Source organism: Mustela nivalis (genome assembly GCF_964662115.1).
Source record: "Mustela nivalis genome assembly, chromosome: 15".
Classification (NCBI taxonomy): Eukaryota; Metazoa; Chordata; class Mammalia; order Carnivora; family Mustelidae; genus Mustela; species Mustela nivalis.
Genome location: NC_139034.1, coordinates 17656060 through 17760148, shown reverse-complemented (window position 1 = coordinate 17760148; position 104089 = coordinate 17656060). Strand labels below are relative to the sequence as shown.

The window sequence follows — 104089 nt, the reverse complement described above, 5'->3', positions numbered from 1 at the left end:
AAAAATTCTCTGGGTTCTTTGAAGAAATGTGTGCATGCGTGTGTTATCAAATATCGTTTGGGTAAGTATACACACTGGGCAGAGTTGCCTTGGTTTCCTGGGAGTCGAATAGCATAAGTCACCATTGTGATTGAGGTCTGAGCTGCTGACCGAGTATTTCTGAATGTTTAAGGCAGAACAGCCAAAGTAAAGACCATTTACTTTTAGCCACAGTCAGCACTCAGCCGTGTGTGCAATACATGGGTCTGAGCTTGATTAATGGTAGGAAATTGCATTTATTTACACTGTAAATCCATGCGGCCCAACTAAAATAGGATGTGAAACATGCATGTAATTTAAAATCTTCTAATTTTAGAAAGTGAAAAGAAACCAGTGATATTTATTTTAATAGCATTTTATGTAACATAATATATCCAACATATTGTCATTTCCATAATCAATATAAAAATATGAGATATTTTATATTCTTTTGTTCGCATTGTGAATTTTACATTTAAAACACATCTCAATTCCTACTAGTGATATTTCAAGTGCTCTGTAAGCACATGCAGCAAGTGACTTCTTATTGTTGACAGCACAGCCAATAAACCCTGGAATCAAAAATACCACTTTTAACGACTTATATTAAATAGCAAACATTGTTTCACTATATATTCTTTGCAACTACGAAGCTTGTTATGAATTATGTTAATATCAGTTGAAGGGCATGTATTTCAATATATATGGTATACAAACATATATATACATACATAGTATTATATACATTGTATGTATATGGTTATTTTATGTTCATGTTTTTAATGTAGAATAATGACTTAATCTAAATTTCATATTTATATCAAGTATATCATTGGCTTAGCTATGTAAGAAAGCAAATGAGAATTAATTTAAGAAATATTATGGGGGCGCCTGGGTGGCTCAGTTGGTTGGACGACTGCCTTCAGCTCAGGTCATGATCCCGGAGTCCCAGAATCGAGTCCCGCATCAGGCTCCCAGCTCTGTGGGGAGTCTGCTTCTCCCTCTGACCTTCTCCTCGTTCATGCTCTCTCTCACTGTCTCTCTCTCAAATAAATAAATAAAATCTTTTAAAAAAAGAAATATTATGATTAGCCACTAGAACTAACCATAATCAAAGCAAGCAGTTAAAGTTAATACCAGAAGCATACCTATAGTAATACATGAGTTTATTAAAACCATGTTTTTGTTTAGAATAAATTTCTTTACACATTGTTAGACATAATGAGTAATAGAATAATCTAGCCAGATGACTGAATGGAATAAAAATGGGAACTTTCTCCCAAACCTCTTATTTATATTTTGATTTTAATTAATTCTCTTGCATCCAAGGCAGCTTCTACTCGTGTCAATTAGGTAAGTCTGAAGCTATATAAGGGCCCACCCCTACTTCAATCTACTTCTTTTATTTAACCACTTTTATTTAATATTAATCTTTACTATTTTTATTAAAAGATTTTTTCTTTATTTATCTGACAGAGATCACAAGTAGGCAGAGAGGCAGGCAGAGAGAGAGGAGGAAGCAGGCTACCTGCAGAGCAGAAAGCCCGATGTGGGGCTCGATCCCAGGACCGTGGGATCATGACCTGAGCCAAAGGCAGAGGCTTAACCCACTGAGCCACCCAGGTGCCCCTTAATCTTTACTTCTTTGCCACTTGGTACAAACATGCTTCTTTCCCCATCACGTTTTTTGCCTGTAGGTTTACCCTTCCTCTTAATTCCTTTTTTCTCTCCATAGTCTACTGTCTTGCGGTTTAAAACTGTAGAATATTTTCACCTCACTTTTTTGAATAAGGGCAAAAATACTGCCTTCCCTGTTCTTATCCAGGATCTCAATCATCTCTCCCTAAGGTGTGGATACTACATTAATTCTACCTATGTATGTATATTTAACAAGTATCTTTATAAGCTCATGTCATTTCTACCCATTATAGAGGAGAGACTTTTCAAATAGGCTCAAACTAGGTGTGATTTCTTGTATAAAATGCACCTAATAAACCTTTAATTACTTGATGGTGCCTTTTTAAAATTTATTACCGGTGCACTTACAGATATAATTGCTTTAGACCTGGTTAGGGAAGGGCATCAGAAAGATGTTGTGAAAACATTTTGAAAATTTTAAGGTTCACAAAGCATAGAAATGATCACCTCTTTCAATTCATTTTACATAAAGAAGCTGAAATCCAAATAGCTAAATGGCTTGTCCAAGAATACATAAAAAGGGAGAAATTTTAAGTGAATCTCAACATCTTCCAATTAATTTAGAAAGTAATTTCAGTGGGATTCACTCCATCTCAAAAACATGTTTGAACCTCTTTTTAAAATGTAAGCCACAAGCAAATGCTATGAATTTATGGAAATACTGATTGACTTGTGAAAAGATAAGACAAATGGAATCTTAAGTGTAGTACATGTTTGCTTCAATATGTTCTTTTGAATTTATTATATACGTGTATATATTGTGTTATATAATATACAAAAATAATGTTTTATATATATATATATATATATATAGAACCTTTTTATGTGGTTTAAAAAAAACATAAAATTTACCTCTTAACCACTTTTAAGGGCACTGTGTGATAATGTTAAGTATTATTTACATTGTGTGAAACATATTTCTAGAACTTTTTCGTTTTTCAAAACTTAGACTCTATACCCATCAAATAACAACACCCTTCTTCCCCTTTGCCCCAGTTCCTCATAACCACCATTCTATTTTCTGTTTCTATAGATCTGACTACTTTAAATACCTCATATAAGTGGAATCATATAGCATCCATCTTTTCATGACTAGCTTATTTTACTTAACAGAATGATAAATCTTACTTTTTAAAAGTTCAAAGTTGGATAACTGAGAGATTTCTATACAAAACATCTTACCTCTCACTACCATCTAAAAAGAAATTTTTATTTAGGAAATCATTTATCATAAATCCAATTTCAGGAGATAATAAAGAGATATGGAACCAAGAGCAATTTCACTTGAAAAGTAATGAAAATGACACAAGAGAGTTTAGACTGCAGCTCTGATTATTTGGGCAAAGGCAGATGAATTCGTACAGTATATTTCATATAAATATATCTTCAATATCTAATCAGTGTTTTTATCTCGCACAATCATCAAAATCAGCATTCCAGTGTAAGATAGCTAAAAGACTAAACCAATTTTTCAATGTCATGTTTCTGTTATAGGCAAACAGGTCTGTGTTTGTGTCTGAGGTAAAAGCCCACTCTACAGCTACCGAAGTTTGTATCACTTTTCTTTGCAGGTAAATTAACTTGACTTCTGATACTTACTCTTCAAAGATATATGAGAAGCATCCTAATGTATTTCTTTAGGTTGTAGTAAATATAAATACGGTATTTGAAAATTAACTTTATTCAGTGACCAGCAGATGGAGCTGTTGAAAAATGTTGACGTTACTTTAAAGTTTTTGTTTTGTTTTGTTTTGTTGAGTTTGCTGAAATAAAACCAGTTTCAGTATATTCTCTTCTTTATATATGTAAATATGGTGCTTATTATAGAGAAAACTGGAAATGCAGGTAAGGTTAAAAGGGAAAGGGGCGTCTGGGCAACTCACTAGTTTGAGCACCCCACTCTTGGTTTAGGCTCAGGTCATCATCTCATGGGTCCTGGGATCTAGCCCCACATAGGTCTCCTATTTCAGCTGAGAGTCTGCTTCAAGATTTTTTCCCTCTGCCCTTCCTCCTGTGTGTGCATGTGCACATACACTCTCTCTCTTTCTCAGATAAACATAAATATGTTTTTTTAAAAAGGAAAAATACCTATCATAATCATGCCACCTATAGAAAGTTACTTTTAATGCTTTGTTGTATGTCAGTCCAGAATATACCTTATCCATACTTTACATTTTATAATAATGTAATGTTTTATGATATTAATAGACTATATATTAAATACATATTTATAATGTTTTATAATGTGCCTTATCTTCTTAAAAATATAAGATGTATTTGCTTGTATGGACCTCTCTAGGGAGAATATTTTAAAAATTTGCAACTGGGGGCGCCTGGGTGGCTCAGTGGGTTAAGCCGCTGCCTTCGGCTCAGGTCATGATCTCAGGGTCCTGAGATCGAGCCCCGCGTCGGGCTCTCTGCTCAGCGGGGAGCCTGCTTCCTCCTCTCTCTCTCTCTGCCTGCTTCTCTGCCTACTTGTGATCTCTGTCTGTCAAATAAATAAATAAAATCTTTAAAAAATAAAAATAAATAAAAATAAAAATTTGCAACTGTACAGAATAGACAGGGACAAATCAGAATGGGTATTGGATATAGCTTAAGCAGGATGCTGAATGTTGCCTGGGTGTGCCAGGCATTCGTCCTTTAGTTGATGGGTGGTGAGCACCGTCTGGGGGGTGAAAGAAAGAGATTGGAGTGCCCAAGGAGAAAGGAGAGTACTCAAGAGATGAGGGAAGCAACTATGTAACAGCCTTATGGAATTCCTTCATTATTTTAGCAACTAATACAGTCACACCAATGCACAGCAGTTGAACTATCAGCTCTAAACCATCTGAAAGTATATATAAGGATACACAAACTCAATGTACTCCTAGGAGGGGATCTGGGTAGCTTGGGAACCATTGCAGAAGAGAAAACTTTCACCCTTGGCACCATGATTATGTATTTAACATCAAAAATAATTCTTGAATATCCCAAATAACTTTCAGGTGAATAAATATGTGCTTATATGATTATTTTTAGCAACTATATGCTACCAATCTATCATGTCTATGTATCATAATTTATTTAACAAACCCTCATTGTTTAAGTTCAGTAATGAATTGTAAAATAAAATGTTTAAATCCTTAAGTTCATGAAATATCTTTTAAATAAAAGCATTTAGCCACTGTAGGAGATTGCTAATGAACCAACTCATTATTTTGAAATCTGGCAAATAAAGGGAAATAACACATCATTTATCCTACCTGTCTATACAAACTGTGCCAATGGATAATCATATAGTTTTCCTTGAACAGAAGAAATCCAGCTAATAAAGAAGGAAGGATAGAATTAGAATATCATCATTTTTTTAAAAAACTTGGATAAAAATAACAGATGGAGACACTGTGCATAAACACCTGCTGACATCACACAGAAGAACAAACGTTGGACTCTCTCTGATGGAAGAACCTAGCAGCACCCATGGCAGTAATAGTGCCCTAATGGTCTAGACTAAACCTGATCAGGCCTCTAGATGCAAGTACCAAGTTTCAAAAAATACAGAAAAACATATCCTGGTTTCTAAATTAAATTCCAAAGCTTGACACCAAAAGCAAAAGAAACAAAAGCAAAAATCAAACTAAAAAACTTCTGCACAGCAAAGGAACTGATCAACAAAATGAAAAGGCAACCTACTCAATGGGAAAGATATTTGCAAATCATATCTCTGATAAGGAGTTAATATCTGAAAAAAGCTTACAACCCAATAGCAAACAAATAAACAATCTGATTTTTTAAATGGGCAGAGGAGGGGTGCCTGTGTTCCTCAGTTGGTTAAGTGACAACCTGAAATAAATGATAAAGAAGCCTAATTAAAAATGAGTTAACTCCTCAAAATCAAACCTACCTAAAGTGTATAAGTACACACACAACACATCTGCACAGAGAGACATCATAAAGCTGTGTAAAGAGAGTAGATTTTGCTTTCCAATGAAACTAAGTTAGATCCCAACCCTACATTGTGAATTTTGGGCAATGATACTAAACTTTTCAAATACTCAATTAAATGATTTGGAAAATCTAAATAATAATACCAGCCACCTTTCAGAGATGTTGTGATAATTGAAAATATTGTATATGAAGCTGCAAATACAATTCTTGGGATATTGTATTTACTTAATAAGTAGAAATTATTATTAAATTCTACAGGTAAGTAATTTTATGTTTTATAAGAAAACTCTTAAATTAAAATGGGCATATTGCTATCATTTTTTTGCATATTTTATAAACATGATAAAGAACAAGACTTGGTAACCTTTCAAAGATGGTGTGGCAAATCTTCACCATTCAGTTCCTTGGCAGGGAAATTGAAGTTATTTTTTATGACTTGGGAGCATCACCAGGCTGCTGAAGTCACTGCTAGCATTTCAAAGGTATCTCCTTTAAAAACACAAAGCTTGCAGTAGAGGGGATTCTGGGGATGAGGAGGCCAGGTCTAAGTCAGCAGATAGCTTGTCAGTTGCTGGGAAGAAAAAAAAAAAAAGAGGGATGAATTGACTGTCAGTGGAAAGGAGAGATAACTGAATCAGAGGCTAGGCACCAGGGAGAAAGTCAAATACACAATCTACTTTACATAAGACCCCTACTTCTATGGCTTTACCTCATCAAGGCAATAGTCTCCTCTTCCTAATCCTGTCCTCTTCATAACCAAATCCTCACAGATTTCTACAAAGCAATTCTAATCTTGCCATTTCCCTGATTCCTTTCCTTATAATCATAGCCCAAAATCCTTTGTATGTTTTACACAGTTCTTTGCGACCCTTCCTCTGGCTTATTTTCCTAATACATTACACAGTATATGCTCTGGCTGTACACAATTATTTGAAAGGTTCTCCGTCTTGCCTCCTTGACTTTGAATGTTTTGTGCCTTTCCCCCCCCCCAGAAAAGTCCCTAGACACTCTTCCAGACTTGACTCAACTTCGCCCACCCTGAGAAGCCCATCATAATACCCAGGTAGATTTGGGCAGTCCTTTAACCATCTTATTCATGATCCCTGCCTAGTATAACTTTATTCTTGCTCTAATTACTTTGTAATTTTGTTGCTTATATATCTAAATCCCCACGAAACCATGAGCTCCTTGGAGATAACCATAATTTATATTTGTTTTCTCAACTGTTAAGCCACAGAGGCCTTCCTGTATGTTGCATGAACTAATGTTAATGGCTATAGAATATTAAAGAAGACCATGGTGATATTTGTGTGCTGGAGGAACAGTCAGAGGCAGAACAACAGAAGCTAGATAAAACTGAGTTAGCAATTGGACTCCAGATTTAGTAGCTATCTATATGATCTTGGGAGATATCCTTAACCTTTTTGAACCTTACATTTCCTCACTTGTAAAATGTTTTACAACCCTCCACTACAGACCTCTATCATTTCTCTCTACACTGAGCGCATTCTAAAATGGAAATCGGACTAAGTCACTTCCTGGATGTAATGGCATCCAATGCCCTCATGATGAAGACCCACTTAGAATCACTACAAGATCCTTAACCATCTAGCTTCTGCTAAGTGGCCCAGCCTCGTATTTCTCCCTAAGCCCGGATGGGGCTTCAAGTCCTTTGAAAGGCCAAGACACTTGACAGTCACTGTCAACTAGTTCCAATGGTTTCTTTGAGATGAAATCTTCTCACCAGCCTGGATTGAAATGTTGCCTTCTCTGATCCATCAAGACTGAGTTAGGTGCCCCTTGCACAGGTTTCCATAATTCATGGTCAGATTTACTTTTTAGAAAAATCTTGTCAAAAGAATCAAAATCTTGCCATTTGCAATGACATGGATGGAACTTGATGGTATTACACTGAGCAAAGTAAGTCGATCAGAGAAAGACAATTATCATATGATCTCTCTGATATGAGGAATTTGAGAGGCAGGGTGGAGGGTTGGGGGGTAGGGAAGGAAAAAATGAAATAAGATGGGATCAGGAGGGAGACAAACCATAAGATACTCTTGATCTCATGAAACAAACTGAGGATTGCTGAGGGGAGGGGGGTTGGGAGAAGGGGGGTGGGGTTATGGACATTGGGGAAGGTATGCGCTATGGTGAGTGCTGTGAAATGTGTAAGCCTGGTGATTCACAGACCTGTACCCCTGGGGCAAATAATACATTATATGTTAACTTTAAAAACTGGAAAAAAAAAAAAAAAGAAAAAAGAAAAAGAAGCCTGAAACAAAACAAATCCTGGGGGGGGGGGGGACTTGCAAGAAGAATGAGCCTTGTAGTGGGGAATAGGTAACAATGAATTCAAACATGGCACTTTTGGTTTGCCTGGAAGATCTCCAAATGGTGGTATTGAATTGATACATTTGGCTGGATTCAAGAGTGAGGTTAGAGATGAAGATAAGGGGAATTTTCAATAAGCAAGAACTATTTGAAGTATTAGGACTTGGATGAACTCATTTAAAGAGAATATGTAGACTAATAGTGAAATAAAACTGTGAGGTCAAAATCTTCAAGATCACTGGTATTGGATAAGCAAGAAGGAAGAGGAGCCTGCAAAAGCAGAACAGAGAGCTAGGAAAAGAACGTATCAAAAAGAAAATCACAGTCGACAATGCCACAAGGAGAGAAGGGCAAAGAAGAATCCATGAATCCGGAAATTAGGATCCCACAGGAGATATTAATGCTGACAGTTTTCATGGCACAGTGGGAGATGGAAGTCAGGTTGCAGCAGGGCTGAATTGTGTATGGGAAGTGAGAATGCTTTCTTTCTTTTTTTTTTTTTTTTTAAGATTTTATTTATTTATTTGAGAGAAAGAGAATGAGAGAGAGAGAGAGAGCCAGCATGAGAGGAGAGAGGTCAGCGGGAGAAGCAGACTTCCTGCTTAGCAGGGAGCCCAATGTGGGACTCGATCCCGGGACTCCAGGATCATGACCTGTGCTGAAGTCAGTTGCCCAACCAAATGAGCCACCCAGGCACCCAAGAATGCTTTCTTTTTATAGCATAGCTATGAGATTGTTGTGACAACTGTAATTTACTTTAAAATACTTCCCATAGACAATGTGAACAATGTGAGCACACATAAGTGTGTGTTCAAGCCACACTCAAGATGCAGCTAGCGTTCTGATTAGTCATTCATAAGGTAAGGGAAGTGAGTCAACTAGCCATGTCCCAGAGGGTGTTATCACCACCCTTCGGCTGGTCATATCTCCATCAACACCACTTTGCTTACTAAAGTCAGAAATGAATTTTCACAATTAATGGACTTATAAATATTGTGAAGGATATTAAAAATGGATTTTCACTAGTTGAGATTTAAAGTATTCAAACTAAAATATTCTGGGGATCCTGTCCACCTGTACAGAAACAAGTGATAAGCATAGACACCCATTGTCTCTGGTGTCTCTGGTGTATGGTTGAATACCTTTGAGGTGGTATTCAACCATAAGTCAGTAGGGTTTCTAGTTCACCAATGCCAACTACAAAGAGTAAAAGAATTTTTCTTTGGAATACTATTCCACCTGCCTCAAAAGAAGCTTTCATGCAAGGTGGTGGTCGGAGCACCAAAGGAACAAAGAACAAGCTACAGTAAAGGCTCTATGAACTCTTTTGTGTTCACGTTTAAACACAAATGTTTGCACGTAAATGTCTGTTAGGTGAAAAAGAAACTTGCTTTCAAGGTGATGGGGCAAGGGAGCAGGAAGTAATCCTAACTCAGTTCTAGCTATTGAAGGCAATTATTACCTATCAAAAAAGAAGCTAAGAGCTGGTTATTACTAAATGGGCTGAGCTCAGCTCAAAACAGAAATGAAAAAAGAAAGATAGGGACCCCCAAAAGAGGAATGGAGAGCATGGAGAATTTTATTTTCTCTGTCCATGGTACCAGCTGTTTTGCTTCATCAAAGCTGTAGTGGCTTTGGAGCATCTGGGTGGCTCCGTTGGTTGAGCATCAAATTCTTGGTTTGAGCTCAGGTCATGATCTCAGGGCCATGATCTCAAGACCGTGAGAGTGAGCCCCATGAACTCCAGGTTCAGTGAGGAGTCCGCTTCTCTCCTTCTCCCTTACCCTCTGCCTTCTGCACCATGGCCCACGCACCCCCACCCTGGCTCATGCACACCTGCCCTTTCTCTCTTATAAAAACAAAACAAAACAGTAGTGTCCTCACCATTCTCAAACACATAACCTTTATTACATGAGACAGATGATTGATTTTATCATTGCTTAGATGGCAGACTTAATTAAAATTCTGTCACTTAGTCCTCCAAGGAAGAGATCCCAAGAGTTAAAAAGTGAGAGTGATAGCTGTTTTTTTATACCTATGAATAGTTTAAATGATCAATAATATAATTTTATTTTGCCATAATGAAAATCATGATAGTGACAGGGAGACTGAGTAGTAGAAAGAATAGAGATTTTCAGGTTCCTGGATAGAAAAAAACTATTCTTTGTAAAAAATAAAATGCAAAAATGGGATTAAACTATTCTTACTTAAAAGTACCAGAAAAATATAGCTGCAGAGACAATAGACAACTTTTTTGGTGACATTTTGTCCTGTTCCTCCATTAACTTTTCCAAATAAGAGAATACAGCTGCCAGATCTAGAAAATCTTGGAATTTCACTGTTTTTGAGGCAATGGAACTGTACCATTTTGAGATCTCCCTTCTGATGTTTCACTGCACTTGATGTTCCCAGGATGTAATCCCTTCTAACTGATAGCAGCGAATAAGACGTAATGCTTTCAGAGGGGGGCTTTGCCTTGATGCATGAATTACACTGAAGAATAAAAATTTCACACTTTCCCTTAAATGTCAATAGAATGAAAAATTTTAAAAATCAGCTTTCTGTAAAAAATCAAAAGGAAGTATTTATCATTTGACCAAAAGGCAAGCTCCTGAAAGTTTCCTTCCACCCCACTATTGGATACCACAAGCAGGGTACTGGCTGCATGGACATGATACCTGGGCAGTGGAACAGGGGATAACACTCAGAAGGGCCAGAATTTGATTTAATGCTCTGCCATCACTATCCTGAATAATTAATAATTCTTTAACAAAAGATCCCTCAATGTACGAGCATCCTATAGTTAAATCTCTGACCACTTGGCTGTCCTTTGGCTATCCTAGGCTCCATTTGGGGCCTGCCAAGGACTGATAAATGTCAGCCAGTGTCAACTGACTCAATCTATCCCTCTGCATCAGAATGAGGGACTCCCCAGCTACCCCTATCTCCCAGGAAAATACAGAAATGCGTTTTGTTTTTCTGGATTTTCCTATTAACAATTGTAAGGAGAACACAATTACCAAAGGAATGATTCCAAAGTCTTCACAGTAACACGGTGTCACAGTGTTCAGTTACAGTATCCCTTCTACCATGGCTACAGGATCATCTCAGCCTTGTTAGAATTCCACTCACAGACCCAGGCTGTTAGATGGGCAGGACTCTTTTTTCTCCAAAGGTCCTTCTGCCCAACACAGTTATCAGAAGAGAGAATTTCCACAGAGTAATGGGGTATGATATCAAAGTGAAATGTTTCCCAGCAAAGGACTGGAAAAAAGCAAGTTGTAAGAACAGGTGGAGAGAACAAACTCAGAAAGAAGAGAAAGAAGCAAGGAGAAAACCCGATATATGCATGCATATATTTGTATAAACATGGAGAATGACGTGGAAGGAGACATGCCGTGATGTTAATACTGGTTACCTCAGAGGAGTTGGGTGGAGTGAGGGCTGGTGGGGAGATGAGTATCTTTTCCTTTACAGACATGTCTTTTCTACTTGTTATAATGAGTATGTATTATGTACATTTTTATAAGTTCAATGACATTTTATAACACTCTTTTATAGATCAAACTTAGAAGTTTTATAATAATTTTAATAGGAACACATTTAAATTCTCCTAAAGTTAAATTTATTTTCCACAAGACATAATTTCTACTTTAAGTTTAAAGTAGATAGAGTTATGGCTAAGAGTGTGGACCCAGGAGGTAGATTACAGAGTTTCAAATTCTGGTTCTGCCTCTTACCAGCTCTGTGACCTTAAGCAAGTTCCAGTTACAAAACCCTTCTGAGCCTGTTTCTTGGTTTGTAAAATACAGATCATAATAGTGTCTACTTCATAGGACTATTCAGAGATTCAATGATTCAAATATGTAATGCATTTAGAAAAATGTCTGGCACTATTTGTTACTTACTTTAAAGCTCTCTGGATTGAGAACCCATCATTTATGAATATAGATTATAGAAGCTGAAGCTTTTGAAATAAAGTAGTTTTTATTGCCACAGTACTAGTAATGTATTTGGGCAAATGCAAGTAAAACTGCTGTGTACTATGAATTTTAGGTAATATGCTATCTATGAAAATTACACTAAGATGTTCTATTTACTAGGATGTTTAAATTAGAATGAAAGAAGTTGCTCAGGTTAAACTACATGAGTAATAAACATTGAGTAATAGAGGAAGCAAGAACACTTTCACATGAAAATCCAATCTATTACAAGAAAACCTCAATGGGTGTTTAAGGATTGAAAAATGACCCAGTACTGTGGGCTGAGCTGTGGGAGGACCTTAGCGAGCGCTGAGCTATGGATGTACTTACTGAGGATGCAGTAGTAGGTAGGGTTGGTGCTACCTTGTAGAACACTTCACCAGAACAACAAAAACTGGAAACAAGCCTTGTACACAACCAGGCAAGAGACATTGCCTGTAGACTGAATTTCCTCCATAAGTAAATAAGTCTTCTCCATTTTAGATGATGTCCTAAAGAACATGATCTTTCTCTTCTTTACCCCTTGCCTCCTCCCCATGACCTTCTCTCCATCTGGCCCACGCCCGACTCTATAGGGCATTCATCTTTCCTAACAACAGTGTCAGATTCAGTTATCCACCTCCCTAATGCTCCCTTCTGGGGCACTTCAGTACTCTTTTCCCTCTATTCCTTACACAATGCAGTTGCTCTTTAGATCCTAAATCTCTGAACAGAGGCACTCAGAAGCTCAAACTTTTCTTTCAAAAAAATTGATTTATTTAATAGTAAAATAAATGCACATTCACATCATTTAAAATTCAAAGTTACAAAAGGGTATTCTGTGAAATGACCCTTCTCATCCCCCAACCCCTCTCCAAAAGCAACCGTGTTTCATGTGTTCCTTCCACAGACATTTTATACACACACGTGTGTGGCCATATTTTCATATTTTTATACATAGTATCATATAGTACATGCTCTTAAGCATTTTGCTTTCCTCAAATAACAATTTAACTCAAAGATCATTCTATATAAATACAGAGAGAACTTTCTCATCTTTTCTGCTACATAGCATTCCGTTGTAAGAAAGTACCATAATTGTTTAATTAATCCTCTATTGATGGACATTAAGCTGTTTCCAATATTTTCTTCTTTTTTCTTTTTAAAGATTTTATTTATTTATTTGACAGACAGAGATCACAAGCAGGCAGAGAGGCAGGCAGAGAGAGAGAGAGAGGAGGAAGCAGGCTCGCTGCTGAGCAGAGGGCCGGATGTGGTGCTCGATCCCAGGACCCTGGGACCATGACCTGAGCCGAAGGCAGAGGCTTTAACTCACTGAGCCACCCAGGCGCCCCATCCAATCTTTTCTTCTTAATGTCAAGATCCAGTTCTGAACTTCTTGTTTTCTAATTCTATATTTATTTCCCCTGAAGCATCGCATTCAGTTATGGCTTTACTGATTATTAAGCACTAGGCAGCTGACAACCACGTTTTTTCCTACTCTGGTTTGGGGGTGTTGTTATTGTTGTTGTTGTTGTTGTTCTAGTGAAATTAAGTCACACATTCCCAACTGCCTACTAGGAATCTTTAGAAGGATCTACTCCCTCAAACTAAGATATCTAAAATAGAGAATAATCTCCTCTTCCCACCCATTCTGCTGGGTTAATTTTATCTGAGATGCATGACATTTATTCCCAATTCCACTCACTTACCCCCACACATCCATGCTGCTGTCACTATGTTTGTGGTGTTCTATTACTCAGTGCACAACCAACTGCCATCACAGAGACGGAAAAACCAGAGTTGTATGGTTGCATAGCTAAATGGAGATATCCAAGAGACTGTCAGATTGAATGTGTGAGTACCTGATCTTGAAATGACATTGGAGCTATACCCCCATCTCGTCATTGAAAACCTTCAGAAAGTGTTGTTTCATTTCAGTAAGTTTGTCTTTCATCTCCTTTAGTTTTAGAGACCTTTTAGCCAATCTGAGGGGAATCAAAGTCAATTGGTAACAAAGGGTGGGGTTTCTGAAACTGAAACAGCTTGCTCATATAAGGTAGTGCCAGCTCATGAGAACAACAGGAAGAAGCCTCCTTGTCTTTAGGTCTAAGGCATGACACCTGTGATGTGTAGTGGCACAGCTCTCTACCTCCTCCCTCCACCCCTGTGAAATGAAGAGAATGCTTGTTCAGGGAAAAGATGGCAGTCACTCCAATGGCATATTATGAGAAAGTAAACCAGTGCAAGAGCCCTACAGTACAATGAAGCAGAGGCACTGGTAGCATCTTACCAAGGGGAAACATCAAAGCAGCATAGAAACACTTCCCAAAGTAAACAGGGAAGGTAACCATAGATGTAGGAGTCACATGAGAGCCTCAAGATGTGGGACAGGAGAGAGTACTGGGAGCCTAATGCTCTTTAAGTTTTATATCATAGACACACCTACATTTATAAGTGGGTATCTAATTTTCTATATCTTACCTTTTCATCATTTGTTTAAGATTTTAGTTTCTGAAGAGAATCCTGTGATGGAATGTCTATGGCTTAGTTGAATAATATACCAGGGCCTATCTGGTTTTAAATGTTTCCAGTTTAAAATAGAAGCTATGAAGAATGCCACAAATAAACCAGACAATTTAAGGAATTTTTTGGAAGATATAATGTTGATAACATTGACTAAATAGAGTTTAAAAAAAAAACCTATACAGTAAAATGCATATATTTGAAGTGCACAATTTTGGTGTTTTGACATATTCACCCATGAAAACAACACAATCAAATTAAAGAACATATCCACTACTCCTGAAAGTTTTTGTCCCCTTTTGAATTCCTTCCCTTCTACTTTTTTTTTTTTTTTAGATTTTATTTATTTATTTGACAGAGAGATCACAAGTAGGCAGAGAGACAGGCAGTGAGAGAGGAGGAAGCAGGCTCCCTGCTGAGCAGAGAGCCCGATGTGGGGCTCGATCCCAGGACCCTGGGATTATGACCTGAGGCTTTAACCCACTGAGCCACCCAGGCACCCCCCCCTTCTACCTTTTGACTCCTAACCATCTCACCCTCCCCTCATCCCTATGTTAATTTGCTTTTTGTCACTATATATTAGTTTACATTTTCTAGAACTTTAAATTAAGGGAATCATACTATAACTGCACTCTTTTTTGCCTGGCTTCTTTCATTCAACAATATGATTTTGAGAGTCAGCCATGTTTTGTATACCAACAGTCCTTTTTTTGCTGAGTAGTCTTCCATTGTATGGCATGCCAATTTACTTATCCATATTGACCTATAATGGTCATTGGATATGAATATTTTCCAATATTCATTGTTTCCAATCATGGACTATTAGAGTTGTTATAAACATTTTTTTCATGTGTGTACAAATATTCATTGGGATATATGTTTTAATTTCTCCTGGGTAAATGCCTAATATTGGGATGGCTGGATCATATGGTGGTGGATATTAAACTTTGAAGGAACTACAAAAATATTTTCTAAGTGGTGGTACCATTTTACACCACTAGCAATGTATGAGAATTCCATAGGTTACACATCCTTGTCAATATTGTTATGGTTGTTTTTAAATTTTGGACTTTTTTTTTTAAGATTTTATTTATTTGACAGATCACAAGTAGGCAGAGAGGCAGGCAGAGAGAGAGAGAGAGAGAGAGAGAGAGGGAAGCAGGCTTCCTGCGGAGCAGGGAGCCCGATGCGGGGCTTGATCCCAGGACCCTGAGATCATGACCCGAGCCGAAGGCAGCAGCCCAAACCACTGAGCCACCCAGGCGCCCCAAATTTTGGACATTTTTAATAGCTGTGTACATACACACACACACACACACACACACAAATATATATAATTGACTTAATTTTCACTTTTCTCTTGACTGTTGAGCATCTTTTCATGTACTTATTTGCCATCCATTTATCTTCTTTGGTGGCGTGTCTATTCAAATTTTTAAATATAAAAAATTTGGTTTTTATTATTTTTGGGTTTAGAGAATTACTTATATTCAGGATATACATCCCTTAGCAGATATGTGATTGCAAATATTTTGTGCCAGTCTATGGCTTGTCTTTTTATTCTGTTAATAGTGCCTTTCAAAGAACATGAGCTCTTAATTTTCTTGGCAATTATAATTTGTCAACCACTTCTATTGTTGTCTTTTATGGATCATGCTTTTGATGTTGAATCTAAGAGATCTACTTAAACAAAGTAAAAAATAATTTCTCCTAACTTTTCATTGAGAAGTTTTTAGAGATATTTTAAAGGCCTTTATAGATTTTGTGCTATTTTTGTATATGATACAAATCAGGGATCTTAGTTCTTTTTCTTTTTAAAAAATATGGATACCCAATTGCTTCAGCTGATATATTTGATATATCAAATATATCGAACTGATATATTTATTCAGTATTTATATAACTGAACTTTTTTTTGATATATAGTTTCACTGGGTATAGAACTCTAAATTGGCCACTTTTTCTTTCATTATTTTAAAGACATTGCTCCATGGGTGTCTGGCTAGCTCCGTCAGTAAAGCACAAGACTCTTTCTCTCGGGTTTGGGAGTTCAAGTCACACATCAAGAAAAGCTTACTTAAAAAAAAAAATTGTTGCTTCACTACATTTCACTTTCATTTCTTATTTTATGCTAATTTTCCCTTCTTTCTGACCAGATTAGAAGACCCTAGAATGAAATACCACATGACCTCATGATTTAAACAGAACAGACCTTTTAAAAATGTTTGCTGATTTGCCTTGCACACTATTTCACATAACCAGGTCTATCTTCTTTCAATCCTCTGGTCACCTGGTCTTTCTTAAGTCTTAGTGTTTCTTGTAACTTCCCCAGTCATTTTTTCCTCTTCCTCTCAACTTCCTTGTTAAGTGATAAAATAATGACCTATCTTTCATTCACTCAACAAACATTTATTGAACACCTATTATGTTCCAGGAAATATGCCAGTTGCTAGAGATGAAGCAACAAATAAGACCGACCAGCCATTTTCCTCATGGGGACAAAAATTCATAGGGGGAAAGAGACAATGACTAAGTAAACAAATAAATAATTACATATTGTAATTTGTACAATTTAAAAAACTAGAGGCCATGCTATGATAGAGAATAACAAAGAAATATAGTATAAATAAAAAGATCAGGAAAGTCGCTATGACAAGACAACAATTTCAGCATAGACTGGATGATGAATGCTGATGAATAAATTGCATATTTGGGGATGTGGGAGGAGTCAGAGAAATCTGGAAAGTCTGGTTCCAATTCAGGCTTAAGTATTAGGAATTTGGTCAGGACTGGCTAATAATTTCAGGTCTCTGTGTAAAATGAAAATGCCAATCCCTTGTTCAAAATGCAGAAAAAATGCAACATTAAAGGTACAAAGATAGATAACTTTTTCCTGTCTTGGTGATTTTTATTTGCCATTTAATGTCATGTGCTCTTGGATGTGGGGATACTCACAAAATAAGTGTAGACCCTCACAGGTGCCAGATACACTTCCCCTTGACTTGATATGTCTGTGCATTCATGCTGGGTTCCTTCTCCTGCCAGCCTCAGAAAAAAGCTTTGTATCCCAGCTCAGGATCAGGAAGTCAGTCTCCCTTTCCCAAGGGCTCATCTCCCCATCCTGCCACAGATAGGCAACCTTCAAAGGATTTTCATTTTCTGTGCTCATTTGTATACCTGGATTAAGGACAGGCAAGAGGCTCCTTCCTGTTGAGTTGCCGGCCAAACATCCTGTGGTGCTACCAACCCAGGATGGAGACAGCTGCCACCATGCCCCATCCAGAGATAACACTGGAGGGGCACGAAGGCCCGTCTCCCAACTTTCCTATAACCTCACCCAGGACTCCTCTGGAGTCAGAGGGTATCAGTGGAATGCAGACCTTCCCACTTCAATGTGACTGGGTCACCACCCCAGGTAGACAGTATTTGTGGTCATAGTGAGATGGGGGGTTGCTACAGGTGCAGGTCCTAAGATGGAAGTAAGCAGCCAAGAACTCATCCTACAGAGGTGGGGAGTTGACAGGATGCTCCAACTTTCTGAAGCATGTTCCATATCCCATTTGCCTTATAAAACACAAATACAAAGATTTAATTATTAAGAATTTTAAGATGGCAACCACAGAATACTAATCGTATGAGGAGTGCCATTCTGATCACAGGCCCGGTGCAACCACATTGATTGCACAGTCATGCACTGAACGTCTCTGTCCCCCTAGAATTCATATGTGGAAATCCTAACCCCTAATGTGATCGTATTAGGCGGTTGGGCCTCATGAATTAGGCTCCATGAGTATGGAGCCCTCAAGAATGAAATTAGTGCCTTTATAGGAAGGAATATCAGAGAGATTTCTCTCTCTGTCATGTGAGCACACAATGAAAGAACAGTGTCTGCAAGCCAGAGACCAGGTCCTCATCAGATGCTGGATTTTCCAGTGCCCTGACTTTGGACTTCGCAGCCTCTAGAACCATGAGATAAATGTTTAAACAATCCAATCTCTAGTACTTTGTTAGAACATCCTGAATGGACTAAGACACATTCCCATGAAGCTGTCCCTGAATATGGTTCATCAGTCAATAGATAATGAGATTGAAATATTTGGTCTACAATTCTTGTTTTATAGAATTATCTTACCCTCAGAAATAATCTCAACTTCCAACAGTAGGGAAATATTTAAGTACACTACAACATGTGTGTTTTGGATAATTATTTGACCATTAGCAATGGCTATAAGCATTTTAATCATGGAAAAAGTGCCTATGCTCTGTAGGTAATTAAAAGAAATAGGATATTTAAAAATTATATTCTGATTCTGTGAGCCAGATTATGTAAAGAGAAGAAAAATGCATTAAAAAAGCCTGAAGGGAGAGATACCAAAATGTTAAGTTTTCTCTGGATTGGAAGCAGCTTATGTGTAATACTTTTTAACATTTCTCTAGGGGATTTTTGTCTTTTTTTTTTTTTTTTTTTTTGGTTATGTAGTACCCAATCCCAGCCTTTCCAATGTATTCTCAGCCACCTGGCAGAGAATACCACATTGTATATAGTGTTGGTGACAGGCAGAGATGCAAGGAGAGTTGAACTGGCCAGGCTTACCATTTCCCCTCTTCTGGTATAGTCAGTATATAGGCACATGACCTAGGATTTGAATAGTTAAATGTTTCTCCTGGGATTTTGAATCTTAAACTAATGTTAAAACTGTATGGAGGGACACATGGGTTGCTCAGTTGGTTAAGCATCTGACTCTTGGATTTTGGTTCAGATCATGACACTGGGGTCCCGGGATTGAGCCTGATGTTGGGGTGGGGGGGGGCGAGTCCGTTCTCAGTGTGGAGTCTGCTTGAGATTCTCACCCTCTCTCTCTGCTCCGCCACCCACCCCCGGCTCAGGTGCGCATGCTCTCTCTCTCAAATACATAAATATTTTTTTTAAATTTATTTAAAGATTTATTTTTATTTATGTGACAGACAGAAATCACAAGTAGGCAGAGAGGCAGGCAGAGAGAAAGGGGGGAAGCAGGCTCCCCACCGAGCAGAGAACCTGACGCGGGGCTTGATCCCAGGACCCCAAGATCATGACCCGAGTCGAAGGCAGAGGCATCAACCCACTGAGCCACCCAGGAACCCCTCAAATACATAAATCTTAATTAAAAAAAAAAGAAAAAGGAGTATGGAGATGGCCAAAGGTTGATGACAAGCAACGTTCACTGTAGTGCTGACAAGACTTTTCTGCAGATATACTTACTGCTTACACAGTTCTTCTAGTGAGCCATTCCTGAAAACCCTTGCAGCTGTTCGTTCATTCATTTCCATGCTGGGTTGCCAGCTGATCCTGAGCTTTTTATCCTCTGAGATCTTTCCCCTAAATTCCCTTCTGCTTAATCTAGTCAGAGTTGGTATCTATGACTAGTACCACATAATAGAACTTCTTTATCCTTTCAGTATTTCCACATTTTCTATGACAACAATGCATCACTTTAATAGAATAGAGGGAAAATTTTTAAATAGGAAAAACATCACTAACCCATCCCCCAATCACTCTCCTCTCAGCAGTCTTAAACAATGATTGAGTTAAAAAATAAATTTGGGGATACCTGGGTGGCTCAGTGGATTAAAGCCTCTGTCTTTGGCTCAGGTCATGCTTCCAGGGTCCTGGGATTGAGCCCCACATCAGGCTCTCTGCTCAGTGGGGAGCCTGCTTCCCTTCCTCTCTCTCTCTGCCTGCCTCTCTGCCTACTTGTGATCTCTGTCAAATAAATAAATAAAATCTTAATAAATAAATAAATAAATAACATAAAAAATTCGGCTTTTGCATCTGTAGGTTCTAAAAATAATATCATCCTTATGTAACAAAATGTCAGTGTTTTTAAAAATAAATTTTACTGCAGGTAACTACAAATATTTATAATGGAAAAATCAATAAATCATACCACTGATGGTAAATAAGTGAAGTCCTGGAAGTCATATATGAGGTTTTATTGAAGCTACATATTTTTTTAAAAAGCAAGTATATTGACTAGTTGCTCTGAAAAATTGCCTATAAGGTATACTTTCCAATGACCTTAGCACTAAAGAGCCAGGAAAGATGTTATTTATGCAACTCCTGATTAGAAACATAAATGGTTTCATGTCCAGATCCATAAAAATTTGTGGGAATTAATTATATTCCATGAAATAAAACTATAAAATATTTTACTGCATACATTTTTTTACCCCCAACCCCCTGAAATATCCTGTAGAAGATATAGAAACTGTCAAATGTAGATTTTCTTTATGAATAGGATAAACATTCATGTAGTTTCGTTGAAAGATAGTTTTAAGAAGAGCTTCCTTAGAGATCATTTGAAAATGATTGCTTATTTCTTCTTCCATTTCTTTGTATCATCCTATTTGTGTGAAGTCTGGTATAGCATATCTTTTATAAAGTTTGGTTTTTCTGTAAGGACAGACCTGAAAGATGAGTGGGAGTAATAATGCCCATCACTAGAGAACATACTTGTTAGAAGACTAAATGGTGGGCATTGTAAGGTCCAGACCAACTGGAGAAGCTAGCTGGCCCCTGCTTTGGCCTCATTACACCAGTGTTGTTACCACCTTCCTTGCTATCACCACTGCCAGGAAAAAAAATGCTCTCTCTTGCTTCTCTGTTTAGGATTTACTGACCCTGTCACTTTCAGGAACAAGTGCACCAAGCACAATAAGTAAATAAATGTATTGTTTTATTATTTACAAAATACCTCCTAGTGTCATTTTGGGAGTAGGGCAATACATGTGAGGCAGGTAGAACAAATGAACTGGGACTTGGTTTGTGACCTGTTGTAGGCTGTCTATAGTTTAAGCATAAATAATGTGGCTACATGCAAAAGTTCAAAGATGGTGCACACCAAGGGTAGTCCTCACTCATAAAAATATTAATGGGAAAGTTGAGGCCCACGAGAACCAAAAAATATGGACAACAAAATATGGCTTATTAAAGTATGTTCAGAGAAAGAAGATCAAAGCAGACTGGGAAAGTAGAACTCTCAACTATTTTGTCTATTTTGTTTCTAATTTCTCCATCAGTGACTAGTCTTTGATACCTAAGCCTGATTATGATATGGCCAAAAAAAATCTCAAACCAAAATCACTTACAAATACCAATGCAAAAATCCTATAGTGAACAACCTCCAGTAATACATTAAGAAAATAATGTATTATGACCAAGTGGGACTTACATCAAGTATGAAAGTATGGTTTAATATTAGGAAATATTAATATAACTCACCATATTAATATGTCCAGTTGCTGAAAAACACTAACAAAATTCAACACTTACTCCTAATTTAAAATTCCTGAGAAAATAGGAACAGATGGATACTTTCTTCTTTTTTTTTTTCTTTAAGATTTTACTTATTTATTTGAGAGAGAGAGAGAGAGCACAAGCAGGGGGAGTGGCAGAGGGTGAGGAAGAAAAAGACTCCCCATTGACTGGGAAGCCTGATGTGGAGCTTGATTTCAGGACCCTGAGATCACAACCTGAGCCGAAGGCAGACACTTAATCCACCCAGGCACCCCTGGATGGATACTTTCTAATATGAAAAAAAATATATATATGTATATATATGCGTGTCTTATTTAATGGCGAAAAATTAAAGACATTTCCGCTAAAGTCAGGAATAAGACAAAGATGATTACTATCTTCATTACTATATTGTGTTAGAAGTATTAGTCAATGTAATTAGATAAGAGAAATTGATTAGATGCATAAAAATTGTAAAAGAAGAAGGAAAAAACTACCTCTGTTTACAGATAACATGATATCATACCTGTTAAATCCTAGGAATCAGTACTAAACTATCTCAAATAACAAAATAATTCAGTAAGGTAGCAGGATACGAAATTAACATGAAAAATAACAGCCTTAACTTCCACAAATAATAACCAGCCAGAAAAAAAAAATGTATCATTTATAATAACTAAATATCATTTAACTAAAAGAATGTATCATTTATAATAACTAAATATCATTTAACCAAAAAGATAAAACACTTGGGAATTAACTTAATAAATGTTCAAAACCTGTGTGAAGGAAACTATAAATTCCTGACACAAAAATTGAGTTGAAAAAATAGAGAGATAGCCATTCTCAGGATGTGTCAGTATTATCCATGTATTAGTTCTTCATTAAGCTAATTTATGAATAGGGTGCAATACCAACTTAAAAAATACCAACAGACTTTTTCTTAGAGCTAGTTAAGTTGATACTATTAGCTTACATGGAAAAATAAACACTTAAGAATAGCTAGGAAATTACTAGAAAGAGTTACTGGGGAGTGTGGTGGATACACCCAACTATATACAATTAAAAGCAGAGTACTGGTACATGAATAGGCTGAAAGGCTAACTGAATAAAGCAGAAAACTCATGCTTATTTGGACATTTAATATATGATAAAAGTGATATCTCAAACCACTGAAACAAAGATTAACTATTTAATAAATCATGTTAGGGAAAAATTAGAAATTCATTTCCTATACCATATATAACTATAAGCTCCAAATGGATTGAGATCTAGCAAAAAGCATAAGTAAATTCGTCTTAACCTGCATGTCTATAGGTTTTCTGGCTATGACTTAAAGTCCAGATGTAATAAAGGCATGATGAGTTCTTAAAAAAAAAAAAATTACATGGAGGAGGAAACCCAAGCACACATGAACACACACAGAAATGAGGAGAAATTATTGTGAGTAATATGCCAGATAAAGGACCAATATCGCTAATATGTAAAGACATTTTGAAATTGAGTGAAAAAAGACTAAAAAATACAATAAAACATGAACCAAAGCCTTGTCCATAGAAAAGACACAAAAATCTCCCCAACTTATAATAAGAAAAATGTAAATTAAAACTACACTGACATACCATTTCTCACTCATTATGTTATCAAAAGTTCAGGTAAACTGGCATATTCATAAATTCTTGATGGGCATGGAAAGTGATATAATCTCTATGTAAGAAAACTTAATAATATATAGTATATTTTGATTTACCTTTTGATCTAACAATCCCACTTTTGGGAGTTTACTCTAAAGATAGTTCTCTTAAAATATAAATACACAGGCTTACTTATTGTAGCATTATTTAGATTTGCAAAATGTTGGATACTACCTAAATATTCTAAGCATCAGATTTTAAGTAAATAACTATAGCACATCTACATAATGGAGTGTTACGTAGCTGTTTTAAAAAAAAAAAAGAATGAAGATTATCTCTATAAATTATGCAAAGCAATCTCCAGAAGATACTGTTAATTGAAAAAAGCAAAATGCAAAACAGCATATACGGTAACCCTTTGGAGTAAGAAACAAAAAAGAAGAAAACATACATTTATCCACCTTATTTTTACAAAAAGAAACACAGGAAGGATACATCAAAATCAATAAAATTGCATACATATAAAAGGTGGTAGCAAGAAGGGTTCAAGAGATACAGGAGAGTGTGATATTTCTCTGATTATACTTTTTTGTATGATCTAAATTTTTTAGAAGCACATTATCCTACATTTCCAATAGTAAAATGAAATTATCAATAATGGAATAAAAAATAAACTAAAACTAGAAATAGAAACAAGTGAATTCATGTGTATTTGAAATGACTAACAGAAACCCACTGAAATAGGATAGTGTAGGGTGAAAGAACTAATTCAAGTTATTTTTGCACATAGTATTTTGACTTTCAACCCCCAATCTAGGGGGAAAAAACTACAAACAAGGCTTGAACCCCTTCTAGTAGTTGCTTTTGTAATAATATGAATGTAACAATTCTGAAACTATTTTATGTGCAATGTAGGATTAGGCAAATAAGTAAACATTGCTGTTAGGAAACAAGGATCTCACTGTTAACGAGGTAAATACAAATATGAAATTGGGGAGACAACAGAATAGTGATTCTAAGTATCAATATTCATGATTTCTTAAGTGGAAATTATATATATGTACATAAATACATATATATAAATTATATATATATATAAATACATATATATTTTTATATATTTATTTTATATAAATAATATATATATAATAAAAAGGTGAGGGAAAAGGAATATATATATTTATTTTATATATATACACAATAAAATATATACAATAAAAAAAGGTGAGGGAAAAGGCCCTCACCTTTTTTTATTGTATATATTTTATTGTGTATATATATTGTATATGTATATACCTATATACCTATATACTACATATATAGTATATATATATTGAATATATATATTGGCATATATATACCAATATATATATATACAATATATATTATATATATACATACATATACAATAAATATATATAAAAATATACAATAAAATATATATAAAATATATATATATTCCTTTTCTCTCATCCTTTTTTATTGTGAGGGCCTAAAAGAAGTATCAATAAGTACATTTAGTTTTAAGGTCTTAGCTTCTAAATACCATTCTCCAGTAAAAAACAAAAGAAACCAAGGCTTGGGCGCCTGGGTGGCTCAGTGGGTTAAGCCGCTGCCTTCGGCTCAGGTCATGATCTCGGAGTCCTGGGATCGAGTCCCGCATCGGGCTCTCTGCTCAGTGGAGAGCCTGCTTCCCCCTCTCTCTCTCTCTGCCTGCCTCTCCATCTACTTGTGATTTCTCTCTGTCAAATAAATAAATAAAAATCTTAAAAAAAAAAAAAAAAAGAAAGCAAGGCTTTTGGAGAAACTGTTGACTCCAGGATAGGAGTAACAAATGTACAAGATAAGCCTGAAAAATTATTGTGCCACAAAGGTAAGAAAGTGTTCAACATGCAGGTCAAAGGGAACCAAACTAAAGCCAGCCAAATCTGATGATTTGAGCAACAAAATAAAAATGGGGAAGAGAGAACAATATCCCATGTGGAAGAATTCCAAATAAATTATATAAATACTCTAAGGGAGAGAGAGAGATTAACAACCAGAAATGTGCACTGTGCACAGTGACTTCCTTCCAAGGGGTACAGTATGGAAAGGGGGAAAAAGGAGTCACTTTACAATGGAGAAATCTGAAAAACTGCTTTATCCAGGTGATCAAGTTTAACATAAACAATCATAAATTGGGTTGATAGTATGTACTCCTGCTACTATGTGATGAAAGTTACACTTTATCTCTGTGGTCTTCCCCTCAAAAACATATAACCCCAGTCTAATCATGGGAAAATATCAGATAAATGAATTACAGTAAAAGGGCAGCCTACAAGATATCCACCAGTTCTCCCAAAATTGTTGAGGTCCTCAAAAACAGAGTCTGAAGAACTGTCACAGCCAAGAAGAGCCTAAAGAGAAATGCCAACTACATGTAATATGTTATCCTGGAAGGGATACTGGAACAGAAAGAAGACTGGGTAAAAATTAAAGAAATCTAAATAACTATGGACTGTAGTTTATGTGAATGCATCTATATTTAGTTCACTAATTGTAACAATGTATCATAATAAAGAGGTTAATAATAGGGAAATAGGGGTGGGTGTGGTAAATGGGAACCGTGTACTACATCTATTCAGTTTTTCCGTGAATCTAAAACTATTCTCAAAATAGTCTAATATAACTAAATAAATAAATAATAAAAGACAGTAAAGGATTTTTTGATGGACATCTTGAACAAAAAGGAAAACATAAATTCATGCTGATAGTAAATAAGGATAGCTCTTCTTTATAGTAGCATTACCACTAATAAATGTGGAGGGCTTGAAGGAAATGGGAGGGAAAAAGCTAGCTTGTAACTCTCATTGTAAAGCTCGGTTGCAGCAAGGATCATCCAATGGAGATTGAACTACAAAGTAGAGTTTGATTAGGAGCAAGGTATTTGCTTGGTTTCAAAGTAGCTCTTCATAGATTGTGATTGTGAGTTGCACGGGATAAAATAAACAGTGGAGAAACTGGAAAGCACCTTGATAAGGCGATAAAGATTAATATCACCTTATAGTGGACAGACATCCTGAACCTCCAAATATAGATACCCTGAGAAAGACACAACTTCACTCACACGGTTGTTTCCACCGAGGAAGCATAACTTGGATCTAAGTACGAGGAAACATCAGAAAAGGTTGATGTGGGAATTTGTATTTGAGGAAGAGTCTTTCTTTATAAGAGGATGCATAGCTTTGGTCATAAGCCTAAAACCCTCTTGGTCACAAAGCTGTTAAATAATCAAATGCAAATATTCCAGACAGTTATTTTAACTGTTAAATTTATAACAGTTAAATTTATAACCTCAACAGAAAGATTTATTCCAATACCAAGACGTTAGCCCTTTACTTGTAGTGGCAAGAAAGAATGCAGAGGAGGGAGCGGACTTAGTACGGGGAGGTGGTGGAGGGATGGGACTCTGAGGTGAGCACCGTCGAGTTGTTTTTTTTGTTTTGTTTTGTTTTTTTAATCAGTTGCTGCTCTAAGTGCTTGTCACAAATCGACTCTTTAAGTGGGAAAGTTCAGTAGCTGGTCCTTGTTTCTCAAAACAAAACAACATAAATACGATAAAAAATAACTTTCTCTTAGTACTTAAGGCTCTGCTGCAGTGATTGCTTCCATGGACAGAAGAGACTGGAATTACTCAGTGGTTTTTTTGTAGAAACGCCAGCAACCCTACGTGGCGATACCAAATGCCGAGACCCCGTTGAAAAGCACGATTCTTTGTATCCTAGAAAGTCTTAAAAGCATGCACCGACAGCGGCTTATGTCTTTAGGGTGCCAGGCACTCACGTTCTCTTTCCTTTACGGGTGAATCCCAGAGCAGGTCGCTGCCTTTTTTAGCCAAAGTTAACAGTTCTAAATAACTTCCCAGCTCCAAATCTAGGAACTAGTTAGGGTTTACGTTGGTTAACCCTGCTGCGTCTTTCACGAAATGGATTCTGGGAGACCCAGTCTCCGAGCGCGGAGATTACCAGGCCCAGCGTGAACGCGGGACTTCAGTTCCCACAATGCCGAGCGCAAATCTGTAATTCCTGCCGGGGTAACCGCGAGGTGGCAGCCATCTTGCGTACGGCGGTGCTGTTTCCCAGATGCCGAGGGTTTTGGTTTTTAGTTCCTCTGTGCTTTGGGGTGGTGTTTGTGCGTTGCTTTCACCTTTTCAGATGTTCGTGTCTTTCTAGACCACGATTTTATTGGGAGGTAGAAGCGAATGTAGTGTAAGGTGAGTACAGCTCCCATTTTAAGTTAAGGGTGGGGTAGTGGTGGTGACGTTTTTCGGCTTCTCGTCTGTTCTTGGCTGGACCCTTTTGATGAGCCGTAAACGTGGAAGGCTGGAGTGAACCTTTGAGTCTAGGATATCTCTTGAATTCCTAGACAGAACCTGAACGTGTCTCCGTTGGGAGAAAGGAGCTGGGTGACGCACTTTTGCCCGGGCCACCTTTGGAGGTCAGGAGGCCAGGGAACTAAGGCTGTGTATAGGCCACGCTCTGTTAATGCAGCCGTTTGCGGTTCCTTGAGACTTTTATCGTATTCCGAATGAGGAAATGAGGAACCGAGAGGTGGTCGGAGGCGGGGTGGGGCGTTTCCGATAGGGCGGTGTTCTTTACAGTTGTGTTCCCCTCCCTCCAGTTTCTGTGGGCCTACCTGTATCATTGTCGGCTTCGTCTTTTTTGCCCTTTCCTTGTTCTGTCCTGTTGGAGGAGTTCCAGAGAGCGGGCAAAATGTAGTATTGAGTAAAACCGCATTTGGGATTGCACTTTTGAGGGCCCCTAAGAAATTTCAAGGGAAGCAGAATTTGTCTTTGAGATTGGCCAAGCATGTGGAAAAGATGAACGCGTTGATTTGGGGAGGTTTCAGATTTCTAAACATAATAGGACATATTTGAGTCATTCTTCGTGCAACTGAAGTTATTTTTTTCCTCTTAAATGAACTCAGTACACCCATTTGGAAACCACTTTTACTCTATTCACAGGAGTAGGGTCTGTAAAGTTTGGCATTTCAGTATCTAACGTTTGATTGGTAAGGAGATGCTGAGATTGGGAGCTGGGTGCATTTACTCGAAGGATATAGTGGTTTTAAACAAGAGTTTATGGAGACATTTTTCACAACCAGTTTGGATAAGTGTCAGTTTGGCTGGCAGATTTACTCTCCATATTAGTATACAGTTGTGTATCTGTATCGTCAAAGTATATATTATTGATTCAATTTCCCAAGCTTACTTAAATATTTCAAGTTTCAGAAATGTGTCAGTCATTCAAGGATGTGTGGATGGCTCAGTTGGTTAAGCATCTGCCTTTGTTGGAGGTCTTGATCAGATCCTGGGGTGGAGTCCAGCATGGGCTCCTTGCTCAGAGGAACCCTGCTTCTCCCTTTGCCTGCCACTCCACTCCCCCTGCTTGTGGTCTCTCTGACAAAAAAAAAAAAAAAAAAAACAACTATTAAAAAATGCATCATTTGGAATAAATGTGAGATACATCTTTTTTTTTTTTTAAAGTGAGGTCCCACCCTTGAATCATTATAATAATACTTAAATAGTAAGTGGTTATAATAATTTTTGTATTTTGGGAAAATTTGCCATTTAAATGTCTTTTCTGTTTTCTTGTTTCTGAAAAACTTTTGTTTAGATTTTTAAAGTATTAGCTATTAATTACATGATTTATTTGGTCCTCAGATGCCTTATGGTGAAATTGAAGCGAAATCCTTGGATCATCGTGAAAAACTAACAGGTGAACCATGCTATAAAAAATTGAAGTCAGCTGAAGAGGCTTATGTTTTTTCTCATCATGGTACTGCTGATTTTCACAGAATCCAAGAGAAAGCTGGGAATGATTGGGTCCCTGTGACCATTGTTGATGTCAACGAACACAGTTATCTTCAGGAGGACAAAACCAAAATTATAAACTCGGTGAAACCTGTGCATGATGAGATGCCTGGCAATAATAGATCAGATGTTATTAAATCCATTGATATTTTACAGGATGCCAGTCCTACATTGGTATCCAAAGATGATGAGATATATAGCACAAGTAAAGCATTTATAGGACCCATTTACAATCCCCCTGAGAAGAAGAAATACAATGAAAGGAGAAATCACTCAGAAGCAGTCAGTAGTATAGATGGCAAAGGAGGACGAGAACAGAAACAGAACTTCAACTCTAAAAAATCAAAGCTTGACAACGAATTATTCCAGTTTTACAAGGAAATTGAAGAGCTTGAAAATGAAAAAGATGATCTGGAAGACAGTTGTGAAGAACCTGAGCTCTCTGAAGAAAAACTTACTGTGTATTATCAGGACCATAATAATGAGCTGTTAAAATCTGAAGAAGTAAAGGAAGGAGATATTAGTAATGTTTTTCAGTCGCATTGTAGTTACCGACAGCATGGGGAGAACGAGCCAGGCAAATATCCTTGTAATGGACAAGTAATACCTGCATTTTGTGATGATTCCTTAACTTCCTTCAGGCCTGAATGGCAATCAGTGCATTCTTTTATAGTACCCCAAGGTCCTCCTCCTCCCAGTTTTAACTATCATTTAAATCCGCAAAGATTCAGTGCTTCACCAAATCCACCATCAAATATTTTCCATGTTCCAGATGGGTCTCAGCATCAAAATGGGTATTATGTAAATAGTTGTCACATTAACTGGGATTGTTTGACTTTTGATCAGAACAATGACTATATTGACTATAGTGAGAATACCAGTAGAGATCATTCCTTTTTTAATGGCTACATTGTGCAAGATGGATATGTGAGTAATGGTTTCTGTGAAACCAGGGAAGGATGCTGGGAAGATCCTTCTATGGACAAGCATAATGGAATAGACAGGCTTAAGAACCAGCAGTTTCAAGAGGAAAAGTTAAATAAATTGCAGAAGTTACTTATTCTTTTAAGAGGTTTGCCTGGTTCTGGGAAAACAACGTTGTCTCGGTGAGTCTTTAAAGGATACCAAGTGAATGCTTGGTAGTTCATTACTTAAAAATCATAGATGATAGTAGTTATCAGTGACAAATGCTTTCATGTTTCTAGTAGAAAATCTTTAATTTGTTACACTTGAGAATGATATCCGACAGTAAATATTTAAAAAGATATTTTCTTAAGAGAGTAAGCTCAGGTTAAAGACTTGGGAGAAGTTAAAGGAGAATTGGCATATAAAGATTCTGCTAAGGGTTTTAAAAATAGATACATTAGGTATAATTATGACAGTGATGTTAGTAAATGCTATTTGAGGGCTGTGCTGGCCTTCCCTTTTTAAGTCAGCTGTCCAAGAAGAGCTGACTCAGGGTTGGAAGATGTGGGCTTTTGACCCAGTTATTTCAAACTTTATGGCCTTGGACAAGTTTTGCTGTCTGTTACTGTAAAGAGTAATACTTCTTTTTCTGGAATAATTAAGAGAAACAAGTGAGATATACCACGGAAAAGGGGTGTCAGTTTGTTTTCAGCACTGTGGCGTGTTCATACCTTTGATTGGCAGAGGAAGCTTTTTTTATTTCTTTAAGGAGTCTGAAGTGAGCAGTACCTGAGTTATTAAATGGAGTTTGAACTGGTTATGTTTTATTGCATGACAAAATGCTTAAAATTCCTGTTGTAGTTTGCACTTTTAAAAAAAGAATATTGATGCCCTTGAATTCATTTGTGCAGATGTGTAAAAGAGTACAAAGAAGATACAGATTCTTTGCAGTTTTTGTAAGATGGCTCAAGATTAATGCCAGATCAGGAGAAAAAGAAAATTGTTTGATGTCTTCCAGTGAGAATAAAAAAGTCCAGAGAACCGTTACAGTCTAAACAGGTTTCTCTAGAAAGCAGTAAGATTAAAGAAAGATTAAATTTATGATACATTTCAAGCTCGATTGTAAGCTGTGATCTCTGTAAATGAATTTAAATTTAGGTCTTTGCATTTTTATTCTTATTATTTTTTTAGAGATTTTTTTCTTTTTTATTTGGGACACCTGGGTGGCTCGGTTTGTTAAGCATCTGCCTTCTGCTCGGGTAATGATCCCAGAGTTGTGGGAGTACCACTTTGGGCTCCTTGCTCAACAGGGATCCTTCTATTCTCTCTGCCTGCTGCTCCCCGTGCCTGTGTGTGTGCTCGCGCTCTCTTTCTGACAAATAAAATCTTACAAAATATTTTTTGTTTGTTTAGTTAGAGAGTACACTACCGACCAAGCACAAGCATGGTTAGGGAGAAGCAGATTCCCTGCTGAGCAGAGGGCCTGACAAGGTGGGATGGGGGACAGGCTTATCGTGACCCGAGTTAAAAGGCAGCTGATTAACCAACCAAGCTGCCCAGGTGTCCCATTCTTATTTTAATGAAGATTTTGTAGAGAGGTGAAATTGCAACTCTTCAGAAGGGATGGAAATCAAGAGTGAAGTCGCACAAACATGGGCAGTCTCCTAGATTTAGAATATAATATCAGAGAAAAGAAATAGTTGAAATTTGGAAATTGTGTGAAGGAAATCTCCTAGCTAGGATCATCTGACTATGCGTGGATTTAGAAAAATGTAAGAAAGAAAGATTAGATTTGGAACAACATTGAGGTATGTTGAAATTGAAGATGAATAAAGTAGTGGCATTGCAATAGAATTTCAAGGAGGCCTAATTGTAGTGGGAGATGACAGAGGTGATTATATATAGTACATATGTTTGAGGAATCAGATATTTAAGAAGCTATAGTAATAACTATATTACTATATAGAAGCTATATACTGTATATAGCTATATACTGTATATAGCTATATACTGTATATACTATACAGAACCTATAGTAATAAATATATTACTATACAAATGGTAGTAATAACTACCATTATTACTACCATTTGTATCATGATTTCAGTTTACAGAGTACTTTCATATATAAAAATCCTATAAGATGGGTTGTGTTATTTTCATTTCATAGAAGGAGCAGTGGCATAAGAGAATAAGCTCAGGTTAAAGGACTTGGGAGAAGTTAGAAGAACTGGTAGGAGGTCAAACTGGAGATAGATCTGATAGCGTGTTTCTACCCTGCTCCTTCATTTTAATATCTATCACATGTATGGCCCTGTACCTGTCTCCGAACTTTCAGGAGCTTGTTTAAAGAAGCAGGAATATCTCTTTAAGTCACCACATTTTGAATGAAGTAAGATTGGTCGGTTGAGACTGGATAGAAAGCCAGACATTCTGTGGTGGGGAATGGTTTTATATAGGAGTTAGCTTTCAAAATGAGCTTTGAAGAAAGAAAGGAGTAAAGATTTGGTAGATCAAAGTTGGGCTGATTTGGGGCACTAAATTAAAAGTTAGCATTGTTTAGTATTGCTGGGTGTAATGAGCACAGGAGGTTATAAAGTTCGAATTCTTTGGGGGTAATATTGAAGTCCTCTTCTTCCTTAGTTTAGTCCTTACCCCCTCTTTGTCTTCGTGTTCTTCTGCAGTTGGACTAGCACCTATCCTCCCCTGCAGGAGACAGTACTTGTTCATTCATTGTTCTCAGGACTTTACTTATTCAGAGGTTCTCTCAAATGCCTCTGCTTTTTGAGGTTTTGGTTTATCATCTCAGTCCTCCGTAATCCTTCTCAACTCATAATCCTTCTCAACTCGTATAGTACTTGTCATTACTAAGTTTTTACTTAACTGTTTACCCACAAATTTGCTTACAGATTTTAATGAGATAAGTTTTAGGTTAAATTCTAATACAACTACAGACTTGAAATATTTATGAGTAAACCAAGGCAAACAGTTTCATACACCTTTGTAGGTATGTGAAAGTGCTAGCTCTTTGTCCTTTAAGACAAACGGACAGCACTTTGATGAAAAGGTTCATTTCAGGCAGAATTCAACAATGTCTAGCTGCGGAATTTTGTTCCATTTGTTATTGGTGTTAGATAAACGGAATCCTCTGAGTCTGTGATTGGTCACAGGACCAAACAGGGATCAAGCCTGGGGTGTCATTCCTGGGGGGTCTGGGCTATGGATTTTGCTAGATTCATACACCCTGTTCATATGAGAACGGGTGAACCTAAAATATTTTAGTTAATATGCATTTCTTCTACTGTATTGATTTCATCAATAAATGAATGTATTTTCAGAAACAGGCCATTAATTTCATTATATTAGCAAAATGTTGAGAGTTGATCAAGAAGCACTTTTGGAGAGGAGAGAAGATAGAACATGTTACACTGCTGGTTCTGAAAATGGAAGAAGGGCCCATGAGCCCAGATACACAGGTGGCTTTTAGAAGCTGGAAAATTTGGCAAGGAATCAGATTCTCCTTTGGAGCTTCCAGAAGGAATGCCAGCCTACCCATACCTTGATTTTAGTGCAGTGGAACTGATTTCAGACTTCTGACCTTCAGAACTATAATACAATAAATGCATGTTGTTTGTTTGTTTTTAAGATCTTATTTATTTATTTGACAGACGGAGATCACAAGTAGGCAGAGAGGCAGGCGGGGGGCGGGGGTGGGAAGCAGGCTCCCCCCTGAGCAGAGGCCTAATGTGGGGCTCCATGCCTGGACCCTGAGATCATGACCTGAGCTGAAGGTAGAGGCCTTAACCCGCTGGTCCACCCAAGCGCTCCTAAATGCATGTTGTTTTAAGCCACCAAATTTGTGGTAATTTGTTACAGCAACTGTAAGAAATTACAGTTTAAAGAGAGATGGAAAGAGATTATTTTTCCCCTCCTGCTTTTGGAGAATATCTCACTTTAAACTCCAGAGGAAAGATTGACCTTTCCTTATGGAAATCTCTGTTCTTAATTAAAGGAATGTTTAGAGAGTGAACTGTCCCAGTAAAGGTGGTTTTGGGTTGGGGTATGCAGGGCCACTCAGTAAATAAGGAGGTAAATAAAGGTTCATGAAGTGTTGGTTCCTGTCAGATTGTTTTGGGAAAATCACTTCTCTTTAATACGTGGATGTATTAAAAAAATGTACAGTTCCTAGAAATTGTAAAAGTATGAAAAAATAAAAATAAATCATGCAAATTAAGTCATAATAGGCCATTTGGGGAAATAGGGTTCTCAAAACAGGGTTAAGGAACAGGATTCACTTGTTTCTTCAGTGAAGAATTATAAGATCAGACTCCATTAGTTATCTGGCTGTGTAACAAATTACTTTATTAAAAACTGGGTTAAAGCAACAAACATTTATCATCTCACAGTTTCTGAAGGACAGATGTCTGTGTGCAATTATCTGGCTGCCTCTGGGTTAAGGTCTTTAACAATGATGTGATTAAGGTGTTGGCTAAGGCTATGCTCTCTGGTCTGAAGGTTTGTTTTGGGGTGGATCTCTTGAGGTTGTCAACAAAACTTAGTTCTTTGTGTAGTCACTACTCCTAACCACACTCAAGGGGAAGAGTTATTTAAGGGTGGCAGGGATCATTTAAGTCATTGGTTTTGGCTCTCCCACGCAGCTATATAACTCTGGTGGCCTGATTTCTGAAATCATTTTCTTTTTTCTGGATTTGTAAATATCAAATTAGCAGGGTTGCTATGAATATTAAATGGGGTCATATATATATATATATAGAAAGTGCTTGTCATATAGTAAGTTTCCAAAAAGGTAGACATTCTGAAAAAATACAAATCAGGTATCGAGTGGGCCCATATCTGATTTTTTTATTAGATATTTCATTTTTCAGAGTTAAAAGTTTTGATATTTGGAGAATTCAACCTAATACCTTAATTAATTTTTGAGAGTTTCAATAGAATCTGACTACATGATTTTGAAAATACTGATACTCCTAAGTAATTTATCTTTGATTCAGATGGTTGGTATGGCATCAGATATCCAAATTGATTGTAAGTATTTTTTTAATATAAGTCTCCAAAATAAAGCTTTATAGTTTGAGATAATTCAGGGAATTTAAAAAGCTGCATGAACAGCCTGGAAGGAGAAAGTCTCTCTCCAAGCTAAAATTATTTGCTGTAATTATGATATATATGTATTTAATATTTAAGGTGCTCTTCATAGAGGTTTATTCATGTTTGATGTTTACTTGGTTTGATGATGTAAATTGATGGGCTGCCTCCCCTCTTGCTCCATGCCTCCTCCATCCCTACCTTTTTTGAGGTTAAAACATTCCTTGGATGCAAAAGCTCTACTCTTGTAGTATATTACTATCATCTGAAAAATCATGGCTAATAAAGTAATAGAATGGAAAAAATGAAACAAGGTATCTAAGAAGATGTTGTCAGTGTTCTGGTACTGTTAGATATAATTAGGTATCATAAGGTTGATTATGATCAGAATCATTTTAGGTGATTGAACTTTGGTCTGGAATGCTAATACTGTAGCATTTTTTTTTTTCCAGTGCATGGCTTGAACTCACAACCCTAAGATCAAGCCTGAGCTGAGATCAAGAGTCAAATGCTTAACTGGCTGACCCATCAAGGTGCCTCATGTTGTAGCAGTTTTATATTCTAGGTTATCTGTGTAAACAAAATATGGTGCCAAATATGTTAGGTGGCATATTTTTGAAAAATTATGTCGGCTTAAGGAAGAAATCCAGCTCTAGCCTCGCAAACAACCATTTAATTTCATTTGCTTTGCTTGAAATAATTGGAACTATACTTCTGTAAATGGAATTGCATGTTTAAATCTTTTCTTATTTTTTTGCAATTTTATTTTTATTATAAAATATATGGGCATAACTTTTTTAATTGCACTTCATAGATACTGAACATTTTACAGATTGAAGGTTTGTGGTATCCCTGTGTCGAGCAAGTTTTCGGCTCCTTTCTTCCAATAACATTTGCTCACTTAGTGTCCTTATGTCACTTGGTTATTCTCACAATATTTCAAACAATTTTATTATTATATTTGTTATGGTGATCCATGATCAGTCATCTTTCATGTTACTTTTGTAGTCATTCTGGGGTGCCATAAACTACGCCCATATAATGAGGTGGCAAACTTAATTGATAAGCATTAGGTATATTCTGATTGCCCCACAAACCTCTTATTCTACCATCTCTCCTTGTTTTCAGGCCTACCTATTCCTTGAGACACAACAGTATTGAAATTAGACCAATAAATAACCCTGCAGTGGCCTCAAAGTGTTCAAGTGGAAGGGAGATTTGCACATCTCTCACTTTAAATCACAGGCTGGAAGTGATTAAACTTAGTGAGGAAGGCATGGCAAATTCAGGATGGGCTTCTTAAGCCAAGCAGGCAGCCCAGTTGTGAGTGCAAGGAAAGGTTCTTGAAGGAGATAAGAAGTGCTACTCCTAGTGAACACACAGAAGATAGGAAAGCAAAACAGCCTTGCTAGTATAGAGAAAGTTGTAATAGTCTGGATTGTAGATCAAATCAGCTACAGCATTCCCTTAAACCAAAGCCCAACCCAGAGTCCTAATTCTGCAGTTCTCTGAAGACTGAGAGGTGAGGAAGCAACTGAAGAAAAGTTTGAAGCTGGCAGAAATTTGTTCATGAGGTTTAAGGGAAGAAGCTGTTTCCATAACATAGAAGTACAAGGAAAAGCAGCAAGTGCTGATGTAGAAACTGCAGCAAGATCTAGCTGAAATAATAAATAGAAGATCAAGCTGAGATCATCAACAAAAGTACCTACACTAAGTGATAGATTTGCAATGTGGACAATGGCCTTCTGGAATAAGTTACTTTGTAGGATTTTCATAGCTAGAGAGGAGAAGTCAGTGCTTTAGCGTCAGTAGAGGCTGACTCTTCTCAGGGGCTGATGCAGCTGTTGACTAAGTTGAAGCCTGTGCTCATTTACCATTCTGAAAACCCTAGGGCTCTTAAGAATTATGCTAAATGTACTCTGCCTGTATTCTATAAATGGGACAAAAAGGCCCAAATGACAGATATTTATTTACAGCATGGTGCACTGAATATTGGAAGCCCACTGTTGAGACCTGTGGCTTAGAAAAAAGATTCTTTTCAAAATATTACTGCTCACTGACAATGCACCTGATCACCCAAAAGCTCTGGTGGGGATGTAGAACAAGATTAATGTTTTCATGCCTGCTACCACAACATTCATTCTTTAGCCCATGTTTCAAGGAGTAATTTTGAATTTCAGGTCTTACTACTAAAAAATATACTTTGTGGGGCACCTGGGTAGCTCAGTGGGTTAAAGCCTCTGCCTTCGGCTCAGGTCATGATCCCAGGATCCTGGGATCGAGCCCCACATCTGGCTCTCTGCTCGGCAGGGAGCTTGCTCGCTCTGTCTGCCTCTCTGCCTACTTGTGATCTATGTCTGTCAAATCAATAAAATCTTTAAAAAAAAAGCACTTTGTAAGGCTATAAATACATAGTGATTCTTTGATGTATCTGGGCAAAGTAAATTGAAAACTTTCTGGAAAGGATTCACCATTCTAGACTCCCTTAAGAATATTCATGGATTCATAGGATGAGGGCAAAATACTAATATGAAGAGGAGTTTAGAGATTGATGCCAGCCTCATGGATGACTTTGAAGGGTTCAAGACTTCAGTGGAGGAGACAACTGCAGATGTGGTGGAAACAGCAAGGAAACTAAAATTAGAAGGGGAGCCTGAAGGTGGGACTGCATTACTGTAATCTCATGATCAGACTCGGACAGGTGAAGAGTTGATAATGGATAGCAAAGAAAGTGGTTTCTTGAGATGAAGTCCACTAGTGAAGATGCTGTAAAGACTGTTGAAATGACAACAAAAGATTAAGAATATTCCATAAACTTAGTTGTTAAAGCAGTGGCAGGGTTTGAGAAGATAAACTCTGATTTTCAAAGAAATTCTCTGAGTAAAATGCTTTCAAACAGTATTACATGTTACAGAGAAATTGTTTAGGAAAGGAAGAGTCAGTGGATGGGGTAAACTTCATTCTCCTACTATTCTACTATTTTAGGGAATTACCACAACCACCCCAGCCTCCAGCAATCACCACCCTGATCAGTCAGCCTTCATCAACACGGAGGCAAGACCCTCCACCAGCAAAAAGATTACAACTCATTGAAAGCTCAGATGATAGTTAGCATTTCTTAGCAATAAAATATTTTTGAATTAAGGTGTATACTTTTTAGTAATAACTTTTATGCACTGGGAAAACAAAATATTAATTTTGACTTCTTTTATTGTGCTTTGCCGCCTTCTGACGGCGCAGGGAAGAAGAATGAGGCACAAACAAGTCAGCTGCAAGAGAATGGGAGCAGGGGGCAACAGTTGAAAAGACTGTCACCCCAAACAACTTCACAGTCTCATATTTATTAGAAAGTGAGTAACCAACAAAGAAGCCAGAGTAGATTACACATTGACCATGAGTCTTGTAGATACGTAAGAAGAAAAGCACATTATATCTGGTCACATAGTACGTGACCTATAGTCAAATGAAAGGATTGTCTCACTGACTGTTGATGCTCTCTGGGGAAGGGGAGATAACGGAAAAAAGAAGCAGGCGGTGTTCTGCCCTGAGCAAGCCCTGAGCGAGCCGGGCATCTCCAGCTGCTGGGCTTCAAGGACGGGTATCGTCCTTTCCCCCAGAGGCCTGTTGCCAGTACATGTTTTTCTTAAGGCTGTATCTAAGCATGCTTGATGACTAGTGTAATTTCTCATAGGTTATATTTTAAGTATTATGTTCTGAGGGACAGTTACAGTGCTGCTTTGTTGTGGTGGTCTGAAACTGAACCTGCAATATCTCTGAGCTATGCCTGTATACAATTTTATAATAAGCTGAGGAAAGGAGAGCTATGTTTATTTAATAGTCAGAGTCCTTCTTACTCCTTTGATTTAGGAGGTATGTATTCTTGAATCATTCCATGACGGTACTCTTGGATTCTCAGTCCCTTCTACCACTTTCCGTTCCCTTCCCCTCTTCAAAAATTATAGAATGATATCCAGTTGCCTAATAGCTGAGGAGGGAGGAGAGAAACAACAAAATATTTCTGTTATTGTTAGATCCAGATTATTTTACTGTGTTTTACCTTATACCCCAGTCTCATTCATGAGTCACTGGTTTGGGAAATTCTCTGACAATCTGAACACTAGTTAATTTTTGCTTAGAAATTCTTTAAATATGTCATGGCCATTTCTCCATGACATAAAGGTTTGTTGTGTTTTTTTTTTTTATATGTATATTTTATTTGACAGACACTGAGAGAGAGGGAACATGGGCAGGGGGAGTGGGAGAGGGAGAAGTAGGCTCCCCACTGGGCAGGGAGCTGGATACAGGGCTTGATTCCAGGACCTTGGGATCATGACCTGAGCTGAAGGCAGATGCTTAATAACTGAGCCACTTAGGCATCCCCATGCTTAGAAATTTAAGGTGGTATTATATTGTGAGAATGAAGTTTGATTATCATTGACTTATGGTGAAGAGTGTGTTCTTTATTAAGTGTTTAACAATTTACTTCATTTAGTAATTTAATCTCTTAGTTTTAAAGTTTGATTATACTTATATTTCAAAACTTTAAGTCTCAAGCTATTTGTGACTTCCACTTTTAGGTTGTGTAGGTTTGTGCTTTGTGGAAATGGGTTTAGTAAAGCTATCTTAGGTCAAATAGAGTTTTCCCCCTCTGAATTGCTTGGTTAGGCTTATTTATTTGCCTTTTAGGTCACTTATTGCACTAAATTTATTATTATTTATTATTTATAAAGATTTTATTTATTTATTTGAAAGAGTTGAGACAGTGAGAGAGAGCATGAAAGGGGAGAAGATCACAGGGAGATCCCTGTGGAGCTGGGAGCCCAATGCGGGACTTGATCTTGGGACTCTGGAATCATGACCTGAGCTGAAGGCAGTTGCTTAACCAACTGAGCCACCCAGGTGCCCAATTTAGGGAATTTTAGATACCACATACAAATTCACTAAAGTTAAACATGGATAATAGTTGACATGATTTTGGGATTGGTTGAAGAATGTTTTTAAAAGTGGCAGTACAAATGCCAGTTAGTACGATTGCCACCTAAAAATCTTTTTTTACTGATTGTAATTCTATAGATTTAAGTGTGAAGTGGTATTTGAAATCTGAAAACTTTTTAAGTTTCTGCTCCTGTTCTGTTTTGTTTGCAATATATTTACAGGTAAGTACCAGAGGTTGATTTAATAACCTTTCCTGTGTGGCTTATCTTTGATGGTTATAGATTTTATAAATGGCACCTTATGATTTCTTTCATTAACAGAATTCTGCTTGGTCAAAGTCGGGATGGCATTGTGTTCAGCACTGATGACTATTTTCACCATCAAGATGGGTACAGGTATAATGTTAATCAACTTGGTGATGCCCATGACTGGAACCAGAACAGAGGTTTGTTTTGGGCCAAGTCTTTGGGATGGAATATTTGGCTAGGAGTTAGTTTTTTTTTTTTTTTTTTTTAAGATTATTTATTTATTTATTTGAGAGAGAGACAGTGAGAGAGAGCATGAGCGAGGAGAAGGTCAGAGAGCGAAGCAGACTCCCCATGGAGCTGGGAGCCCGATGTGGGACTCGATCCCGAGACTCCGGGATCATGACCTGAGCCGAAGGCAGTCGTCCAACCAACTGAGCCACCCAGGCGTCCCAAGGAGTTAGTTTTTATTCTCAACTTGACTTTTACCAGCGGAGTGATTTGGGCAAGCTATTTAAATAGCTTTGAGAGTAGCTTGTTCATCTATTAGAAGCCATGATATTTATACTTGCCTTACTTGATCAAGGTTGTTGTTAAATTAGAGGATTTAGATAGGTATATTTTATAAATTGTAAATAGTATACCGATATGAGCTGGTAAAATAGAGATGTGGGATATTTTGATAGCCTTTATTTTATACCTCATAAATAAATTCAAAGAACTCTTCATACTGTTGTATATTCTCAAAAGGTATTTCCTTGAGAGTAATGCTAATGTTTTCTAAGGCTTAATATAATGCCTGTGAATATTAAACTTTTTCCTGTTGACATTACTCTACAAAAGTCTACTTTAAATACATTTTTTAGAAGCATATCACTGAGTTTTTTTCCCATTCTGGGATTGACTGCACATTTGAGTCACCTGGGGGCCTTTTAAAAAAACTTACGCCTGAATCTTAGCCCCAGAGATTCTCATTTAGTTGGTCTGGAGTGGATCTAAACAACAGTATTTTTTGTGAAAGTTACCCAGATATTCTAATGTTGCAGTCAGGATTGAAAATTTTTGATCTAGAACTAAGTAGGTAACTTGGTTTCTTTTTTAAAAGATGAAGAGTATATTAATGATTAAACAAATTTTTTTTCTTATGAAAAATTTAAATCTAACTTAGGTTACAGTGACTACCATACCTCCCATCACTCAGAATTATTATCATTTATCAAGATTTTGCCTTATTGGCTTTATCTTTTTTGTTTGAATCTCCCCCTTTTTTAATTGCTAGGGTACTTAAAGCAGATTTTAGACATCAGGCATCTTGCATTTAAATTTTTCTTACTTAATGGCATTTTATTTAATTGCAGTACCATCATCACACCTTTAAAAAAAAAAAATTCCTTAACATCATAGAATACCCAGCCTGTAATGAAATTTCTCCTTGTCTTAAATATTTCTTTATAGTTGTTCTCTTTGAATCAGGATACATGCCAGGTCCTGGTAGTACATTTAGTTTGTTACCTTTAAGTTTATTAATCTCTTTCCTCTTTTTATCCCCTTTTTGCCTTTTTAACATTAATTTGTTGCAGAAGTTGGTTGTCTATAGAATGTTCCATATTTTGTAGTTTTCTCTTTGCTTCCTTGTAACTATTTATCTTGTTCTTCTCCTGTATTTCCTTAAATAGAAGTTAGTTCTAGACAGGAGGATTTATTAGGTTCAGCTTTTTTTTTTTTGGTAAGCATAATTCTGGTTGTCCCAGTTTTAGTGATACTAAGATAGATTAATAACTTCAAAGAAACAGCTTACTCTTTCCATTATCAAATTCCTGATCAACCTTACGTCTAATGGTTTTATCCAACAGTGAATTGTTAACTGAATGAGAGTGTTCATTAAAGGTAGCTAAATGGTGATTTTCTAGATCTAACATTCCTTCCATTGCTAGAATTCTTCTGTAATGAAGAACTTTTCACCTAGAAATAGCAACTAGGTTTGTCCTAAAGTACAGTATTTACAGGAAAAACAGAATGAATGTTTTTTTTTTAATTGTCAGTTTTCACAGTAAGAAATTTCAGTGAGGATATTTTTGAGTAAAAAATTTAGTGTGAAATAAGTTTGATTATAAGATTGTTTCCTAGTATTGGTTCTGTAACACTGTGGGATTCTTCACAGAACATTATGCCACAGAACATTACTGTGTAAATCAAGTAATGATGGTATTGCAATTCCAAAAAATTTGGGGGGTTACTGGACTGAGGTTAAAGAGAATAGTAGCAGGTGATGAATGGAATGAATAAAGGCAGTGGGCAGAGATAGTGTATCTTGAGTGGACTGTGAAATTTGTTTGTATGGGACTTTTTTTTCTCTTTGTAATACCAGTCTGAATAGTACATTAAAATGTTTATGCTACACTTTCTGAATAAAAAGCTACACTTTTTATTTGCGTTACACTTTCTGAATAAAAAGCTACACTTTTTATTTGCGTTACACTTTCTGAATAAAAAGCTGTTTAGATACACTACTAGTTTTACTATCAGTATAGCCTAAATTTTTTCAAGGGAATGGTAACTAGCAATCATTGGACATTTTGAAAACTATAAGCATGACTTACTTAAGACTAAATTTCTTTTAAAAGATGTTTATTGAACACTTTCAAATGCCAGTTACCATTCTGGGAATCTCTCTTTGCTTCATGTGTATTATTAGAAGAATCTAAATTCATGTTAGACCACCTATAAATTAAAAAGCTCCCCAAGTTGTCATTTTGTTTCTTAAGAGCATGGTAGTAATTTTAAGAAATGACTCTTGTTATCAGGGTATTCAAACATTATTTACTTAGGAACCCTTCCCTCCTGGAATATATTAGAATGTGGTATTGCATGATGATTTTTCATGGAAAGAGGATAATCTCCCCATTCCTGCAGATCAGATGTTTAATTTGATTATTAAGCTTCTCCTAGAATATAACTTCTTGGAGGTGCCAGCCTAACTATTAGACATTAAGAGGTTTAGCTTAGTAAGTTTTTTTTTTTTTTTTTTAATGGAAGATTTATTTACCATTTGATTGAGGATAGAACAATGTAAGATGATGGCATCTTGATATCCTATGTGTGACCAAATTCTAAAATTCTGTTGGTATTTAGAGACATCTTCTTCCAAATATGTATTCTACCATAGTCATTATTACTTAACTAACCATTAGAATTCTGTCTGCCCTTAGACATCTGTGTGTTTTCATTATGTAAAATTTAGTGTTTTGAATTCTAAGTCCCAACAATACTTCCATATCATTGCCTTTTGCCTCAGCCTTTTAAATTTTATTGTAGGTTCTTAATTATGTTTCTTGTCTATTTACATTTAGGGGTACACACACTCCTGTTGTTAACAGTGGCTTACTGTGGCAGTGATTCTTACCTCATGGGGGAAGAGATGGCAAAGGGATAGGAAGATGTAGGTTAGAAAATTTCCATGTGATCCCAGCTCCTACTTTGAGAATTCTAGTCCTAAAAAATACTTACGAAGTCATTTGAACTGTGTTACTTAGTTTACTTAAGTTTCTTATTTCAGAAGCATTATTTATAATTGTAGAATATTGGCAAATACAGATAAGCATAGATGGCTGATACTCCTGTTACCTTCAGATGACCACTTTTGATATTTAGTAACTCTTCCCAGATCTCTGTATTTTGGCCAAAGTAAGGTCATAATTTGCCGTTTTCAGGTAACAGTCTTCATCTTTCCATGTCAATAACTGCTCACCTCTTTTCATACTCAGACTGTATTCAGAGTAACTTGATCTTGTATTTCCTGTAATTCAAAGTTAGCTGTATTCTGAAGGCTTCCTTAGTTTGAATTTAAGAAAATATTTTTCCCCAAATGTCATTATCAAAACCAGCATCTGATCCAGAGAATACACATTGCCTGTGATTATGTTTCTTAATTCCCTTTTACTCTAGTGAGGTCCTTTTTCTTCCCACCCCACTAACTCAAGTGATTGCATAGTTCTAGTTTTAAGTACAGATGTAGAAAATTTCATAATAATGAATGTTTAAATTTTATTTTTTATATTTTAATCTAATAGTTCTCTGGTTTTTGTTTTTGTTTTTTAAATATATTTTTTATTTCAGCAAAACAAGCTATCAATCAGGGGAGATCTCCAGTTATAATAGACAACACTAATACACAAGCTTGGGAAATGAAACCATATGTGGAAATGGTAAATATGTGATATGAGAAAGTTTTTAAATATTTTATTCTTACCAGTTTTTTCATACTCTGAAATTTTGGTTACTTTGATCTTCATTAGATAAACATTTGTCCCTGTTTTCTAAAGAGCTGTGTTCATTAACTTAGTTTCTAAAAAACTGGGAATGATATTTACTAAGAAATATGCTCATCTTGTTAGTTTTGCCTGGACTTGAAGACAGTAATTCAAAATTGTCCAGTTATGTGGTCTTAATATTTTTGTGAACAATATTATTTAAAAGTAAAATGTTTCTTGGTCGAACAAATTTAGATGTATTGTCTAAATGGAACTTCTATTTATCTGCCGCCTTTTTTACTTTAAGAAGTATTCTCTGGGTTTTTGTTTTCTTCCTTTCCTTTGTGTAGGCCATAGGAAAAGGATACAGAGTAGAGTTTCATGAACCTGAAACTTGGTGGAAATTTGATCCTGAAGAATTAGAAAAGTAAGGCACTCAAATTTTTTTGAATCCTTATCTTTGAAAAGTTTTTTTGAGTCTTCATCTTTTTTTTCTTTTCTCCTTTACACGATCAGTTTCTTTACTATATACTAGCTTTTGCTTGTTGAATGTTTGCTCTTTGTGAATGGGGACTGCTACTTACTTTCTGTCAAGAGGAACATTGACTTAAATTCAGAGTTTCTTGGGGCACATTCCCATGGTCAGTTTTATTAAATTTTCCTTGTTAAGTGTGTGTGTTACTTTTTCCTCTTGTAAATTCCTACATTGTTTCATAGTTTATTGAACGCTAGTGGAGATCCAGAACACTTTGAGGGAAAAGTTAGAACTTTTCCTTCTGGTTTTGAGTAGCCCACTTATCTGCATTGCCCTTCAAACTTTTCTTCCCATTTTAGGTCTCATCACCTGTTTTCCTGAGGCTTTCATCTTCTTTCTCTTTTCCATCTTTACTACTACAGATTCATAGTCCAAGACCCTTGTAATCAGTGTGTTTTAGAATTCAGGGTTTGTTTTTGTTTATTTGTTTTCTAAATAGAAAGTAATATAGTACATACACATAATCATAATACCCCTAATAAAGCTTGGGGCAGCATGCCATAATCACACACATCTTATTTTTCCTGTAGCAAGTCACTACTAATCCTCTGATTAGATAAGAAAGATTCTGCATAATCTAATGTTTGTTCTGAGTAGATTGTGCTGCCAAAAGAGTACAGATTTGGTTAGATTTTGTGCCGTATGAGTCAACAAAATCTGAAAACAGAATTTTCAGACCATTTTAGATTTCAAACTTTGTGGTGAGCGGTTGAGGACTTCTATTACTTTCGATCCTGGCTTTCTGTTTGTTTTCACCTTTATCCCTTTCCCCTCATGCACTGGTTTTCCTATGACTTTTTTTCTTTCTTTGTTTTTATTCTCCCTCTCTTCTTTTCTGTAACAACTTTGAAATGTAATTCACATACCTTACATTTTATGCATAAAAAGTGTACAATTACGATTTTTGGTGCAGTCGGCTCTTGAGCAGTGCAGGGGTTAGGAGTGCTGACAGTCAAAAATCCACAGATAATGGATTTTTGAGTCTGTTTTTGATGATGACTTTTGATTTCCCCCAAATCTTGACTACTAATAGCCTACTGTTGACCAGAGCCTTACTGAAAACATAAACAGTTGATTAACACCTGTTTCACATGTTACCTGTATTATATACTGTATTCTTACAGTAAAGTAAGCTAAAGAAAAGAAAATGTTATTAGGAAAATCATAAGGAAGAGAAAGTACATTTATAGTACTATACTATGTTTACTTCTTATTTTTTATTTAAATTCAGTCCATTAAAATACAGTATTTTATTAGTTTCAGAGGCAGAGTTTAGTGATTCATCAGTTACATATAATACCCAGTGCTCATTATATCACGTGCCCTCCTAGGTCCACTTACATATGGCTTTTTTACTGTGCTGTATTTATTGAAAAAAGCCACATGTAAGTGGACCTGCCACTGTTCAAACCTTTGTTGTTCAACGGTCAACCATATATGCACAGAGTTGTGCAGCCATCACTTCCTTTTTTTAAAGACCAGTTTTTTCCTTCACCTCAGCTTGCCCTCTTTCATCTTAAATGTTATTCTGTGTGTGATGTTTAACTAATTTCTTTTTCCCCCACCTTTTATTCATTTTGTTACCCTTTTTTCCCTTTCTGATTTGCACACCATGTGTTCATATGTGAGCAAAACAGATTTATGAGTAACTAGTATTATTCATCTGCTTCTGTGTGTATAATACACCTCAGTTAGAAGAGATGGAAGTTTAAAAACTAAAGCTGTTTGAGTTATGCAGAATAAATGAATTGATGAAATACAGTTAGGCTTCATTAACATTTGAGGGACTGTTGAAGTTTATTAGAATTCTTTAATATAATTGACTTTACAAAATAAAGTCAGTTTAACTGATAATGCAGAATAGTTTGACAGATTAGTTTTTTGGTAAATTGATGGAATTTACCAATTTTGACATCTTGTGGATTTAGTCATATCTTGTCAATTTCAACTTCAGATCCCTCTTTTTCTTTTTTTCTAGTCCTTTTTGCTTTTCCTGTTTTGTTTTAAACAAAAACAGTTTAAAAAGTAAACATTTTCTTTGTATCTCTTTTCTGGGAAAAATTAATTAGCATTAGTAAATCTAGAACTATAATATTAAATGTAAAATATGTTGCTATGTGTTTTGCCATGTCCAAGTCAAGTTATAGAAAATTACAAGGGTAAAATAAATTGAAAAATGTTTTTGAGGGTCAAAAATAATTTTAAACCACTTTTTGTTGTTACAATTAAACTCACAGAAAATGACATAAAATATAAATACACAGCTTAACAAATTTCTTGTAAAGGCAGATACTCACTTAACCATTATATAGGAATGTTACCAACACCTCCGAAGTTATATGAATTCCTTTTCCCAGTAATAATTCCCTGGTAATTACTTCCTTCTCTTTAATATACCTTTTTTATTTATATTTTTTAAATGTCTTTTTTTCTAAAACATGTTTTGCCTAACACCATAGGTTTTTTTCAAACTTTATATAAGTAAAATACAGTATGTGTTCACTGTGCCTAGTTTCTGTCACTCAACTTTATGTTTGTGAAATATGTCCAAGTTGTTATATTTCTAATAATCATTTGGTATTGGTAATAAATTTTAAAAATGCAAAAGGAAGTGTCCTAACATAACTTTGAAAAGTAATAAATATTTCATACTGATTTTTGTAATCTTAGAAGTTCACTCAAGTCCTCTATAATTCCCAATACACTGTCTCATAGTCTTTGATTTTGTTATTAAAAGAGGGGGAAGATTAACTCAGTAGTTCAGTGAATTGGTAGTTAGTTTTATGTGACAAAGATATTACCAGTTAACATTTTGCTGTGATTTGTGGTATCTTTAAATCTTTAAAAAATATTATATTGTTAAAATTTTTGAGAGCCAGTGTAAATTTTTTTTTTATTTAAAATGTGGGTGAATGAGTTGTATCTTTTAGTATTTATTTGTAAATACAATTTAGAATCTGTACTCTACAACAGCTTAGTCTCTAAACCTAGACATTCTAAAGAATTAAAATCCTTTTCTTTTTTGGTAGGAGGAATAAACATGGTGTATCTCGAAAGAAGATTGCTCAGATGTTGGATCGTTATGAATATGAAATGTCCATCTCTATTGTAATGAATTCAGTGGAACCGCTACACAAAAGCACACAAAGACCTCCTCCTTCACAGGGGACACAGAGGTGGGGAGGCTCTCTAGGCTCACATAATCAAGTCTCTGTTACAAATAATCATTAAACTGGCTATTTTCAGCTAACACATATGTTGCTTGCCCTTGAAAAAAATTAGTGAGCCTGTCTTGGAGTTTAAATAGTTTAAACTTAAAAAAAAAAAAAAAAGACTATGTTGCCTCACAAAGGATGTTCCCCACAAGTTGTTTAAATCCTAAAGTGTAAATAAAAATTATATAAAATTGTTTTTTAAATGCTTTTATAATTTCTTGTTGTAATTCCCTTGGGTTATTATGAGAACACCTTAGTGGAGTGGGTAGGACCTAGAATAGTTTTTCTACAACCGAGTTTTTAAACTAATTGTATCTATTTTGTAAATAATGTTGAGTAATTTTATAGCTCTTACCTAAATCTAACTTTTCATAAAATATTAGTATTTTTTCTTAACTACCTTAAATATATAAGAAATACTTGATGTAGGCACTTCAGTTGATTCATTATACTGGTAAAAGTGTTTGTGCAAATTCATCTGTATGACAGAAATATTTCTAAGTTATAATTAGCATATCACTTAATTAAATTCTCCATCAAATGCTATACAGCAGTAGGTGTGTCAACCACCTGGGTGGTTTTCTCCATAATATACATATTCATAATATATATACCTATATTCATCACCCTTCTCAAACCATCCCTCTATCCCTCCACACTCCCCAAATCTGGAATGGATAAATAGGGAAATCACTGTATACTTAGAAAAAGCTTTTCAGGTTATTCTGATATCACTTTTCTCTATTTAACAGTATATAATACTAATATAAAAACTATTTTGGACACATTCTTAGCATTAATGGTAAGATTTGTCTTGTAGGATATTTTATTTCTCCTCATTTCAGTTTTTTTGTTGACGAGCTATATGTCTTATTGAATAGTTTATTAGATTGTGTTTTGTCACTTAAAATTTAAAAGCTGAAATGGAATTCATTTCTGAGACTTTATAATTCATGCTCATCTTTGATTTGGTCTTTTTAAGGAAAAAGCCTCAACTGGTTACATGCTATTAAAAAAAAAAGTTACGATCTTTCAGATGTTTTACATGATAATATTTCATGGCCCATTAACTTTCTCCTAACCCAGCACATCCTAAATCGAGTAATCTTTCTTCTGTTGTTTAAACCTTTGGCTGTTCTTTTCAACCTTACTTTAAATATTCTCCCACATTTATATATTAAGTAATTCTAAGTGCAAGTCTCAAAACTAAATACAATACTCTCAACAAGGTCTGTATTACATTGCCTTTAGGGAGATAAGAATATGATATCTATTTATTTGTACTATTCACTGCTGTTTACATTTGAATGGATATTAGTTTGCTTTATTTTGTTTAACATGTTTGTATGTATTCATCTTAATATGATATAGTAAATATGCTAATTCATGTTTTGTGTGTAAATGTATATATATTTATACATCTACACATTTTCTTCATCTGCTATTTTCATGTATTTTGTTTCAGAGTAATGCTTCTTGGTATTTAGGCTTGTGTTTTCCAGTATTTTACTGTGTACATTAGCACAAATTGAAAATAGTACAGACGGATTTAATTTGGGGACAGGTGAAACAACTGTTAGATTTTATATACTGTGTGTTCCTTTCCCTCTGTCTTTATAAAACTATTGGGAGTAATAGTGCTATGAATCTATAGTTTATGATTAATAGATGCAAAATTAGCACAATTTATTTTAAGGAAGTAGAGAATTGCCTTTGAAAGTTACAAATTATAAAGAAATATGTTCATGTTAGACAGTAGGTCTGAAATAAATTTCCAGATTTTATTATGGGTCAACTTCATCTTTGCTGATTTATTTTAGTGTAAATCCATATTGAGGCAGAGAAATTAACATTCTGAAAAACTTTGAAGGTTTTTTTTTAAGGACTGAAAATTAGTAGTTCCTCTAAATATATTAAATTAATAGTTCCCCAATTATTCTGGTTAATTTTATTTTTATTTTTTGAATGATAATCATGAGTATGCAATAAAATATACCAAAATCACTGTCATAAGTCATTGCTTTAAGTCTATAAAAATCTTTAAAAAATTTTTTAAAGGAATTTACTGATTAAAGATATTTCATCAGAATTTTTCTTGTATTCAGATATTCTTGGGTGTTTTCTCCCCAGTTATATTCTTAATGGAAGAGCCCCCAATTGCTATGCCTCATTCTAAGTTGGTCTCCATCCCAGAGAATAAATGCAGCATTAGTCATCATATTTAACTAAGATAAAATATTTTAGTTAAGCAGAATGCAGCTTAACCTAAGTTGTTTTTTTATAGACTTGGTATAAAAATCACTTCCTTTTTGATAAGCAAATTTGTAGTTTTCTATATGTCATAGTCCTGCTAGCAAAAATACTTCATGTGGTCGTTAAGTTGAACTGTTGGTACTGCTTTTTAAATAGGTAATCTTTATTTTCCGTATTCACCTTTTCAAAAGAAAATTTTAACGTTTTAATATTTTATGTCTGTCTTAAAATAAGATTGTTTATAAAAGATTGGGTTGTATTTTGTTGTTGGAGCACTAGGGTGGATTTAAGTATTTGAAGTTCGGTTACTTCTTACCTAATTAATATAGATTGTGGAATTTTCTAGTTTTATGTATAGGTAACTTCTAGAAGAGTTCATGATTTCAGAGGATGTGAAATACTTATTTTGACCACATTTGAGTTTTTGTTGCAGAAATGTCTGATTTTCTGAGCCTGGTTTTTAAAGTATTTATGAAGAAAATTGGTGGTGTTCTCTTTGTAAATGCGAAGAATGTGGTTGTTTATATATTAGTGCCTTGATCAGATAGGTTTGCTAGTCTTCATTGAAGTTTTATTTAGTATTCTAACATAAATGCAGTAACTGAGAGTTTGTTATTAGGGCTGAAGATTGTGTGTGTGTGTGTGTGTGTGTGTGTGTGAGATTCTAACATTTGCAACCCATTAGAGTAACACCTTAGTCTAGAATCATAACAATATTGTTTAGTTTTGTTACAGTAACCATTCAGAATATTTAGTAGTAGCAGAAAAAGAAGATTGAGTTAATGGTTTTAAAGTTAAATTTTATAGGTTATAATTTATAAATAAAAGATTTTTTCCATTAAAATTGTTAGATGTAATTTTTGTGAATTTACAGAGGAAGGAGTGATTTTGTTAAGAGATAAATGAACATCTCCTTTGTGATGGTTTTCTTTCTCTTTACTAATTAAGATTGGCATACCAATTTATATTTTATTTTTAAGATTAAGGTATTATTAAAATAACTTGTTTCCCTATATGTATATCAGATTTCTTCTTAAAATCCTTGCGATGGTAAAAGATACTGTTTAATTTGTTGAATGAAATAAGTTCTGAAAGAGGAGTAGTTAGTGATTTTCTCTTGTGTCTTTCTGATTCCTTTTTTATATTTAAAACAACATTTAAATTAATTCATTTGATTCAAATTGCTAAGTATTTTAAGTCCAAAAAATTTTCACTTTTTGCATGGTTTGTAAATTGTAGAGCAGACTTTGAAAAATTTATAATTATGATGTTTGCAGCCAGGTTCAGAAAACTTGTAATAGACTTATTATCATTTATATTCAGTTTCTTTATTTAGAGTAGATTTAGAAGCATAGGTTTTATAATAGAATATATTTGTAAGCTTAATTTTTAATATATCTTCTGTGAAAATTTTAAACACATTGTCACTGTCAAATTATGCACAGAAACAAGGGGAAGGAATAGCACAAATAACTTTCTGAAAAGAGAGCCTCGAGCTAATAAGGCTGTGTCTGTTGGAAAATTTGACTTTAGGGTGCATTTAATAGAACTTTATTTTAGTAATTTAGATTAGAAATAATCTCTTCTTTCTCCTTTTCCCTAACAAATTTTATTCTCTGAATGATAACCCTGTTGTGTTCCAGGTGTGATAATTGTGGTAATCACCTATTATAATACATTTCCCAGTGTAGGACCCATTAATTTCAGTAACTGTCTTAAATTTAAGTATGAATAAGATAGATTATTTTATTTAGCATAGACACAGTTACGTTTTGTCTCCTAATTGTAGAACAAGACACATCACATTAACAAGCATTACCCCTACCTTGGTGAGTAACTGAATACTTCATTTGGGAATGTCTTCCAGTTGTAAATATTGCAGTAGGTTTTTTTTTTTAATTAAACTTTTTGTAAATTAGTAGGAAGACTGAGAGATTTTTAAGATGACCTAGGGGCTTTTTTGCCATTCAAATTATTAGTAACTAAAGGGAAATAATAATAATAGGGAAATAATGTGTTCATTCATGTTTAAAATTGTGTTCAAGTTCAGTAGAGTCCTTTGAAATACACTTTATATATATATTACTTTCTTGTTTTGCAGTTTTAACTGCATTCCTGATCAAAGTTTTGCCCTTGGGGGACGCCTGGGTGGCTCAGTTGGGTGAGCAGCTGCCTTTGGCTCAGGTCATGATCCCGGTGTCCTGGGATCGAGTCCCACATCGGGCTCCTTGCTCGGCCGGGAGCCTGCTTCTTCCTCTGCCTCTGCCTGCCATTCTGTCTGCCTGTGCTTGCTCTCTCGCCCACTCTCTCTGATAAAGAAATAAAATCTTAAAATAAATAAATAAATTTTAAAAAAAAGTTTTGCCCTTGGGGTTAGTTCATGTACAGCTGTCAGTTACAGTTGTACAACTCCGTAGTGTCTATTCAATTATAATCCTGAACTCTTAAGTTTTTTTAGTATTACAAAATGAAATTTGATTTTGGGGGGGGATTGTGGGTTTTTCCTCTGCCTTTATTATTCTTTCTTTCTGTTTTTTGTCTTTAATAGTATTAGGAATTGTGTTTCTTGCTTCTTTCAGTCTTTCCTGTACACATTTTCTTTTTCTTCTGTCCATTTTCTGCTCAGCCATCCTTGTGTAACTGCATAACATTTTTAATGAAGATGGTGGGATGGTAAGTGGCTGACAAAAATGGCAGTAAATTCTCCCCTCCTATGTTTCAGTGAACTCACTGTTCCTTAGGAAACTTATTTAATTAACCATGTTAAATTTATAGACCAGCAGCTTTGCAGTTGGTTTCCTGACCCTGCTACTTAGTTAGAACTTAGATATGAAAATACTTGGAAAGATTTATAAAAGTCTAAGAATCCCATAAGCATGGCATAGTTCTTGGATCTTAATTCAAGAAAAATTTATTTTATAATGCTTAAGCGTCATGATGATAGTCTTGTTGGTAAGTAGCTGATAGCTTGTTTTGAGTTCAACCTCTACAAGTGCTTTATATTGTGGAATGCTGCTACAGTGAGCAATAAGAATTTAATAGCACAAGCCTTAATATAATAATGTTCTTTTAAGTAGCTGCCATTTATTTGATGTCTGTCAGTGCCAGGCTGTGTTGTAATTGTGATTGTTAACATGTTCAGAGTTTTCATAGCAGTCCTACAAGGGTTTTCTGAAGAGGAAACAGTAACTTAGCAGAGGTTAAGCAAAGTTCTCCAACATAAATTTCTCTGGGGAAGATATGTAACTGGGATCCAACTCTAGGTCAGACATATTCCTCACTATAGCCCATTTTATCTTTTTTTTTTTTTCATTTTTAAATTTTTTAAAAATTAACATATAGGGATGCCTGGGTGGCTCAGTTGGTTAAGCTGCTGCCTTCGGCTCAGGTCATGATCCCAGCATCCTGGGATCGAGTCCCACATTGGGCTCCTTGCTTGGCAGGGAGCTTGCTTCTCCCTCTGCCTCTGCCTACCACTCTGCCTGTGCTCGTGCGCGTGCGTTCTCTCTCTCACAAATAAATAAAATCTTCTAAAAATTAATTAATTAATTAACATATAATGTTTTATTGCCCCAGAAGTACAGGTCTGTGAATCATTATTAGGCTTACACACTTCACAGCACTCACCATAGCACATACCCTCCCCAATGTCCATAACCCAACCACCCTCTCCATACCTCTTCTCCCCCCTGCAACCGCCAGGTTGTTTTGTGAGATTAAGAGTCTCTTATCATTAGTCTCCCTCCCAATCCCATCTTGTTTCATTTTTTTTCCTTGGCAATGCCCCAAATACTCCACTTTGCCTCTCAAATTCCTCATATCAGGGAAATCATATGATAATTGTCTTTCTCTGATTGACTTATTTTGTTTAGCATAATACCCTCTAGTTCCATCCACATGTTGCAAATGGCAAGATTTCATTTCTTTTGATGGCTGCATAGTATTCCATTGTATATATATATACCACATCTTTATCCATTCATCTGTTGATGGACATCTGGGTTCTTTCCATAGTTTGGCTATTGTGAACCTTACTGCTATAAACATTCAGGTGCACATGCCCCTTTGGATCGCTGCATTTGTATCTTTATGGTAAATACCCAGTGGTGCAATTGCTGGGTCATAGGGTAACTCTTATTTTCAACTTTTTGAGGAACCTCCATGCTGTTTTCCAGAGTTAGCCCATTTTATCTTTTAAACATAGTCATCTTTTCAAAAATTATTACCAATATAGCCTTTTTTTTAAGGTAGAAAAGAAATTCCAGTGACGATTTGAGTGCATCTTTAATGTACCTTTTTTTTTTAATTTAAATTTGATTAATTAACATATAATGTATTATTGGCTTCTGAAGTAGAGGTCAGTGATTCATTAGTCTTTTTTTTTTTAAGGTTCTATTTATTTATTTGACAGAGAGATCACAAGTAGGCAGAGAGGCAGGCAGAAAGGAAGGGAAGCAGGCCCCCTGCTGAGCAGAGAGCCCAATGTGGGACTCAGTCCCAGGACCCTGACTTGACCTGAGCTGAAAGCAGCGGTTCAGCCCACTGAGCCACCCAGGCTCCCAGTGATTCATTAGTCTTAGTGGTACCTTTGGATTTAGAGGGTTGAAGGTATGTTAATTTAGTAACAAAATTGAATATAGAAACCTTTAAATGACCATTTAGAGTCCTGTTTTTAAGATGACTGAAAGTAGAAATACCATTTAGTATTTAATGTTTTCTACAAAATATACATTGATGTAATTGATAATCATATTTCAGCAGTATCTTTTAAATTGAATTTTTACACATGCAGTTGTGCTCTAATGTTTAAAATTTATTTTTAATTTTTTAGTTTTAATTAGCTTTTGAAATGTGTAGTATTCAATAAATGGATTAAGTTACATAAGCTGTTTGTTTTGCCGATTTTGAGGCAATATTTCTCAGACTAGATCAGCACTGTAAGTGGTCTTTATTTTTCTTTTAATGTTCACATATTCCTTAAGTCTGCTCTAGTAGTAGATGTTATGGAAATTACATCAGTTTTCTGAATTTCTGAAGAATTACGCATTTCTTTCTTTTATAATAGCATCTTTTTCTTCTGTATTGTTTAACTTTCCAAAATTAAAGAACAATAAAAGAGCCAGTTAATTAAGTTTAATACATAAATAATAAATTGAGTTAATTAGATTCTACAAGGAAAACCTCTAAATACAAAATGAAGAATTCTTATTGTTGAGTATTGGCCTTGTTTTGTTTTAGTTAACCTAAAAAAATAGAAGGACTGGATGTTGTTTGGATTTTCTTAATCCATAGAGTAGATTGTGTGTGGTTTTTTTTTAATTTCTGAATGTGAAATCAGAAGTAGAATTTTTGTTGGAAGAGAAAAAGACTTCTTGAAAAAAGAAATGGCATTAGTTTCATCAGTAGATTAGTTTTCAGGTCCAAAATACCTGGTATAAGTTCTCATATACTTTTTATTTGTTAATTTGTATGATTATATGATTGTTTTCCCTCGTTATTTTTAAGTCAGAGATTTTGAGTCAGACATTGTATCTTTTGTTCACCATTGCATCATGGTCATCAGCTAGCACAGTGGTTAGGAAAGAGTGATACGTAGTATTTATCACAAGAAGTGAATGTGAGTATTTTCAGTTTGTTGTGGGCTGAATTTTGTCACCTCAAAGTTCATGTGTTGAAGTCCAGTACCTCGAATGTGGCTATTTTGGGATATAGGACCTTTCCAGGTAATTAAGATAAAAAGAGATCATGTGGTTAGGCCCAAATCAAGTATGACTGGTGTCCTTCTAAGAAGTGATTAGGATAGACACACGTAAATGGGAGGCCTTGTAAAGACACTGGAGAAAGACTGCTATCTGAAAGCCAAGGAGAGAGACCTTTGAAGAAATCAATTCTGCTGACACCGTGATCTTGGACTTCTGACCCCCATAATTGTGAGAAAATTAATTTCTGTTGCTTAAGCCAACCAATCTGTGGTACTTTGTAAATTTGGCAAACTAACATAGATTTTGGTACTGGGAAGTGGGGTGCTGCTATAATTAATACCTAGAAATATTGAAGTGACTCTGAGACCGGGTATGGTGGAGGTTTGAAGAATTTTGAGGTGCATGTTAGAAAAAAAACAGTGTTACCTCTGGAAATCTGTCAGTAGGTATGTATGTGGATGTTAAAGGTGATTCTGGTAAGGGCTATGAAAGGAAAGAAATGGTTTCTGTTGTCTTGGAGAGAGATATATGATCACAAGAGTCTTGGTAGAAATAACAAAGATGCTTTGGTGAAGCCTCAGATGGAAATGTTACTGAAGAATGAAGAAAAGGCGATCTTGTTAGAATGACAAAGAACTGGCTAAATTGTATCCCAGTGTTTTGTGGAAAATAGAGCTTAATATAATGAACTTGATTATTTAGCTGAGAGTTCAAAGTGTTAAGATACACAGCTTCATTTCTTCTTGCTTATAGGAAAATGCAAGAGGAGAAAGAAATTGAGGAAAGAATTGTTAAGCAAAAAGGAACCAAATTTGAAGATGTGGAAAATTCTCAGCCTATGCTTATTTTGAAAAATTAGAAAGTATGTGTTCTGGAGATAACACGAACATTGTTGCTAGAAAATGGTTTGCTAAAGAGATTATGGGCAAGTAATTTAAGCATCCAGTAAGCTGCCTCAGCAGAAATAGAGATGGGATTATGCTAGGAGAAACCCTAACAGCTTGGACCGAAAGGGACAAAACAGGATGAAATGAAGGGAGGCCCCTTATTGCTGGGATTCCATAAGACAGGCCCTACTGACCTGTCTTATGATCTGTCTGTGATCATGTGCTGTCCTTAAGGAACAGAACAGAACCTGAAGAAAGTTCAGAAGCTGGCAGAGTGGCCATGGCCACCATGGGATCAAAGCCCCAAGCCTGAGGGATTGGGGCTACCACATTGGTGGGCCTGGAAGGCAGGGCCTCCACCTAGAGGACAGAGCATGGAGCCAAAGAGGGATTATTCTTTAGCCTTAAAATCTAGTGCACTTTGCCTTGTTTGTTTTTGAATTGTTTGTGATCCATTACCCCTCTCTTTGTGATTTTTCCCTTTTGGAATGAGAATGTCTATTCTATGCCTGTCCCACTATTGTATTTAGAAACAGGTAACTTACCTAGATTCATAGTTACAGTTGAAGAGGAATTTTGCCTCAGGATGAATCCTAACTGAGGTTCACCCATATCTGATTTAAATGATATTTAGATGAGGTATTGAACTTAGAGTTGATGCTGGGATGAGTTAAGACTTTAGGAGTTGTTGGAATGCAGTGAATTTTTTTTGCTTGTGAGAAGGACATGAGTTGTGGGGATGAGAAAGTAGAGTGTCACAGACTGAATTATGTTACCTTAAAATTTATATGCTGAAGTCCTAACCCCCAGTGCCCCAGAATGTAACTGTTTTGGAAGATAGAGAATAAGGTCATAATGATGGGCTCTTAATTTAATATGACTGGTATCCTTATAAAAAGAAGATATTAGGACACAGACACATACAAAAGGAAGACCATACGAAGACATTGGAAGAAGACAGCCATCTATCAGCTAAGGAGAGAGGCCTTAGAAGAAACCCTGCTGACATTTCAGTCTCAGACTTGAAACCTCCAAAATTCTGAGAAAATAAATTTCTGTTGATTAAGCCACCCACCCAGTCTGTGGTACTTTGTCACAGCCTTACAAAATTAATACACAACTACTGCTAGCTAGTTGAGAGACATTTGTGAGACATTTCCTTCTCTCTTCTGCAGCTCCTTCATGTGTAAAATAAGTATATTTGACTGAATCAGTTTTTTTTTTTTTTTAAGATTTTATTTATTTATTTGTCAGAGAGAGAGCGAGCGAGAGTGAGCACAGGCAGACAGAGTGGAAGGCAGAGGCAGAGGGAGAAGCAGGCAGAGCAAGGAGCACGATGTGGGACTCCATCCCAGGACGCTGGGATCATGACCTGATCCGAAGGCAGCTGCTTAACCAACTGAGCCACCCAGGCATCCCTGACTGAGTCAGTTCTTAATTTTTAACTCAAAGCTTTCGAAAAATGTCAGGTGTTTCATTCAGAAGTATACAGTGGGTTGCCTGTCAGTTGTTTCATTCAGAAGTATACAGTGGGTTGCCTGACTGATATTCACAGTATAATTGAGTTCTGTGTTTCAGACTGTTCCTTCAAGGCCCCTTCGGGATTGTGAAGAACAGAAACCTCCACTTAACAGTGGAACACAGAATTCGAAATTGCATCATTAGAAGATAACAGTAGCAGTTCTGACTACAGCTTGGGCAAGCCACTTAACTTTCTGAAACTTGCCCTCATAAGTAAGAATAATACTTTCTCACTCTATAACATAAGGTTATTGGATCGATGAAACGAGATGAGTGTGTTAGAGTTTCACCTGAAATAGCTGTTCTTGTGTTAGCCCTGAAATTCTGTGATTTTGTTTTGCTTTTTGGTGATTTTACCTCTTTTGATATATACTAGTGAACGGGCAGAGAAGGAAACAAACCAATTAATTTTTATACTAGTTAGAAATGCCAGATATATCTGGGAGGATAAAGTTTGGTGTTTTATTTTTGGTTATTTAATTTGTCAAAGATCTTCATAGTCCTTCCTCCTCATCAAAGGTACTTGAGTTAAGCTGTAGAACAGCCCAAAACAATTTATGATAATGTACGTACCCTTCTAGCATACATATCAGCTTTATTCATCTGTGTTGTATGATCTTGGTATGAGTCAATCGACTTGATACTCCCATTTTTACTGACAAATTTGATATGATTAGTTTCACAGAGCAGTGTATTGGCAAGACCACACAAACACATTTCTTCAAAAGAAGAAAGAAGTATATATATATATATTTTTAAGATTTTATTTATTTATTTGACAGAGATCACAAGTAGGCAGAGAGAAAGGGGAAAGCAGGCTCCCCGCTGAGCAGAGAGCCCAATGCAGGGCTCGATCTCAGGACCCTGAGATCATGACCTGAGCTGAAGGCAGAGGCTTTAACCCGCTGAGCCACACAGGCACTCCTGTTTTGTTTTGTTTTAATGCCAAGCATGATGAGACTCCGCCCCCGCCCGCTCCCCCACTTCCGGCCCATCTTCTTGGAGATAATTTTTCCTTTGTTTTTCATATATGACATTTTATGTAAAGTTTATGTCTTGGTGTGATGGAATAGTTAATTACAGCCTGGGCTTCTATGAAATGAGTTATTCAAGATGGGAACATCAGTTTGAGTGTGTCAGTTTTCAATTTTTGTAATACAGTTAGAAAAGTGGTAAGAGTTGTCAACAAGAGTCATTAGACAAAGGGTGAAAGGTAAAAGGCAATTTGTAACTTGGAGATACAATTAGTAGTACCTCATTTTTTTCTATGTTTAAAAATTTATTTATTTGAGAGAAAGTATGTGTGCGCAGGTGTGAGAGTAGAGGCTGGGAGAGGGAAAGAATCTCAAGCAGACTCCCTGCTGAGCATGGAGCCCAACACAGGGTTCATTTCGTGACCTGAGCCAAAATCAAAAGTCGGATGCTTAATTGACTGAGCCACCCAGGTGCCTCTCATTTTTTTAAATGATAGCATTCTAAGTCTTTTATGACATAACAATCTTCTTGACTCATTATTTTGTACTCTATTACAGTGAAGTAGGTGAATTACTATATTTAGAAACAATTTGTTTATAGAAAAATGAGGTTATCTGTAGGCAGAATAAATAACATTCAATGGAGAAGGGAAATCAGAAGGAAAAGCAGTTTCTAATCAGTTAAATAGGGGCACGTGGATGGCTCAATTGGTTTAGCATCATGGGATCAAGCCCCAGGTTGGGCTCTTTGCTCAGAGGGGATCCTGCTTCTCCCTCTGCCTGCTGCTCCTCCTGCTTGTGTGCTCTCTCACTGTCAAATAAATAAAATCTTTTTTAAAAAAAAAAATTAATCTTGAGACTTCCCAAGTAAGACATCAGTAGATTGCTATGGTATGGAAATGATGTGGAATGTTTGGATGTGTGTGTTTGGTTATATGAATTCTCCCTTTATAGGAGCTGGGTTAGATTTGCTGAGGGTACAGAGCAATCGTAGGTCTCCAGACCTGAAACTCGGGAGCATCTTGCCCACTGCAGGAAAAAGAGCCACAATGGGTCTTAACTATAAGTCTGAGAAAATGTGAAGATTATGCTGAGGAAATATAAGTTCAGTCAACAAATATGAAACAAAGCTGTGGTTAACTGGAAGACAAGAAGTCAGGAGCCAGAAACCAAAATAAAACTCAAGGTCGGCTGCATGCAACAGTGTCATGAGTTGTGTTGAAATGCTGGAGGCATGCTTTATTCCTAGCTCTATCATTTCTTGGTGGGAAATGGGCTGATTTTAAGTTATAGAATTGGACTAGGAAAACAAGGCTTCCTTGAATTGCTTTTCCTAGTGCATATCAGAATGCTTTATGTTTTTCCTAAGTACATCTTGGGACAATCTTTGCAGATATGTAATAGAAGTACTCAGTGCAGTAGGGAAATAGGTGGAAGCAGTAGCTACTGGGAATGGAATGGTGTTTTCTAATTGGGGGAATGTGTTTGGGAAATACGAGCCAGTAATGAGAAGAGGCAGTAAAATGTTTTCTGCTTTTACACTGTTCAGTTAATGAGTTGGTTGTGAATGAAAGGTGGACGACTAAGTGTGGGGAAGTCTTCCTGGAGGTGTTGATTTCTAAGCCTAGTCTAAAGGTGGGATTTTAACAAGAGAAGTATGGAAAAAGGGCCTACAGGCAATATCCACTGAGTGATCAAGGGCTCAGAGGCAGGAAGCAGTAATACATTTATTCATGCATGTATTTACTCAACAGTATTTCATGAGTGCCCTACTATATGCCAGGCATTTTTCTAGATGATAGAGATACAGTCCTCTGCTGTCCTAGAGTCAATGTAGGGAAGCAGACCCTACACCAATAAATAAATGATAAATGCTATGGGAAACACTGGAAGCAGCATAAATGGGACAGGGAGGATGGGGCTTAGGGGTATCAGTGCTACTTTACCTGGAGTCATCATAAAGGCCTAACTGAAGAGATAACTTTTGAGCAGAGACTTGAAGAGAGTGAATTAGCAAGGACAGCAATGTAGGAAGAGCATTCCAGACAATGGATCCTGCAAGTAGGGGCCAAGATTAGGTGGGACTGTGCTTGGTGTGGTTAAGAACTAGCAGGAGATTTTCCTGGAGCCAAGTGATCACAGGGCAAAATAGTAGAAGACAGAGGAAGAAGCAACCAAATACCCGAGTCTTGTGAATTCTTGAAGGAGCATAGGCCTTCACTTCCCCTGAGACAGGAAACTGTTCCAGAGTTCTGAGTTATACTCAGAATTATATACGTGTTCAAGTTACACACGTCAGTTCTGGCTGCTCTCTTAATAATCTGTTTTAGGCAAGAGCCGAAGCAGGGCTCTTGTCATAATCCAAGTGAGAGATGACTATGACTTTAACCACAGGGTAAAGGTGTTGGTGAGAGTTGTTGATGCTGAGTTGTCAGGATTTGCTGAAAAATCAAATAAAATGCATGAGAGAGAAAAAGTTTACTGGGAAATAATGTACGAGAAGCACATTTGGAAAGGGAAAGAGATGCTCACTTCTGGACATGTTAAGTTTGAAATGCCACCTAAGAAATACATCTATATGGAGATGTAGAATAGGTAGTATGTTCAGGTGAGAGGTCTGTGTTAGCAACAAATTTGGGCATGGATTGGAAAGCAGGATTTTCATTGTTTTTTGTTTTTTTTTAAAGATTTTATTTATTTATTTGTCAGAGAGAGAGTGAGAGCGAGCACAGGCAGACAGAGTGGAAGGCAGAGGCAGAGGGAGAAGCAGGCTCCCTGCGGAGCAAGGAGCCCGATGTGGGACTCAATCCCAGGATGCTGGGATCATCACCTGAGCCGAAGGCAGCTGCTTAACCAACTGAGCCACCCAGGTGTCCCAGGATTTTCATTGTTGTTGGAGCATAACATTTGGTATATAATATAGTAGGATATAATTTCAGGCATCAGTTCTCAGTCTTTTTCTCATTATGACAGAGAAAACAAAATTTGTAGGATTTGCTGGAGTAAATGGTATAAGCTACTCTTCCCAAGACTACTGGCCCTAGGGCTTGAAAATTCCACATTGCACGAGCCACTTTCAGTGGTCTTACCTTTCACCCGTTTGAGGCATTGCCAAGCACACTCTTGGGAAGTTCTGTTCTCAAGAGGTAGTCTGATCAAAGGGTCAGATCATGGAGAACCTGACAGTGTTAATGAACTAATACTTTGTGATGCAGATAATGGGTATCACTAAAGAGATTTCAGAAATATGACATAGTTGCATTTGTTTTAGATAAACACCTTTCAAACTGGTGAAAAGTTAGTTTTTTAAAAATTTATAATATATCACAGCCTGATACCTCGGTAAACTAAATTACTAGGAAAAATTTAAATATAAGTATTAAATTCAACAGATATAGAAATCCAGGTTGTTATAAAAGTTTTTAAAAACTTATTCTCAATTTCTGTAGTTGTGGACTAGTAGCAAACTGCTTATGGATTGGCATCAATGTGGATAATACTTTTGAGTAGGTCTGTTTGGAATGGATTATACTTGACAGAGTAATAGAAAGTATTTGTGGACTACTTGTCAGTTAGTTGAAAGCCACCAAACACTTTGTCACGTTTGTTGAATATGTGGAGTGGCCTGAGGGAGCTTCTCAAGGCATTGGTTTGACAGAGGCGTACAACTTGTGGTGGGACTTACACCACTGAGTGTATGGTGTGGCCATTCTGATAGTGTGTGTGGTCTCCTCTGTTTTCCTCAGAATTCTGCTGTTGGGGAGCCACTTCAGGGTAGCCCTGAACTTGGTCAAGCATAGTTTATGTTTAACCATCTTTTGGTTGTTAAAATTTGATTATTTGTTCTGGTTTCATTGGTCACCAGAGGGTTACAAAGGATTTGGGTGGAACATGGTCGTCCAATGTTGTTGTTGGTTGTCCAGCTCATGTGACAGAAAATCACCTGGGCTATTTTAGCTGTCCAATATATAGGTTATAAAAAACTGAAAATTTTGGGTCTCTCTGAATTGACTAAAATTAAAGATGAGTGGAATGGTGAGGCTTTCTGCATAGTTAATGCATGAAGACTACCCTTGTCCTGGTAGAGCCAGTGTTCCTTGTTTTTTTGTTTTTGTTCTTGTTCCCCTACTAAAAGCACCAGCATTTAACAGAGGAAGATGGGATCCTCCCGAACCCATGTTATGTTTCTCTCTTTGTATTCTGAACTGCCCTCTGGAAATGAATATAACCATCTGACAGAGATGTGGGATCACCACGTATGTTATTTAATCAAATTTCTTTTTTTCATTTGTTTGATAAAGGCCTGTTTGTCTGTGATAAGCACAAGTCCACTTCCATTTTTATGGACTCCTCACCTCACCCCTACCTAAACCTACCCACCCTGACTTGGGCTGACCCATCAAGTCTTAGGCAGGAATAGTGAGAAGGTGCTAGGTCAGAACCCAAATTCTTAAGGTAGCTGGTAGATTTGAGAGTTCCTATTGATGGGAATACACTGAGTGAGGGGGTCATTGCAAGGTGGCTCTTGAGTATGCAGTCAGAATTTGGAATCTGGTGGCATTTCAGCTAACTGACCCATCCCTTAGCACAGTTGGTAAGTGTCTTTGTCTTCTTCACTGGAGGTGAGTCTCAGGTATGTCAAAAGGGTGGTCAAAACCCAGAGGTAGCTTGATTGCATATGTATTCTTGCAGAGGTCATGTTCAAATCATTTAATGGTGTGGTCAGCCAGTTGGCCAGCTTGCACATCTGCTCTTTTTCTTGCTGTCTCAATCAGAATCCTGGGGAAGCTGCAGTTCCTCTAAGTAACCACATAAAGGCAACTCAATGGTGAGTAGTAAGCCTTTTTGGTCAGGGGGCCAAAAGGGTCTGCTGGGGTGCCAGTGGTCCTACCACTGGTATCTCGTCTCCTACTGTCTTCTAGGTCAGCTCTAGCAGAGGGGACATGAAAGAACAGGATCTAGCTGGCTGATTGCTAGTGCCAGGTTTGTTCCTGGTCAGGACCCACTTGAGTTTCTCCAGGAATGGGCAGGAAAGGCAGGTGAAACACAGGCTTACCCTTGCAGTCTGTCCCTGAAGGGAGCCAATAGCAATGTCTAGGAGGCAAGATTTGGGGGGATTGACTGCATGGGCATCAGCTGGTCATAATTGAGGCTGGTTACTGTGTTAGAGAGGAAACGTATGGGTCCTTTGTGATGCCAGTCACTAACCTGTTTTGGGCCAGTAAGAGTCTTAGAGAAGGGACTGGGCTGCAAATTAGGAGCCCAGGATAATTATATACTAAATGGTACAAAAGAATTTAAGTATTTTAACAAGTCATGTTGGCCACATTATTGTAGCCCTTTAAGGTCTGAGAGTTGTGGACTCTTGGATATTCATGGCAGGTTTTGTTTGTTTGTTTGTTTGTTTCTTTAAAGATTTTATTTATTTGACAGAGAGAGACAGTGAAAGAGGGAATACAAGGAGGAGGAGTGGGAGAGGGAGAAGCAGGCTTCCCACGGAGCAGGGAGCCTGAAGTGGGACTCAATTCCAGAACCCTGGAATCATGACCTCAGCTGAAGGCAGACTTAACAACTGGGCCAGCCGGGTGCTCTCAATGGCAGTTTTTATTTGCATAAAAAAATTGTATAGTTTCTCTATAGTTTTCTTCTAATTTTTTTCTAGGGTAGGTGGTGTCCTAGAGAGACTCTGAGATGAGAGTGCCTGAATTTAGGTGAATAATACCTCCTTCATCTCTCTTACTGGCAAAAATTGATCAGAAGTTAGAATTGGCCTCCTCCCCTCCCTTTTCTGGATCCATGGAGTAGAGTGTTTCTCTCACTTGTACATGTTGAATTAACAATGTTTCTGTATTTGCTAGTTTTAGGACAAGTCTGAAAACTTGTGTAGGGAGCTGAGAGCAGATGGACTTGATTGTGGTTCTGGTCAGACAAGGTGGGCAAAAGAGCTTACATCCGGAGACCTCAGCTAGGTAGGGCTATTTTGCTCAGGGAAGCTGGGAGTGATGCAGAAGGGATGTTTAAGCCAAATCTTTGGAAAACTAATTTCATAAATTAATTTCAAGGACCAAGAACTTGGAAGTCCTAGAAGGGAATATGAGAAAGGCCACTGGAAGAGGAAGGTCCCAAACCATTGAAACAAATAGTACAAAACATCTCTGGTGTCCTTTTCAACCATGATGATACTGAGAATGTATTGGGTCTGTATAAAGGTATAAGCTCCAACCAGATACTGGTGAATGTAGAGACGGTAGTGACAGATCTTTCTGTATATGGCTGAAATTTATTAGAAAATTAATAGAAATTTTGTAGAAAATGAGACAAATAATGCACCAAGAATTCTAAGGCATCGCTGTAGGAAACAGGAAAGTATCATTGGTAATTATTCCAGTGAAAGAGTTTGAAGGGGAAAGAAAATGCTATGGAGATTTCAAGCAGTAAAGAATTGAGCAGGGTAGTTTTGAGAACATTAGCAGATTGGCTGATTGAGTGTGAGAAGGGTTAAAACATACAGCTTTCTAAGTGTAACAAAGTAGCAACAAAGATAGTATAGTGAGTAGAAGATTACAATCAGGAAATGAGAATCACTGTTCTAAATATACTATAGTTTTGTGACCTTTTACAAATTACTATCCTAGTTCATGAATCAAATATTGCATATAAAGATAATAACCTTTTTTGGGGCACTCACAGTTGGTTGAGCATCTGACTCTTGATTTTGGCTCAGGTCTTGATCTCGGTTGTGTGATTGAGCCCAGTGTCAGGCTCCACACTCAGCATGGAGTCTGCTTGAGATTCTCTCTCCCTCTGCGCCTCCCAGCCATGCTCTCTTCTCTCTCTAAAATAAATAAATCTTTTAAAAAAAGAGATAATACCTTTTTGTTTTTCTATAAATACTGTGAATATTAATGAGGTGCTATTTATGGTATACTCGAAATTCTGCAAAAAAATACTAAATATATTGATGTTTTGTATTTAGCAGAGCATTTTGACATGTTAAAATATAGTATATTAGGGCCAAAAGGGATTTTAGGACATCTAGCTAAAAACTCACATTTTGTAGATGAGGAAATTGAGGTCCAAAGAGATGAAATTAGCATCCAGGATTCCTGGCTTTCAGTCATTTCTTTCCTTTACCAAAAATCTCAGTCTTTATACTGAGTAATATCAGCTTATAGTGTTGTAATAGTTCATCATTAATCTGAGTCTTGGTGTTTGTTGAGTTGGCTACCTAGAGAAGTTCATGAAGATTTTTAAGGCACTTAAGTTGATTTCCTTCTTAATTTACATGTTAAAAACAGCATAAAACATGATTGAAACTAAGCTGTTTAAGTCACGTCTCTAATAAGTACATTTAACATTTTAATAAGAAATGTTGACAGGAGACTAAGGGTAGGGTGGGGACGTTTATCCAGTTCAGCAATGGTCAGCATCCTGAGTTCTTCACATAGTCATAAAGAAACCAGAAGTTATGTGACACGTTATAAACTATTTTGTTGAGTGATTGTGGTTATAATAGCTGATGAGAAAAACCTAAGGTAGAACAAGGTTGTTTACCAATTTAAACATGAAGGTACTATACATAGGTAAGGTTTTCATTACTTTTAGACAAGTTAAAGTTCTACAGGCCACAAAGTCACAATTCTGTGTGTGCAGCAGGATGCATGGAATAGAGAAGTGAAAACTGAGTCCAAGAAGTCAGCCTGTCTGCTGCCTGGAAGAAAGCTAGAAAATGTGAACTAACCCTTAAGAAATAGCCAGAGATCAGGGATATGGTGGCTGGATTACAGACATTGGGACGGGTATGTGCTGTGATGAGTGCTGTGAATTGTGTAAGACTGATGATTCCCAGACCTGTACCCTTGAAGCAAATAATACATTATATGTTAAGAAAAATTTAAAAAAAAAAAAACCTTAAAAAAATAAAGAAAAAAAAAAAAGAAAAGAAAGAAATAGCCAGAGATCTATAGAAGAATGGCATTGTCTGAACTTTATGTCCATAGACTTAGACAGCCTAAGATCAAACTTTTTAGATAGTTTTTTCCTTTGGAACATGGAGGGAAAAATCAAGTCACTGGTGAGATCCAGGAATGCAGCCAGCCCATTATGAAGATTATATAGTCTGGTACTATACGTGTTAGGATCCACTTACATATTATGTCATGAACCAAAAAGAGAACAACTGCAAGCGGGAAAGTAAAAAAAGAATTCTACCAGAGTACTCTAAAGCATAATTGAAAACCGCACTACCTAACTGTGAAAAAGCATTCGTTAGCATTGGTTAGCATGCCACACAGCTTTCAGTGGGAGATGCTCCATGTGAACATTTCTTGTGGTAAGAAGAGAGAAGTCCAAGTGTAACTGGCAGGTACACAGTGAGGACAGTCATCCCAAGGACTTAGTGTGGAAATGATCTGTTGTGCTTGAATTGTCTTGGGAAACACAAACCAGGATATAAATTATACATATAGATAATTCAAGCATGACCTAAAACCACTGACACATAAGGAGATGAAGCAGAAGTAACAGTCCTTTTTATCCCTAATCCCCTTCACATTCTACTTCCTAAACAGAGTTAACAATTTGGTGTGCATCCTTCAGGCCCTTTTTGTGTCTGTTAAACACACACACACACACACACACGCAGGCGATATGTCCATACATGAATTGAGGACCTATTGTGTTCCAGATCTTGTTCTAGATGTTCTTTCACTCCAAACACAAATCACAAATACAAGAACAATTCACTTATTCAGTAGTCATTTCCTTAAAGCTTTGGAACATGTCTAAAATCTCAAAAGTAAGAGAAGAGTTCTGATTTGTTAAGGCAGACAGCACATGGTCTGTATAGCCAGATCCCTATTTTTTTTTTTAAGATTTTATTTATTTATTTGACAGAAGTCACAAGTAGTCGGAGAGGCAGGCAGAGAGAGAGGGAAGAAGGCTCCCCGCTGAGCAGAGAGCCCGATGCGGGACTCAATCCCAGGACCCTGAGATCATTATCTGAGCCGAAGGCAGCAGCTTAACCCACTGAGCCACCCAGGCGCCCCCCAGATCCCTATTTTAAAGGCTCTCTCTCTCTGAGACAATTTACATTTTTTGTACAAAATTCCAATAAGGTTATTTTAATGGTTTCGCTACCACAAATCTTTTAGCAGTGGCAGGTTGTGTTAGTCTGGGCAGTCCCAGAGAGAATAAGAAATTAGATTTGATAGCCTAAAAACATTTGATGATACAAAAATACTATAAAATGCAGATAGAAGAATTCCAAAAGGTTAACTATGTGGAGCTGTTTGTAAGAGAGCCAGTAAGTAGTTCTAATACATATGAAATCATTTAAGGTATAACTACAGCTCAGTACAATAATGGTAACTAATTTGCAGTGACAACACATGGAAGGCATTCATTGACATAAACATTTGTTCAAAAACATCTAGGGGCATCAGCCATTTTCCAGTGAATAGAATTATTGATATCTGTCAGTTGACCAAGTTGTATGATTTTTTTTCATATGTTGAAAAATCAGGGCTTCAAATACACATATTTTTGCTGATCAGTTCTTTCTATTTACATAAATGATGGACTTAAAAATAACCCCCCAGTTTTAAGTATATAAAACTTTAAATTTGTGCTTATGAGGCTATCCAGTTTTGGAAATTGTTTATTCTTAGAGGGGATGGTACTTTCTTCTTAATTTCATGTTTGGAAAGATTTAGATGTGTAGTTACTATATTTATTTTAAAACACCAGCTGTGACTTTCAAATGTGTCAAACATGTTAGGAACTTGAAACGTTGTAGCAAATCAGGGCTATTTTAAGAATGCTTGCTACTAATAGGATTTACCAAGCAGGAGTAAGTTTGCAATTTGAAAGGGTATTAATCTCCTGTTCAAGCATAGTAAATTAATGTATTCTCACTTTAATCATATTAATTTCTGATTGGAAAACATGTTGAGCCTAAAAATGACCTGTAAGATACATGTAGGGAAAAAAAAAAAGGTTTTTAAAATTTTATCTTCACCTTTAGGATGTTTAAAATAAGCATCATTTGGGGCACCTGTGTGGCTCAGTCAGTTAAGCATGCTGTCGACCCTGGCCCAGGTCACAATCCATTCCGAGTCTGGCTCTGGGAGCCTGCTTCTCCCTCTCCATCTGCTGCTTCTACTACTTGTGTTCTCTGGCATGCTTTCTGTCAAATAAATAAAAACTTTAAAAAAAAACAAAAATTAAAATAAGCATCATTAGAAAGTGCTAAATCCGGGCGCCTGGGTGGCTCAGTGGGTTAAGCCGCTGCCTTCATCTGGGGTCATGATCTCAGGGTCCTGAGATCGAGGCCCGCGTCGGGCTCTCTGCTCAGCAGGGAGCCTGCTTCCTCCTCTCTCTCTCTGCCTGCCTCTCTGCCTGCTTGTGATCTCTCTCTGTCAAGTAAATAAATAAAATCTTAAAAAAAAAAAAAAAGTGCTAAATCCAAAGGCAGTGGGGATGATGTGCTTATGAGATCATGCATGGATATCACATTTCTCATTTCAGGCTTAGGATAAGAGATAAACAAGCTTCATAATATATTTTTCTTTCCGTGTAGTTTTCAGAAAGCCATTTAGCTTTAGTATTTAATTTGTTGCCTTGTCAGAGTTAGGCCTTTGGGAGAATATGTAAAAAAGGTTTTTTTTTTTTGGCAAAGTAGTATTTATTTTTTCCATATATGCAAATTCTATGATAAATGACCATTTGAATTAGGAAGAACTTCTGGTAAGTAAGTAACTACAGTCTTTTTTGTTGTTGTTGATAAATTTTTGTGAACTACTACTGGGTGTTTTTGTTTGTTTTATTTATTTCTCTTTTGATTATTGGCTTAATACTTTGTAGCCTAAAGTTTCTTTGGTATGACTAGTCCATCAAAAGATACTGTTAGTAATTTTCAATTACTAGAACTTTTTACCAAAAACATCTACAGAAATTCCCTCTCTTTTTTGTATTTGGTCTCTGCATTGTATAACATGAGTAGAGTTAGTCAGGTAATAATACTGATATTGGAATCTGAACTCTTGGAATTCATCATGACCATATAATTTGTCATGATGAATTGGGAAGCAGTATTACATTGTATTTAAGAATGCAAACTTTAAATGCCAGACATCTCAGATGTTTGGGGAAATTACTTAAATTTCAATGTCTTCTGTTTGTAAAGTGGGTTTGTTAATAGTATCTGCCTCATAGGGTTGTTGTGAAGATTAAGATAATACAAGTTAAGTGTATATAGTAAGTACAGTGAGAAAGAATATTGATATGATTAGTAAATAAGAAGAGTCACGTGAGTCCCAAAGAATATAAAAAAGGAAAAGCAGCCTCCTGTTCCCTTTTCCTGCAAAATCCCTTACCTGTGAGTTTTCTCGGCTTGGGTTTGTTTTGTATTTTCAGTTTCTGAGCCACTGTCCTAGGGATATAAGCTTCTCTTCAACTGTGAATGCTTTGGTAAACCTCAGTTAAGGCTATAGGAGAAAGTGCTTTCTTGCTTGTTTATAAACAGGTGAAAGAGATGCCTGGGTGGCTCAGTCAGTTAAGCATCTACCTTTAACTCAGGTCATGATTCGGGGGTTCTAGGATAGAGTCCTGCATCAGTCTCCTTGCTCAGCTGGGAGCCTGCTTCTCCCTCCGCCTGCCATTCCTCTTGCTTGTGTTCTCTCTCTCTCTCTCTGACAAATAAAATCTTAAAAAAAAATAAAATAAAATAAAAAGAAATATATGGTGAAAAATGAGGATTAACCCTAATTGGAAAATTAAACATTGTATTTCCCACATATTTCTATAAATACGCTCAAACAAGAGCAATAGCTCCCACTTTTAACCCAATACTAAAATGAACATCACCTTTGATGTTACAGGCACTATTCCAGGAACTAGGGGTCAGGTGGGAGCAAAATACATAAAACTTCATAAGAACTTAAGACAAATTAATCATATTGTATGTTAAAAGGTGGTAAGTGCTAAGGAGAAAAAGGAGAAAGAGGATAAAGAGTGTCTGGCTCAGGGTAAGAAGATGTGTGTTGGGAGTAGAGGAGGGAGGGAGTGGTTACAATTTTAAATTCAGGGGACAGGATAGGCTTTACCTGAGAAAGTACCTTAGTTCTCCTAATCTTGGCGTAAACAGTTACTAAGCTGATTTTTTTTTAACACATTAAGTCCAAGCCAAGCTTTTAAAATTTATTTTATGACCATATCACAGAATAAATTATAATTAGCTGTACATTTTTCTTAGTGAATAGTGGCTATCTTTGAAGCAATACTGTCAGTGTAAATTATTTGTTAGCAGTGAAAATGAACTGCAAGCATCATTTAAAAAGAATTAGAACTGTCCAAATCTTGGCAATTAAACTAGATTTGTAATAGAAGATGGGAAATGTAATTGATAAAACTGGAGCTAATATGTTGGAATATTGAACTCATTTACCTTGTTAATCATGAATTTTATGCATGCAGCAGTGTGATCTTGTCAAGGGAAAGTAAAAAGGCTTTTCTGTATTTGAAGCAATCCCACTGCAGTAATGAGAATTTATTTGAAAAAGTATTAAAAGATTTAGAAATTAACTAGTTCCCTTGGGGAATTTAACTTTCAGGAAAATGGTGACTTTTATCCAATATATTTTAAAATACATGCTGCTTTGACTCTTAATAAATTTTTAAACAATTTGACTGAGGATGGATGTAATGAAATCAGTATAGTTCAGAAGGAGCTAGATGTTATCTTTGAGGACCTGTGGTTTGTCATCATTGCTGGCAACGATAGCATTTAAAGCAAAGTGAAATCTTCAGAGCTCCCATGATACAAACAGGGAAAACTGATTCAAAACACTGTGCTACGGTTCTAATTGGAATTACTCTTGTTCAAGACTGATGAGGATAGAGAGATGTCAGAAAGTAATAAAGAGCTTTTTTTAGAAGATGGGTATTAACAATAATTTTGGGGTTGTTATTAGCTAGAACTGAATTTGCATGCAGGCTATTTTTTAAATGTGGGATAAATTTATGTTCAGTCAATGCATAAGTACATTTATTATTCTAGGGTGAAGCTTAAATGTTGAGAAAACTTTAAACACATACATTTTCTTTTCTTTGCTTTGCCTAATTTATTTACTGAAGATCTCAGGCATGCATTTATGTGTTTTTTTTTCTGTTACAAAAGCAGGACATGCTCAAGGCAGAGAGTTCTGGAAACAGAAGATCACAAAGAAATAAACCCCATAATTCACCACCACTGACATTTTGCATATTCCCCTGTTTTTAAATATATGTACATATTTTTAAATATGTAAATATACAAATACATACATATCTTCATTATAATTTGGAATATATAATTTTGGCAGCTATATAGCATAATGATTGAGAACATAGACCTTGGAATTAGACGAGTTTAAGTCTAACTCCACATGTTTAGTAATTGTGTGACCTGGGTAAGTTTCTGAGTCTCAGTATCTTTATGTGTTAAATGAGGAAGATGATGGGTATACTACTTTCCTCACAGGTTGTTGGTAGGTAGGGTTAAATGAAATTCTATGTAAATAACAAATATCTGCCCCATAGTCAGTGTATAGGAACTGTGAGCCATTATTGCTGTTTTACAGTAAATTTTTTTTACTTCAGTATGTTGTATGCAATCTTACAAGCTCAATATTTTTCTGAATATTTCCTATTATATTAACTGAAATTTATTACCTGAATATTTTTTACTTTTAAAGTTTTAATTAAAATAATGACTTATAGCAACTTTAATTATAACTGTAATAATTACCGGTTTCCTGTAAAAAAAGATTTATGTGACATTTTGTCACTGCAGACAAGGCATATAATTCAGCAAAGAGTACATAATTCAGGCATTTTTCTGAATTCCAGTTTCTCCACATCTTCACCCATTCTTGTTATTGTTGATCTTTTTTATTATAGCCATTCTAGTGGGTTTGAAATGGTATTTCATTGTGGCTTTAATGGCTAATGAGGTTGAGCATCTTTTCATGTGCCTATTGGCCATTTGTATATCTTCTTTGGAGAATGGTCTGTTTTGATCTTTGTTCACTTTTAAATTGGGTTTGTCTTTTTATTATTGAATTGTAAGAATTCTTTATGTACTCTGAGTACAGATTTCTTATCAGATATATAATCTACAAATATTTTCTCCCATTCTGTGGATTTCTTTTCACCCTCTTGAGACCCTTTGAAAAACAGGCTTTATTTTAAATTTTGATGAAATCCAGTTTATCTGTTTTTTTATTTGGTTGTGTGTATTTTTGTTGTTATCTCAAAAACCACTGTCTAATTCAAGGTGGAGATTTACACCTATCTTTTCTAATAAGAGTTTTGTGTTTTAGCTCTTGTATCTAAGTCTTTTGTTTTTTAAATATTTTATTTATTTATTTGACAGAGACAGAGAGATCACAAGTAGGCAGAGAGGTAGGCAGAGAGGAGGAAGCAGCCTCCCTGCTGAGCAGAGAGCCCGATAAGGGGCTCAATCCCAGGACCCTGAGATCATGACCTGAGCCAAAGGCAGAGGCTTTAACCCACTGAGCCACCCAGGCACCCTTATAAGTCTTTATTTTGAATTAAATTTTGTATATGGTTCGAGGTGGGCTTCAACTTGATTCCTTTGCATTTGGATATCCATTTGTCCAACATTTATTTAAAAGACTGGTCTTTCTCCTTTGAATTATTTAGCAAAAATCAATTGGCCATAAATATAAGAGTTTATATTTTAACTTCAGTTCTCTTCCATTGCTAAGTTTATCCTTATACTAGTACCACACAGCCTTGACTACTACGGCTTTATGGCAGGTTTTGAAATTGGGAAATATGAGTTGTCCAGTTTTATTCTTTTTAGAGATTATTATGGCCATCCAGGAACTTTGAATCTTTATATGAATTTTAGAATCAGTTTGCCAATATCTGCAAAAAATGCAGGTGGGATTTCTTTTCTTTTTTTCTTTTTTTTTTTTTTTAAGATTTTATTTATTTATTTGACAGACAGAGATCACAAGTAGTCAGAGAGGCAGGCAGAGAGAGAGGAAAGGAAGCAGGCTTCCTGCTGAGTAGAAAGCCTGACCCCAGGACCCTGGGATCATGACCTGAGCTAAAGTCAGAGGCTTTAACCCACTGAGCCACCCAGGCACCCCCAGGTGGGATTTCTGATAGGAATTGCTTTGAATCTGTAGATCAATTTGGGGAGCATTGCCATCTTAACAGTACTGTATCTTCTGGTTCATGAGCATGAAATGCCTTTCATATGCTTAGATCTTCTTTTAATCTTTTTCAACAATGTTTTGTAGTTGCTTTTGTTAAATTTCTTCCTAAATGTTTTATTCTTTTTGATGATATTATAAAAGGAATTTTGGTAATTTTCAGATTATACATTGCTAATGTATAGAAATACTGTTGATTTTTGTTTATTAATCTCATACCCTGAAACTTCCCTGAGCTAGTTTATTAGTTTTTTAATAGTTTTTGATACATTTATAAAGATTTTCTTTTTTGTTTTATAAAGATTTTATTCATTTGAGAGAGAGAGAGCAAGAGCACTAGCTGGGGTGGGGGCAGAGGGAGAGGGAGAAGCAGACTCCCTGCTGAATAGGGGAGTCCCTACTCAGTCCCTGCCTGAAGTGGGACTTGATCCCAGGACCCTGAGATCATGACCTGAGCTGAAGGCAGATGCTAACTGACTGAGCCACCCAGGTGCCCAAGATCTTCTCTACATAAAATCATGTGATCTGTGACCAGTGACTAGAGATAATTTTACTTCTTTTTTTACAATCTGGGAGATTTTTAATCTCTTTTTCTTTCCCATTTGCTCTGACTAGAACTTCTAGTACAATGCCAAATAGGAATGGTGAGAACAGACATCCTTGTCTGTTTTTCTTTCTTTCTTTCTTTCTTTCTCCCTCTCCTCTCTCTCTCTTTTTTTTTAATTTTTTATTTGACAGACAGAGATCACAAGTAGGCAGAGAGGTAGGCAGAGGTGGGGGGAAGCAGGCTTCCCACTGAGCAGAGAGCCCAATGTGGGGCTCAATCCCAGGACCCTGGGATCATGACCTGAGCCAAAGGCAGAGGCTTAACCCACTGAGCCACCCAGGCACCCCTCCTCCCTCTCTCTCTCTCTCTTTTTTTAAATTAAGTGGGCTCCATACCCAGCATGGGGCTTGAACTCACAAGCCTGAGATCAAGAGTCACATGTTCTACTGACTGAGCCAGCCAGGTGCCCATCCTTGTCTCTCTTTGATTTTAGTGGGAAAACATTTAGTCTTTCACCATTAACTATATTAGCTGTGTTTTTTCTTTTCCGTAGAAGTCTAATATCAATTTCATGATGTTTCCATCTGTTTCTATTTTTTAAAGAATTTCTGTCTTGAAAGAATGTTGGATTTTGTAAAGCTTTTATTTGCATCTATTGAAATGATCATGGGCGTTTTTGTACTTTGTTCTGTCGATATAGGGTATTATTCTAATTGATTTTTGGATGTTAAACAAACCCTGCATTCCTGGGATACATCCCACTTGATCATGCTCTATGATTCTTTTTATGTGTTGCTGGATTCAGTTTGCTAGTTTTTGTTTGTTTGTTGCTTCTTTTTTAAAGTTTTTGCAAATATATCCATAAGAGATATTGGTCTGTAGTTTCCTTGGGATGTGTTTGTTTGGTTTTGGTATAAAAATGGTTCTGTCTTCATAACATAAATAGTGGTATGTTTCTTCTTATTTTTTTGGAAGAGTTTATGAAAAGTTGATATATTCTTCTTTAAATACTTGATGGAATTCATCTGTGAGGCCATCTGGGCCTGAGCTTTTCTTTGTGGGAAGTTCTGAACATCTTTAAAAATGTAGTTTGGGGTGCCTGGATGGCTCAGTGGGTTAAGCCGCTGCCTTCGGCTCAGGTCATGATCTCAGGGTCCTGGGATCAAGTCCCGCATCCGGCTCTCTGCTCAGCGGGGAGCCTGCTTCCTCCTCTCTCTCTGTCTGCCTCTCTGCCTACTTGTAATCTCTCTCTGTCAAATAAATAAATAAAATCTTTAAAATGTAGTTTGCTTTCCTTTCCATCTGTTTTTAATTTACTTCAGGAACTCTTTTTCATTCCTTCTTGTGTGGGTAAAAAAGTAGGACCCTAATCTTACTTGAGAAGAAGAATAATTATATTATGCCACTTTCAAAACCAACCAAACAAAACAAAAACAAAAAGGAACAAAGGAAGGTAGGAACAAAGGAAGTAAAACAAATCACACATTTTCAATGAAATGTTTTTATGGTTGGCCTGTGACTATAATAATGTCTTTTTATATCATGGTATCAATTTTGCTTTAAAGTAAAAAACCAGCCACTTAGAAAATAGTCATTTTGGGGGCGCCTGGGTGGCTCAGTGGGTTAAGCCTCTGCCTTCGGTTCAGGTCATGGTCTCAGGGTCCTGGGATTGAGCCCTGCATTAGGCTCTCTGCTCAGTGGGGAGCCTGCTTCCCCCCCCCTCTCTGCCTGCCTCTCTGCCTACTTGTGATCTCTCTCTCTCTCCGTCAAATAAATAAATAAAACCTTAAAAAAGAAAGAAAATAGTCATTTTGTAAGTTGAAAATTCCTTGCATTTTAAGTATTCTCAGTAATTGTTATATTCTGTTTCTAAAGTTTCAATTTTATAGTTAAAGTCTGTTTTACATTATGGAAATAATTTATTATGAGGTTATCTATGTAAAAATGATCGAACATAGTTTAATAGTGTTTCACATACTTTAAAATAGTATTACATTTTCTAGCTACTTTTAGTAATTACTGTCTTAGATCATGATCATCAAAAGTAACATTAAGAAAAAATTACTAAGAATGGAAAACCTTTGGCTAGATGTTTTTAAATGATATGTATGAAGTTAAATGCAACTGCTAGCATTTCAGATTGATTTAACTTAGACCAGGACTTACACAGCTTCTAGTAGTGAGCCTGACAGCTTCAATCCCATCTTGTAAATGTGATACGTAAATGCTAAGGGATGTTAGTAAGAAAAGCTGTAGCATAAAATTACTAGATTATAAATTAAGTTTTAAAAAGTAACATAAACAAAATAAAAATAAATAAACAATAATCATGCACTACCATTACCCACTTCTGCTCTACCCCCATTAAGAATAAGCGAGGGTAAAAAAAAAAAATAAGTGAGGGTACTTGGCATGTTCTTGTCTTTAACCATGTTGTCAGTGTAGATACCAGATGTGTCTGAAATTTAGTGATGGGCAGCCTACAAAAATATATTTTATTATTCACTAATTAGTCTTGCTAATAAGTACTTATAAGCATAAGTTTTACTAAAATTTTAATAAGAATATAGATTGTCTGGGTTAAAATAAGCTGAAGAGAAATAATCTAGTCATCAAATGCCAATTTTGTTCTTCCTTTGACTTTGTTCTTTCAAAAACAAGATGGCACCTCTTATTTTTTTTTTATTTTTTTATTTTTTTATTTTTTTATTTTATTTTATTTTTTTTTAAAGATGGCACCTCTTCTTATCAGAAGTGTCTGAACTTGACTTAATCTTGATGGATTTGCTTTGCTCATTCCATGCTCTCATGAGATACACACTTATCATGAGATACACACATTTGTGAAAATGCTAGTTGTGAAAGTCTCTATACATGTGTATATAGTCATGCAAAACTTGAAACTTGATTTTGCTCATAAGCATTAGTGCTGGGGTGTAAATGATCTAGAAAACCTAAAATAATGGCTGGTGTTTCCAACATCAATGTTTAGGTTTATCACCTTAGTGAAATAATTAGAAAAAAATTCATGGAAGTTGAAAAAGTAATCAAATCTAAGAATATACTGATATAAGCATAAAAGTCTGAATACATGTTTGTTTGCCAAACAAACCAGCAGTATAGAGAACCAAATAACAAAATTCAACACAAAGGGTAATATTGTTAAATGCAATTAGTGTAAGAGAAATTTAAATTTTGTATCCAAAACAAAATGAAACCTCTAACTGCTCTTAAAAGGACAGATAAAATAATATGAAAATTTATGTAAACTACATTTAGTTTTATAATCTCTCCTTCTATTCTCTGGGACTCAGGGTAGAAGAGGTCTTTTTTTTAACCTACCTACTGAGAGGGAAACTATATGAAATATGATTTAAAGAGTCCAGTTATAGGCAATCTATTTGTATTCACACTAGACATATAAAGTCTGTCTCTAACTGTAATGACAATCTGATATAACAACTAAACCCACTGTGAGTATAAGTTCACTTAGTCAACCTAAATTATGCTCACCACCCATTATGAATCAAGCATTGTCTATATTTTAAGATATTGGAGAGTATTGTTTGGTTAAGTTTTGTATGACGTTTATTGACATTTTAGTGCAATATTTAAGAAATAAAAAAAGATAAAAGTAAGCCAACAGGATCTATTCATAGCCAGCCAATATTGCTGTAGGTCTCTATATACGTACTCTTTCCCCCAGAAGACACAAGCAACAGAGCAAATGAGGGTTTAAATTATATCTATTTGCATTGACATATAGACAGACACATTTAAGTTTTGGACTTTGAAGTTACACACACATATTTAAGTTTTGAACTTTAAAGTTATACTATGAAGTTCATTACACAAAACAAAGTATGGTCCAAATTTGGTTTTAGCTCCAGAGGCTGCACTAAGACCGGGTCACCATCTGCATTGAGTTATAAAGTTCCAGAGATTGGGCTAGATTTTTTTAAGATTTATTTATTGGGATTCTGGATACCTCAGTGGGTTTAGTGTCTGCCTTTGGCTCACGTCATGATCCCAAGGTACTGGGATCAAGCCCTACATTGGGCTCCTTGCTAAGGGGGGATCCTGTTTCCCTCTGCCTGCTTCTCCCACTGCTTAGGCTCGCTCTTGCTCTCTCTCTGACAAATACATAAATAAAATCTTTTTTAAAAAAATAAAGATTTATTTACTGCAGAGGGGAGGGTGGGGCAGAGGGAGAGGGAAAAGGTGGAACCAGATTCCCTGTTGAGCAGAGCCCAAAGCAGGGCTCAATCTCATGACACTGAAATCATGACCTGAGCTGAAATCAGGAGTTGGAAGCTTAACCAACTGAGCCACCCAGGTTCCCCTGAGTGATGTGTATTTACAGAAGAAATTAATGGTCAAGGAGGAAAGCAAAGGAAAAAACAGGAAAATTGGTCTTGAGTATGAGTTGAGGTATGAATTAAAGCCGTTAAACCAGATGAACCAGAAACCAGATGAACCAGAAACAGGGCATCAACCATTTTTGGCTAGCAGACCACTTTCAGAATTCAATGAAAACTCATAGTCCCTCTTCCTATAAAAATTACACACATGTACATATTTACACTTTACTCCAATTTCAGGGAATTTACAGATCCTTTGAAGTCTTGGATACCTGTAAATGAATTGGCATAAGTTTAGGGTGGAGAGAAAGCAAAATGGATTAGAGGAAGTGATTTGGGTCGGAGTGTGAACAAGCCTGAGGCTTCTTCATAAAATGAGAGAAGGCTGATGGCCTCAAAAGTGGCAGGCTTCACATGTTCCACAGACTTTTCTCTCTTTCTTTTTCTTTTCTTTTCTTTCTTTTTAAATCAGAGAGAGAGAGAGAGAGAGAGAGAGAGCATAAGCAAGGGGAGTGGTGGGCAGAGGAAGAAGCAGGCTCTCCCCTCAGCAAGGAGCCAGATGCAGGACTTGGTCCCAGGACCTTAGGATCATGACCTGAGCCGAAGGCAGCCACTTAACCAGCTGAGCCACCCAGGCATCCCAAGACTTTTATATTCATTCATACCTTAATAAAGCTGGTGGGGCAGGGGAGGGAGGAGTTTGTCACTGCTATAGTTAGGTAGTAGAAATCTGGGTAACTGGGGTTTTTGACTACACTCTTCTATCAGATCAATTTATTCCACTTTTATCTGTTTATTTGGATTCTATTTAAAATATTAATAGGTGGGTTCTACTCCTTGTTAAAATATTCATGTATCTCTTTAAGACACTGATTTTAATTATTTGGGGTACATACCCAGAAGTGGAATTGTTGGACCATATGGTATTTTGATTTTTTAATTTTTTGAGGAATGGCCATGCTATTTTTCATAGAGATTGCACCATTTTACATTCGCACCAACAATAATGAATAGGGGTTCGAATTTCTCCACATCCCCGCCAACACTTGTTTCTCTCTTTCTCTTTTTTTTAAAAATTAATGATCATCCTAATGGCTGCGAGGTAGTATCTCATTGTAGTTTGATTTGCATTTCCCCAATAAGTAATGATATTGTTAATATTTTCATTTATTTACTGGCTGTTTGTATATCTTCTACGGAGAAATGTCTTTGCAAGTCCTTTTTTCATTTTTGAACCAAGTTTGTTTTGTTTTTGAGTTTTAGAAGTTCTTTATATGTTCTGTACATTAATCTCTTATCAGATATATGATTTGCAAATATTTTCTACTCTTCTAGTCTTCTAAGTTTGTTTGTATAGTCTTTTGATGCGTAAAATGTTTTAATTTTCACCAAGTCCAATTTTTCTATTTTTACTTTTGTTGCCTATATCGCTGATGTCATAACCAGGAAATCATTGCCAAATCCAATGTTGTGAAGTTTTTCCCCAATTTTATTATAAGACTTAAATAGTTTTGGATTTTACATTTAAGTATTTGATCCATTTTGAGTTAATTTTAGATATAGTGTTCAGTAAGGGTCGAAGTTCATTCTTTTGCATGTAGATATCATTTTCTCAGTATTATTTGTTGAAAAGACTGTCCTCTCTCCATCAATCATCTTAGCACTCTTATCAAAAATCATTTGAGGGGCGCCTGGGTGGCTCAGTGGGTTAAGCCGCTGCCTTCGGCTCAGGTCATGCTCTCAGGATCCTGGGATCGAGTCCCGCATCGGGCTCTCTGCTCAGCAGGGAGCCTGCTTCTCTCTCTCTCTCTCTCTCTGCCTGCCTCTCCGTCTACTTGTGATTTCTCTCTGTCAAATAAATAAAAAAAAATTTTTTTTTTAAATCATTTGACCATATACATGAGGATTTGTTTCTCGGCTCTCTATTCTGTTCTTTTGGTCTGTATGTCTCCTTTCATGCCTGTACCACACTGTTTTCATTATTGTAGCTTTATTCTTTTTTTCCCCCAAAATAGTTTGGCCATTTAGGATCCCTTAGAGATTCCAAATGAATTTTAGGATAGGTTTTTATATTTCTATTGAAAAGTCATTGGGATTTAGAGAAGGATTTCAGTAAATCCATCAGACACTGTTGATATCTGAATAATATTGTTTCAATTCATAAACATGGGATGTTTCCATTTATGTTTTCTTTAACTTTTTTCAATAATGCCTTTTGGTTTTCACTGTACAAGTCTTTTGCTTTTTTGGTTAGTTCCTAAATATATTATTCTCTTTGATGCTATTGTAAATGGAATTGTTTTTGTAATTTCCTTTTCAAATGTTTCATTGTTACTCTATAGAAATGCAACTGATTTTTGTGTATTGAGTTTATATCCTGCTATTTTGCTGAATACATTTATTAGTGCTAACAATTTTTTGCATAATTTTTAAAATTTCTGCATATAAGATTATATGATTAGCCAACAGATAATTTTACTCCCTTCTTTCCAGTTTGGATGCCTTTTATTTCTTGCTTAATTGCTCAGGCTAGCACTTGCAATACTGTGTTGAATAGAAGTGGTTACTCTTTCTAACTACTAGGTAATTACTGTTTCTAATCTTAGAGGAAAAACTTTCAGTCTTTCAACATTGAGTATGATATTCATGTGAGTTTTCATATATGGCTTTTATTATGTTAAGGTAGTATCCTTCTATTTCTGTTTAGTGGTTTTTTTTTTTTTTATCATGGAAGAATGTCAGATTTCGTCAAATGCTTTTTCCGCATCAATTGAGATGAACGGTTGATTTTTTTTTCCATTATAGTATATGACACTGATCAGTTTTCATATGGTGGACCATCCTTGCATTCCATCAATCATTCCCACTTGGTCATGGCTTCTAATTCTTTTATTTACTTATTTTATTTATTAAAAAATTATTTTCTTCTTAAGTAATCTCTGCACCCAACATAGGGCTCAAACTTATAACCCCAAGATCAAATGTTGCATACTCTCCCAAACTAAGCCAGCCAGGCACCTCTTTAATATGCTGTTTTAATATGCTGTTGTGTTTAGTCAAAGGTTTTTGCTTTCATGTTCATATGACATATTGGTCTGCAGTTTTCTTTGTGTCTTTGGCTTTTGTGTCAGGATACTCCTGGTATCATAGATTAATTACAGTGTTTTCTCTTCAATTTTGGGGGAACATTTTGGGAAGGGACTGGTGTTTTAAATTTTTTTTTTTAATAAAATTCATCATTGAAGCCATCAAGTCCAGGGCTTTTCTTTGTTCAGAGATTTTGGATTATTGATTCAATCTCCTTTCTATATGTATTTCTATTCAGACTTCCTATTTCTTAGTGATTCAGTCTTGGTAGGTTTTGTGTTTCTAGGAATATTTCCATTTCATCTAGGATAACCAATCTGTTGGCATACAACTCTTCATAGTACTTTCTTATTATTCTTTTTTAAAAGATTTTATTTATTTATTTGACAGATCACAAGTAGGCAGAGATAGAGGGGGAAGCAGGCTCCCCACCGAGCAAAAAGCCCAACACAGGGCTTGATCCCAGGACCCTGAGATGGAGACCTGACCTGAAGGCAGAGGCTTAACCCACTGAGCCACCTGGGCATCCCTATTCTTTTTATTTCTATAGAATTGGTTGTAATGTCCCCATTTTCATTTCTGATTTATAATTCAAGTCGTCTTTTTTCTTAGTCCCTCTAGCTAACAATTTGCCAATTTTGTTCATCTTTTTGAAGAACTTGTGACTTCATTGATTTTCTTCTATTGTTTCTTTAGTCTATTTCACTTGTTTGTATTCTGATCTCTATTGTTTCCTTCCTCCTGCTAGTTTCGGATTTAGTTTGTTTTTCTTTTTCTAGGTCCTTAAGTTTTAAAGTTAAGTTGTTGATTTGGAATCTTTGGGATTTTTTAAAATGTGTTTATAACTTTAAATTTCCCCTTTCTCTCTGCTTTCACTGTGTGCCATAGATTTTAGTGTGTTGTGATATTGTTTTCATTCATTCAATGTACTTTCTAATTTCCTTTGTGATTTTTCTTGATTTACTAGTTACTTAAGAGTATGTTGTTTAATTTCTACAAATTAGTGAGTTTTCTATTTTTACTTCTTTTATTGATTTCTAACTTTAACCCATTGTGGTAGGAGAAGATAATTTGTATGTTATCTATCTGTTAAATTCTATTGAGGCTTAATTTATGATGTAATTTATAATTTGTTCTGCAATAGGTCCCATATGTGCTTGAGAAGAATGTTTGTGCTATTGTTGTTAGATTCAGTGTTCTGTATATGTCTGTTAGATCCAGTTGATTTACTATGTTAAATCCTCTATTTTCTTACTTATCTTCTGTCTGGTTGTTCTATCCATTACTGTAAGTGGGATATTGAAGTCTCCAAAATTATTGTACAACTGTTCATTTCTCCTTTCATTGTTGTCAATTTTTGCTTCAGATACTTTGATGGTCAGATAGTATGCGCATGTTTATAATTATTATATATTCTTGTTATCTTGAACCTTTTATTAATATATACTGTTATTTTTCTCCTGTAATCTTTTTTGATTTAAAGTCTGTTTTGTCTGATATTAGTATAGGCACCCTTTCTCTCTTTTGGTTATTATTTGTGTGGAATATTTTTCATCTTTTCACTTTTACTCTTTGTATTTTTGGAGCTAATGTGAGTATTTTTGTAGATAGCATGTAGTTGAATCATATTTTTTTTTCCATTCTATCAATCTCTATCTTTAACTGGAAAGTTCAACGGATTTACATTTAAAATAACTACTGATAAGGAGGGACTTCTGTCATTTTGCTATTTGTTTTCTGTATGCCTTATATCTTTTTGTCCTTATTTTTCTGCAGTACTGCCTTCTTTCGTGTTGATTTTTTGCACTGAAATGTTTATGTTCCTTTCTCATTTCCTTTTATGTTTATTCTATAGATATTTATTATATATTATATATATTATGTTTATTATTATGTTTATTCTATAGATATTTCTTTGATATGTTTATTCTATAGATATTTATTATGTGGATTTTAACCTCAAAAGTTATAACACTCTAATTTCAATTTATGCCAGCTTAGCCTCAATAATACACAAGAACTCTCCTCCTTTATATTTCTATCCCTAATCCTTTTTAGTTGTTAATGTATCAAAATTACATCTTTATACATTGTGTGCCCCAAGACATAAAGTAACAATGCTTTTAAATGCATTAGTCTCATGTAGAGAACAAAAACATAGCATAGCTATTAGCTTTTAAACAAATAATTATTTTTTAATGTATTAGTCTCTTAAATCATGTAGAAAACAAAAAGTTGAGTTACATACCATTGTTATTACAATGATAATAATAGATTTTATAATTGCCCATGTGTTTACCTTCATTGAGATCTTTATTTCTCCATTTAGCCTCACGTAATTATCTAGTGTCCTTTCATTTCACTTTGTAGAACTCCCTTGAGCATTTCTTACTAGACAACTATACTGATAACAGACTCCTCATCTTTTGTTTATCTGGGAATGCCTTATTTCTCCCTCACTTTTGAAGGATAATTTATCCTATATAGAATTCTAGGTCAACAACACCTCAACAATTTTTTTTTTTTTTTAATTAGCACTTTGAATGTATCATCTCTCTTCCTCCTGGTCTGTTAAATTTCTTTTCTTTTCTTTCTTTCTTTTTTTTTTTTAAGATTTTTATTTATTTATTTGACAGAGATCACAAGTAGGCAGAGAGGCAAGCAGAGAGAAAGGGGGGGGGAGCAGGCTCCCTGCTGAGCAGAGAGCCCGATTTGAGGCTCAATCCCAGGACCCTGGGATCACGACCTGAGCTGAAGGCAGAGGCTTAACCCATTGAGCCACTCAGGTGCCCAGTCTGTTAAGTTTCTGATGAGAAATCTGCTTATATTCTTATTGAGGATCCCTGTGTGTGACAAGTTGCTTTTCTGTTGTCCTCTTCAAGATTCTCTTTTTGTTTTTGGCTTTTGAAAGTTTGACTCTGTGGCTTTTTGTTGTTCTCTTTGAGTTTGTCTTACTTGGAGTTTATCAAGCTTCTTGGATGTTTATATTCATGTTTTTCATCAAAGTTGGAAAGTTTTCTGCCATTATTTCTTCAGATATTCTCTTTGCCTCCCCCTCCTTTTGTGGGACTTCCACACTGTGAATATTTATCCAGCTGATGGTATCCAACAAGTACCTTAGGCTCTGCCACTTTTCTCCAATATTTTTTCTTTCTATTTCTCAGACTTCATAATTTCCATTGTCCTATCCTCAAGTTTGCTTATTCTGCCTTCTGCCTACTCAAATCTGTCTTTGAAGCCCTCTAGTGGAAATTTCTTTACAGTTTTTGTACTTTTTGGCTCAGAATTTTTTTTCAGGTTTTTTATCTCTTTATTTATATTTCTATCTTGTTCATACAAAGTTTTCTTGGTATTCTCCACATCTTTAGTTCTTTGATCATTTTTTTAAGAGATTTTATTTATTTGAGAGAGATCGAGAGCATGAAAGGGGTGAGGGGCAGAGGGAGAAGCCGGCTCCCTGATGAGCAGAGGGCCTGATGTGGGACTTGATCCTGGGACTCCAGGATCATGACCTTAGTCGAAGACAGTTGCTTAACCAACTGAGCCACCCAGGTGCCCCTCTTTGATCATTTTTAAAGTAGTTTTAAAGATTGTCTAGTTGATCTGCCAATCAATTATTTTTCAGGGACAGTTTCTGGAAATTTTTTTCTTTGAAATTGGCCATACATTTCTGTTTCTTTGTATGTCTTATGATTCTTTTTGCTTGAAAACTGGGCATTTGAATAAAATAATTTGGAACTCTGAAAATCAGATTTTCCACCTTCACCACGGTTTGCTGCATTTTTTGGTGTGTGTAGGTTTTCTTGTTTGTTTTGTTTTACTTTGTTTTTGTTTTTGCTTTTTAGTGTTGTTGTAGGTTGTCTCTGTGCTATGGATCAACCTATGATGTAAACTGTAAACTTAAGGTCCTCTCAAGCCTTTTTTTCTTTAAAAAAAATTTTTTTTTAATTTATTCATTTGAAAGAGAGAGCAAGAGCACAAGCAGGTGGGGAGGGTCAGAGGGAAAAGAAGAAGCAGACTCTACATTGAGCAGGGAACTCGACTTGGGTCTCCAACCCAGGATCCCGGGATCATGACCTGAGCTAAAGGCAGATGCTTAACTGACAGAGCCCTGCAGGAGCCCTCTCAATTCTTTTCTGAGTCTGTGCCTTTCCCTATTGCAGTCATTTCCTAATTTTCCCCATATATGAAGTTGCTTTTGAATGTCCTAGTCTTTAATGTCTGGCTCCCAAAAAGAGAGAAAAAGAAAAATGAAAGTGGGGGATAAATGGTGTCAGCCCTTTAAATCTACTGGAAGGCACTTCAGCTAGAGAAATGGCTTGCTACAATGGTGCAGGGGAGTTGTGCAAAACAATGGCTACCTTCTTCTTTGTCTGCACTTTAGTGCTTAGAAGCAGCAATCAATGATCAGAGCACAGATTCCTATCATTGGAGAAAAGATCTTTTTTGCTCACTCTGGCTTCTACAAACTATGTGCGAGCTGTTTCAGGAACACAGGCAGAGCTGCCTGTCATGGGACTTTTTGTTCACCTTCACCCATTTTGTCTGTCTTCTACCTTATCCCTCTGCTAAACACCAATATGTTCCCCATATCTATGAGCTCTTTTTAGATTTCACATATGAGTGAGATTTTACAGTATTTATCTTTCTCTGTCTGACTTATTTCACTTAGTATAATACACTTAAGGTCTATCCATGGTGTCACAAATGGCAAGATTTTCTTCTTCTTCTTCTTCTTTCTCTTTTCTTTTTTTTTTTTTTTAAAGATTTTATTTATTTATTTGACAGACAGAGATCACAAGTAGGCAGAGAAGCAGGCAGAAAGAGAGGAGGAAGCAGGCTCCCTGCTGAGCAGAGAGCCTGATGCGGGGCTCGATCCCAGAACCCTGGGATCATGACCTGAGCCGAAGGCAGAGGCTTTAACCCACTGAGCCACCCAGGCGCCCCCTTCTTCTTTTTTCTTTAAAGATTTCATTTATTTATTTGGCAGACAGAGATCACAAGCAGGCAGAGAGGTAGGCAGAGAGAGAGAAGAGGAAGCAGGCTACCCACCAAGCAGAGACCCCAATACAGGGCTCAATCCCAGGACCCCGGGATCATAACCCAAGCTGAAGGCAGAGGCTTTAACCCACTGAGCCACCCAGGCGCCCCTAGATTTTCTTCTTTTTAATGGCTGGGTAATATTCTGTTGTATATATATATATATACACACACAGCAGTTTTCTTTACCCATTTATTCAATGTTTTGAATTTTAAAATCTCTCCTGGAACTGCATTTGTGCTTCCTTTTCTTTTTTATTTAATTTTTTTTTTTAGAGAGTGAAGCAGAGAGAGAGAAGGAGAGAACAAGCAGAGGTGTAGGGGAGGGAGAGAGAGAATTCCAAACAGGCTCCATATCCAGCATAAGTGTGGATGCAGGGCAGGGCTCAATCTCACGACCCTGAGATCATGACTGAGGTAAAATCAATAGTGGGTTGCTTAAGTGACAGCCACCCAGGTGCTACTTGTGTCTGCTTTTTCATCCCTTAGACTAAATTGCTTCTTTCCCCCTTAAATTAATCTTACCAGGGAATTATGAATTTTATTAATCTTTTCAAATAACCAACTTCTGGATTTTTTGGTCCTGACTCTAGTGTGTTTATTTTATGTTACTTTTTGATTCTTTTTGATTCCTTCCTTTCTACGTTTGGGAGTTTTTTCTGCTCTTCTTTTTCTAACTTCTTCAATTGTGTGGTTAACTCTTAAATTTTATACTTTTGCTTTTTTTTTTTTTAAGATTTTATTTATTTATTTGACAGACAGAGATTACAAGTAGGCATAGAAGCAGGCAGAGAGAGAGGAAGGGAAGCAGGCTCTCTGCTGAGCGGAGAGCCCGATGCAGGGCTCAATCCCAAGACCCTGGGATCATGACCTGAGCCGAAGGCCACCCAGGCGCCCCTGTGCTTAATTTTTTAATGTAGTGCTCCATATGATCATTATATTGAGCATTATTAATTGTGCTATTTATAACTTTTATATCCTTTTGTTTTGTCTGCTTGTTCTATCAAGTACTGAGAAAAATATTTTAATCTCTGATAAAGATTGTGGGCTTTTCAGTTTGTCTATATTTGGACACTTGAAAAATCTTACTCTACTTCTGATAGTATATCAGAATAATGTGCCATTATATTAAATAAATCACATTTTGAGGACTTTCCAGCTCTTCTATCTCAACTGTTCTTTTTTGTATAAATCATACTAGCCACTGTCACATTCTAATCTTAATAGTATCCTGAGAGTCTTAGTGACTATATAAGATTATTTTGTTGTTGATATGTGGTAAAAATAAACTGCCATTTACAAAATATTCACCAGGTCCCAGAGGTTGTGCTAAGTGTTTTACTTACAATAAAAGTAATTTTATCTAAGATAATTGGGACAAGCAGGTGGTTTGTTCATTGAAAAAGTTGATTAAGTGAGGAATCATTAAGAAATAATACATATTTTAAACTTTTTATTTGAACATAAAATGCATGCTTACATACACATCCATTCACTAATATTTTTGTATGATTCTCTTTAGTGTATGATTCTGGTTATTTTATTTATTTTTTTTTATGTATAAGCCATACCTGTAATGCATTGCCAAGAATTTCTTTTTTCTATTGATGTCAGTTGGAGGGAGAACACAAAGAAATCTTCAAAGCTATATGAGTGCAGAGTTACAGGATTTTACGATTTTGAACCAAACTTCATTGTCATCCTGCCCATTCTTCATTTGGTAACAACTGTTTAATGCCTCATCTTAATAGATTCAGTTACTTCAATTTAATTTTTTATAGAAACTTTCTTGTATTCCTATTCCTCTCATTGATGTAATATTCACATAGTGTTTAATCAGACCACATAGGTATAGTAACAATTATGATTAGTATAAACAGACTTGGGAAAAACTCATCTGTCTCTTTGTAAATAAATACACAGCCTTAAACAATGGGAGCAGAAAGGTGTGGTTGTACTAGAAAGCTGCCAGTAGGCTGGGAACATTTTTTGTACCATTGGAATCAGTCATCATATTGTTCAGAGGCAATGGAGAGCAGTATTAAATCTGTTGTGTCAGTTAAGTATAGGTCATTTAGGACCATCTATATTAGTAACATTTACAACTCTGTAAGGAGGTAATGTTATTCCCATTTTAGAAGGGAAATCTGATTTGCCCAAGATCTCACTACTAGCTTTTTATTGAACCAGGACCAAGATCTACGCCTGGATTTGTTCAACTGCAGTCATTCCAGAAAGCTGTTAGACCTCTCTTTTACAATCTGTGTGTGTTTTAATTGAATTTTACTTCATGTATTGCTCATGCTTAGTATATAGACCTCTCCGGTTGAAAATACTGGTTTAGGGGCGCCTGGGTGGCTCAGTGGGTTAAAGCCTCTGCCTTCAGCTCAGGTCATGATCCCAGGATCCTGGGATCGAGCCCCACATTGGGCTCTCTGCTCCGCAGGGAGCCTGCTTCCTCCTCTCTCTCTGCCTGCCTCTCTGCCTACTTGTGATCTCTGTCAAATCAAAAAAAGAAAATACTGGTTTAGGGGTGCCTGGGTGGTTCAGTTGGTTAAACATTTACCTTTGGCTCAGGTCATGATCCTGGAGTCCTGAGATGGAGCCTCAAGCTTCCTGCTCAGTGGGGAGTTTGCTTCTCCCTCTCCCTCTACTCCTCCCATGCTTGTGCTCTCTGTCTCTCTGTCTCCCTCTTGCTCTCTCTCTCTCTCAAAATAAACAAAATCTTAAAAAAAGAAAAAAGGTTAATACTGGTTTCAGCCTCTTACTTTAGGCACTTATCATACCTTTTTTTTTGTCCCCAGTAGTTAGTTTTGGTTTTATCTGGATGTTCTTTCACTTCTGTCTTGAAGTTACAGCTCACTTGCTTAGGTTAGCTTGCCTCTGAGCAAACACTCTTTCTATTCTTAAGAAGTACACTCATTCCTACCCAGGAGCTTAGATTCTCAGCCACCATCTAGAAAACAAAATATTATTAATCAGAGATGTGATACTATTTGTTCATTTCCTACTCCTTTCTTTTCTGAAGCTACAGCCTGTGCCTCCAACTCTCCTGATTTCTTCTCCGTGACTAACTTCTTTGTAGTGATGTTTCTTTTCTTTTAATGGTGCCATTCATCCCTATATGAATCAGCACAAATGAGATCAAGCTTAATGAGCCTTGGCACAGATTTGATGAACCTCCCACACTTTATAAATATATCTACTGATTAGCCACCTCCCATACATACACATTGTAATGGAAGTTATCACCAACACCATCCCTTCTCTTCTCTCCCAAGTGCTTCACAAGTCAGTTACTGGTTTGTGTTTTCTTTCTAGAGGGTCTGGTCCGAGTGCTGTATCAGGTATGGTAGCTATAGAGAGCTTCATGGTACAGAACTAGTACAGGGTGCAGGCACACTTCCTGTGAAGTCAGTCTTCTGATTTTCATTCTTCTTGGCATTGTGTTGTATTTTCAATTGAAATTCCAATACTTAGTGTCTCCTTTGACCAACTCTTAACAAACTACCTTAATAAGTTCCCTGATCGCCTAGACTTTGATAGTTTATTTTTTAAGACACCTCATTCTTTCATGACCCATGTTAACTTCTCTGCAGGCATCATGAATTTTCATTATTAGCAGTTTTCTACTACCCTTTCTCTAAGTAGCTCTCAGGTTGTAATCCATTCAAAAAACAAAAGAACCCTTGAGGAATATTGGCAAAGCCCTCATCTTCTCCCCTTTCTAACCTCTGCTATAAGGACAGATTAGTGTATTGGTTCAAACTCTGAACTGAACTTTGAGGCAACTGATTTGGCAACTCTGTCTCTAAACCCATACCTTTCATAGGCTTCTTTCTATGTCTCAGTAAATGGCCACTTCATCCCCTCAATTGTTCAGACCCAAATCCTTTTACTCATACTTGATCTTTTTCTTAAACTCCATATCTAATTTATTTTCAAGTCTTGCTTGTTTTTAAAATACATCCAAAAGGTGATCATTTCTCATGAATAAATTGCAGAAGAAGACCCTTATGCCCATTTGCCAATCCAAATGTTAGGCCATCTACCTATTGCTCATATGGAGCCTTGACAGAGAGGCTGATTAGGGAGATGGATTCTGCTCCGCACCACCTCTTGTCACTCTGCTATTGTTTAGTGTTTGCTTTGATTCAGAAAGAGAGAGGACAACAGAAAGCTCTCAAGTCACTACTAGGTGATAGGAGAAGTCAAGGCCCAACTGTTCTTTCCATGGGAAGGACTTAGCTCTTACCAGCTGAATATCTCTGTGTTTATGTATATGTGACAGTTTGAAGATGAAAGGGAGGAGAGAAGAAAGTGACAGAAGGGAAGTATTTTCATAAAATTCTCTTTTTAAATTAAGAAACTATTTTGCAGGATTGTTAAAGAGTATGAACTCTTAGAGACAGCCAGCTTTGGTCGGAATCCTGCCAGTAGCCATGTAACATTGGCAAATTCTTTTTTCCTTTTCCAGTGCTATTGAGAAATAATTGGCATCTATCACCATATACATTTAAGGTGGATCGCATGATGGTTTAATTTATTTGTGTTGTTAAATGGTTACAATAGATTCTGTTAACATTTATCATGTCATGTAGATGCAATTTTTAAAAATAAAGAAAATCCTCTTTGTGACAAGAACTCTTGGGATCTCTTGTCTTCACAACTTCTCTGTATACCACACAGCAGTGTTAGTAATAGTCATCATGTGGTACATTACATCCCTAGGACTTATTTACCTTATAACTGGAAGTTTGTGCCTTTTGACCACCTTCTTCTAATTCCTCCTCCACTGAGCCCCCACATGAGGTTACCACAGCTCTGATTTTCTTTTCTATGAGTTTGGTTCTTGTTTTTTTGTTGTTTCTAAGATTCCACATGTAAGTGAGGTCATACAGTATTTGTCTTTCTCTCTCACTTATTTCTCTTGTCACAATGCCTTCAAGGTCCATCCATGTTGTCGCAAATGATAGGAATTCCTTGTTTTTAATGGCCAAACAATATTCCGTTGTATACATATACCACTGCTTCTTGATCTCTTTGTCTCTCAAAGGACTCCGGTTGTTTCTGTCTTGGCTATTGTAAATAATGCTGCTATGAACATGGGAGTGCAGATAACTTTTTGAGTTAGTGTTTCTGTATCTTTTGGGTATATTCTCAGTATTCTCACAGTGGAATTACTGGATTGTATGGTAGTTCTGTCTTTTTAATTTTTTGAGGAACCTCCATAATGTTTTCCACAGAGGCTGTAGCTAGGCTAATTCTTTAATTTCTCTTTTCTCAATTGCCTTTCTGAGATGGGGATAAGACTAGCATTTGCCTTACTGCATATCATTGTTGTGAAGATTAGGTGAGTTAGTACTTATAAAGCAACTAGTCTTAATACATAGCAAGTGTGCAATGAATAGTTTTTTTTTTTTTTAAGTCAGTTTTCAAAGTCACATTGTGGACATTAGAACTCCTGATAGTATAGGGAGTTATAACCCGTTTTGTGTTAAACCATACATATCTAGTAACCCCATTTCCACTGATTAGGGGTCTCTTTCCTTGTTCTGTGGAGATCTGTTTCAATCTATACATTAAGCGATTTCACCTCCACAGAATCACCAGTCCTGGCACGAGTTTTAGGTCCCCAGTATATTACCATTTACTGCAGTAAATAAGGCAACAACCAGCTCTACCTATTCCTTTCCTCCTTTCCCTGTAATGGGATGGTTCATGTTTGGGCAAAGAGAGTGCAGTTTTTAGAGTAACATTCTAGTCTGTAGTATGAGTCTCATTAACTTACTGCACCTTAGGCTTCCACTAAAGCTTTCACTGGAATCCACTAGACCTGACTCTGAGGAGTTACTGCCAGAGATGGCATTCTTTACTTGACATTCTTTTTATAGAAGTCCCATCACAACTGCTTCTGAGTAATTTAGCATTTCCTAATGTTCTTTCTACACTAACATCCAGGAATGTGTAAACAAGGACAGCAGCAATTAGGGGACAGAGAACAAGGTGTTCAGGGCTCCTGTGAATTGAAAATTGTCTGACAGCATGGGATGGAATGAAGCAGGCCAGGGACCAGGGGAGATTTGACAAGTGCCTTTGTCTAACACCCAGCCAATCAACTACGATTTTTCTTCCTTATCTCTTTTGGCTTCCATGTTTGTTTGCTTGTTTAATTGTTTATTTGTTTTTCTGTTCTCTTCCCTAGATTTTTTTTTTTTCTCAGCCGTGTCTGCTGTCCTTCCCCCACTGCATTTTACTATGTCTCTATCTGTACCTTATAGAAGATAACCTGACCTTTATATTCTATATTAGAAAGTGTTCTCTACCCTCTTTTTTCTGTTAGTATCAAAAGATTACCTTCAATTAAGGACAACTGTGAACTTTTAGTGTGCTCAGTGGGAACACGGTTGTTCTTTAAGATGGGGTAATTTTTTACAGTGGAATGGTCTCTGGCATTGCAGGGTGGTAAACATGCCTGGCCTCAGTACCAAGTGCCAGTGACACATTTCCAGTCATTGTGACCACCAAAAATGCCTTCACACATTTACAAACATCTCACAAAGTAGTGGTGGAACCTCACCTTTGGAACCACGGCCAGGTAGGCAATTAGAAACATATCACAAATGCTGAACTTTGCTGCTTGTCATCAAATGTTCTTTGAAATTTGATGGAGCGACTTAATTGCCACACTTTTCATGTCTAGTGAAAACCTAGCTATTAAAGCTACTACAGTTGTCTCATTCTGTGACTATGCCAGCTACACTTTTCAAAATTCAAGATTTAGGAAAACCAAGATATTTGTTAGGAGGCTATTTATATAATATTTTGCATGTATAAATAATATTTTCCTAAGAAAAATATTGGGTTTTCATAAAGTTATTGGTTTATGAAATAGGTATGTGAAAATGACTTGTAACTTTCTTAAAGCGTACTCATTTTTAACTGAGAGAATTAAAGTTTCCCTCTTTTTCAAAGTAGTTTAAAATTACACTACGAAGTACACAATGCCTTAGAATCTCTTGTACTAATGATTTGTAACTTTGCACAATAAGAGTATGTTTTAGTTTGCTAGTGTTATACAAATAATTAAGTTATAAATGTTCTTAATTCTTTTATATTTCAGAGAAAGAGATTTGAAGAAAACTGGGCACAGGCTCAGCAAAACCAAACAGAAGAGAAGCAGAAAAAGAAATAAAAAGCAGAACAGTCATAGTAAAATCATGGAGGAAAACTCATTTGAAACCGTAAGTTACCACATGCTAGGAGATCAGGACCCATCTCAGAGTGAAGAGGAAGACATCGAAGACACCAAAAGAGAATCAGTGTGCACTTTCACTGGTGCACTGGGAAATAAACGAGGAGAATTAGTGAACAGCCACAAAGATGAAGTATGGAAAAGCATAAATCCTGAAGATAGTTTTCCAAATGCTGTATCTGCAGTTGAGCTGGACAATACATTAAAAAATGATCTCCCTAGAGAAAACAATGATTTATTTCTAAATGTGTCACTGATGCCAAATGAGAACTCTGTGACTTGCCTGACAATGACTCAGAATCTTTCCTGCGTAACAAGTGATGACTGCTCTGGCACAAAGGTAGGAAAGCATCCTGGAAATAGGCATCCCACGGCATCAGACATCCAGAGCGGATCTGCTGACTTCCCCAGCTCATTTATGCAAAAGAGAGAGAAGGTAGATAAAAGACTCCAAAATGAAACAATCCCGTGCCATCAGTATGTGTCCAGAACCTCAGATAAAGGTTTAAGAACGGAACAAGGAGTAAGTGCAACTAAGAGCAGTTTGGGGCCTCTTTTTCCAAACAATCTATCTGATGAAGAATTACAGCCAGGCTCTGAGAGACAATCCTGTTTGGGGAGCTGGCCTGAGGGACCTCATAAGTTTATATGTGAACAAAGACCAAAGAAAGATAGATGGCAAAAATTGGCCTCTCCAGACAGCAGGGGACAATTGATTACATTGATCTCCACTTCCGAAGAAACTTCAGTACCAGGAAGCAGTCCAGAAACACTGGTAGAGGAGAAGCTTTTGATAGAAAATGAAGATTTGTCACCTTCAACTGAGAATACAGATTCAATCATAGCAACAGAAACAAGTATCTTTAGAAGCTGCTTGCCTAACCTGGATATCCCAAAGAGTGACTTACACTCAACAAAGAATAAGAAAAGGAGAGAGAAACGGCTTTTCAATTTGGCACCAAACTTTAACTTACTGGCGCAGAGCTATATCGATGTAAAAGAAAGAGGTGAATGTGGCTTGTTAACAGAAAGCCATGGACTAAAAATTATTTTGGAAGAAGAAAAAGACAGAATTTCAGAAATACGTAATAAAGAGGAGACCACACAAAAACTCATGACCTTTAATCATCACCCATCATGGTTTTACTTCGATATTATCGAAGATCCTCCTCTAAATGTTGGTAAACGATCTTATTCTCATTACCTGCCATTTAATAGACACTCTGTATATTTTTACAAAAACCCGATTCCTTCTCTTGTGCTACAATATACATCTAGCTTTCGGATGGTATCCTTTACAAGCAAGAAATCATTTTTGACTTCCAAATCTCAAACTAGAGTAGATAACCAACCCCGTGACATAGGGTTTGTTTCTTCAGGAGTTTTAAGCAGCCAGCATGATCCTTTGTGCTCTTTTAGGGTCACTTCTGATCTTCACTTTTTAAATGAAAGTTTTGATGAGAAGCTGGAGACATGGGAAGAACCCAAGCCGTCACAGTTCTTGCAAACTGAAGATAGCCAAGATTTTACAAGCCCTGGCGTTGAGTCCCTTGAGCTGCAATTATCACAAGGGTTTGCCTTTCAACTAGTAAAGCTTTTTGGATCACCTGGAGTTCCCATGGGTAAACTATGTTTATTCACTCCAAACAAAAATTCTAGTTTAACATACAGGAGTAGTTTTTTTGAAGTGTTTCTACCTTGTGTTAGTGACTTCGTGCAGTTAATTGATCTTGTGATGCTTTTTGGTACTGGAAGTAGAGGACCTGTGGCAAATTGTGCACGGTCTTCAAGTCATGCCTCCACCTTGAGGACCACCAGTCTTAAATGTCTTTGAACACTTAGAATCCTTGGACTCTCTGTATAAATAGACACTGACAAGAACAAAGGATGAGGCAGGCAAACAGTAATTATGTAACAAATAGAGACGAGTTACCCAGTTACCTCCGTATTTAAAAAAATCTTTCTATTTTATACATTTCCCTTATTTGGCACATGACCCTTTTCTTTCCCATTCACAGTATGACTTGTAGATATGAACATAGTAAAGAGGGAAGAAGAGTGAAGATTAAATGATGAAAAATTCGGAAATAAGTTTAAGTTTTTCAACTATCTGAGAAGAATATTAAAAAGAAGATTAAGAAGGAGTCTGACAGGTTGACTTGAAAGGTTCCTTCTTGCTATTGTTGTTTTTGGAAATGAAAAACCCAACTGTGATTAAAACATATGAGAATGTTTTTGTAACATGCTGAGTAAAATTCTAAATAAATTTCTTTAGTATTTAACTAAACACATTTAAGATGCTATGTGTCTTATACAGGAAATGGAGCACATATCCCCATTTTTGCTTATCTGTAAATCAGTGGCAGTGGTAGTGATCTCCTGGAGTAGAATGTGTCCCCTTCCTTGGGGACAGAACTGCAAGAGCCAGGAAGTCAAACTCCAATCTCCATACTTCTGTATCTTCCTGATATTCTTTCTTTTCTGCACCAGCTGGGTCCCTGGGCCCTGCTCTTATCTCACAGCTTATCTTCCAGAGGTTTTTACTTTGCTCCTAAATTTCTGCTGTTCTGCACGGAATTGGTCCTCAGAACTCAGACCCGAGATTGGCTAAATCTCAGGGTGAGAGATCACAATTATCAATGGGCTCTCACATGTCTAGCATTATGTTTATCATTTTTGTAAGCTTTGCCTAGAATCACATCTTAAACAGTTTGCTGCAATTTGCTATCTTTCTAGATGCACTGAAGAAATATGCCAATTTTTAAAAAAATCAAACTGCATTTGCTATAGGGAATTTTAAATGATAAGTGAAGTTATTTTAGGCCAGTGGTCTTAGTCCCAGGTCCATATTTTAAAGTTATATGCAAAATTTTTTGTGTCATTCTGGACCATTTTTCTGAGACATTTCGTAGATTTTATCAGCTTCTGGGATGGGGCGAGGGGTCGGCAGTTCATGGTTCGAAGAGATTAACAAGCACTGCCTTAGATCAGCACCAGAAAACATGAAGGCATTGGTGTGAAAAGATTCTAAACTTCCTCCTCCCTTGAATGCACAATAACATCATAATCAGCAATAATGATCAGGCATCCATTAATTAAGCTTTGGAACGCTTTCTAGAGGAAATAGACCTCATTCATCAAATAGCTTACTTTCTAAATGGGGAGACAAGACTAACACCAAACAAAATTATTGTACATAGAAATTATAAGTGACAAGCTTATGAATATTTTATGAGCGAGGTTAGCAGTGCTTAAGGGATGGTTGAGAAGAATATGTGGTTATGGTTTTGGGGGGACGGCTTCAATGTGGAAGTGAATTATAAGCAGTGCTTATACAAATGTTGCTGAATAGAAAGACATGGGGAGAGAATTTCATGTTTGGATATGGCAGGTGCTTATAAATGGAGAGGAGAAAACTGTAAGTGGAAACTGTGTGCTGATTTGTTTGGCCAGGTTGGATAAGTGAAGCTCTGATGTATCTGTGGCCAGTGGCCTTGTGTAGGAGGCAGGGAACTTAAACTAATGCGTCCTAGTATTAGGACGCATTATATGGTAAAGCCACATACAGGCCTGAAGAAACGAAACTACCTATGTTGCCAGGGATATGTGAGGATAGGTAAACATTTTGTGTGGTTTGGTAAGGCTGATATGTGCATATCAGTGTTTGAACTTATTTATGACCATCCTAATTGTCTGTGAGGGTTTTCCCCCAGACACTCTTCTGTGGAAGGACCAGTTTGTGCAAAGACTAAACTGGCTACGATTGCACTGTTTATACGTATCACAGGAAAAGAGGAAATAGAGGAAATCCTATGTGCTATGACAGTAACACCTAATATAATATATAATATGTAATATGTGTGTTATTATATATTATTGATATATATATATACACATATATATTTGTACTTAATGAGAATATGAGCTATGATACATGTCATTTTACATGTATACATATGCATTTTCATTGAGTCAGAATAGTGTTTACCAGTAAAGCCCTGAGACAGACTAACTCCTGCTTTAGCTGTCAGTGAAGTGTCTTCCAAACCAGGCTTTTACCATTATGTCAGTCTATATATCATGTTTGCATATCTTCACATTTAGAGTCAATATCTGCATGACATTAGAGATGACATTTGTTCCCTTTTATTTCCACAGAATCTTTGTTGCCTGATGACTGTGTGGTTTCCCTTGACTGGAAGACACTGAAGATGATCTATTTACAATGGAAGACATCAGTTGAGGTATATTTTTATGGCTTTCAAAGAAGACCTTCTCTAACTGATTTCCTTAAAACACACCCACACACACCACACACACGCCCACCACACCCCCCCCCCCCACACACAATTGGAGAAAATCTGATCGCTGAATGTGATATGAAGGCTACATCCCTTATATTAAATTAGAGAAGGATTGTATGTGGACGGGTGGATAGTACATGCTCCTTCACTTCGTCCTTAAGAACGAGTTGTGTTTAATTCCTCAATTCTGCTGTAGTGAGGCTGGCATAAGGGCCTACTGTGGATGACTGAGGTGCCCAGTTTGGGAGAGCCCTTTCTTCCTTACCTCTTTCCCCCTGTCCAGCCCACAGTCTTATCCTGTTATGACAGAGTAACAGTGACACATTAGATTCATATTTACTTGACTTGGAAGCACCACATTATTGGTATTTTCTGTTGGTCCATAGTGAGAGACATAACTGTTCTGACAGGCTATTCATTTTCCAGGTAGGTGGAGGAAGACTAGTGGGGCAGGTTAGAAAGGTAATAGAAATTCTGGAAAAGGCAATGCACTGTATAATGTAGGTGGGAAGAGAGTTGGCATTAGTTAATAGTGATTTAAATGTTCCCAGAGGCGGGGGCCTCTGCTCAGCGGGGAGCCTGCTTCCTCCTCTCTCTCTGCCTGCCTCTCTGCCTACTTGTGATCTCTGTCAAATAAATAAATAAAATCTTTATAAAAAAAATGTACCCAGAGGCAATGCTAGGGGTACATTATGAGGTAAGTGGTAAAAACAAGATTTAGTGAAACATAAAATTATATAGTTCAGGCTAGTAGGTATTTCTTAACTGTTCATCTAAGTAAGCACAGCTGTGGGAAAGATATCTTTTTGTGCCCAGTTAGTAAAACCAAATACATTTTTCTAAACCTATTTCTTTTCATTCCACATCGAGAACTTATTGCTGCACAAACACACACACACACACACACACACATTCTCACTCTCTCTCTCTTTTCTTTCTCTCTCTCTCTCATACAATCCCAATATTTTAAATGTTTAAATGGACATTTGTGGTTATTAGGTTTCTTTTGCCATTTTGAGAATGTTCCTACATAAATAAAATGATACAGACTTAACCCCAATGCCAAATATTAATCATCATTATATGTATTTTAATTGTAATTTCTAGAAAAGACAAAAGAAGATTGGTTAAAAATGAGAGTTTCCAGAACTGTAAGTACAACTTATCCCAGAGACCTCTGTATGATTAGAAGGAAGTGGATGTTGACATTATTTGGTTGTAATAGCTGTATGTACCACAATTGAAGAGTAAATATAAAAAATGTAGTCTGTTACCATAGCAACCCTGTGTGCCATTGCCCATGTGATTTTCCATTTCCTTTAAATGCAGATCTTTTTGTGAAATACAACAAAGCTTAGATTGTCGTTACCAAATTTATTTTCCAACTTTCTTGGTTAGAACACATTTTAGAGTACTCTGTCAACACAGTTTATGAGGGATTACCACCTTTCCCCTCTGCCCCAGATTGTTGTGTGATGAGAGCTGGGTATTAGGAATATAGGTTATATTTAAATATTAAAAAACTCTTTAGGAAAGGAGGTAAAACATGTAGACAGACTCACGTTATATTTTAAACTTGACATCGAGCTGACTTTAAAATAAACACTTTGCACTTTTTTCAAATGCCTAAATTATGAAATAAACACAGCTGCTATGATTTTAGTGTACATGTGTCTGCATTCGATAAGAATTGAATGCACTCTGCATTTACCATATGTTTTCTTTCTTCCTTTTAATCTTATTTCTAAGAGTTTTTTGGGTTTCCATTTCTCAGCTAGAAATACACATATACCCAGTAAAAATGTTTTTATTTCTTTTAAAACTGGTTCTGCTGCAAGAAGGAGAAGGATGAAAGGTTTGGGAAAAGAGCCTGAAATTCGGACGGACCCTTAGAAAATGTGGGATGAATATAGTCTGAGAAGGGATAAGAGGCCCTGAGCAATTCCAGAGAAAGCGGGTGAAGGAATTCGTTTATTTGTTCAACAAATATTTCTTGAGTTGCCTCGGTTCAGACACTGTTCTATACCTGGAGGCTCTAGCCATGAAAATAGTCCTGCCCTCATGGAGTTTATGTTGGGGCTGAAGTTAGGAAGGGAGTGTTTTCCCTCCCCGCTCCGGGAGGCGGCCCCACAGGGACACCAGTACGGGATGCACGCAGCCAGCACGGACAGATTTGGCTGTGGCCAACTCGGGAGTCTTTTCCGTCTGCTAAATTTGGATGTTTTGTGTCAAGGACACTTTCTGGATACTACTTTTGATTTTTATATTCATCTTCCACATTCATGCTAGACTGCCTTCTGGTCTTCTCCTACAAAGCAGTCACCCCTAATTATTAGTCTTTTCTTGTGGGGGGGGTTTCTTTATCAGCACTGGGGCTATGTACAGGATTTTTTATAATTAACAATGAGAACATGCCTCCCTGTTTTGTGTCTGGCATAATGTGCTGATTAGTGGGCCTCAAGGGGTAGATAGAAATGCATAGAGGGAAATAGCAGGAGTATGTGGTTGGCTCTAGGACGCTCAAGTCCCTGCCTATTTCAAAATCCTCTTCCTGTGGTCACCAGGGTGTTTTCTTGGGGAAGGAGGTGGGGCAGAGGTCTAGAAGGAGGATGGGTTCCCAGCTTGAAGCTCTTGCTGGCAGGCTGGCTGTCTGACCTTAAACAAGCCACCCTCTCGGAGCCTCAATTTCTTCACCTGTAAGAAAATAGATTTATAATAGCAACCTGTCCTGGAATATTACATGAGGATTAGCAAAACAACTTGTGCAAAGTACTTAACATAGTGCCTGAAAAATAATGGGCTGTTAGCAGGGTTAATTCCCTTTCTTTAAATACCTCCTTGAGTTAAAGCATTGTCTTTGAAATGTCCCAGGCATTTCAAAGAACAGAACAGAACAGAAATTGTGTTATGGAGGAGAGAGTCACACGACTCCATAAACTTGGTTTATGAGTTGCATGATTTAGTGTATTTAGCTGGATCCTCAGGGAATGGGACAGAGAAGGCGTTTGGATTTGGAGCCGGGGGTGGGGCAGTGTGAGGGAGACTGACCCTTGGGATGAGGCAGGACCAGGCAGGATGTGGGACTGTGGGGACAGAGTAAAGACTTAGATGCCAGGGGAGTGGCGTAAATAGGGAAATAGCCTGATAAACTGGCAGCAGATCCATGTAGGTCACTGTTTTCTTTGGACTTGTTTGGCCTGTGTTTTGTTTGTAGTTGAATTCTTCAGTCTTCCTGGTGCTGTTGAAGATCCTACTCACCAAGAAAGAGTGCTCAGTGCCCACCCAAAGGATTATTTTCAGCAGTATACTCGTGGGATACCAAAATTGGCTTGGATAACCTGTTCAACTGTTCTTGATTAGTTATCTGAACAATAAAAAACTCAACAAAAGAGGTAACAACTTGAACATTTTATTATCTAAATTTGAAGATATTTGCCCTACTTTAATTTGTTTTATGGAAGAAAATAAGACACAGAAAAGTTTAGTAGTTTATTTTAAAAATCGCATCGGGATGGAAGGGTAGGTCTTATATCTAAGTATGGGTCTGTGATTCCATTTCTAAAATTCCGAAATCCAAAAAGCTCTGAATCAAAAGTTGTTTTTGTTTTGTTTTGTTTCTTAAATGTTTGGTATTAAAACTAAATTGGGAGCAAAACTTGACGCTTTAACAGGTTAGTTTTACTCCTTATTTCTCCTACCTAGTGCGACCATTCATACATTTCATTGCAGAAATATTAATGTGTTTAATTACCATGGGCTGCCCAGCCCCCACTCAGAATATAAGGTTATATATACACATACACATGTCCTGTATACAAACAAACAAACGCACACTTTCTGAATTCTGAAACAAATCTGAGCTCAAGGATATTGGTTAGGGATTGTGGGACTTGTGCCATACGAGGGGTAACTATCTTTTAAAACTGCTTTAGTTTAAAAACTGTTCAGTTTAGTTTAGTTTAACAAACTCCAAAAATGAAAATTCATATTTGAAAAAGAGAAACAAGGAGTGATTTTACTGTCCAACATATAGGCATTTTCTTACTCCCTCTGTTTTCAGAAAGGGAGCCCCAACTGTCTGATCTTACCTCCTACTTCATCCTATCCTGTCTGATCTCCAGGAAATAAACCTCCAGGCTTCTCTAGGAGGTGCCCAATTGCCTGACTTTGGATGTTTGTTTCTTAAACAGAATTCCAACTGACCTTCCTGTTTAGAGCCTTGTCTTCAACCCCAAATCTTCTAGTTCCTGAAATTTTAGGGGTTATGCAGAGTAAATTGTGTTGACTCATGACTTTCTATAATTCAGGGTTTTTTGTTTAGTTGTTTGTTTTTGCCAAATTTACACGTGGCCTTTGCTCTGCAGTTTTCAGAATTTTGTTGCTGTAATCTTCTCTCTTTTTTCTTATAGTTTATACTGAAATATAATAACAAAACAACCTCCCCGGCATTTTAGTGGGGTTTCAAGGAGAGAGTGGCAATTAAATATTTGTGTTCCATCTGCCATCTTTATTG

General features: G+C 36.5%; 1 protein-coding gene and 1 long non-coding RNA gene across 11 annotated transcripts; one reads left to right on the top strand and one right to left on the bottom strand.

Moving 5' to 3' along the window:
* Positions 1 to 378: 378 nt before the first annotated feature.
* Positions 379 to 27300, bottom strand: LOC309848572. Its single transcript, XR_014303130.1, has 4 exons — positions 27201 to 27300; positions 6011 to 6217; positions 3316 to 3419; positions 379 to 590 (listed from the first exon to the last, which is right to left on the bottom strand). It is a non-coding gene; the product is annotated as an uncharacterized lncRNA (long non-coding RNA).
* A 137-nt stretch (positions 27301 to 27437) lies between these two features.
* LOC309848568 (NEDD4-binding protein 2-like 2) lies at positions 27438 to 102965 on the top strand. Of its 10 annotated transcripts, XR_014303128.1 has the most exons (11): positions 27438 to 27630; positions 29080 to 30335; positions 40497 to 40621; positions 44538 to 44626; positions 45022 to 45098; positions 48236 to 48382; positions 95141 to 96449; positions 96692 to 96894; positions 99431 to 99516; positions 100684 to 100727; positions 102791 to 102965. XR_014303128.1 is itself a non-coding variant. In XM_082700343.1 (10 exons), exons 2-9 carry the CDS (start codon positions 29080 to 29082, stop codon positions 100705 to 100707), a joined length of 3558 nt encoding a protein of 1185 aa, XP_082556469.1. In that variant the 5' UTR covers positions 27438 to 27630; the 3' UTR covers positions 100708 to 100727; positions 102791 to 102965. The 10 variants fall into 10 exon arrangements, 9 of the variants coding, with proteins under 9 accessions (XP_082556469.1, XP_082556467.1, XP_082556470.1 ...); XM_082700343.1 differs by having other exon boundaries at positions 95141 to 96894; XM_082700345.1 differs by having other exon boundaries at positions 27471 to 27630; positions 29080 to 29134; positions 40497 to 40571; positions 95141 to 96894.
* The last annotated feature ends 1124 nt before the right edge of the window (positions 102966 to 104089 follow it).

Coding starts and splice junctions, on each gene's coding strand:
- LOC309848568 (XM_082700341.1), top strand. CDS start 29,080: ATGCCTTATGGTGAAATTGAAGCGAAATCCTTGGATCATCGTGAAAAA. Junction 30,336..40,496: donor GGGAAAACAACGTTGTCTCG/GTGAGTCTTTAA, acceptor TTTCATTAACAG/AATTCTGCTTGGTCAAAGTC. Junction 45,099..48,235: donor GATCCTGAAGAATTAGAAAA/GTAAGGCACTCA, acceptor CTTTTTTGGTAG/GAGGAATAAACATGGTGTAT.